Genomic DNA, 144,179 nt, shown 5'->3' with positions numbered 1-144,179 from the left:
CCTCGAGGACATTTCCCTCGGCTGTTTGTTTCTCTACCACACCGTCAGGCTGCCCAGGGATTTTTGTGGAAAAAACTTTGTTCAGGGTAGTTTGCCGCATCATTGCTTCTTTCTGTTTTGAAGCATCTAGCCCTTTAACTACTTTTTCCACTCTGTTTGCCTTTTGTTGGTTCCGAGGTTCCATCGCCTGCAGTGCTGCGCCTCCCGCTGTCTCGGTTGTCTTGCCGCGCAACTCAGTTTTCCTTTTTGCTGCGGGGGCCGGGATTGGAACAGAGACAGTTTTTCGTATTGCTCCCATATTCTTCCAGACTTTCCCGATACCTGCTGGTGTGACGGCTGTCTTGTTCATCGCTGATAAATCCGACATTTCTTTCTTTTTCTCCGTCTTGGCAGATCGAGCGGGCATCTTGTGTACTCACCCTAGATTCCTCTCATGCTCCACTTCGCCAGCCCAGTGTGCCAGTCTCTCTATCTGCCGTTTCCAATCTATCCCAAACTTGAAGAATCTCCTGATTAGCCGGGCATACTCCTTTAAGCCTTGCTGCCAGTAGTCACAGATATTCACCAGCAGTCTGGCCATCTAGAGTCCACAGCATTTAGCATTCCTTGTGAGCATAGACAGGAGAGGGAAGTGTAGGGACTACTCAGCACAACTCCTCAGTGGCCATCTTGCCCCTCGCCCCCCACATAGTTTTAATCAAAAGCCTTGGGCAGGTGGTGATCCCCAGGGCTGTGGGGGCCCTGCAGGCCCTTACATGTTAACTGTGCATTATCTCCTGGACCTAGCCCACTGGGGACTTCTAGAATACAAAGTGTGGGCTGCATTGCTTCATTTTATAGAAGCCCCCGGGTGGGCCATGTTCCGCAGACATGCACAATTATCACGCTGGGGCCTATGGGGGTCCCCACAGCTATGAGATTTACTAACCCAGCGTGAATCCCGCCAAATTCTTTCAAAATAAAATATAATTTTGGCACTCGGGATCCCTGTGGGACTCCTCAATCACGCCTTTGGCTACCATACCCCCTTTTCTTCATGTTTAACCCTTTTCTTTTTGTCTTTTTTATTTTTTAACCAATAAGGGGGTGCCGGCTCCCGACATCCTGCAGGAGCCAGCATTGCTTTTGGGTGAAGGGAGCTGCTAACATGCATCTCCCATTGCCTAAAAGCATTCTGCTTTTCTTCATGGAAGCGAGAGCAGGTTCCATACTCTCGCTTCCATGAAGCAAAGCAGAATTTGCTATCGCAGGGCGGGAGCACTGCTCCTACTGTGTCTTAACAAACTGCAATGTCCCAGGGATGGGCACCCCAGAACATTGTCAAAGCTAGCCATGGTGGGTGGCGGTCCCCAGCGCCAAGGACGGCTCCTTGAAGGGGGTGCACAGCCCCCCTCCCTTGGTGTTTAAATCTGCAGGGAAGTGGTGGTTGCCGGGGGTCCGCAATAGACCCCTGTATTACAGAATCAATTCCCCGTGAAGGTGGCATTCCCTGGGGCAGGTTGGGGGGGCAAGAGCCCACGACGCTTCTTTATTTATATTAAAGCCCCGGAGAAGTGGTGGTCCCTGGGGCTTGGGAGGGCTGGTTTGAAGTGTTGGCAGTCAATCAATAAAGTCTCAGCCACCTGTTTTACTATTCTTAGATGGCTGGGAAAGATCTTCTGGATTCTGCCATCTGACACCCAAAGATCTGTTGTGACGGCCCTGGTGACCTCTAGATTAGATTACAGTAATGTGCTCTATCTGGGGGTTACCAAGACGATCTTGCGTCGTCTCCAATTGGTTCAGAATGCTGCTGCCCGGCACCTGTGTGGATGCCGGAAATATGATCCAATCACGAAACGTATTAAGCAACTTCATTGGCTTAATATTGAAAATCGTGTAAAATTTAAGGCACTATGCTTTATGCATAAGATTAAAATTGATGTTGCTCCCATTTACCTTCGAGCACTCGTCAAGCCTTATTCACCCACACGCTCACTCCGCTCTTCCTCCCAACAGTTGTTCTGCGTACCTAGGTTCAGGCTCTCCAGAGTGGGAGGCCGTTCCTTTGCTGTACTGGGACCCAAACTGTGGAACTCCCTTCCTATCGACTTACGAATGGAGCAGTGCCATCTCCGTTTTCGAAAAGCCTTAAAGACCTGGCTGTTTGCCCAATAATTCTTCTCCTTCAGGATCAATCATGTTGTTTACTGTCAATTAGCGCCGGGAAACCCTTACGGGTAGCTGTCGCGCTCTATAAGATTAATAAATAAATAATAATAAATAAATAAATCAGAATCAAGCTTGTACCCGATATCGATATATATTTTTTATTTCTCAGGACCTACTAAATGGATTTACACCATTTAACAAAAATAACTCAAATATGGTGTAATTCTGTTTAGCAGTTTGGGCTGTAGCTTTGTCTAAAGTTTCCTATAGAAATTAACAAAGAGAAAACCTGTTTTGGGACCCCGCCTTTTTTCTCAGCTCCGCTTGACGGATCACCCAGAAACCTTCAAGACAGGAGCTGACCAGAGCACCCCATTAGTTTTAAAAATGTTGCAAAGATTCGTCACACAGCGCCAAAGATAGCCACTTTTCCTATGGAAACTAATTCCTAACTATCACTACCTACAGGAGTCTGCCAGTAGGTAATATATGTGCACATATATATATGTATTTATGTTCTTCATATTTAGATAATAGTTTTAGTTTTGCATGAATACAAATTCTATTTACATTTTAATATGTTTTTTTTTTTAAGCATTTACTAGAAATGCGGTATCATTGCGGATCGTGATGCCACGTATTTCTGTTCTCACGTCGGGTGTGCTACTCTAGTGATTTTTCAACTGTATTATATTGTACATTTAATGATGTTTTTAGTCTACATTAAATGTTACACTTTTAAGAAATTAGAATGGTATATTTTTAAAGAAATTTACTTGTAAATGAATATGTTTTTTCCCTATTCAGGCGGGAGCGTCAAGGGGGTCACGTAGTGGTTGCGCATCCCATGTGACATAAAACTAAAAGGATTGCATTGGTTAAAGAGATTTCTATCATATAGAGAGAGAAATCCCACCCATCTTCTTTTTCATTTGGATATGGTACTGAACAGTATCATTTGCTCAAGAAAGAAACAATCTTGAAAGTTTGCTGGTGTTTTTTTCTTGTGTTTATAAGACAATCGCAGCCCCTTCTTATTTGCAGCAGGAGAAGGAAGACAGCACGGAGGAAGAAGAAGAACCACTAAAGAAAAGAAAGAAATTGTATTGTGGGAATTTTTTACACTTCCCTAAGAGGAGAAAAAGGTGAACGTTTTTCAGATAACTTGCGATATCTGCAGCAAAGTTCTGTCTCATAGATCTGAAAGGAAGTACTCTTGTGTTACTTCCTCCATAAAGAAGCATCTCAAGACCATGCACAGTGCTTGACTGACTTGAGGAGAACTACAGCGTTCGAAAAAGCAGGAAGCAGAACAAGTTGCAGGGAGTGCTAAGGCTGGACCATCATCTGCACCAAGCCAAGTTTTAACTCGCCGCTAACTTAGCCTGTGTTCACCAATGCTGGACTTCTCTTAAGTGCTTTAAGTGCTCAACTGTGCTTTTTGTCGGAAAGCAAGTAGTTTTTGTTCGTTTTATTTTGTTAATTTTTAACAAATGCAAAATGGTTAAAAAAATTCAAAAACAATATAAACTTGTCAAAAAATGTTCTTCTTGAAATAACTTCCTAACCTGGTTAAAGAAAGAGAAATGTATGTTATATATATGTTTGTAACAATGTGTATATGTTTCTGTGAGAGGAGTGTATGTGAGAATAAGTACATATATGAGTAAAAGGCATGTTTTCCAGGGCATTTCACCACAGGAATATAACTTTTAATGCATGTTTTGGTGCAATGTCCTGCTACATATTTTCAAGTTAGCTTCAAGCTACTTAATGCGGCTAAATACCATCTTGAAAATATGACCACTCTGCTGTGGCAAAGGGGAAGCAATGGGTGTTGCTGTTGTACCACAACACCCATTGCTTTTTTACATTGCCACCTGTTTACAAGGGTGGCATAGATATGGGACAGTTCCAACAATAAGACCAGGAAAAACCTAGGACCTTATTTATGAGCACTTTTTTAGTGCTTTCACACAGGACAGTGTGTGAAAGTGGGGTTCCATGAACGTTTCTGTGGGTGATCTCACGCAACACCCATGGAATCTGAAGTATTCACAGATTTAATAGAAATTTGAAACCTGGGAATGCCTCAGTATATATCACCACCCCAGAGGTGGCATTAGGGAGGTACACAGAGGAGACATTTTTCATTTCTCCTTTTTTCGCCGTTCTCTCTTCTTTTTTTTTTCCTTTTTATATGTTTTACCTATTTTGAAAACACATTTATCAAAATTTGAAAATTAAATCTCAGTGAACATTTAATTTTATACGACAATCACAATACAATTTCACATTTATATTTCAAGATATGCAAACTATTACTGTACATAATGAATAAAGCAAAAAAGACTACAACAATCCCATGTACTCACACCTCATTCAAATATACCACAACCATATCACTAGCAGAGTATCACTACCATACTCCTCCCCAGACCCACACTGCATGCACAGATGGCAAAAGAATGGGGTGGCATCATCCACCCCCGTTTGCTGTGCTGAAATCTGGGGCATCACACTCTCTGACCGACTTACATTTCAATGAACAATATCAATGGTCTCCATCTTCGTCAGGACCTTAAGATTTGCAGTTAATTATTTATGATGGGTATAAAGTATTGGGGATCTAATAGGGAACTCAGAAGAATGCTCACAACCAGGTCTGTACAGGCAAAGGGCAAAGCTCCATGAGATTTTATATCTTCCGTATGGCTACTGTCACTATGGGCTGTGGGCCTTGTCTTTTCATCAATGTGTGTCTCAACAGGTTCCTCTCATTGTTTCAATTGAAAAGATTACAGTAGGGAATGTAGGGTATATCTTCTATCCATATGCTTGCTCACAGAGGTTCCAGCTCTTTCTTGCTTTGAGGCCTAATGCTGATCTTGTGTTCCTCTTACAAAAAACTTATTATTTATCCTTACTTATCATAAGATTCTCAGACGTAAGAAGGAAAGTCTTCCATTACCCTTTTAACGGACGTCCAGCCGACAACCATTACCATACCTCCTGCAAATGTGGACTTCTTTGTGCTGAACACACAGAAAAAAGTAATTGATTGATTTTGTGCAGGAAATTGTCCTTTCCTGTACAAAATCAATCAGTGCTGCAACGTAGGTACTCTTGCTCTATGGTGCAATGATGTCTGAGTTCGCCCATGGCAGCCCTTTTCGCCAGTGCAAGTGTATTAGTGATTGTTCATGAGCAGGATGTTAAACTTTTGGACAAGAACAATCATTATTTGCAATACAGGCATACTTGTACTATATTGAAAAGGTGTCTGTATTCTTGCTTGTAGCTAAAATTTAGTACCAGCGCTTGGGGAAATGCAAAGATAAGATGGCACACGTAAAGTTGCCTCTAGGTAGTAGACTACCTCTGTTTCAGACCAAATGATTTGTAAATGTGTGTAAAAGAATCTGCATGGATCACTTTCTGGTTATTATACCGGGCAGCAGGGTATGAAGTTGTGAGTTCAAGTGCTTCCATGAGACCTGCGTAGCAAATAGATTCGTGTTTATGATAGAATGCATCGTTTTTTACTTAGAGTCATGAGCTGCACCACACATGTCAGACTACATGTAGAGCTAAAGATATACCTGAAATATAGTCGAAGTCAGATATTCAAACTTGACAGCATTTGCTTTCAGTTTCAAGCGCACACATCACTATCTATGGCCTATTTGTAGTGTACATTTGCAGAGACTTATTTGGACTGGGATAGAGGTTAATACACTTCACACCATATTTTAAATCCACATTCCTCTACCACTTTCTTAAAGAGAGATGATGCTGTGCCAGGCCTAATGTGAAATGAAAGGGCAAGTCCTGCAATGTCACTCATATTACTGTCAGCCTCTTCCTAGAGACGTCAATGAGATTTTCTGTGCCTTTTATGGGTAAGATTACACATGTAAAGTAGGGTATAGGTACTACAATACTTTTGCTTCATACCACATGTTCTGTAAATGTATTTAGAAGAAGCTGGCTGGGTCACTTTCTGTTCATTATTCAGGGCAGCTGGGTATGAAGCTGTGTGTTCAAGTGCTTACATGAGGTCGGGCCGGGCGATGGGTGCCGCTATGTGTATTGATGTTACCGTGGCATGGATGGCCATGGGTGGCTGCCCATCGCCGGGTTTGGGTAACCGCCCTGGTACTGTCACTGACTGATTGACCTCTATGCTGCGCAGTGTTATCTTTGAGGGGTCACAAACATGACATGTGTAGTCTTGTGGCTGTTCTGGGTCACAACCGATCACACCTATCCTGTGGGTGTGTACCTCACCTGCTTTCCATGATGGACTAATGCCATATTGTCCTGTCAGTCACATATGTTGTACTGTGCATCGCTGATGACAGATACCTGTACCATCTATCTGTGTGAACAGCCAATTGTTCACTGACTTGCCCCCTCTTGTCTCCCATTATGGTAGGTCAAGCTGCACCATCACAAGGCCTTGTGGAGGGCCATAGCATGTGATGTACAGGCAGTGGGAGTGTGCAACAGGTGACACACACACTGCCACAAGCGGTGGGACGACATCTCCAGGCTCAGCAAGAATGTGGCGGAGATGACACTGGGGCTGATTGACCGATCAGGCCGGCTTGCACCACATACCATGACCCCTCTAATGCTACGTATCATAGCTGTGACACATCCTGCCCTGTCCGCACGGTTGAGAGGGGAGCAGCATCAAACTAGCGGTAAGCCCACTGAATGGGTGTGTGACTTCGGAGTGCATGCATGTATTGCTGGTCAGATACAGTAGTGACATCCATGGTGTATATGGTGTGCTGCTATTGCATGTTGGTGGCACTAGTGGACTGAGAGTTAGCATCCATGTCAGCCAGGTGGACATACCAGTTGCATTGTGGTGCAGGGCGAAGGACATGCCATTCATGTCTGTGGTCCCATGGCATCACATGTGTGGTGGTCAGCATGCACTTGCCTTGTTTGTTTGATGTACATGTTTCTCAGGCACCCCTGGTTCTTTGACATGAGGATGTCTGGGAGGGGTGGTTCATGTGCAGGATGGGTGCGACATGTTGTTCAGCAGTCAAGGAAGTTTGGATTTTGTAATTTGCAATAAGTGAGTGTGGCACTTAGGTATACATCTTATCTCTCTCTTTCAACTTTGGACGAAGGCACTGACAGACAAACGACGGAGGGAAGTGGTGGCAATGCATCCAGATCAGAGATCACACAAACTCAGACTGAGATGGAAGAGAGCAGCCCCGGCGAGGGGGACAGAACTATCCCTGAGGACTCACATGTGGAGACACCATCGTCCTCATCTTCAGACAGCGGTGGTGAGTCATCACTGTTGGTAGACACAGGGAGTGGACAATCTACACCTTCAATTGGTACACAGGACACTGGGCCCACACTGCCACCGCAACAAGTACTGCTCATGCTCGCCAGAGTAGGCGGAGCAGAGTGGCCTTTGGTACAGGCACCGCTGCCCCTGCCCCTGTGACACAAACTGCCCTTATTGCTGAGTTGGTTGATCTGCTGCAACAGCTGTGTGTTGGACAGGCAAACATGATAAATGCATTCCTGGACCACGATAGGGAGTTGGGGCAGGTGGTAGCATTAATGGAGGGGTTGCATGGTTATGTTGCTGGTCTCCACAGGACAGTACAGTCCTTATCCAACACATGGACAAGGTTCCACTTCAGTTCCCCCATCCACACCACTTACTGTCTCAGGGGAGACTGACATTTCTGAACATGCCTCATTTTCAGGGTATTGCACTAGAAGCAGGCACAGGCAGCAAGGCAGGCAACGGAGGCCACAGACACCATCCCCTGGGAAAGGAAAACTTTCACAGAACACAACATCAGCTACCCTGGAGATGACACACACGACCCATTGTGTTAATGGGTAAAAACAGTCCCTTTGTTTTTTAAAAAAAATCTCCCTCTTAACATTTCCAAAATATTGGCATGTATGGTTCTAAGAACTATGAAGGGCAGGGGTAATGGGATAGGAACATGGACTTATAGAATGGAGAGGAGGAGGGAGATAGTGGGACACCATATTGACCTAATAGGGCAGGCATCAGGGTTTGTAGCAACATAATACACCACTCAGGCCAAGTGGGTGGGCAATACAGCACAGCGGACTATGGAGAGGAGACAGGGCCATGCACACGTAGGGAAGGGGGAAGGGGGCAAGCACCACAAGCTGACCAAACAGGGCAGGCAAGAGGTGCAGTTGTATTACAATGCAGAAGGGAGGGCAGGGGCAGGGGTACACAAACAGACGGTGGAAGGCTGGAAGCAGGGGATAGGGGCCTGCACATGGACAACAAGGGGCAGGGAGCAAGGGATCATGGCAGGAGCTGCAAGAAGACCATTCAGGGCAGATGTGTTAGGCACTAGAAGCACAACACACCATAGAGGGCAACAAGGAGTCTATAAGGGCATTTACATTGAGAGCAGAGAGGAACTGAGAAGGGGCTCAGGGGCAGATAGATGACCACACAGGGCATGCAAAGGGGGCAGTAGAATCACAACGACCATGCACAGCATGTGGAAATGTTAGTGCCAGCACAGAAAACCATGGTGGGAAAGAGGGATCAGGCAGAAGTATGTGCAAGTGACATTGGAGGGTAAAAGGGAGATATAGGGAATGAAGATAGGTAACAGAGGGCAGAAGAAGAGCGCAGGGGCTTTACAACATACCTCGCATAATGGGCAGTTACAGCACAACAGAGCATGGAGGGCAGAGGTGCATAGTAGCAAAATTAATCTTGGAGGGCAGCATGGAGGTGTGGTGGCATGGAACACAGACAATGGAAGGCAGGGTTGAGGAGGCAGGGATAATCATCTGCCATCTGTGCCTGATGGGCTGCTGGGAGGGGCCATGGCATCTCAACAGTGCACTCAGAGTAGAGAAGAAGGGCAGTGGCAGTTCCATGGAACATTTTGGGCAAAAAGAGTTGGCAGGGGCATGCACACAGATATCAGAGGGCAGAGGGCAATAGGAAAGGGACAGAAAAGCACAGAGGCTAAGCAGGAGGAAAGTGAAATAGGCATGGACTCACACAACTAAGGGCAGTAGGAGTGAGCAGGGGTTTGAAGCTAACTAGGGGGCAGTGACAGCACATTGGACCATGTCAGGAAGGATGGTGAGAGTTAACTGGTACATGCAATCAGCAGGGAGGAGGTGGGTAGGGACAGCAAGATGACCATGCAGAGCTGCCAAGAAGGGGACTGACAGAGTGACTGCAACACAGGGCTGGAATTATGGGGCCGGGGCATGGACTTGGACACTTAAGAGCAGGGTGGAAGGGAGCAGGAGGACCAAGCTTGGGTAGGGGCAGCACAAAGGATAGAGTGAAGCCAAGCCATGAGACCAGCCCTCTGCTGTGTATTGCGATTGGCATGTTACTTTACGTTAAACAAATAGTAGAAATTCACTGGGAAAAAAAAGGTTAAAGGGATGTTATAGTCTTTTGTAAATGTTAGTTAAAACTTTGAAACTAACAAAGCCACTGAAATTCACCAGTTAGAGTTATCTTGTGTAACTATATAACTTGAGTCCTAAAGTAACAATAAGTTACATCCTCGCCAGCACCACTTTTAACCTTGCATTAATGAAATCACTCATGACTTGTTCATTGACTACATTTATGGCATCCCTAATCACATCTGAAACAACATCATTGTTGACAATACCGTGCATGGTCGTGGATTATTTTAAAGCATTTTTTCATGATTCTTATGTCAATTGGAGCAATGAAAAAACATATTATGTTATTGTTTTTAGTATTGTGGTGATCCCTTGACAAAACCAAAAGACTTACCTTATACATGGTATAGAGTCATAATATCGATGTTTAAATATCAATGTGACCTAATATCGACCTGCAGGAATATCGTCAACCAGAATATCGACATGCAGGTAAGAAATGATGTTTTTGTTAATATCAAAGTTAGTAATATCGTTAGTCAAAATCTCTTTGTTAATAATATTAACATTTATTTTAGTGTTCTATATTTTAGTATATGTGTTAAAAGTATAGTTTATTTTTCTAATGTATGTTTTAATATTTTTTAGAAGTAATTAATTTTATGTTAAGTAATTTTAGCGTATTTTAGTTTTGTAGTGGGTTGTGGGTTAATAGGGGAATAGGATGGGAAGTAATTTCATTATTAATAATTCATAAATAATTGTAATTAATTCACATTTTTGAATTTAATAATTTATATTGTTAATTGTGTTAAACAACGATTGATTAATGTGTTATTAATTATTAATTAATATTTGGTAAATATGTTAAATGTCTTTTTTTTAGGAGCAGGTTGTGGATTTGTTAGGGAGTATGGTGGGAAGTCATTTAGTTATAAATAATTATTAATAAGTCCCAATAATTAATATGTGTACATTTAATATTTTATATTGATAATGTGTTAAATAATGTATGATTAATTATGTATTAATTGGTTATTCATTTTGAAAATGATTTGGGGAATATGTAAATTGTGTTTTTTTTAGAGCGGGTTTTGGATTTATAGTTGAGTAGTGTGGGAAGCAATTAAAATGTAATATATTTTTTATATAATATTTAGTTATTGCTTTTTTATAGTCTTAATAGTGTGAATTAATGTATTACTGATTGTTTTAAAAAAAGTCATTGTTATTAGTTATTTAATTAATTGTTAAGCATTATGTTAATTGTGTCATTTTTTACAATATTGGTGGTATCATTTATAGGGGAATTTGGTGAGAGCTAAATTATTTTTTATTTTTAAAATATTTGTTAATTAATGTTTATTATTTTGCTGGAGTGGGAATAGTAAATCATTCTACTCCGCTATCCAACACTTTCCCTACTGTTGCACTCTGTATAATGGGAATAGTAAATTATTACCCTCCACTATCCAACACTTTCCCTGCTGTTGCTCTCCCTAGAGTGGGAACAGTAATTTTATCCCCTCCACTTTCCAACACTTTCCCTACTCTTTTACTCCCCAATATTGTGATTCTAACTGGTATAATTGTGTGGGGGGTACAGTGATTTTGAGGGTAACAAAAGAGTAGGGGAGAAATGTTATTTCAGAATGTCACCATAGTTATTTCTATCTGCCTGACCGATATATATATATATAAAATAATATATAATATTTAGTAGTGTGTTTGTAATAAAAGTATGTTTAGTTTTTCCAAGAAAAATCACTGATTGGTCAGTTATTTTTGGGGTTTTTTGTGTGCCTGTGAATGGAGATTACTAGCCCGACTTTCTCCTCTGAGTAGGCCTTATACTGGTCTGTTTCACTACCCTGGGAGAGTCAAGTGCTGCAATGGAGTATCTGGGTCCCAGTGAGGAGATATTTGTAGACGTCATCATTTTATTTCTCACTGCACAAATCTTCATCTTCCGTCCCTGCCTAATATAGTGCATCCTATATTCTTCATGCCAATGCAATACACCTAAATCTGTTATGAAATTTCCATAATATATCCTGTAGGAACTTTGTGAGTAGAAACTAATGCAAAGCTCCCCCCATTAGGAAGGGGAGAGCTTTGCATTAGTTTCTACTTTCACGCTGTGAGGTACAGAGAGCGTAATTCCCCGTGAGCACGCCATAGACCATTACTTTGATTACTCTTTGAACTATCTTCGCTGTGCAAGTCCTCCTCTCACTCCTTTGGAACTTTGTGAGTGCCAGCCAGCTCAGAGGTCACTAGAAACTTTCTCAAATAAACAAGAAGGGATTCGTTTGTGACATCCGCATAAACATGACAACTTTGTTTGCCAAGAATAGGAAATGTATCTCTAGAGTCGCAGAAACAATAGATAAGAATTTCACTCAGTCAATCGTGCATGCTTCGTTTCTACAGAGGTGCAGAGAAATCGAGAGATGGGCATTTTCAATAAAAGGGTTTATTGAACAGTCTTCTTTCTCATGCAAAATAATTTAGCTGCTACAATCGTAATGCATGCTGCAAAGTATAATGTGTACAGCAAGAGCAATATTATAAAATAATACTGTAAGAGCATTGTATGGTTTCTAAGCCATATAAAATTACATACATAAATAACGACTAAAATACTCAACTGGTGTTTCTAAAATACGCCTACCCCAATGTACCTAACCTAAGGCTACTACGAGGGAAAACGTAAGGGCCAGATGTAGGTGGCCCAATATCGGTTGGTAACTACCAAAATTACTGAATTTCGGCTGTTACCGACCGGTATTGGGCATTTGGGATGTAGGCGGCCTCAATTGCAAATTCGGTAATTTACTGATTCCTTAAAATACCGAATCTGTAAATTACCAAATTTGCAATGTAGGGAGCACTCAAATGAGTGCTTTTCCCATTTTAGGATTCATTATTTACCATCAACTATAAGTTAGTGGTAAATAAGGAATACCTTTGAAAATGCAAATCTATGCGTTTTCAACTCTGCCAAGTGGCAGACATACATGCCCTTAGGGCATGTATGTGTGCCACATCTGCACACAAGCACGATTCAGGGGTGCAACAAAGTGTCAAAGTGACGCCCTGGCACCCTTTTATGAGTCCCCCATTTCAATAATAGCCATTCATTCCTATATAGGAATGAATGGAGAATACCGATTCGGTAAATACCGAATTGGTATTTACCGAATTTTACAGATTCGGTAAAATATACCGAAAAATTACCTACATACTATTTACCTATTCTTAAATACCAAATCGTTAAAATTCGGTAGCTAAGAATCGGTTAACAGTATTTACCTACATCTGGCCCAATGTATTGTATAATATAGGTTTGTTTTTTTTCGCCAAGATTCCATCCAAGATTTCTCTTAGGTTCTAATCAGCTCCATACCTTAGTTAGAATGAAGGAGGTCTGGTATCTCTGTCTCGCAACTTGATTTCCCAACACCCCGCAAGAGGAGCTTGGAAACACTGTAGCTGGATTCTCAGCGAGAGAAAGGACAGCTTCTCGAGCAGTGCATCAGCTGGAGGGTCAGCTTCCTTCAGCACTTGCTGTGGAGAAGTGTGGCTCAATGGTTTGAGCGGCAGACCCTGATGCAGAAGTCTGGGCCGGGACCAGGCTCAATTTCCTCTGACCTGATAATTCTCGCCTCTGTGCCTATTCTAATCGTAAGTCCAACTCTGCAACTCTGGGCAATAGCTTGCTTAATCTGCACAACGGCCCCAACAATGCTTGGATGCCTGGCTTCACCTTAGGGGTGCCCAGGAGTGGGCACTTCACAGGGAAAGGCCAGGAAGGGTTCCTCAGCGGTATTCGTACAAGTGCTGAGATGCCTCCGGGTAGTCGTGCGCTATACACATACGTAATTATCATTATTATTTATTATCTGTAGCGAGCTGCGTCGGGCAAGTAGATAGTCGAACTGCTCCAAACCACTGTGTCTTGCTAGGGCAAGTGAAGGCATATTTATACCTCAAAGGTGCCTAGTTTGACATAAAGTTGGGCATAATAATGTCACAAAAAAACTCCAAGGGAATGGTAGTTCTTTGTGAAGTACGTGAATTCTTGGACAAATCAATATTCAAGCTGACTGCTTAAGCCGATTTTCCAGGAAATGTTGTGACGTTTTTAGTACGGTTTGAAGTAGCCATGCCTGTATTTGGACTGCATGTGCTATGTCTAAATAAGGGCTATATGAATTGTACCTAGATAAGGGCATGCATCTGGAAATTTTGCTCGGATCCCAAAACACCATACAACAGGCTATTGTGCCTCCGATCACCTCATGTTCCTTCATGGTGTTCAATCAGGGGTTTATAAAGCGTGCAACTCCCCCGTAACCGCCTCAAGGCGGTGTTGAATCTATGGGCCTGCGCAGTGCATGTGATCTAGTGTTTCATAGGCATTCTGTTCCTGCCCTTGCAGGGCTGGCAGGGTTGAGGATATCACAAAGACTGAATTGCACGGCTCTTCATGTTTGCACTGGGTCATCCATTCATCACAGGGGGCGAGCAGCAGTAGCAAGAATTTCAGGTGAGGGAAGGGGAGTGTGGCAACCTGTGGTGTAGCAGGTCCGAGCTCCTCCTTGCACTAGTTCCATGGCCCTGGGTGGGAGGTCTGCGGTGTTAGCCTCCAGCCCACCTGGAGACATGTACAAGTTGCCAGGGAGACTGAATCTCCTTGGCGACAGTGACTTTCAGATGGACCCCTTTCTGGTGGAGAGGGGCGGTGGCAATTATAGGTTCGCTGATCGGCTCTGCTGCTCTGAATTGAGTTTTGCAGCAGTTTAACTTCCTTCATATTTCTACATACATGTTTGGCTCTTGATTGATTCCTTGTTCCTGTGGCCTTGCAAGTGGCCACACTATAGGTGCAGGATTAGTACAGGTTAAACTATTTTGGAGGAATTCGTTTTTCCTCCAATGATGTCATTTTGTGTCCTATTTATTTTCAGGATGTTATCACTGTATGTTAGTTTTGTAGTTACAATTCAGAAGTGTAGAGTGAAGAAGAGTATGTCTCATTCATCTGATATGAAGGAAAATGATTCCCATCTGCTGGTGGAGTCCCGGCTGGGGCTTCAGCATCTCTGATGCAAAAACCACAGCTGATGGACAGAATGCAGAACAATGTGATACATTCACCCCAGTACAGAGATCTGGGCCTAAATCCATCGTTTTTTTGCTCACCATCTCATTCCAGTTTGAACCCAGCCATATGTAAATCAGTCTTGACCCTATGCCCCATGGGAACAGTCCAGCCCGAACTGCTAAGCCAGGTCCTCCCTGGACTGTAAACAAGCATCCAAGGACTGGTTTCAGGCTTTCAGCCCTCATCAGCCTGGATAGCTTGACTCCACTGGCATGTAGAGCACGGGACTCAATTCAATTTAACTTTATTCGCTTTTCACCTTTTTTAAAAAATCATAAAAGCAGTTCATACAAAGAATTTCACTTTACAAATACACATAATAAATAATTATAAAAAAGTATTAAATCAAGTTGGGGTAATTAATCGATTAATCAAAAGTTCATAGTGAATTCCGTAGTTTCGAAACACTTTTTAAAAACATCGACATAGACCTAATATACAGAGGGTTTCCTTGTTGTTGGAGATTCAGATAAGCCGGCCTGCATTGCCGCCATGCCCCACCTCTCAAATATTGTTTCAACCATCTAGCACGCTCTTTCTTATACAATTTGCATAATAGTACAAGATGGAAGGTCGACTGGGTGGATACATTGTCACATGGGCAGGGAGCCAGAGTTCTATTCCAGTCATTTTTATCCGGATATGAAACCAGGTGGTGGAAAATGTTGAACCTGAATCTAGTCAGGACATAGCGTTCAAACCCCAGAGTAACGATGGTTAGGTATGGTTGTATTTTATAAGTAGTCAGCAGCGGCTGATGTTCGAGCACAGATCTTTTACTGACTTCGTTCCCAAGCCTTAGAATGTTGAAATGTCACATACATAAATTTCTTAAGGCTTTCTTAGGGGCTTTCCCAATTAGTTCAGGTTTGTAGTACCATTCTGGCCTGTCAATGTCCGTCAGGGCTTTCCTCATGTACTCAAGCCATTTGATACTTTTTACATTGTCTAGTGCCATAACATCCTTGATTACTTCTCGATTTAGGCCCAATTCTGGCGTCGCCCAAATTCTCCTCCAGAGCAGAATTGGCTGGATTTTAATCAGGTCTGTCAGGTATTCCATTCCTAGTTCCATGTGACAGTTGTAGACTGATATACTTTTTGGAAGGGACAGGAGGTATCGGAAAAATTTATTTTCGATGATTTGGAGCGCTGTAACGTCATGATATCCCCATATCCCTGCTCCGTACAGAGCAATACTTCTACACTTAGCCACATATATACTGAGCATTATTTCTGGTTGTTTTTTGCCCAATTTACTAGCAAAGTGCTTTACAGCCACAACCGAGCGTTTAAAGGCTAACAATCTATTTTTCACCTCGGGCCCCAAGCCCCTGTTGCCTCGATTGTGACTCCTAGGTATGGGAATGTTTTTGTAGCTTGTAATTGGACGCCTGCCACATTGAGTTGCTTACATCTGGCTCTGCCTTTGCCAGATCCCATCACAAAGGCCTTTTTAGCTTCAGTTTAAGGCCCCTATCCTCCATGTAATTTACGTATTTGTTTAATACTTTTTGGGCGCCAACCTTTGTTCTTGCCATCAACACAGCGTCGTCCGCATACAAAAGGGAGCTGATCTGCCTATTCCCAGCCTTTGGAGAGTCAATGTTGCTGGCACCCAATTCCTTTTTCAAGCTGTTAGTATATAATGAGAAAAGGAATGGGCCAGCACACATCCTTGCCTCACCCCCTTCTGTATGCGGAAGGACCTAGTACATTCCCCCCCTGCCCATACCTTACTCTGGCGGTAGCATTCGAGTATAATTGTCTCAAAAAGAGAACAATAGCTGGGTCCACTTTCATCTCCTCTAATGTTATCCATAATTTGTTGTGTATGACGCAATCAAACGCCGACGAAAGGTCGACGAAGATTGCGTAGAAACATCCTTCTTTAGCTTTAGTGTATTTCCCCTGTAGTAGGACAAAATTTAAGACTTGCTCCACTGTGCCCATCCCTAGCCGGAATCCGTATTGTACTGGGGTCAGGATGTTCTGTTCTTCTGCCCAGTCCTGTAGTCTAGTCAGGACCACTCTTCCTCTAATTTTCACTAGGGAATCTAGTAGTGATATCGGTCTGTAATTTGATGGGCTTTCCCTATCCCCCTTTTTATGTATTGGGATGATTAGTGATTCTGCCCATGTTTTAACAAAACCTTTTGCACAACAGGCCCCCATTACTCGTAGACAGACAGGTGCCCAGAGATCTGTGTTCATTTTATAAAGATCACTTGGGATCCCATCTGGTCCCGGGGCTTTATTATTCTGAGTGGACTTCATAGCCGTCACAACCTCCTCTAAATTAAACTCTATCGGGATAGGGCAGTGTTTACTCTGTAATTGGGACTCATCTTGGGCATTGCAATATAGTTTTGAGAAAAACTCCACCCAAGAGTTTTCATCAATGGCGATTTCCATTTTAGCTGCCACTTTATTGTTAATAAATGGTGAGTTGACTACCTGCCAGAATAACTTTGGATCTCTACTCTCCGCCGCATTCATTAAGTCTCGCCATGCTTTTTCCTTGATAGCCTTCTTTCTTTGATCTCTTGCTAACTTATATGCCTTTCTAAGTGTTCTAATCATGGCATGATCCCTTGTTGATTCTTTTAGAGCCTTTTTAAGGGCTTTATATGTCTTGGTGCATTGGGTGTCAAACCATCCCTTGAGAGTATTGTTTTTTCTTGAACACTTCCTAGTCAAGACTCCCTGTATACTCCTAGTGATATTGCTAAATGCCTCCAAGATTTCGCCACTTGTAGGATTATCCTCTAAACATACGAGTAATGAAGGGAGAGCGTCTTTCACGATTTTTTGCAAGATTTTTTCGGGGTCTACCATACTCCATTTTAAAGCAATACCATTTTGCTGTGCAACCGCTAGATTTCGAGTCCATGCCAGGGTCTCAGTTAGTGAGGGTGTTTTTATTCCCGGTGTATTAAGGAGAATTTTTAACGGTAGGTGGTCGCTCAGACCCATAGCAGGGGTCTCAAAGTTTGCCACCCTACTCCCAAACCTATTTGGGAGGATAATAAAGTCAATAATTGAGTGGAGTCCCCCTGCCATAAAGGTGGGGGTAAACTTAACCTTAGGGTAGCATAACCTATTTGCAAACCCAAGGTCAAACTTGGCCATAATGTCATTTAGGATTTCCCCTTTAGTATGATGTTCAAAGTGACTGCTATCCCCGTATTCCCCCTCCCCGTATTCCTGGTAGCCACATGTTTCCCTAGTACATATGTTTACATTAAAGTCCCCTACCCAAACCCAGATTAAATCCTTCCCTTTTAGGGGTTTTACCTCCCTCATTTCTTTTGTCACTTTCAGTAGTTCTTTCCTGAAATGGGCATTCTCAATAATATTGTAAAAATTAACCACTATTAGCACATTTCTACAATTTAAATGAATGGTGACCAATTGGAAGTAAGGTGAGGTTGATCTGCCTGCGCTGGTACTAGTATTTAAATGGTTAGACACATATACGCATAAGCCCCCTTTGTGCCTACCATGACTGGAGGGTACTGCAGGGAAATGAAAAGTCTTAAAACCATCTATGTGCACTTCCGTTAAAACCCATGTTTCCTGGACACAGAGTATATCTACGTTGTTAACAAACTCTCCCCATAGTGTTTCTGACACTTTATTAGCAATCCTGCACACATTCCACGTTACTACACTTGTTTGATGTTCATTTAGACTTATATCTTTTGTTTTAAGTGGATTTTTGTCTTTGGTTATTGTGTTCGGAATCAGCTTTCCCAAATCATCCTTCCTTATCGCCCTATCTGTTAAGTCGACATTTCCCTTACCCGTAATATGATTTGCCATTTTACTATTTTGATTCATCCCTATTTCACTAACTGTAGTTGTGTTCAACCTGCTCCCTACTATCTGTTCAGATATGGGTCTCTTGGACACAACGTCCTTTTCCCTCCCCTGTTTGCCGATTGACTTAGTTGGTTTATCAAGTCAATCATTTAGATATAAACCTGAGAGTGGTTCAAAGAGGTTGTATAACGGAATGTTCCAGTAATGAATTGGGTTTGTAGGATGATGGTTATAATCAAAGCGGTAGTCAGGTCTATTGGGATATTGAGGCAGGGTGGAAAATGGCGGGTCCTTGAACCTATGTATACTTCGGCTGGGGTGCTGTCTATAGTTACCAGGTGCATGGAAGTTGGGGTAACCCCATTTTGAGGGGTGGGCGCGGGGCTTCATCATGGCTTCAGGATAGAAATAACTCAAGTTGCGGGTGGATACACTCCCCTCCTTCCTTCCTGTAAACCAGTCAGAAATATGGGTGACTACCCTGCGATCCCTAAAATTTATGATGATCACATCACCTTCTATTTCTTTTTTTTGTCTCACACCCACCCAGTCACATCGTCTAACAGACACTATCTCCCCATTTAAATGTGCTGGGATTGGTCTGTTAATCCGCAACCAATGTATAACCTTATTCTTTAAACTGGTATCTGGCTCTATGCTACCCGCTGGTACCCCGGGGACCCCAGTCAGAATAATAACATAATTTATTGACTCTGGGGGTAGGTCAACATTTCCTTTGTACTTTGTTTTGAGCTTGTTATGTAATGGTGCGTTTGTTCTCCTCACTTCTGCAACTGCGGGAACCTTCTTGGGAATAGTCTTAATTTTTCCATCCTGTGGTGCTTGTGTGTCCACTGGTCTCGAGCTTTTATTATTATGAATGGGAGTTCTTTTAGGGTGATCCTTACTGTGGGCCAAGATATTCTGTACAGGTTGTGTCTCTGATTGGCCATTAACCTTAGAGTTACTTCGTCCTAGAGCTTCATTGGATGTCTGTCTGTCTGTCTGTCTCCCAACCTTTTAACCCTCTCTAAAAGAGGGAGCATAAAAGATCTAAGGAGACGTTCAATGTCCTCGATAAGCCCTCTATGCATCTGTCCTTCTGGGGGCACACTCAAACCCACTTGTGGCTTACTTGATGCCTCTTTCATAACAACCTTATTGATTTTATCTGGGGGGTTCTTTGTTAGCAATGGTGTTTTTATACTTGTAGGCTTTTTTCTGCCACCTGCATTTCTCCTCTTTTTCCTTGGTGGTGAGTGGCATGCTTCATAGCTTCTCTTATTCTGTGTTTTCCCTTCAGATGGATTAGCTGTTTGTAATAAATGTGCTTCCCCTTGTGTCCCCTCCTCCATGGATGAAATGACTACAGGAGAAGAGTGACATGTGCTAGACGGCACGTCATGATCCAGAACTATTGGGGAGTTCAGAACAATCAAACCGTCAGGTTCCAGTAATATCTGGGTGGTATTAGTGGCACTTGCAAGCTCCTTATGAGTTACATCGGGTGGGCCTTCTTTGAAAATCAGGGCGATATCATTAGTATTAAATAAGTCTATGTCTGACTCTCCCACTGTTGGTGTATTATTGTTTGGTGGTGGGCAAGGTACCTCAATTCTTACAGGTGCTAGGGGTTTCTGCTTTAGTAGTTCAATAGAGAGGCGGCGCTCTGCTCTCCTTTCTGCCAACTCTATCTCTATATCTATGTCCCTTTTTGCCCGTGCAAAGTATTTATCTAGAGGACCCAACATGCTGATTCCAATGGTCGAAGGTAGCGAAGAGTTCAGTTTGTCCGCTGACATACTAACATAACATAACATAACATAACATGTGTATTTGTAAAGCACACGTTCACCCAGCGGTTTCTTGGCGCTGAATAACAGATGTTTATTGTTACCCAACTCAATGGTACTCATTTTATCGACCTCAGATGGATGCAAACCCAGTATGTTTATCATAATATAATAAGGAGTACACAGCAGTCCTGCAGTATCCCTACACTCCAGAGGGACCTTTGTATATAGTAGACAAGTTCTGCTGGCAAATCTCAATGACAGGCGCAATGATTAGTTACCTGGAAATAATTGCAGGTCCGGCGTTAGAGATTGTGCCCAGCCCGGCCGCGTCCGGCCCCGGACGGCCACAGACGGCCCGCCCTTTGCCCGGGCTCCGCTCGGCTACCCACTCGTGTCCCGCGAGACGGAGCTGACGTCCAATTTCAGCGCCTTCTGGCGCCAAACGATTGCGCTGTGTGCCGCTAGGGCTGCCCACCCTCCACTCGGCGGCCCTACTCCCTGATCTTAAAGGAGTTAGGCGGCGCTTCTCACGGCAATTCCTCCGCTGGGTCCGCTATCAGCCCACAGGTCACGCTGTCACTATCAGCTTTTGCACTGGACTTATGTCTGAGCATACTCTTCCCACTCGGGGGGACAAATGCAAAAACAACAGTTGATGTACAGAATGCAGAACAATGTCAAACATTCACGCCTGTACAGAGATCTGGGGCTAAATCCATCCTTTTTTTGCTCACCATGCCATTCTAGTTTGAACCCAGCCATATGCAAATCAGTCTTGACCCTGTGCCCCATGGGAGCAGTCCAGCCCGAACTGCCAAGCCAGGTTCTTCCTGGACTGGAAACAAGAATCCAAGGACCGGTTTCAGGCTTTCAGCCCTCATCAGCCTGGATAGCTTGATTCCAGTGGCATGTAGAGCACAGGACTCACGTATGAGCATACCCGTCCCACACGGGGTGACAAATGCAAAAACAACAGTTGATGGACAGAATGCAGAACACTGTCATACATTCAACCCAGTACAGAGATCCGGGCCTAAATCCATCTTTTTTTTGCTCACCATGCCATTCTAGTTTGGACCCAGCCATATGCAAATCTGTCTTGCCCCTGTGCCCCATGGGAACAGTCCAGCTCGAACTGCCAAGCCAGGTCCTCGCTGAATGTTGTGCCATTGTGCAACTTCCGTCCATCATGTTGTGTGCAGAACTTCTGATGGCCTCTGATGTTAAGTCCCGCTTTGAACCGCTGGCTTCTGTAGGGTTACGCCTTCTTTCTTTGAAGGTGTTTTTTTTAGGAGAATGTTACATATGCTTCAGGCCAGCACTCTCCCCAGCAGCTCTGTGTGCAGCACCACCTTACCTCAGCCCTTGAGCCCGCAACCAGCTCCAGGAACCCTAGTTTTCCTATGCCCCAGCGCTGTGACTCAACCACCCTCCATGCACTCAATCCCGTGAAGACATAGCGACTGCGCAAGATCCTCGCTGAACACCACCCATGGACAGTTCTCGTGCAGACCCTGCCGCAGATCCTTCAACATTGATTACAGCCTGACTACTGCAGAAGGCCTGTCTGACACACGCACCACCAAAACCATGACATGCATCTCCTCAATGTGCGCTCCCTGCACCGACACACTGTATAGATCTGGGACCTGATTGACACCCTCTTGCCCGACGTCACCTTCTTCACGGAAACGTGGACCAACGCCTCCTCAGGCCCCGACACTGCCACTGCCATCCCCGATGACTACAAGATCCAGAGAAATGACCGCCCCCACCAACCAGGAGGGGGACTCACCATCACACACAAGACCCCCCTCGACTCTTCACATCCAGCACAAGAGATACCCACACCAACATGGAACACCTCAACTTCCAGATCCAGACCAGCCCCAAGACCATGCTACGTGGCACCCTCATCTACAAAGTGCCAGCACCTCGCTCCCAGTCTGCAACCACCATCACCGAGCTCACAATACCCCACGCCATCACCTCCATGGACTATATCCTACTTGGAGACTTGAACTTCAACCTCGACAAGCGCAACAACCCCGACTTTATCACTCTCTTTGACAACCTTGCCAACCTCGGACTGAAGCAGCTGGTCAAGACACCCACGCACAGAGTTGGACACACCCTCAACACTACCTTCGCAAGAGTGACAATCATCTGCTTCAGCCACACCACCCAGCCCCTCTGGATGGACCACCAATGCGTGAACTTCACCTTCAACATCAGCACCACATTCAAGCCAGCCCCACGCCACGCCTGCCACGAAGGGGATGCATGACCAGTACATATTCTTAGACAGCATGGATGTAGGGTAAAACGATAAAGATGTGACAGTGGAATAAACAACAGAAGAATCAAGCTGCACCAAAAACTGTATGTGGAGGCAGTTTTCCAATTTATTAGAAAGTGATTGGCTCTATGAACCCTGGGCCACAATCTGTATGGCAGGGAAGAAGGAGAAATACATTGAAACAGAGCCTAGCAGCAAGGAGACGAGGCAGTATCAGCACAAACAGCCTGCATTGATGAGGAGAGAACAAACACAGAGACTGGAAAGGGAAGACAGGTGTTTCCTCTGATGACTGACTTGTTTATCTATTATGATTTATCCGAACATTCAAGAGCATTGTCTTTTCGAGCATAAACATATATAACACCACTGTAATCTGCCACATCATACAAATCATTAAACATTCTAGGCAACACATGTAGCTCCTCAATGGTGTAACCTGCATCACCAAGCGCTTTCCTCACAAATCCCTCTTCCAACGACAGATGAGGAAACTTGAAGTTCCCAAGCATGTAAAACGTTTGTTCGAGGCACGATACCAGGATGAGATGCCCACCATTTTTTAACAGTGAGGACACGTTTTTCAGGGCAGTGCAAAACCCCTCTTTGTCGATCATGTGACACTCCAAACAATTTTCCAAAAAGAGGCAGTCAGCCTGGGGTAGGACTTGTGGACACAATGGGTTTCTTTTGCTGACATCATATGTGAGAACTTGTTTGATTTTTCTTTTAAAGATGTCTTGCTTCTCAATCCATGATTGCCTAAAAAAAAGATATAGATACAGTTAATTCCATGTATTATCAGTCACCGACCTCATTAGTGCTCGGGCAGACAGCACCTACATGCACTGATATATACACATTCATGTCCATGTTCACTGCTCCAGTCCTTTCAGTTGGGTTGATAGGTGCACTCAGGCTGCCTCTGTTATCTTGAAAATCATGCCTCAATAGATAAGATAGATACCTGTGCCATACTGTTGCTGAATAATGTGTACTATTTATACATTGGCACATGTTACCTCCTGGCTGGGCCAGCCATGGACATTTATTCACTCTTCTCTGAACATATCTCAGCTCTGAGAGTGACTGTGCACAGAGGCGAGTCCTCTCTGCCCAAGATCAACACCTCTGGGGGCCCTCAGCACTTTGAACAGTGCAGCGCCGAGGCCAATGTTGGATGGGAATTCACATGTGCCCATCAATATCCATTTCAGGGCTATAGGTTTGTTGATCTATAACAACATGTTCAAACATTGTGAAAGCTAAAGAATTAACACAAATAATACCCTTAAAGGTCTGCAGGCTCTGATAGGCTTTTCAAAAAGAACTCAGACCCACTGCCTTTGTTGAAACTTTTCAACATAAACACATCAGAAATATGGTTTTCTAAACCACCATTAAAAAAGGCTATAACATGGTTCATTACAGAAACTTATTTCAAACACCACATGACAGTCATACAATCTCAAATATGTACACAACTAAATTTACCAAAAGACTTTACAGCCCATTTATATAGAATTCATGAGGATTATCACAGTGACCATCAATCTCCTGGGTGTGTCAGAGAAGGGAACCAGCACCAAGTCCTGTCCGGATATGGTCATCTCTTAGAAATGTAAAAGTAATGAACAGCCAGTCTGTCCCCTTTAACAGAGATTCACAATAAATATATCAGGCCTGTTGCCTTTGGTCTAACATTTCATACCAAACAGAAGACCGATGATACCTTACATAACTATTCCTTGCTCATTGGCCTGCCACTATAACCAGTTCAGGTCTATTATACTTATAAGTGTCTTCAAAATGCAACCACCAGGCCTACCAATATAAAATTGCAAGTATGCAGAGAAATAAAGTTTTAAAAAACAAAATTCAATTCATTTTTTGAATGTTAACAGTGATTAGTATTGTGAAAATCAGCAACCCCCAAGTTTTTTCAGAGGGGCTAGCCAACTCAAAAATGTTGCCACTGCAGTTATCAATAAATGTCATCAAACGTTGCAATGCTTTAGAACGGTTTAATTATAAAGTCCATTGAAGATCTATGGGCCAGATATATGACCATTTTATTTTGAGCCCCGCAATTTACGACCAATTGCGAGTTTGCAAATTGCGAAAAACACAATAAAATGTACAACATTGTGAATAACATTAATGAGCCTCTTACATTCGGCAGCCCATTGGGAATGACATGACCTCGCAGGGATGGTGGCTTGCTGGGCCCATTAGGCCCCCATGGCTGAGATTGATTTGAAATAAAGTATTTTTTTTAAAAAATGCAGCCCATTTTCTTGGAGGCCCCGTAATTGCAGTCTCAAAACATAAGTACATGGATTTGAGACTCGCTATTTGGATGGGAACGCCCCTTCCAAATAGCGAGTCACAAAACATATTTAGCTAGTCGCAAACAAATTGTGACTCCCTAAATAGGCTTTGTACATGGCCCATGATGTTTTTGAATGCACAAACTGGTTGGCAAACCTGTCAGCACATGCAAACATGGGGCATAAAGTGTTTTCCGCAATAAATAAGCCAGTCCTACAGCTCTTGTCACCACATTTCATAATAAAAAGATGAGATCTATGACATTTGGCAAAACCTTTCTCAAAGAACTCATCAAACCTATCACCTTTTCTTCCTTGTTGGCGGACAATATTTATAAAATGTATGTTTTAGCCATGAAACTACATTGTATTATTCTGTAATAAAATCTCCGTTAAAATCTGGTCAGATCCTCTAAGAGATGCTTGGTTCTGTTGTTGTTCAGTAGGAAGCTGAAAACTAGGAGGCAAGAGTATTTCATCCTAACTTATCCCTTTTTCCAAATTGTGGGCTCTTGAGCAATCATTTCCTAGCACTATTCACCCAAATAGTGAGAAAGTGAGAGCCCTTGAAACATGCAGAGTGGCTCTACAGTCTTGGTTCTCCTTTACCAGCCTGTTTGGGCCAATCACTTTCCTCGTGTGCTTGTCCCCAAGGCCAGGTTTACCTGTAGTGGAGCCCAGTGAATCATCATTGATGGTGCTCCCTCAATTACACCCTTCTCCTCTCATTCCCCCTACTATCCTCCAACTATGTCACAAACTCTCATTATCCCCTCTCTCACATCCATTTAACCTCCTTTATAGCACTCAGCATTCCAAGCAGATTGGGTATCAGAGGGTGTCACAACACCGACACAGACACACACAAGTGGGCACACACACATACACACACATACCCATTACAACTTGGAATAAGCATTGTCAAAGCCAATAGGCTTGGCTCCTTATAGAGGTATGTTAATTCATGTCTGGAAGCAGGTGCGGGCTTGTATAGTGCCTTCTTGGGTCTTGGAACCATGGATCGCCTCAATGTATTGCAGTTCTCATGTGCCTAGGAGGTCGATAAGTCATGGGTGCAGTAGTTGAACATTGTGTTATATGATCGGCTGCAATAATTGAAAACTCACTAACAGACAGTCCAGTACAGATCATTGCTTTTATTCACAAGAAAGTGTCATATAGTTAGCAATGAAATACATTCAATGAAACCATAGAAATATCACACATAAGTTGGCTTTCCTGTGAAAATCAGTGATTATCAGTTTTGTTCTGTAAACATCATGTGAACTGTGCTTTTTTATTGTCTATAAGCTATTGGGGCCTGATTACATTCGTGGTGAGTCAGACGCCAACAGCTCGTTGGTAGCAGACCAACCAATATTGGCCCCTGTGCTCCGACCTCCAAATTATGATGCAGTGGGTGGAGGCATCTGGCAGAGGGACAACCCTCCATGCTTCCGATTGGTTGAAGGAGCAAGTCGGACCATCGTAGGGTAAGCAATCTCTACAATAGGCCTGCTCAGCCACTGTTGTACTGATCACAATGTTCCTTTCCACCTGCATTTTATGGCAGTTTACCCGCCATGAAAAGGCAGGCAGAAAGTAACTTTAGGGGCCCCTAGATGTCCCCGCTTTCCACCTATCCCTCTTATATGGGACCTGGGGGGCACTTATGGTGTTCCCTAAATATCCTTGCACCATGTGGCACTGCATGGTTTCTGTCACACGGTGCAGGATGGTTACAAACATGCCTATTTTAAGTTAGGCTTGTGCGGCAGGCTTTTCTGTAATTTGATGAGTGGGACCATTGACTCCCTTTCGTCCGTTCCCGATCTCGCAACAATGGCGCTCGAATGCTCGTCCAACCACCATCATAATCAGCACCTTTATTTGATTTCTCTTCCTTCATTTGTTCATTGCTGCAGTCATTTCTCTCCTCAATCCCGCTTTTTATTTTGTAAACTATACAATGACCCTACATTTTCGCTAATAAGTAAATTCCTTCCTTTACCTCTACGCGAGTTTCAATTCCCAGCACTGTTTCTAATGGTCCAGAATGTGCATGAATAGGGATTCATCTCAATATTTGATTACTGTGGCTAAATGATGAATAGTGCACATTAAACATATCTCATGCTCTGTTGCACTCCATCTTCTTCTTTTCCTTGAGATACAGAGTCCTTACAGAGAAAGGACTGAACGTTGTTCCAATAAACATAGTATTAGAGGCTGATCAACCGGCCTGATGTAGGCCTTTTCGATGCTCTGCCTGTTAATAGGGAAGACGTTTTCTAAAGAACAAACCTGCATTCTTTCATCTATAGGGTATCAGGTGACAGCAAATCCTGCTGCTTCATAAAGAAGTATTCAGAAGCAGCTGAGTTACTAGAGAAGCCCCATCACCTTCAGGATGCCTTGGGCCATCTGCCTGTGCAGGTCACATTTTGAATGCCATTTATTTTACATTGTTGGGCATTTGCTCTGGGATTTTTTTTATTTATTTAAAAGCCAGTATGAGTTGTACTAAGTATTGATTTTTGGCATGCGTGGGATCCTTTGTTTATTTGAAAGCAGTGTGGGAACTGTGCTCCTGCCAGGTATGTGTGGTAGTTGCCAAGCACATTCAATTTGTGTTCTGTGAATCTTTAACAGTTTCATGCATTTCTGGGTGAAAGAAATATCACAACTCAATAGGATTCTATTAAATACTGTCCACCTTTTGTAATGGTGGTTGTCAGATGAAGAGTCATGCCTCATCTTGGCAATATAAGCTCCAAGCCTAAACTTGACACATGTTATATTATTGGGACTTTTAAAGCACACTATACCCTGAGGTGTCAAACCGCAAGTGGAAAACACCCAATACCAAACAGAAAACAGACAAGCCCGAAAACTAAGGGAGATGGAGGCAGAAAAGCCATGTTTTCAGAAGTGTTTTAACATGTCAATAGAGTCAGCTTCTGAGATATGGGTTGCAAGGGTATTGCACAGCTTCGCAGCCACTGAAATGGACCGACCTCCCCACCTGGCCTGGCAGAATCTAAGAGCCAGTCCTGCTTGTCGAAGGAGAAACCGAGAAGTCTACTCAGGGAATGCTAATGAAAACAAGAGTTAAATTGGTTACAGACTTTCTGATGCAAGTCTGAACAATATTAAAAATGCTGTCTTTAACTGGAAGCCAGTGGAGGGACAGGATCCCTTCTCTGGCCAAAATTGGCTCATCATGTTAAGGATACGTATGACAGCCGTGTTCAGGGAAACATGAAGTTTGTTAACACAGGAGGCATTCTTATTGTGGTACAGAGAGATGCACTAATCTAATCACAAGGTAATAAGTGTGATAATCACTCATATGAACAGATCCACTGGAATACAAGGAAAAATATCCTGATAATGAGAAAACATGCGCTGTAGTACTGGTGACCTGAGTATCAAAGCTCAAAGTACTGTCAAATATAACAGTCCTGTTTATGGCTGATTTGACCCAGGTGGGAAAAGGTCCACAAACCTCTGCCCACCAGTTGTTAGACCAAATGGACTCCTGAGTGCCAGTGACCAATACCTCTGTTTTATCAGCATTAGGTTTAAGGGTGTTGTCTTTCATCCATCTACTAATGCTGGACATGCACCTGGCATTTAGGAAACAGCTAAAATCTTTTCTCTTCCCCCATCCTGAATAATTGAAATGGGCTCTCACCCACGTCACATGCACACTAGCTAGCATAGCGCCGTGATATCCTTCCCTGGATGATTGTTAGCGCTCTACAAGAAATTTAAAAAAAAAATGCAGTGATTGAACTTCTCAGCTACAGAACTCAGGTCGATCTGGGTGTTATCAGCATATGAGTACATAGAACCCAAAAATATGCACCAACTCAGCCAACGGAGCAACATACATTTTAAAAAGAGTTCGACTCACGGACGAGCTGTGAGAGACTTCACAAGAAAGGATAAAGGCTTCTGTCTTACAACCTCCAAAACTAACCATTTGTACTCCACTGGTAAGAAAAGAACAGAGGAGTGTAAGACCAGACCCTCTAACAGTGATTTCCTGCAGCCTTCGAATCATCCGTACCAGTGAGACAGTATTGAATACTACTGACAGTCAACCCTCCCCCTGATCCACCTGGCACTGAATGCTGCCAGCAGCCATGATATGAGCAGATCCTATAGTGGCCACTTCTGAAGCCATTGTGTGAGGGATCAAGGATATCATGAGCCTCAATGAGGCAGTTTGAAGGAAAGTTGAACTTGGGGGTTTTGGGGATGTATCATGAACATGTTCTTTTTAACTATGCTGAAGGTGCAGAAGGCCAGATATGTTTATAAAAATAATGGATTTAGTTCAAGGGAGGACAAGCGGTTCAAGAGCTCTGCTGGTGATCTAAAGAACATTTTAATTTGCTTTTCATGGCACCAGTGTGTCAAAGCGGGTGCACAGATCATAGAAAAGTGATTAAAGGTAGAGATTACACTGATACTGCTGTGACACCAAAGCAGTAATAGAGCATCAACATTTATTATTGTACGGTTTCAACTGAAAATCAAATTATTACATTCGTTTTTACCAAAAAACAGAAACCGTACACATAAGCATTCTAAAAATGTGGCAGCATTGGCACCCATGTTGTGTCCATGTTTCTGTGCATGACATGACGGTGCCAACATATTACTACCTACTGGGCAGGTAAGACAGTAGGTGACTTTGAAGGACATTATGGGTTTTCTCAGCTCTTCCTGCCTCTGCTTGTTTTCTGTGGTCGACATGTCGAATAATTATTGAAGATGTATGTAGATGACCACCATGTTGGATGCTCCTGGTGGGGTCTCCCTTTACATCTTGGAATAAAGCATCACTAATACTACTCAACGTGTGGACGTCACATCATTACAATGACCTTCCTGTTGGCAAAGCTAGGTATCTCTATGTTCTTAGCACTACACGTGTTCATAAATAGCACCTATGATTGGAAGCCCTATATTTGACAGCCATGTACTGTTGAGGTTTTTGGGTTGATACATTAATTTGAGTTTTGTGTACATTGGACTGATTCTGCAGATGGGACCTGGGTAGATTGTTCTAATTCATTAGGATTTGGGATGCCTCAGTGAGGCAACTGAGTCTGAGGCACTAACTTTTAGGACATATATCCTGGCTGGGCAATGGACTGGGTGAAGAAAGCTTGCTTATAACAGGCCATACAAATGGAACTCCAGCTACTGTTATTTATTCTGAATGGTCCCTGGAGGCTCATCACAGAAGAGATACCTGAGGGGTAGAATTTATAAGACAGAGGAATTAGGGTTTCACGCTGCTACTCAAAGAGGGAGGTCTACCAGCACCACACCCCTTGTGTATGTCAGAAAATCCTCTATAAAAAGATTGCCTGATATAAATTTGGAATCCTAAATTTCGTTTAATAAATACTGTCCCATTAGGGTACAGTTTCAATTGTTAAATAAAAGGGCAATATTTTTGTGGGTGATTTATGTCAGATAATAGTCTGACAACTATATGCTGTTACCAATGCACCTCAGATATAATTATTACAATGTCATCATAGGACCTAAAAGGAATGAGACAGACCATGAAGGAACAGATGTTTGTAGGAATCGTTGTTGCTCAATGCATGAGTAAGACATTGGTGAGAAGTTATCCATGGACTTCGAAATGTTCCTGTTTTCAACATAGTCCATCATTGTAAATCTCTAGCACAATAGTAATATTTATGGCTGAAGGTAAAATATGGCACTGATCTATGGCGGTGGAGTCTTTCAGGATCCTGGGGAGGGCACTGAAGAAAAACATAATGAAAGAAGAAGACTTGTAACTGATCTTGTAAATGGAAAATAGGGATGAACAGAGGTGCTTTGGGATGAGGTGAAGTAATGACCTCCTCCAGTATGAAGCAAGTATTGGTTAAGTTATCCCAGCTTGATTAAAGATTTAATAATATAGTAGAAAGGTTTGTGATATATTGCCATCATTTAAACAAATTAATAAACATGTAGTTTGGTTTCAATATTCAGATCCTTAAGGGCTGTCTGTGAAATATAAATCTGCTAGAATAAGTGGAAACAAAATAAAAGAAAAGGATTAGCTGGCAAGATAGCTCACTAAGAGGAATGTTTGCTGCTCGTGAGTTTATGAGCTGGAATCCAGCCTGGCAAGATACATTTCCATATTCAGTCACTTTAAAAATTACAGCAGAGCGCAAAGAGGCAGTGTTGAGCACTATAACAAAGCAAGGTATTAATATTGGAATACAAAGATTGGAGCAGAGTACACACCTGTTACCCTGAAGCTCACAAATCAGCTTGGCAGCATGGCTGCAGTCAAGAGCCCCCGGTGCATTGGCCCTCCATTTCTCTACCTCCAGGACGGCTTGATCAGTCGAGTTGCCAATAATAATCTCTGTGAAATATTCTAAGACTGGAAAAAGGAATTGGAAGTAAAGACCGATGGACAGCTGAATCAGCATCTCTCCCTTCACTCGACCTGGTTAGAAAAGGTTCAGAATTACAATTATTAGTAAACCTGTAAAGAAAGCCAATGAAAATGCTTCATAAGCACTCTCTATACAACATTAGGCTCAGATAATGTAACCTTTCTGCACTTTGCAGACAAATATTATAGGCTCATAGCCCACTGCGGAGGATTGTACTAGTTGATAAAGGCCCTGAACCCATGTTATATAAAGAGAGAAAGAGACTTCAACAAGTGGTATAGCCCGAGGCAGAAGGAGTCTAATGCTAGTAGAACTTTCCACACACTGAAGGTAAAATGTTCTAAATTGAAATGGAGAAACACAAAAGCAGGCCTTAACATTTAGGGGCTGCAGTCTTCTGCCAGCCAATATTAATCCTGAGCCCCTCCACTGAATTCAGTGATCAGAATTAAAATTAATATTAGTTAATAGACTTTCCTTATGAGCACTCCCTATTCAACTCTCTATAAACAATGCCTCAAACTCGGGTAATGCAACATTGATGAATATTAATATATAATTTGTCTAAAGGAGTGTAAACAAATTGTAATATGTTAAGCCTAAATCAAATACAAAATACACTTGAGATTGAGCTGTACAGCAGTATGGACGGCCAACAACGAAGGGTGAAGACCATCAGGGCACCAAGAGACTTTGGAACCTTCTATGGTCAATAAGCCTAACTTGCCAACCATAAATCTATTGAAGCCAGTGTCACAGCACTGAAAAAGTAAGAGGTACATTAGATGAACAAGAGAATATTCACTTTTCCTAACCTGTGCAATTAACAGGGTCTTATTTTTTGATGCATGAACACTTTGATTTGGGTTCTTTTAAGGCACAGTGGCCCTCTAGGGAAATTCCTTTAGAGTAAAATCCAATTTCAAGTTTAATTAAAATCATCACAATACCCCCCTACATAAAATAAGTGAGTTTCATCTACTCAAACAGCTAGAAGTGTCATATATGCAAATGTACACCTGTGCTCTGTCTCCCATACATTTCAAATGTGTAAAATTCTGTTATTATAAAATCATTCTAAAACTATGTTTAGATCAAGTTACAGCAAAAAATTAAAATTATGTTTCAACCAAATTAAAAGTATGGGGATATGTTACATGCAATTATGATTAAAGATCATCCGCTTGCAATAAGCAGCTGTTGACTAATCTCATAAACTTGACTCCTCGGCAAGACAAAATGCATGCCGAGCCCTCCAGCCAGATTATTACTGCTTGTCTGCTAGAGCGAATGTTCAGGTTGATAAAAATCGCCTTTAGGTATTGTCTCCTTTGGGTTAACATGGCTGGACATGCGCACAGCAAATGGGCCAAGGTTTCCTTTTGGAATCCGCATAAGCGACAACGTTCTGAGTTAAAATCTGTCAACCAAGAAGGGGATAAATCCTTGGAGACATGCACCCCCATTCTGAACTTTAGAAAGCACATCTTTAAATAGAAACTAAAATGGGCAGATAAGTAGGCTTGTGGCTTTGAAGACCTGTATGAATTCATGACTGTCCATCCATGCAGTCTCTTTGTGAGCGCAAATTTATCTTCCAATAAAGATTTCTTTTTGCTTGCGACATTTACAGTTTTGTTAAAGGACGCTCGATCCATCTTGTTGTCCCATCCTAGTTGGAGTTCCAAAGTGGCCAAAGATGTACTCAGGTAAGTCTTGTTCGTTCTGTGACCTTACTTCGTCCCAGCATAGTCTGTTTAGAGTGTCCACTTCGGATAACCGGAGGGTGTGGCAGAATTTTATAAAGTTGCTCATTGCCCTGTATTTAAGATCCTGAAGCCCAAATTCCAGTCTTACCTGGTTGGGCGAGGCACATTTTGGCAAATCAGAAACTGCTTTATAGATTTTTGACTGCAATTCATTCTGGAAATGCGAATCTTTGACACACCAGGGGACAAGACCGTATGACAAACTTGGTAGGATTTGAGCAGCAATAACTTTTAACAAATGCGAATGGTTAGGGCAGTCCAAATATCACCGCAAGGATCTGTAGGCATAGATCAGGGACTGGGTCTTTGCTTTTAGGGAGATTTTGTGTTCTTTGTGACTTGTGCCCTGCCCGAATATTTCGCCCAGATATTTGTATGAACTTTTTTCTTCCACATAGGCCCCCTTTACCCTACATTTGAACTTTAATTTCCTACTGTCAACCAGACAACAATTTTTGTTTTGTCTTTGTTTATCTCTAGCTGTTCTGAATCCAGGTAGGATGCCAGGTTGTTTATTGAACTTTGTAGTCCCACTGGGGTTTGACTTAGCAAGACTATGTTGTCTGCATATTGGAGGATTGCGACTGGCTTGTTGGCCAGTTTCGGGGAATGGCAGTCTGGGTTTTCAAAGTGTCAGGCAATGTCCGAAAAATACAGATTAAAAAGGCTTGGGGCCAAGACACAGCCTTGCTTCATGCCACTTTGTGTAGGAATACTTCCGGTGGTACTCGACCCGTTTCCCAGCTTGACTCTTGTCCAGGTGTCAGTATGCAAGGTTACGATGGCGGTGAGGAGTGCATTTGGTATGCTCCATCTTTTAAGTTTGCTCCATAAATGATTCCTGCTCACTCTATCAAATGCTGATTTGATATCCAGGAAACAGGCTAAGAGGCGGACTTTCCTTCTTTTCGCCTGTTCCGTCAAGAGAGCTAGGGTTGCAAGGTTCGATTGAGTGCCCATGCCTTGCCTGAATCTTGTTTGGAAGTTGGGGATGATGTTTTGTTCCTCCATCCAAAATTGCAGATGGTTCAATAGGCACGAGGCATATAGTTTGGCTTCCAAGTCAATCAAGGAGAGTAATCTGTAATTCCCTGGCTTACTGTGATCTCCATTTTTATATATGGGGGTAATGACAGTCCCCCTCCAGGAAGCTGGGATATAAGAATTTACATAGATCTTGTTGAAGACTGGTGTTAGGATGTTGGACCATAGCTCTGGTTATTCCTGAAGATTGCGTTTGGAATGCCGTTTGGCCCAGCCGCTCCCTCGGACTTTAATTTCTTTATGAGGATTTTTAGTTATTTCTCATTTGTCAGAGGAGTTTGCTCTTCGAAAGAGGAGTTTAAATAGGCTGAATTAGCTGTTGGCGTTGCATGACTTGGTCCGGCTTGTGCCTCCTTTTGGTCATGGTGTTGCCCCTGGGGTTGTTGTTCTAGATCCCTTCTGGGTTGGTTGAATAAGGTCTTTGCATGGTCTATTCAGATTTCTGCACTGATTCCTGCCTGTTGCTAAAGTGTCGGACCCGTTGTTAAGGTGTTAATAATACCCCAGGAATCGCTGCTGTTGGCTTTTTTGCTAGCTATTAGTAGTTGCTGGCAGATTGATTCTTTATGCACTGATTTTGCTTTCCCCAACTTCTTGCTGCAAGCTCTCCTTAGTGTCTGCAACTTTATTTTTCCTTTTTTTAGGTCCTTTTCTCCCTCTCGGGATAGACGTCGCACTTCTCTCGCGATCTCTCTTTTGCGCGTTTTTAGATCGTGATTGAACCATGGGTCCCTTTTGGCTGTGTTTAAAGACCTCTGTGACTTGGCAACCGGGAAGGTTTGAAGTAAAAACTCGACCATTTGCTCCCAATGGCTTACATGCGCATGTTCTTGAACTGGGCCTTGGGTTTCAATAAAAGCCTTTACTTTATTCTCAATAAGTTCAGGTGCCTCTCCTCGCCATTTTACTTTACGCAGGTTGAACGTTTCTGGATGCTGCGTAATGGCGTTATTCTTCTGAGCGAAGTTTGTTCTATTTTTCAGATTCAGTATTAACGGCAGATGATCACTTTCAGCTCGTGTAATTATTCTGAAACTGTTTATTTCTGAGAGCTGTTTAATACTCGTTATAATAAAATCTATTGTCGAAGCGACCATTCCACTCAGGTATGTGGCCACTGGAGGCGAGTCCCACGGGGATTTACCGTTCATGATTAGTAGGTTGAGTGCTGCTAGTTTGCGGACAAAGTCCAACACACCGTTCGATATTTACAGTTTCTTCCCCGATTGTTCGCTAAAAGATTGGTGTTAAAATCTCCGGCGATCACCAGTTGAGCATTTATATGGCTTTTCTGCAATACTTTTAGCAGTTTTATAAGAGTTATGTATTTACCATTTTGCTTCGTTCTCTCTGGGTGGATGTAAACATTTATTAGGAGGAGAATTATGGTTAGTTCCTTGCCGGTTACCTTGGTCACTTGGATCCAGTTTACCCCTGTGTCCATTTATTCCCTATATTGGCATAACCGTTCAAGAGCGATTTTCAGAAAAGTCATCTCTGGCCTCACACGAACAGAGTCACATTCCAGCATAGCTCTCTGCCACTTCCTTTGCGACCAATTAGTGCAATGACAGAGCAGTAGTCACTATCTGATATTCCTAGATAACACTCCGAGTTCTTCAACAAGATAAAAACTTAGCAAACCTGGAAATCCCCGCTTGCTATGTTTTGATTAGTAATGGAACTCTAATGAGCAACTGATAACTATCACTTCCTAGTGACATCTTTAATTGACGTCTTATGTCCAGCAAACTTGCGTCAAACCCGGCACCTGTCAGGTATAAATATTACCAACGTTGCCTTAAGCAATGTTCGTTGCCTGTTGCTGATGCCAGCTGCCTGCATGACCCTGTGTTGGTAAATCTAGCACTCTGTCGCTGCAGCCTGCTATCCTGTGGTGGTGAAGCTGCTGATTACCATTATCGCCGCTACAGCGCGAACTATGGTGCAGTACGCTTAAGGAGCTGAAACAGTCGTCCTCTGCGAAGACATCCAGCAGATTCCAGCTGCCCGCAGACACTGTCCCCCCTCCTTCCTCGACGCGCTGAAGAGAGCCGCTGCCTTTCTCGTGCAGAGAAATCCAGTCCTGGCGCTTCCGGTTTACCCTCGCGGGTGACTGGGATATCGAGAGAGACCCCTGAAGGAGATACCAATCCTCCATCATTCTATTCAGAGGTATGGTGTTGACTAAACCCTTAGACGAGAATTCTTGAAACAAACCTTGGCAAAACCAACTTAACTTAAAGCTACTTTCTTACTCCCCTTTCACGTGTTAGGCTTAGGTCAGGCACACTGGGGTAGGCTTAGTTAGAAGCACCAGTTGAGTATGTTAGCCTAATGTATATATGACTGTATATATGTTTTATTACTTTTAAACCATTGTATGGCTAAGAAACCATATCAATGCTTTTACAGTTCTATTTCGCAATCCTTATCTTACTGTACGTACTTTTTATAATAACAATTATTGCAATTGTGGTAATACATTTCTCTCGTACGAGAAGAAAGACTGTTCAATAAATGTTAACCCTTTATTGACAAACGCCCGTCTCTCTATTCTCTACATCTCGTGACAGTAAACTGCACTAGACTGACTGAGTGAAATACATGTCTATTGTTTCACACGACCCTAGAGATTGACTCTTGATCTGAGGAGCAAAGTTGTCATGTTGCACGGTTGTTGGAAAACTGAATCCCTTCTTGTCTGTGCCAAGGAAGCTGATCACTTCCTATGCAGAGAAGAAAGTTTCCAGTGACCTCTGAGCTAGTTGGTAACACAACCCAATTAAGTTTAGCATAGACAGTGGAGGCCTGGAATATAAGCAGTTCCACGTCGATACTACTGTTTATGTTATTCCAATGCGCAGGGCCTAGTGGGAAACTAGGAACTACACTACATGGCGCCCAAACAATTGGTAAGGCGATAAACTAACGCAAGACAGTTAGAGTAACTCAGTCGTGCATATTTCACACAGACCCCTTTCTCCTGTAAATACTCCAATAGACGTCTGGAGTGGGTGAAAGGTTAAAATCCGCCCGACCTTAGTAGGAAGAGATTCCTATGTAAAGCTCTGGTTTATTCAACGTTGAAGGATACAGTGTTCCAAAAATATTGTGCATCTAATCTTTGTCTCCTTGGAGACCTACTCTGCAAAGCCTGCATTTTTTTTTAAAAATGTCAGTAGAAAATAACGGAACCACTGGGGGCGCAGCAGATGCGACTCAGCAAGGTCCCGAATACACAGACCCGGATGCTATAATCATCCCGGCACATTTAAGAAAATCTATAACTTCAAAACTTATAGTAAACGGACTGACACCTCAAGGTGGTACAGTAATTTTCGTGATAGAGGCTCACGAGTATCGGCAGACAGAGGTATTCTATTCATGGATAAACTTTCCAGCGGTAAACGCTATAACAAAAGAGTTTCACTATTACAAAATAGAGAAACCTCCGGAAGAGTACGCTCCTTTCGAGGAGATTGAAATTCCACTTAAATTTCAAGAGCACCTGCTCTGGTTTAATGGCGCCCTAAAACACAATGATCACATAACCAGGCTCGGTCCACTAGGTAGACCAGGAGCCACGTGGCCGGTTCTAGCCAGCTACACACCACATCCTGACATTGCAAAAATGTCTAGAGAAGAGCTGTTAGTACAGCTAAACACATTAATAAAAATACATAGGCAATTAGTCCAATATGTAATGCGGACTGCAACAGTCCAGCCAGCTGTTAATACACCACAGCTGACCCCTCATCAGGGGAACACAAATAAAATTACACCACAGAACATACAGTCATGTCTTGGTAAAACACCCGTAAAACGGGAACAAATTCCTTTCTGGTTAGCCCAGAAAATCACTCAAATAGAGGCAGTATTTCCTGATACTACCCCTATTTGGAAACACAGAATCTTGACCATCTGCCTTCCTATGGGAATCGCACCACACGTGGAGGACTGTGACACTTGGGGTACAGTCTTTGCTTCCATTTACACAAAAACACACGGTGTTCCGTCTATGGCGGTAATACCAGAAGTGCTAAAACAGATTCAAAATGAATTCGGTCCAGAGCCCGCTTTAAATCTAGGTATGAAATTACTGAAAGACTTCAAGCAGGTCACGGCTATATTATTAGCCAACATAAAGGGAGAAGCAGCATCTGTGGCGATCCGCCAGAAGTTAAGGGAAACAGATATAAAAGATCCTGTTGAGCTTGCAAAAATCATAGAAAAATGCTATGAAGAATTAGGTAGAGACAGCTTGGGTGGAAAACCAGTTAAGCCCCAACTGCTCGAAAATCCTGAAAAATTATTTATTAAAAATAATTTAAACACTCCTAAAAAGAGCTGGGATGGAAATAAACAATCCACTCCCAAGGAAAAAGTTTTCCAGTCCAGAGGAAGGTCTCCTCGACGGAGGGAAAGAACTCCGACTCGAGAACGCCAGTCTCCCCAGAGGGAGCCCTCTGAGAAAAGATATAACCTTAGAAATAGGGATAATCCGAAAAAACCTGATAGATATCAAAGTATTGATACACGTCCCTCTCGATCTTTTCCACAGAATTCGGAAAGAAGAGGACGGTCAGACCCAGGAGAGCACACCAAGTCCAAAGACAAGGAACCTGCTCAGAGTAAAAAATCTCAATTTCAGACAAAGAAGGTAGCCAGTATTAGGGTAATCAACCATGCCGAGAATACTGAGGACACAGTTGAAAAACGGGGAGTAGGCATTGACAATGTTGGACAGTGCAGCAGAAATCAGTATAGCGCGCAAGATCTTGATGAGTCATCTGGAGACAGTGGACACGAATGAATACATTCAGGTTGAAACTGCCGACGCCAGACTTAGCGAGCCCCATAAAATATACGAAATAACATTGCGTATAGAGGGTGATAAGACTAGGAAAATTAAGGGTCTGTTTTGGGATAAACTCTCAAAAGGCTATGATATTCTGTTAGCTGAAAAAGATTGGCCCCCGGAGTTTGTCAGGGAGTGCCCTCGTGGCGAAGAAGTGATTATGCCTGCCTTCTCGAATCACATTCCGATTCATAAAAAATATACATATGCAAGGAAATGGGCAGTAGCCCAGGCACCTGCATTATATAAAAATCATGTAGGATGGGATGAGGATTCACCACCTCACAAAATCCAATTAAAAAGTGAACCAACTGCCCAACGGCAGTATCCCATAAAGCAAGAAGCTAAAAAACAAGTCACGGAGATCTTAGATCAACTTGAGTACCAGGGGGTGATTGAAACATGCACCTCTCAAATGAACAATCATTTGTTTCCTGTCTCCAAGCCAGACAATTCATATCGTCTAGTTTTGGACTACAGACATCTTAATACATGTTGCAAAACTTTTGCAGTACAAAACTCGCTTTGTGCAGCCCTAATAATAACATAGTTAGGAAAAAATATAAAACGACATTAGACATATCTAATGGTTTCTTTTGTCAAAACATTGCACCAGAAAGCAGATATTTGACCGCTTTCTCCGCATTTGGGTCACAGAAAAAATTCTGTTGACTCCCACAGGGGTTCAAGAACAGCCCAGGACTATTCTCAGCTAGGGTAACAGAGTTACTACAAATCTATGATGATGAAGCATTATCTTACGTAGATGATATTTATCTCACAGACGACGACTTGGATACTCACTTGAAAAGAGTGAACACCATTATACTTGGGTTCGCAGCAGAGGGTTACAAATTCAACTTTAAAAAGTCCCGAATTGCCCATCTGACAGTACTATTTTTAGGGTACGAATTATCAAGTGAAGGGAAAAGCCTAGCGGAAAACTTCTTAGAGAAGTGCGCTGTACTCCAAGCTCCGAAAACGCTGAAGAATTTACAATCAATACTAGGTTTTCTGAATTTCGGAAGAACTTACATTCTAAATTACGCAGAGAGGGTTAAACCTCTCTACGAACTAATAAAACCTGATTTAAAACAAATCAATTGGACTCAAAAACACACAGAAATTTTGAGATCACTGCAAACAGACATGTTAGCAAAAACAAAATTAGATACACGTGACAACACACGTGATCTTGTAATCCGAGTCATCCCAGGAAGATGCGGATTCACATACCTAACCTCTAATGAGGGAGAAAAGGTACCTATTTCAATTAAATCTCACTTGTACACACAAGCAGAAAAAGCATTCAGTCACACAGAAAGAACTGTGAACGCAGTGCAAATTGCATTAGCAAATGAACGAGAACTAGCACACGGCAAACGGATTAATATCCTTACAGCGGAATCTGCCTTCAAAGCACTATTCAGCCCAGTAAACCTGCCTACAGTGTCACTGGATCCGAAGTGGATACAGTGCGTAGATTCTCTAGGAGCGGAAGACGTGAAATACTATTTCGCCCCGCAATTTGAAGAACTGAATGATTTAGAATATGAAGAAGAATATCCTCTGCCAATCGAAATTCTGCCTCTCCCACAATACGCCTGTATAATCTATACAGATAGCTTTGTACAGCATTTCAACGTAGAGAAAAAATCCTACAATGCAGCATGTGCGATCATTAAAGGTCGTTGGCTGTGCGGTAAATTCAGACCGAAAGTAACAAAAACTGAATCTGTAAGAAACTGTTCGGTTCAAAGAACTGAAATCAGATCTTTAAAGATGGCGCTCGAAAATGCAGAACGCGAATTCCCGACACTTATAGTGTGCGATTCTCATTTTTGCGTCAACTCTTACAACAATAAACTGCAGAGTTGGATCGAAAACGACTACAAAGATGACACAGGTGCCACAATAAAGCATAAATTGCTCTGGAACGAGGTAGCTCTTTTACACAAAGAACTACAAAAGACTCACGTGATTCACGCACAGAGTCTTCAACGTGATGGCGTTCACGTTGCAGGGAATTCATTGGCTAATACAGCCACAGAGGAAGCAACTAAACCGGCTTCCGTAGCCACAAAAAAGCGTACAGATAAATACATAGACGGGGAAACCATGCTGGCAGTAAAAACAACCGTAAAAGGCGACTGTGCAGCACTACCCGTAAACTATCCACTCAATTATGCATACATAATCGATGCAAACTCCGTTCCTTTTGCTCGAATCCCTGGAGTGGGGGACAGAGTAATTCCAAACATGAACAGGAGAATATTTTTAATAGCAGACGCACATATGGGTTTGGGTCTAAGGCACAGAGAGATCAAGGAATCACTGACTGAATTACAATCAGTATTCTGGTGGCCGGGAATGAGTGTAGAACACCAAATATATGCAAACAACTGTGAAAACTGTAATAGGGATCGCAGTAGCGAACCTTGCTACCGGCTACCAGTCAGAAAGAGCGTAACGCTTCCTACACCCCTTCCTGCGTCCTATTAACAGTTAAGACGAAAAGCACTTAAAAAAATGAGGCCTCCAGCGCTCGGCTGACGCTAGAACGGTTATAAAAGATTTGCGAGTCTTTATCGGTACATACGCAATTACCACGTTCCATTCTGACCAGGGTCCTGCTTTTGGCTCTCGAGCTTATAAGGAGGCCATGGCTAGCATGGGAATTGGGTTGCGGTATTCTTGTCCGTCGCACCCCGAAGGGAATAGTGTGGTAGAAAGAAAAAACCGTGACATAAAGCAATCTATAACAGCGAAGGTATTAGGTTCAGGCGCTGGGTGGGTCAAACATTTAATAAGTGTCCAGACTAGTCTTAACAACATGCCAAGAAATTCTCTAAAAGGTTTCAGCCCATACGAACTATTGTTCGGAATTAGAATGCGCGTTCAGGACCTCGATAGTCAGATGTCAGTGGTACAAGAAGAAACAACGCACTTTGATGTAAAAGACCGTTTGGCTGTTTTACAGGAACTGAATGAAACAAGAAAATCATTAAGCAACATAAAGTTAAAGCAACAGCCAAGTACCACTGACGAGGCACCACCCGCAACAGCCCCAGCAAGGCCTGTCTGGATTCCAAAGATTGGGGATCTAGTCAGAGAAAAGATCGCGGTTAAGAAGGAATTTGGGCCTTCTTACAGAAAAGCAGTACCTGTCTTAGCAGTCACCGGAACAAGATCAGTTGTGCTACCGCCCCTTGCTGGTAAAAAGGAGAACAGAGTCGTGTCTATCGATCTGGTAAAACCACAAGCATGTGGCCTATAATCAACAGTAGGCCCAGTGGACTCCCAAGAAACAACAGAATACCCAAACTTGCAACAATCCAAGAGGTTCAAACTGAAAGACTCATCACATTCGATCAGCCTGCAGTGCACAATGAAGGACTATGCAATAATGCCATGGAACTCGTGCCTCTTGAAACACAGATTGAAACAGTTCGTCAAGAAACAACACCAGTCTACAATGATGTGGCATCAGAAAGTGCTACCGAGAGACAGATTGAAAGAACAATCCCATCAATTGACAGAACTGCCTCTGGTTATTTCATCAACTTCGACAACTTCTCTGAAGATTTAAACGACCCCAAAGTGATGCCAGAAACAAAAAAGTCTTTTAAAGAAAAAGCAACGGAACTCTTTCATCAACTGAAGGAAATCTACCTAATTTCCCCTTGGCTAGATTTCTGGTTCGGTCTAGGTGTATTTTTCCTCCTGCTTTGGCTCATCATGGTACTGTGTTTGGGAAAATTCATTGAAGGAAAATATATTACAATGGACACAGCAAGTCAGAACATCAACCTAGTCCTGAAACCACACAGATCATCCCACGTGAAGAAAAGAGAACTGTCAACAGTAAATGTCACAGCAATTCCAATACCTGGTGGGGTAGTATGGGAGAAAACAGACTATGAGATATATGGTCCGGTCGAAATCCTGAAGTATCCTCATCAACTAAAGGTTTCCTTAAGTGACTTTATGACACCAAGTACATTCTCTGATGATTGGGACTTTAACAGTATTAATGACATGATGTCTGATTTAGTAATGTCAGCTAGATTCACAGATCATGATTATTTACAAGGTTCATCTAGTTATGAGCAGTTATTCTGTTACACCCACTATGGGGATCATTACTTGCATAAATCTGCACAGCCTAGAAATGTTTTTATGTATAATCAATGGGAACATTGTGCTACACCACATAAAAGCAGTTCTAAAGCATTCTTTGAGAAATTCAAATACTTCTCAGGGTTTAACACCAGTGATGCAGAAACGTTTTATTATAAACTGTTAGATAAAACAGGAATGAAAACAATGCTGACAAATTCTAAATTGATATATTCAGAAGCATTTTATGACAAAATGATGACATTTGGTTTTGATTATTGGAAACATCATATTGAAACGAAAACAATTTGGGGTACAAAAGATTGGCAGGTGCAAGGCATTGAAGCACTATTTAGAACCTGCATGACACCAGAACAAATGTTGTTTTTAAATGACACAATACACCAAACATCTTGTCTTGGCCTAGCTAAGATCAAAGACCTTAAAACACTGTCTATACCAAAGCCAATACCTGAGAATACTACCACAGATATTGAGTTAGACGTGTCACAAATTTTACATTTCAACAGAACACATCCTTATTGGAAAAAGTGGTTAATCGGCCTACAGACACAAACAGCTATCAAGATAGATTCCTGAACAAAACACAGGGGTTAAAAATGACCAGATTAGACCCTAGATATTCCCAGAGACAACATCCAGGGATTATAACAACATACAGTGTAGGGAAACTCTGCCTAGAATGGCTAACTACATCCACACTGGCTGAAATTAAGCAACACTTGTCTTTATTAAAAGATGGTGCTGATTTGCGCGATTTCATTCTTGGACCACGCAAACAGCGTCAAAAGCGTTTCATAGCGACCAGTATCTATGCTGCTTACAACAAGGCTTGGAAAGTAAAGCAAATTGAAACTGCTGAAAAAATACGAGAAATTGATCGTATTAATTTGGAGAAATCACTTTCTGTGGTAGACAATGGGTTAATGACTCTGTCTTCCAGAATATATTCGTTGGACAATATTGTATCCTCTGCCGTTGATGTGATAGACAGAGATTTGCTAATGTTACAACATGGCCAGTCTCAATTACGCTCTATTATAGAATTAGGCTGGACGCTGCAAAATCTTCGTTCAGGCTATGTGCCTTGGCGTTTAATCAACACAACGTCATTATTTTCCAGTTTTAACCTTACTGATAAACAGATCAGTTTGGCACAGAAAGGAGCAGACTATACAATCCTGAGCATCGAAAAAGTCGAGAGATTACCATTGACAATGTCAGAGAGTCCTGTCATTGAATGGATAATACACGGAATTATCACAATTCCGATAACAACTTTCCGATTTAAATACTGCCTTGAGTACATACCTGCTGGCCAATATGAACAATTGGGTAAAGGATATGTAAAATCCGAATGGAAATTACCATACACTCATTCTTGCTATAGTGACAGTGACAAAAATGTATTTCTTAGTGGTGCAAATTGTAAACATTCACTAAGCGGTATACTTTTGTGTCAGGGTATTAATTTACACGGAGCATGTGATGGAAATTCAAACAACCTTTCATGCCACCAGCTAGTCACACCTGCAACTCAGATAGAGCCCTTCTTTATGCAACTTTCGAACGGGAGTTACATTCTTAGAACGGATCACAGATGTTGTGGCCTGACGCCAGGGAAAAGTTATCTAGTACAAGTTACGTCCATGGTCAAATGTTGTATGCAAGCATTGTTCCCGAGCGGGCCTCCAGACATAGTGACTCCCATCTGGCCTCGTCTGAATCTCTATTCTATACGAATTGATACATTAAGCAAAATGAAATCTGTACTTTTACAGACAACAGTGCCTATAACGTCATCTAAAGAGACGTATGATCTTCTAGTCGCAAGGACGGCTACTGAGGTTCATGACCTTTTATCAACAAATTGCCCCGTGCATTTCGTAGAAATGTTCAGCCAACTCCTTAACATGTCTAGTGCAACAAGCATCCCAGGCATATTTAAGACAGTCTTTACGGGACTGCTAACACCCTTCCAGGCAATTTTGGGAATCTTTCCTAATTTTGTACACTCCATTTTTGGCGGCATACCACTATTTTTGGTACTCGTTGCAGGGATTCTATTTTTGACCCTCCTGCTACGTTATGGCAAGCCTCGGCTCAGACATAGCTCCCATGGGAATGGAAGAGACAATCCTAGCAATGCGCTACCGGGACAGGATAACTAACGTCCTCGGATTGGCCAGGCTGAGAGATCTAAACATGACCTGGTTCCTTTCATTCAGACCGATATGGCAAAATTGCATTGTACCTGTGCTACGGTGTATGCTTTGCGGCGATGAATGTGTGTTGGACATCTGTCTTTCACTTCCATCAGCAGTACCAATGGACTTCGATACTTTGCTCAGTCCAATAACGGCTCACGCATTGTGTTGTCCCCAGCGGCTACCAATCCTGATGACGGCATTCGTGGAGACTCCTGTACTACAGCCAAGTGGTAACAGTGGAGCGAGTGACAAAAGCAACATAATCCAGGTACAACGTTCTGTGAGCATTGCTGGTCCTGCCTTCGATGACAGCAATCATTCTCACACCTGCCAAGTTACAGCGCTATCTAATTTGGTTGAACTATCACCTGATTTTGTAGACCAATTCTTTGAGAGCCTGTCTGATACGATGTTCTCACCCACAGAGAAACAATAACTTTTGAGAAGCTTTCCGACACACAGCGTTCCCATGAACTCTGAATTCGGCCTTCAGTTTTAATCAACAAAAACTGCCAGGAGCTTTGGAAATCTATTTTCTTTGAATTGGACTAATTTTTCTAATATTGACCCTTTTTTGGCACGAACAATTCTTTGCTTAACGTAAAAACTATTCTTAGAGAACAGAAGCTTCACACTTCTATTTCTAAACACATCTAGAGACATAACAACATTACACCAGCCTCTAGCACACATGTTATTACAATGCATTTTTATGTGATGATTTATCTCGCCTTTCTTCTGTCAGAGATACTTCATGTGTAATTCCTTTTGCATAATCGTTCATTGATTTCATATGCAATAATTTTTTGAATGATTACTATGCTTTAAAAAACGTACAGTACCTAAAATCCATGTATTACAAGTACGCCTATTTCGAATGCATTTATGTATTTTGGGGTGGGCAATGTTACACCTGCATCTAATTGCTTAGTTTTAGTAATTTTGATGGACATTAACCCGTGGAGTGGGTGTTGCGTGTTTATCTAGGTTCCTGATCGATACTGTGACCTTATGCCCCTATTCGGCTATAAATCCATTTATTCCCTATATTGGCATAACCGTTCAAGTGCGATTTTCTGAAAAGTCATCTCTGGCCTCACACGAACAGAGCCACATTCCAGCATGACTCTCTGCTACTTCCTTTGCGACCAATTAGTGCAATGACAGAGCAGTAGTCACTATCTGATATTCCTAGATAACACTCCGAGTTCTTCAACAAGATAAAAACTTAGCAAACCTGGAAATCCCCGCTTGCTATGTTTTGATTAGTAATGGAACTCTAATGAGCAACTGATAACTATCACTTCCTAGTGACATCTTTAATTGACGTCTTATGTCCAGCAAACTTGCGTCAAACCCGGCACCTGTCAGGTATAAATATTACCAACGTTGCCTTAAGCAATGTTCGTTGCCTGTTGCTGATGCCAGCTGCCTGCATGACCCTGTGTTGGTAAATCTAGCACTCTGTCGCTGCAGCCTGCTATCCTGTGGTGGTGAAGCTGCTGATTACCATTATCGCCGCTACAGCGCGAACTATGGTGCAGTACGCTTAAGGAGCTGAAACAGTCGTCCTCTGCGAAGACATCCAGCAGATTCCAGCTGCCCGCAGACGCTGTCCCCCCTCCTTCCTCGACGCGCTGAAGAGAGCCGCTGCCTTTCTCGTGCAGAGAAATCCAGTCCTGGCGCTTCCGGTTTACCCTCGCGGGTGACTGGGATATCGAGAGAGACCCCTGAAGGAGATACCAATCCTCCATCATTCTATTCAGAGGTATGGTGTTGACTAAACCCTTAGACGAGAATTCTTGAAACAAACCTTGGCAAAACCAACTTAACTTAAAGCTACTTTCTTACTCCCCTTTCACGTGTTAGGCTTAGGTCAGGCACACTGGGGTAGGCTTAGTTAGAAGCACCAATTGAGTATGTTAGCCTAATGTATATATGACTGTATATATGTTTTATTACTTTTAAACCATTGTATGGCTAAGAAACCATATCAATGCTTTTACAGTTCTATTTCGCAATCCTTATCTTACTGTACGTACTTTTTATAATAACAATTATTGCAATTGTGGCAATACATTTCTCTCGTACGAGAAGAAAGACTGTTCAATAAATGTTAACCCTTTATTGACAAACGCCCGTCTCTCTATTCTCTACATCTCGTGACAGTAAACTGCACTAGACTGACTGAGTGAAATACATGTCTATTGTTTCACACGACCCTAGAGATTGACTCTTGATCTGAGGAGCAAAGTTGTCATGTTGCACGGTTGTTGGAAAACTGAATCCCTTCTTGTCTGTGCCAAGGAAGCTGATCACTTCCTATGCAGAGAAGAAAGTTTCCAGTGACCTCTGAGCTAGTTGGTAACACAACCCAATTAAGTTTAGCATAGTCAGTGGAGGCCTGGAATATAAGCAGTTCCTCGTCGATACTACTGTTTATGTTATTCCAATGCGCAGGGCCTAGTGGGAAACTAGGAACTACACTACACCCTTCTAGAGACTCCAAAACTTCAATTAGGTTAGCCTTGCTTATGTTGGAAATCGATTTGCTGCTCCGCAATTCCTTTGTTGCTAGACTTGCTGCTGATTTTATTAGACCTATTTTTTCCTCCTTTGACCATTTTGTATTAACACAGCACTGTTCCTTATTTCCTTGGGGAATTTCACTGGCGTTTCGATTTACTATTAGTGAAGAGTCATTTTGTTCCTGTATTTGAGCTTCAGTAAAGGAATGGGATTTTTCACACTCTCTGCTTGTCCCCTTGAGAGCCTCCAGGACCTCTAGGACCTCTAAATCCGAGCGTTTTGCGGTGTCTCCAGTGTTAATTATATTTGGTTTTGGTTTGGTTTCTTTTTGTACTTCAGTTACATCTCCCGGTTTAGTTTTGGGAGTTAGTCCCGTCCTTTCAATAGCTGCCTGGTGCACCTGGGCTATTACTGGTAGCAATGTTCTGCCATCTGTATGTGCCAGCCGAATGTCTGGAAATTGTACTTGTGATGGTACACTGTCTAACGTAGCCGTAGTAGCTCTAAGAGAAGGTTGTATTTTGGCCGGCTGCATTGGGGTTGGCAGTAGCGCAGATTCCCTTTGGGGGGCGTACATGGCCGCCAAGGGGTCTTTTAAGAAGAAAAACTTTTGTATCTCTGTTTGGTGAGTTGGTTTAATGTTTGACTTTGTTGGTGGGGTTGGGACTGAAACCAGCCTGTCCCTGTGACCCACTCCTTTTTCCCCGATGTTGGTTTGTGAAACCTCCTCCTCTTGTTCTTTTAGTTTTGGCTTTTTGTTTTTGTTTCCTTGTTTCCTTCGCGGTCTTGCTATGGCCTCCTGGCGGATGGTGCCCGATCGCATCTGTGCAGAATCCCGGCGCTGTGTTTCTTTGCACACACCCGGGTGCTGGCGGCCAAAGTGCACTTTCTTAACTTCCACTAACACTAACACTTGACGATCTCTTTAACGGCAGTGCTTCGGTAAATACAGCCCTGCACTAAGTAGCCCCGTGGCTTAGGGCTTAGGGGTGGCTGCTGATGGGGCAAATCGCTGGCCAGGGCCCAACCCAATCGCAAATAACAGGTTACACTGGGCACTTCAGATCGCTCTCTCACCTCGCATCTGATGCCGCGGGTAGTGCTGATGCTCCTCCACCACTTTACTGCGGCTGGCTGATGACGCTGGTGATGCGGGTTAGCTCTGGCCGCTCCACCTTCTCTTATTGCCCTTTACTGCTTGGCTTGCAACAGAGGTCTGTGCCCGTGCTCGTGCTCCGGCTCCGTCCACACCCCTGCCTGCTCCTGCACCACCTCACTGTGGCCTCACAGCAGCCAGGACACACGCGGCGTCAGTGCGCTTCAAGGGTCGCGGGTCCCGCCGTGTTAAAGCAACCTGTGCAGCTTTTAAACACAATTCACGGCTATTGGCAAGCCGGTGCACACCCCAAATACTTGGAGACTGGTGTATAAGTGGCTGGGCAGTTCGGGATTTTAGCTCATTTTTTTTTTCTTCTGCGTTTTTCTGGCGTTTTTTTTTTTCCGGCGGAGTGGGTCTTTCAGCGTACTCTGCTTCTCCGCTCCCGCCTCTCTTGCTCTCTGGCTGCTCTGGCTCTGATCCGTTTGAAAAGCAGGATTGGACTGCGGACTCCAACGATCCCACTGTGTTTCCCTCTGATAGAAACTTGTGCTCTTAGCCTCCTCTTAGCCTCCTCTGAGGGTGTTCAGGGCTTCAAGCGTATGATCCTCGGCATACCGCACTGTGTGATCCTCGGCACATGAGGGAGCAACAATGCCTTCATGAGAGAGCCTTCGCTACGTGAGGAAAGTAAAGGTCATCAGGGAGCAGCCTCTTTCCCCCGCTGCCTCATGCCTCGATCTGAGCAGGACAGGGCGTCTACAGAACACCTCTGTGCTGTTGCTGCTCTGTCTCCCTCTGAACTAGGGCAAACTGAAACGGTGTCCAGGAGAGGACTGGAGAGAACTGGAGGGCGGCTGAGAGTAGATAGCGACGTGACAGAGCTCTCTCCACACAGCTCCGCTTCCCACCTGCTACTCGTGAGACTGGCTTTCTTACCGCTGCAGACCGTGGAGGCCACTGGCCCGCCGCAGCTCTGCTTGCCACAGCTCTACTTGCAGCAATCTCCGATCTCCCAGCCTCTGGTGCGGCTGGCAGTTCCCGGCGTGGCTCGCAATTCAGGGCTCACGGCTCGGCTCCTGCGGCTTGGCTCGCGGCTTTGCACCAGCGGCTCGGCTCCCGCAGCTCGGCTTGCGGCTCCCGCGGCTCGGCTTGCAGCTCCCGCGGCTCGGCTGTCGTCTCTTAGCTTCCGTGGCTCGGCTCACGGCTCGCGGATCCTAGCTCCTGCGGCTCGGCTCCCTCGCGGACCCTAGCTCCTGCGGCGCGGCGCGGCTCGCGGCTCCTGGCTCCCACGGCTCCCTGCGGTTCCGCTGCTGCTGCTTCTCGTGCTTGCTCTCCTCTGGTCACTCGCAAAACCTGGACTGGATCTCTGCTACAGTACAGTCTAATTTCATTTTACATTGTGTGAAAAGAAACCCACTTTGCTGAAGGTATGGTTAGTTGTTGCAGATATGCACATTGCTGATTCTCGTGAATTCCAATTACTTGATTGGTCACTGTCATGAAGAAAGGGATAATGGCAGGATGTGAATGATCCAATGATAATATGAACTCTGGAGGAACAAAGGGCCTGGGTGTTCACCCTCAACAACTACCCCCTACCATTGACTATACATCAAGGTTTAGTCTGTGGACATTTGACCTCCAAAGCATCTCCCTTGTTTACATAATCTCCTCCTTCAAGTTCTTCCTTCATCCTTGAAACAATGATGTACAGATTTATTTCTTGTGTCCCCTCCATGTCACCTTCTCATCTTGAAAGCTATACCATATTTCCACGCACTCTCTGACAGGTACAGTTGTCATTGACAACAAAGTCCAGCTTGAAATGTATCTGCCCAGCTACATTTAGTGCTAAAGTATTCTAGGTTTTATATAAAAAAAACGTAATTACTGACCTAACCTGTAAACACATATTTATGTCTGTATTCAATGTTTGAACAGAATAGCAATATTGTGATACAAAACTATTGTGTCTAGAATATAAAGCCATCAAAAATATCATGGACAGGAATATCATAGGTAAAAATATGAGTTTTAGAGTTGTTTTTAATATCGTTGTAAAAATATTGAAGCAATAAATATTGTTGCTTGTAATATTGATAATTTGTACGTCATGTATTATAGTGTGTTTTATTATATTTTTTATATTTGTGATTTAAGTAAGGTGTTTTGTTTTATTTTTGGAAAAGCTGAAATGTGTATAAATAGATGTTTTTATTCAATCTGGGGAGATTTTGAAAATATGTATATTGTAAATTAACATCATGTTATTAATTAAAGATATTGATATTTACATTGTATTTTGTGCTATTAATGTTTTACAAATTGTTGTTTTAATTTTAGTATATATATATATATATATATATCCTGTGCCAGTAGTAACAGGCACTGAGGAAAGCTGAGTAGCTGCAATGTGTATGCCGAATTGTTACTTACTTGCGCTGTGAACTAACCCTGAATAAATCCTCTGGACTTTTACCTGGCGGTGTCATACTCTTCTTCCACAAGTGAGTGGGGAGTTGGACTTCATATACATACATATATATATACATACATATATATGACAAAACAAATTTTTTTTACCATACAAATAGATACAGTTTTCAACATTAAAATGTCTTTTATAAACATTGTTATATTTATAAAAGCTTAAAACTTATTTACATGTTTTCATATTTTAAAAGTTTAAATTTGGAGTAATAGTTTATTATTTTATTTTATGGTTTCAAACGTATGCATGATAAAAAATGGTGTATAAAATATTTCAACCTTGTGTGATCCACATTTTCTTTATTTAAATATTTAAATGTATATATAGGTTTGTAGTTTAGGGTATTTTTTGCTAGATAACTTTTACAATTATTTTCTAATAAAAAATGTGCTTGTGCATGTAGTAGTTAGGATGTTCAATATGTGACATTTACCTCTGCAGTGTTCAACACCTTTTTTTAACTTCCTTAGATTTGAGTAAGTTTAGTACAATTCACCTGTTTAGTGTACAATGCCTTACAAAATTTGGTTTAGATTGGAGCAGGAATAGTAAATCTAACATCTTTAGTGATCAACTACTTTCAAAAATTGGTTTAGATTGGAGTGGGAATAGTTAAGGTCACCCCTTTAGTTTCCAGCACTTTCTCCAAGTTGCTATAGATTGCAGTGGGAATAGTAAATATCACCCCTTTAGTTTCAAACCTCTTCCACAAATTAGTTTAGATTGGAGTGAGAATAGAAAATGTAACCCCTTTCCTTTCCCCAGTGGGCTGGTTTGGAGTGGGAATCGTATATATCACCCCTAATGTCTAATATTGTTTTACTTACATTTGTACATTGTTGAAATTGCTTGTGTTATTTTATTACTATTGTTGATCATTGATAATATAATAGAAGTTAGTTAGGTGCATGCTTCTATACAGTAATATCAATATTTATATTTTTGTATGTAATAATAGTGTTACACAATTTTATTGTTCATTCCTTTTTTCAAGCTTTATTAATTTTATATTTTGATATGTTTTAATATATTCATGGTATGCCAAAAACACATTTTTTGGTGGGAGGATTTGGACTAATGGCAAGGGCGGTCAACTTCTAAAGTCAGAAACCAGGTTCGATTCTCGGAAAAGAAGCGCATCATCCTGTGATTCTGGGAAAATCCCTTAATCTCCCTGTACCTAACAAAAATTAATGTGTCCTCATCTAATGCAACTGGTGCTCGTGTATAGCGCTCTGATACCCAATACCTTCAGGTCAAGTTTGTGCTATATAAAACTCAATAAAAAAGTTAATAAAACATTTCTTTGTATTTTTTATTTGAAAAAATATGTTAAATTATCTATACTTATGGGTCCATTAGGATGTAGGGCGGATCTCCACCACCATGCAGGAGTTGGCGATCAACCCTATATCCTAGCCCGCCTGCCACCCATTTCCCCCCACCATGTTTGTTTGGGGGTAGGACCACGAAGGACGGGAAGACCGTCTAACGCTTTTCCACCCGGTCGACCAGTCGACCGGGCGGAAAAGGGTTTCATATGGTGGCGGTGTCTGCTAGACACCGCCATCTATATCAGGATGCAGGTGGAATGGCATGTGGTTTTCCAGGTTGGGGGCCCGTTGCGGGGCCCCAGGATCTTGGGGGGGAAGGAGGGACACATGGTGTAGTGTAGTTCCTATATCCCCGTATTGGATTATTATACACTTTAGATTTGAGATAGGACTTAGGTCAGTATGTCTCTATCGAGTATATTAAACTTAATTGTGTGTGTGTGCCAGCTAACTCAGAGGTCACTAGAAACTTCTCGAATTAACAAGAAGGGATTTGTTTCTGACCACAGCATAAACATGATAACTTTGTTTCCATTATAGTCGGAAAAATATCTTCAGAGTAGTTAAACAATAGATAAGCGTTTCACTCAGTCAATCGTGCATGCTTCGTTTCTACAGAGTTGCATAGAAATAGAGAGACAAGCGTTTCAATAAAAAGGGTATATTGAACAGTCTTATTTCTCATGCAAGAGATATGAACTGCTAAAATCATAAGACAGAATGCGAAGTATAAAATGTACAGAGTTAGCAGTAAGATAAAATAATACTCTAATAGCATGTCTTGTAGCTATGACATATACTCATTTCAAACACATACATAAATAACACAGGCTAAAATATTCATCTGGTGCTTCTAAAATAATCCTACCACAGTGCATCTTACCTAAGTGTAGTACAATGTAGGAAGCAGGTGCTGTCTTAGTCTGGTATAGTTATGCAAAGAGTTGCCAAAAGATTCTCTAGGGTCTAATCAGCTCCTTACCATAGAATGAGAGAGGTTGGTATCTCTTTCTCGGGACTCCATCTCTAAAACCCCGCAAGAGAAGTCAGAAACACTGGAGCTGATTTCTCGGCAAAGAGGATGACAGCTTCTGGTCAGTGCGTCAGTTGGGGACTTGGTTTCCTTCGGGACTTGCTGTGGCGAGCCACGTGCAAGTGGATAGTCGAACCACACCGTGCCTTGTCACAGCAAGTAAAGGCATACTTATACCTTGAAGGTGTTTAGGAATGCCGGTATTGACGTGAAAATTGGTCATCAAGAACGTCATGAATGAACCCGTAAGGAATAGATGTCCATGCATAATAAATCAGTTTTCTGAGAAATCAATATCCAAGCAGGAGAAAGTCCTAATGGCTTAAGTGTCTGGTTTTCCATGAGCTCGTTATGACATAGATGAACGAATGTAAGTAGCCATGCCTGTATTTGGTCAGCATGAGGAATGCCTAAATAAGGCCTGGATTTATATGCCTATATCAGGGCAATGTGAATTGTACCTGTATAAGGGCATGTATTGCGAAATTGATATGGAATCTAAAACGAAACACCCACTCCACTTTCGTATGTACGATGTTACTAAACATGTTTAACACCTTCAACGCAATAATGATAGCGCTGCTACAAAACCGAGAAAGCGATATGATAATTTTTGACTACATGTGGGCTTATACTACCTCTTTTACATATAAGTTATTTACTGTTTACAGCGTTTGCCGCCTCTCCAATTATGATAGCGCTGCTTCATTGTTTTCTGCCAATGTAATTTCCACCTATAAGCGAAACAGTGTTTGAGTGTCTAGATCATACTTATAGTCCCCTTTACGCACTACAGATAAGGGTTGTGTAATATAGATCCTAGCGTATCATACTAGTATTTTGCCTATGAGTCTCTGTCTTACCTTAGCGAGAATCAGAATTATCATCTCCACTCTCCAATTTATTGCCTTCCCAAAGTTAAAGATGTTTTGGTAAAGAAAAGTGTTACTTAACCAAACTACATAAAATGAAATACATTACAAAGTAAAGAAATAAGGTGTGTGTGTGCATGCTATCTATGTACATCATTTTCGTCTCATTGCAGATTACGAAGGAAAATTTCCTAAATTGTATAACCAAAACAAGAGTGCTTGTACGCCAAATATGACTACACAAATTGTGTAAGTACAATACCTTTATGTTTGTGAGTCCTGACGAAAGCTCCGCAGACCCTTCCAGGCCCAACGGAGCTGAAACATGTCGACGTATTTTATTAAATCATACTATCAGACCCAGTAACTCGGTCTAAAATCGTACCACCCAATTTTTAATGTGGTAAAAACAACCCCTATTAAAGAACTTTCGGGCTGTTTACCTTTTTAACCATTTCTTCCTTTTTTGCACATTTTACTTTGCACCCCTTTTTTCACTCCACATCTCTGGACACTGCCCCCTAGACCAGAGGCGCCTCGGGTGAGGCTGGCACATTCACTTTGGAGTAGCCAATGATAACTGCCATAACTCTAATGTGGGGCGGACGAACCAGATATACCGCACCTCCTTCCAACAAAAAAACATAGAGTTTTTTGAGGCTACTCTGATCTTTATCCCTTATACCAATGGTCATAAGGTGTAACTAGTGTCCGTTTCTCTATTTTTGATAACCAATAACTAACCTTGGGGAACGAAACGGAGACCTTGATCCCTTATCCCTCCTCTGATTAATCACTAACACCTTCAACGCTCATGACGAGCTCAGCTCGTCATGAGGTACACATCTCGTACACTGATGCCGAGCTGAGCTCGTCATGATTAGTAGGGATTCCAGATTTTCAGCACAGGGGGGTAAAACCATAAGCGTCGATGGTGTTAAACATATCTAAAACATAGCTACATATGGAAGGCTAGGAACATGTCTAAAAATACATTTGAAAAAATGCATTAAAAGCTGTTGTGATGTATAGATGCAATTGAGCTGTACATTTTAAAGCAATGTTTCATTCTAAGCAAATGTAGACCTTTGAATGCTACATGAATGTATCATACACATATATACATTATGAAATGGCTCGTAAATACAGAAAAAAAGGGGCCAAAAACTGTTCATGTCAAATTACATAATACATAATACAATTTGTATTGAGAAGGTGACATATTGTGTTTCGAAGAATTCTGTTCTTTATGAATAGTTCTACTATAAGCAGATTACTTGTGCCAAAAATGAAAAATTCTAATTTAGAAAAAAAAACATTAATCATAGGAAAAAGTTATTTGTCTTATAAAAAATGAAGGTCACATTCAAAGTCTCTCAGAACACTGGGTGCCAAAATCAAAAGTCATGTTAGGGCTGGGAGAAAGCATGACATCTTCTATGTCTGTAAACAACAGGTCGTCTATCATTGTAGGCAAAAGTTGGATTACCTCGTTTAGAAGATCAACAGCACATAGATGTGAAGCATTGCCTTCATCACTGGTTGCATCAGCAATGTTCATATTGGATGTACCTGCGCGCCTGTTGTTTCCTCTTGTACCTCAGTAGTAGCATTTTGCGTCTGTGAGATCTTAGTAAAAGCCGTCATCAGTATTGGTAGCCACTGGGGACAACACAGAGCATGGGCCGTTACTGGGTCCAGCAGGGGATCCATATCCATAGGCATGACTGATGGGAGTGTTAGACAGATGTCTACCACGGATTCTTCACCTCAAAGCAGGCAGCATAGAACAGGTAAGATGACCTTGAATTTGAATGATGCACTCAAGACACTTCATCTCCAATAGTGTTCTCTCTATGGTGCTTGGAGTGGCGCTGGTGATTTGGCTTGCCATTAAGCATGAGCGGATTTTGCGGATTGGCAATCCGCGAATTTTGCGGATTTGCGGATTCGCAATCCGCAAAATCCGCGAATTCCCGCGAATTTGCGGATTTTTTTTTTTTTTGTGTTCGCCCGTGTTTCTGCCAGTTCGCGAGGGTTTTTACAATTTCGCAATTTGCGAACTTACCTGTCGGGTCGCAAGTTTTGCGAACTTGTTGTTTCTACGTGTCCAGCCTGTTTGGGACACTCTTCTTCATCACTGCCACTCTCTGTCACCACTGCCACTCTCTGACTACTCATGCCACCCTCTGGCCCACCCATGCCACCCTCTGTTTCATCACTACACCCTCTGGTTGTCCAGTGTACATTATTTTCGGCAAAGCAAAGCACACCTTCCCTGCCTCAAGTGACCTGAATTAATTTGGGGCTGATTAATGTGTCACAGAATATTTTTTTAGCTGGCACCTGCTTCCTTAGTGCGCCCTGATTAGTGATCTTTTGCACTTGCTAAGTGCTTTCATTGTTGCAAAATTAGTTACAACACCTGCCCTGCCCCAACTGACAATAATGAATTAGGGGCTGATTAATGGATTTTAACTTCCAGCCTGGCTCCTGCTTGTCTCCCTTAGCTGTAATTCAGGACCTTTGTGGCATATGTGTAACTATTCTGAGGTTCAGAGCAGGGTCACATAATAGTTTCAACTGGCAACTGAACTCTGGAGGGGCCCCTCAGGAAGCCCTACAGGAAATGGCTACTAATGATGTGCCTGAACTTTTGAACCTGGTAAGTAGTTACTTTCAGTTTTGCCAAGATCGTATTTCTGCAATTTCGCACTTATTCGCGGGGCGCGAACTCACGCTAACAGTGCGAGCAGCGCGAGCAAAATCCGCTGCTCGCGGATTTGCGGATTTTGCGGGAAATTCGCAAATCTCGCGGATTGCGGATTTCCCGAAAATCCGCAAAATCCGCGAGCGGAACGGATTTTCCGCCCACACCTACTTGCCATATCACAGCAGTAGGAGCAAAAATAGGATCCCTGCAATGAGTCCAAAAAGTAGTAGCAGTCCACCAAACACAGAGTGCACAAAGTTGGGAAATATTCAGAGGACTGTTTGAAAAGATGCTAACAGTCCTGAACATATGTTCTTAAATAGATGTACAATACTGCTCGTATCAGACATGTTGAAGATACGTTCCAACATTTCTGAGAAATGTATAGGGGAGTTTAGATTCAAAAGGGCATGTATCTTGGCAGAAGTCCTTGCGACTTGAAGATCATAGGTTTCTTTGGCCGAGGACAGTGGCACAGTTTTTTGCAAAAGAATGGCTTTCGTTCTTCTTAGAGTATCAATTTGTATAGAAGAGATGTTCAGTGAAGGCCTCAAAGTCAACTCCCTGACTGTCTTGGTTTGTGGAAACAATACTTGCATACAGTAAGTGACCCTGGATGACATAATTTCTAGATATGGAATCCCTGGCAACATGCCACAGCAGCTGTGATCATTCAACATAAGGTAACTCCCATTAGAAAGCAGTCCAACAATTGGATTAATCTCTGCAGCTGGTGAACCTTGCAGGTGGCAGGATAAGTTGTTTGGGGAACCATCGCAGGCACCGTGTAAATGAATACTCTGACAAAGGAGATAACCGCTCAGTGCATATTCACAGTTTGAACTGCTAAGGAACACTTGACGCCCCCCGCTCCAACATCTGTGTGTGTATGGTAAATTCCAGCATGTCTTGATCTATTCTTTACCCAACCATTCATATTTGCCTGCTGGTATGTGTTTTATGTGTTCCAAAAACACAGGTTAACCCAAGAAGTCACTGGGACCTGGGCGAAGTATTGATACAGACAAAGTGGTCCCAGATAAACATGCAATAAACTCAATCGTAACAAGAATAAGTACATACACAGGTAATTATAACGACATTGTTTTTAATCACAACGTGTATTATATAAGAATCATTCATAAAAATGAGTACATGTTAAATCACATATAATGCCCCTAAGAATGAAAATAGGGAAGGGTAGTGCTGAGATAGTGAAAGGTAAGAACTAAAAATGATGGTCATTAAGACCAAAATACAAAATAATTTGAAAAGATTTGACACAATGGAACAATTAATTAATCAGTTGCTTTAGACAATCATGCCTCAAAGGAAATCAATAATAATAAATGATGAAGGAGGCTGAACACAAGAAGGAGTGTCGACGTTTCGACCCAGGTGAAGTGCAGGCGTGGTATAAGCCTTGCTAGAGGGTCTTCATCAGGACAGGGGTTGTGGGGGATGGGGCAATGAATCTGTCAATGAAATTGCAGACAGTAGGGGCTATCCAACTGTAGATAGTGAATCAATGTGTAGATTCTGCCAAGGGCAGAGGGGGGTTAAACTGCAAATATACAGATAAGGGTATGCGAGGGGCACCGCTGAATCAAATGTGAGGGCAGTCCTCCTTGCTTCAAAAACGTGTGAATCTGCCCATGGCAGAGCTGCAGCCGAAGAAAGGGGGGGAAGAGGATGGTTCAACTGTTATAATTGAATGTGGATGTGTGGAGATCACCGCTTGGTTGTATGTAGTGGCGGTCGTAGTCACGCCCACAGGGAAAAATCTAACCAAGAAAATGCTGTTGCAGCACGTAAGGATTAAATAACAGGCGTGGTGCAGCCTTCAAAATGCTGGTAAATTGCGTCGTTCTAACTTCATATACATTCATAGGGACGTGATTGTGTAATTGGAAGTCATGTATTGAGGAGAAAAGTTCCTATCCGACAACGCTCATCGCTGGTCTCGGACCCAACCGTATGTGTTTTAGGCAATACTGAAAATGGAAAAATGTAACAGGCAGAGTAATTTTACCATGTATGATCCACTCAGTAGCTGTTTTTTCTGCTACTGTGAATGGTAATCTTTCCAGTTTTTCTATGCTCAGGACGATTTAGTCTGCTCCTCTTTGTTCCAGTTTGATCTGTTTATCAGTGAGATTGAGTTCTGAAAACACTGACATAGTGTTGACTAAACGCCAAGACACATAGCCTGCACACAACTTTTTTAGCGTCCAGCCTAATAGCATGATAGAAGGTAATTGACACTGACCATGTTGCAACATGAGCAGTCTTGTTCCATGATGTCTATGGCAAAAGATACAATGCTGTCCAATGAATACATCCCGGATGACAGAGTTGTTAACCCATTGTCTACTACAGAGAGAGATTTCTCTAATTTAATACGATCAATTTCTCATATTCATTCTGCAGTCTCTGCTTGGGTAATCTTCCATAATTCGTTAGATCCAGCGTATTTACCAGCATATATGAAACATTTTTTATGTGGTTTTCTTGGTCCTAGCAAGAATTCCCTAAGGTCAGCGCCATCTTTAATTAAAGATATGTGTTGTTTTACATCCTCAAGTGTAGATGTCTGTAGCCAATCAAGGCATAATTTCCCTACTCTATATGTTGTTACTATCCCAGGATGCTGTCTTTGAACATATCTTGGGTCTGGCCTATTAATAGTGAAACCCTGTGTTTTGTTCAGGAATCAATGTTGACAGTTATTTGTGTCTGTGGGCCAGATTAACCATGTTTTCCAATCTGGATCTGATCTGTTGTGATGCAAATATTATGTACGTCGACATCCCCCCATGTAGTCCTATTACTTGTAGGTATTGGTATGGTTGGTGTGTTTCTGTCTTTGATCTTGGCTATCCCAAGGTAAGACATTTGTTGGACAGTGTCATTCAAAAACATAATGTGCTCATGGATGATGCAGGCTCTAAACATAGCTTTTATCCCCTGCACTTGCCAATCATTTGTGGCCCAGACAGTTTTTGTCTCAATGGTGTCTTTCCATAAGTCAAAACCATGTCTAGACAGTTGGGCAATAAAGGCTGCAGAATACATCTGTTTTTTATTTGTTAACATATTTTTCGTTCCTGTTCTGTTCACATTTGTAAATTAAAATGATTCTGGATTTGATAAGTTGAACCCTGAACAATATTGAAATGTCATTGAAAACCTTTTTGAGCCACCCTTTGGAGGTGTAGGACAATGTTCCCATTGGTTATACAAATATATTTCGAGGTGATGCAGATTTGTGCAAGACATGATGACCATATTGGTTGTAACCATACATTTGTTCATAGTCTGATGAACCCTCTAAATATTCATGATTTGTGAATACTGCAGACAGCTCTAGATCAGACATCATAGTATTATTTGTCTTGAAGTCCCAATCGTCAGAAAAGGTACTAGAGGTAATAAACCCACTTAAGGAAATCTTGAATAAGTGTGGAATCTTCAATAGCTCAGACGGGCCAAAAATGTCATTTAAGTCTCTTTGTTCAAGATGGGATGATTTGTGTGGCTGGAGAAGTAAGTTCACTTTTTTACTTGCTGTGTCCATTTGAATATATCTTCCATTTATCAGCATACCAAGAGTTATTACCAGAGCTAACCAAAGTTGAAAGAAGAATATTCCCAAAACAATCCATAGTTCAATCCATGTTGAAAACAGATAAGTCTTTTTCAGGTGTTGAAAAAAGTCAGTTTCTTGTTCTTTGAAAGTTCTTTTTGCTGACATAGTTTAAGGTTCGCTGGGATCCTCAGAAAAAGTTAATGTAAAAGACAGAGGCAGTTCTGTCAATGGTTAGATTTACATCAGGATTCGTTGAAATCGCTGGAACCACTTGATCACTTGTTACTTCGTTGTAGACAGGTGCATCAGGACAAACTGTTATTTGGGTCTCAAGATGAACGAGTTCCATAGCATTCCTGCAATACAAACATGAATGTCCTCTGCCTACTGAAATTCTACCTCTAGACCAGTATGAATGTATAATTTATACTGACGGTTCACCACAACCCGCTACGGGGGGTAAGCAAGCTTATAGTGCTGCATGCACAATCGTTAAACGTCGTATGTGAGATGGCAAATTCAGAAACATGGTCATAAAAACACAATCTCTAGGAGATTGTACAGCTCAGCAAGCTGAACTACCAGCATTCATACTGGCACTGGAAAATACGGATTGCAAATTCCCCACACTCATAGTGTGTGACTCCTTTCATTGTGTTCAATCTTACAATTAATATTTACAGAATTGGCTTTAAAATTGTTTCAAAGATGCAAAAGGTGGCACAATCAAGCATAAAAGACTTTGGGAACAAGTAGTTCAGTTGGGAAACGGACTACAAAACACTAACGTGATACACACATTGAGTCATCAGCCTGATGGCATTCACGCTGAAGTGAATTCACAGGCTGATGAAGCCGAGAAGGGGGCTGTGCAAACGGCTTCTGTAGCTGCAATCACTCCTTCAAAAACAAAAATAGACAGTGAAATAATACTAGCAGTCAATGATTCTAGTAAAGGCAGTGGTCCAGCATTAAGTAAAGGTTTTCCACTGAATTACTCATATATAACTGATGCGAACAATGTTCTGTTTGCTCGAATCCCTGGAGTGGGGGATAGGGTAATACCAAACATAGAAAATAGATAAGGCTGATCCTAACAGCACATGAAGAGCTCGCCTCTGCTCATGCAGGTGTTTCCGCCACAGTTTCATTATTAAAACAATGATACTGGTGGCCTGACATTAAGAAACAAACCATAAAATACATCTTGGACTGTGAAATATGCCAAAAGATAAAAGTCTCTACTGTGTTTTCAAATGAGGATAACAAATGTATAAAACATAACTTGCCACAAAAGAATTAAACCATTGTATCCATCTTGGATGTACAGCTTTTGTATTTGGGATGCTAGCTTTTGTAACTGCTTTTACAGGATTAACAACCATAATGTGTTTCCCATGTGCTAGGGCTCTTTCTTTTAAACTGCTGTCAGAATTTTTACTTTATATGTGAATTTCATTTCGGCTTGCGTGTACAAATGTGATTTGTATGCAATTGGTACTGTCTCACCTTCATTAAAAGTTAAGTATGTGTATCTGCATTGTCCTGGAATGATTCGGATCACTAAGTTGCGTATGTTTATGTGTGTTTGTAAATTTTTGTTGCCAACATGTCTGTTTGGAGTGAACGCAAAATTTCTGTATGTTATTTTTTCCAATTTATTGTTCTAAAATCAGGTTTGATTAATTCGTAGAGAGGTTTAATCCTTTCAGCGTAGTTTAGAATGTAAGTTCTTCCAAAATTCAGGAAACCTAGAATCGACTAAGATTTTCAGCGTTTTTGGACGTTGGAGCAACGCACACTTTTCTAAAAAGTTGGCTGCCAGGCTTTTGCCTTCACTTGATTGTTCATATCCTAGAAAAAGGACGTTGAGATGGGCAAATCTTGATTTTTTAAAATTGAATTAATACCCCTCAGAGGCGATGCCAAGTATAATGCTGTACAGCCTGTTCAAATGCCTGTTGAGGTCATCCTCTGTCAGCTAGATTTCATCGACATATGAAATTTCCTTGTCATCGTAAGTTTGTAGTAACTCTGGTACCCTTGCTGAGAATAACCCTGGACTTTTCTTAAATCCTTGAAGGAGACGACAGAACTGACAATGTGTCCCTATTATTGGGAAAGCGGACAAAAACCTACTTTCAGGTGCAATTTTTGACAAAAGAAACCATTTAATATGTCTAATGTGGTTTTATATTTTTTACACAAAATGTTATTCATTAATGCTTTACTGTGTGCATTTTGCACTGAAAATGTTTTACAACAAGAGTTTAGGTGTCTATAATTCAAAACTAGACGATATGTATTGTCTGGTTTGGAGACAGGAAAGAAAGAATTGTTCATTGATGAGATGCATGTTTCAATCAGCCCTTGGTATTCAAGTTGATCTAAGATCTCCCTGACCTGTTGTTTAGCTTCTTGCTTAATTGGATACTGCCTTTATGCAGTTAGTTCATTTTTTACATGGATTTCGTGGTGAGGTGAGTCCTCATCCCATCCTACATGATTTTTATATAATGCTGGGGCTTGAGCAACTGCCCATTTCCTGGCATAAGTATATTTAAAATGTAATGGAATATGGTTATAGAAAGATAGCACGATGACTCCCTGACAAATTCTGGTGGCCAGTCTTGTTCAGCTAGTAATTTATCTTAATCCTTAGAAAGTCGCTCTCAAAAGAATGCTGTCACTTTTTTCTTGGTATGTCTCCCTCCATCCGGAGTGTTTTTTCATATAACCTATGTGGAGAACTAACCCTGGTATCTGCAGTTTCAACTTTAATATCCTCATTCAAGTCCATTGTCTCCAGAAGTTCCTTCAGGTTCTGGCGAGCTATTGTTACTTCTACTGCGCTGTCTAACGTTGTCTGAGCCCATTCTCCGTTCTTGATCCTCGGCAGATCTGATTTTTAGACCTGCCACCTTCTTTTTGATGAATTGAGGTTTTGTCTTGCTTTTCTGAACATGTTAATCATCTTTGGACTTCACATGTTCTTCTTTGTGATCTGACCGTCCTCTTCTTTCAGATGTCTGTGACGATACCTGAAAGGTACGAGAGGAACGTGTATCAGTATCTTTATACCTGTTAGGCTTTCTCAGATTATTCCTATCCCTGAGGTTATACCTCCTTTCAGAGGGCTCCTTTTGAGACCATCCACGAGGTTGAGAATCCTTCTCTTTAGAATGTTGTTTATTATGTTCTCACTTCTTTTTAGAAGAGACGGAAGTGTTTTTAGTAAAGACCTTTTCAGGACTCTCAGAGAGTGTGTGGGTTACCTGTATAATTCTACACATTTTTATATATTACTAAGTCATTCATCGTCCGAAATTGCTTCAATGTCAGGATCTGGTGTATAGCCCGCTAAAACCGGCCATGTTGCTCCTGGTCTACCTAGTGGACTGAGCCTGGTAACGTGATTTAAATGTTTTTGGGCACTTTTAAAACAGAGCTCATGCTCCTGGTATGTGAGTAAATTTTCAATGTTCTCGAAAGGAATATATTCTCGTAGAAGTGAAACCAATGTGTTACTGGATTTGATTCTGGGAATACTATCCATGAGTAGAATACCTCTGTCTGGTGATTTTCATGTGCCTCTATCACAAAAACTGCTCTACCACCTCTTGGAGTTAGGCCATGTTTTATAAGTTTTAAAGTAATAGCTTTCCTTAAATTTGGAGGAATGCTTATTGCATTCACATCGGTTTCATTAAAACCTGTTAAAAGCTGGTAGAGCGCTGGCACCTGTAGCTCCACCAGTTTAGGTGTTATTATCCCCGTTTAGGGATATATTGTTTAATGAAAATTGCAGAGCAAGATTCAAGGGAACAATATTTTGGAACACTGTATCCTTCAATGTTAAACAAACCAAAAAGCTAATACATAGGATTTTCCGTCCTACTCAGCTATGGAGGATATTATCCCTACCCACTCCAGACGTCTTATGGAGTTTTATGAGTAGGGGTCTCAGAAAAAAGCATACCTGAATTACTTCAGTATCTTACGTTAAATTAGTGCCTTACCATATAGTGTAGTTCCTATATCCCTGATAGGCTCTGCGCATTGGAATAATATACACTATAGATTTGACATAGGACTGAGGTCAGTATGTCTCTATCGTGTATATTAAACTTAATTTTGTGTGTGTGTGGGAGCTAACTCAGAGGTCACTAGAAACTTCTTGAATGTTCAAAAAGGGATTCGTTTTTGGCAACCACATAAACATGACAAAATTGTTTCACTTAGAGTAAGAACAATATCTTCAGTGTCGTGGAAACAATCGTGCATGCTTTGTTTCTACGGAGTTGCATAGAAATAGAGGGATGGGTGTTTTAATAAAAAGGAATTATTGCACAGTCTTTTTTCTCATGCAAGAAACATGAACTGCAACAATCATAAAACAGAATGCAAAGTATAACATGTACAGTGTTAGCAGTAAGATTAAATAGTACTGTAATAGCATGTCTTGTAGCTATGACATATATTCATTTAAAATACATACATAAATAACACAGGCTAAAATACTCATCTGGTGCTTCTAAAAAAATCCTACCCCAGTCTACCTAACCTAAGTGTAGTACGAGGGAAGAAGTAGGTGCTGTCTTAGTCTAGTTTAGTTATGCAAAGAGTTTCCAAAAGTTGCTCTAGGTTCTAATAAGCTCCAAACCTTAGAATGAGAGAGGTTGGTATCTCTTTCCCAGGCCTCGATTTCTAACACCCCGCTAGGGGAGTCAGAAACACTGGAGCTGTATTCTCGGCTAGGAGGATGACAGCATCTGGTCAGTACATCAGTTAGGAACTTGGCTTCCTTCTGGACTTGCTGTGGCAAACCGCGTTCAAGTAGGTAGTCGAATCGCAATGTGCCTTGCCATAGCAAATGAAGGAATATGTATACCTCAAAGGTGTTTAGGAATACCAGTATTGACATAAAAGTCGGGCATAAGAACGTCATGAATAAACCCTTAAGGAACAGATGTTCATACATAATAAATGAGTTATTGGAGAAATCAATATCCAAGCAGGGGAAAGTCCTAACGGCTTAAGAGTCTAGTTTTCAAAGAACTCGTTATGACGTAAATGAAGGGATGTAAGTAGCCATGCCTGAATTTGGTCAGCATGAGCAATGCCTAAATAAGGGCTGGGTTTCTATGCCTATATAAGGGAAACGTGAATTGTAACTATATAAGGACATGCATCAGGAAATTCATACGGAATCTAAAACAAAACACAACAATGGAGGGTACTCATGGTACCCTCTACATGTGAATGCGTAACTTGGCAGGCACCGCGCGGTGCCTGCCACGTTGTGCATGCACATGAACACCATGCATTTTTGACATTGAGGTGGGTGGTGCTGAAAGCACCGGCTTCGGCAATGTTAAACATGCAGGATGCGCCCGCCAGTGTGGTGGGCGCATCCTAATGTCACCCACGGGACCCTCGCACATATGGCGGGCGGTCCTTTTTGCCGTCAGGATCGCCTCCTAATGATGCCCTTGGTATTGTATGTACAACATACATTGTTTAACATTTTATTAACATTACCTTACATTTTATTATACACATTTTTAATATTATTCATGCTATGCCTTTTAAGTAATAATTGTATATAGTTTATGATATTATTTAATTTATACTTTATATATTTTAAACATTTCATAATAAGTTTCAAGTTTATTTGTTTTACTTAATGGAACTACCAGGAGATCCACACGCAATCTCAAAATGCATGCATATAAATAGGGTCAATTTAGAAATACAATTTTGTGCACAGTTTACATAAGAACTACCTCAGCAGTAGATCCAACAATCACAAAAAATATCCAACATTTTTAAAAGTTTCATATTGAACAATTCCAGAAATGCAGCAAAATATTGTACTTAAAGGTACATAAGGTGAAAGTCCTGCCATTAGTACAACATGTGTAAAAAGTATATAAAGATCCCTCTGTATGCGATACATTAACAAGGACATGACATGAATATATATAATGCATGAAAAGGTATGATTCCCACTGAAAAGTCAGTGACAGCCTCAGTAGCATACAAACAACACTTCATTAATACAGCTTTAAAAAACAACTTAAAAAGATAAAAAATTATGCTGCAAAACATTTCATTAGCGCGTATATAAGACAACTGTAATTCTGCTGGGGCTGGGAAAACAGACAACTGCAAACATATAGGCCTCAGCCATTGCCAGCGACATAATAAAAGAGCAAAGAAATACCACATGGTTAAGAACTTGGAAACCATTTTGGCGCAATTTACAAACCGCTGAAGAACCATACAATTTTGTCAAAAGGGGATTCTATTGGAAAAAACACTGCCTCAGGAGTAACCAAAAACACCTAACTCTATGCAGCAAGTTCCTAAAAATATAGGCTTGTGCTTTATTGATCAAATAGGAATCCATTGAAAGAGGGAAAACCCTTTGTGGATACAGGCCTCCTTATCCAAATGAAAGCTCAAAGGTCAAAGGATCTAATTGCAGCAATTCTGCTGCAGCCACCAAATTCCTAAAAATTAACAAGTTTTCTTTGGGCTGTCTAAAATGTATGTTCTTATACAGAACCTTCCTGAGCCATGATCACTCTTCACTAGGCACACTGCCCAGTGCACCACCGCAGTAAGACTTTGTACAAAAGCAATTCTCAGCCCAAATTCTAATCTTAGATCTGCCACTTAGAAAGCTGGATTAACTGAGGCCAGCCTTCTAAAGACTTAACCTGCCATTGAATAAAAAACTAAAAATAAAATAAAACATCAATCAATTCAGGGTCATTCAATAGAGAGTCAGGAATCTTACCTCAATAGACCTCCAATAGAAGTGCGAAGTGCCTTCTCCCACTGGCCCTATAAAGGGCACCCAGACATTTAGCCTGAAAGCGGCTTTAGTCATAGTGCTTACCATGTGGACTTTTCACTTCAATTCCCACACACTGTGGGCCCGATTCACAGAATGAACTTAAGACTCAATCCTAAACTTACTACTATTTTGGTATTCACAGAATGCACTTACTACTTTTGGCATTCACAGAATGAACTTACTACTTTTGGTATTCACAGAAGTTAGGATTTTGTCTTAAGTCTGTCTTAAGTCTGTTTTCTAAAGTAGTAAGTGCATTCTGTGAATACCAAAATAGTAGTAGGTTTAGGATTGAGTCTTAAATTCATTCTGTGAATCGGGCCCAGTCTTCCCCAAGATAATATATGATTTCACAATTTCCAAATTTTGATCACGCAAAGATCTTACACGTTTATCATATTTTGTTTTTTTTATTCCATGGAATCACATAAACTTACTTTTAGATACAATGATCAACAAATTGTTGTAATGACTGCAAATTATGTTTAGACCTTTTGGGCTAAGATCGAAAATTATTATCATGTCTTCATAAAGTAAGCACACAAAAGGCTTACTTCCAACTAACGGAGCAATACCCTTACTCCGAGCCAATTGATCATGAAGGTCAGAAATGAATAGGGTAAAAAGAAGAGGGCGAGCAGACACCCTTGTTTTATCCTGTTTAAAGAAGAGACTGCTTGAAATGAACCCCTATCCGCACCCAAGAAAACTCTGCACTTAAGGGCATATTTACAAACTGTTCACCGGAGCATCATTATTTTTACTCTCTGTGATGCCTTGCCATTTTCCATATTTACAAGGTGTTGTAAAGCCACTTTGTGTGACTTAATGCCACTTTTTAATATTCTCCATTCCGCCACAGTCCTCTGCTGCAAAGGGGCATGCATTCTTGTAAATATAGTGCATCCCTTCTCCGCACTCTGGCATTTTCTTGTGAATATACCCCAAAGTATCAGTATGAAGGGTGTGAACTATCTCTAAGAGGATCAGACATCCCCAAACTTAAAAGCTTACTCTAGAGCAAAGACCAATCTACTGTAGCAAATGCTGTAGAGAGTCTATGAAAACTGAGTATACCACTCCGCCTCAAATTTTACATTTATTAACTGAGGGGCAGTCATATTATCAATTGTTCCATGCTTACTCTTGAAACCTGTTTGCTCCATTGGTATGATTTTATGATATTCCACCCATTTATTGATCTGGGTGGGAAAGCATTTAGCAAAGACTTAACCCACTGCGTCAAGAAGAGCAATCTCATAGGTCATGGTCTCCCTTCTTAATATATTGAAATGCGAGGCTCCCTATTCAGGTAGGGGAGATGTTTTATTTGTTTCAAAGCAGCTTTTAAAAACTTGTGAACAATTTTGAACCCAAAGGGGTCAACTTTGTTTTAAAGCAGATTGAAATTTCATCAGAGCCCATCACTGTCAATCATTCAGTTAATCAAGAAATTGTAAGCGCGCTACTCACCAGTGAGGTGCACAAGGAGCTGAGTGGGGGGTCCGCAGATCTGTTTAGCCGAACAGCCAGGTCTTGAGGGTCTTCCTGGAGGTGTTCAGGGAGGAGGTGCATCTGATGTCTGCCAGTAGCTCATTCCAAGTCTTGGCTGCAATGTGAGAGAAGAATCTTCCACCTGCTCTGGCTCTGTGGATATGTGGGGTTTTGGCCAGTGTGACGTTAGAAGATCAGAGGTTTCCCTTGGGTACGTGGAAGTTGATTCTGTCAAGGGGTATCTGGGTCCTGGAGCCTGTGGAGAATTTGTAGGTGTTGACTGATATGTTTGTGTCGGGGGATGCTTAGGACCAGTCTGGCAGCCGTGTTCTGTATTGTCTGGAGTTTGCAGAGTAGGGACATGTTGATGCGGTTGTAGAGTGTGTTTCCATAGCCCTCTCTGCAGTTGATGAGTGTGTGGGTGAATGTCTTCCTTGACTCAGGTGGGATCCACTTGTGGGTCTTGCAGAGGATGCAGAGGGTGTTGAAGAAGCTGAAGGTGATGGTGTTGACCTGTTGGTTCAACGCCATCACCTCAAAGTAATTTGTTCCCCTAATTGCAAGGTCTATCTCTTTTTCTGAAGGCAGGCCAGACAAAGTAGAATCTTCCTTCACTATAAACGTATTTACAATTCCCTTATTTGCTGCATATAAACCCTGAATAAAATTAGCCCATCTGTATTTGTCAATAGCCACAGAGAAGGATCTAGCTCTTGCTCCACAACCCTCTGCGACAAGAGCATAAAGGGTCCTCATACGACCTCTTGCTACTGCTTCCATTTATTTTATCCAGAACCTATCCCACTATTCTTTGGAGGTGCCTTCAATCTACTCCTCTTTTAACTTTTAGGGACCAAATTCAGATATTGCTCCCTAACTAGGGCATTTATCTCCTGATTTGACAATAGGAGAGGGAAGGTGATCCCCTTACACCCCCCACTGGATTCACGTGTTTAGCATATTTGACCAGCTAATGAATAAAAGTATTAAAACTCTCTATTTTGTATCTGGTCCAGCCAATAAAATTTTGGAGGGTAGCCTCTAATGTACCTCAGAGACCTATTGAACCTGGAAAATTGGCCATAACACTTCGAGGAGCTGATAGGGGATGTACTAAAATTCACAGAAATAGTTAGAAGATTTTTGTCACTAAGATGAGGATCAGTGATCTTTAAGTCATACAACAAAAAGAAGGAAGTACATCCTACCACCATATAATCCCAAATTGACATTCCCTCTGGAGCTTTATGTGTTTATTGCGTGTGGAAATCCAAAGGTAACTTCCCATTCACTATAGCACCGTGAACTTTTTTCAAAAATTGCTAAAATATTCCCTCTCTTATTAGTTTTTATTTTTGAAGGGAAAAGAGCTGGCAAAATCTGCAGAGCTTCGTCTTTTTCTACCTCCCACAGTTGTTGTAGGACAAAGTCAGATCATTTGTAATTTACTTCCCCAACATAAAATATATGTGAGGGAATTTCCTTGAGGCTTTTTTTAATATAAGAAAAGATCACACATAAGAGGACATCATTAGAGGCACCTTGGGAAATATAGGTACATATCAACAATGGCGGGTGAGTCCTATGATTTCTTCCAAAGTTAAACAGGGTTACTGACATAAATAAACTACTTGGATATTTAATGTATCTCTACTGAAATGAATGAAATGAAAATGGGTTTTGTAAAGCGCATTACTACCCGAAGGCCTCGTAGCGCTATAATTGCTTACTTCTGGGAGTCTACTGATTTATTGGAAAAAAGAAAGGTTTTAAAGGTTTTGCGGAATTTTAAAGATTGAACTCATTCCGGAGCGTGGAAGGTAAAGAGTTCCAAGTCACAGCCGCATTCAGGGAGAAGGAGCGTCTGCTCCACCTGGCCCGTTTGATTTTGCGTGTTGTTGCCAAAAAGGCCGTGCTTGAACGCAATGATCTTTGAGGATAGTAAGGTGTGGCTAAGGAACAGATCATTGCGGGGGCGTTTTTCCACATGGCCTTATGCATTATGCACATTGCCTTGAATTTTACTCTGGCTTGGATGGGCAACCAGTGTAAATTTCTCAGGGCAGCGGTGCCCGAGTGACTACTGGGCAGGCCTAGCTTTAGACGTGCTGCTGCGTTCTGGGTGACTTGCAGCTTTTTGTGTGTGCTGATCGGTGCACCCAGATATAGGGCATTCCCATAATCGAGACAGGACAGGATGATGGCCTGGACCATTATCCTCTGGGCCTGAAAAGGGAGAAGTAGTAGAATTTTCCGCGGCATATGCATCAGCCTGAAGCAGGTGGCGGAGAGTATTGTAGCTTGCTGGTTAAAAGTAAGAGTATTATCCAGCCACATGCCCAAGCTTTTAATTTGCTTTTTTGGTTCTCGGGGGGGCCATACAGAGTGGCCAATGTAGAGTTGATCTGGAGTCAGCTGTGTTCCCCAGGAACATCAGTTCAGTTTTGTCCCCTTTAAGTTTTAAATGGGAAGAGGCCACCCATTCTGTGACTGCTACTAGACAACTGTTCATGTTCGACGGGGTGTGACCTGGCTGATTCAGGGCAAGCACGAGCTGAGTGTCATCAGCGTAGGTCACGATTTCAAAACCAAAAGGGTGAACGGCCTCCGCCAATGGTTGCGTATAAACGTTGAAAAGCGTGGGGCTCAGGGAGGAGCCCTGAGGCACACCTTGATTAAGAGGCCAAGTTTTGGAAGGAATTTTCCAATCCCTCGGCCAACTCCAACGACATCACCCCCTCTCAAACCCTCTGTGACTCCCTAGCCTCATTTTTCCACAACAAGATTGCAGACATCCACAACAGCTTTGACAACCAACCTGGAAACCAACCCACCCTACCATTTGCTGATCATCTTCCCCCCGTGAACACCCTTAACGACTGGAACCCAATCTCCACTGAGGACACCATCCGCCTGATGAATTCCATCCACTCAGGATCCCCCACAGACCCATGTCCTCACCACATCTTCAACAAAGCAGACTCCATCATAGCACCGCACCTCCGAGACGTCATCAACTGCTCCTTCAACTCCGCCACCTTCCCGGAAAACTGGAAACACGCTGAACTCACCGCCCTTCTGAAAAAACCCACAGCGGACCCCACCGAACTCCGCCCCATCTCGCTTCTTCCATTCCCGGCCAAAGTCATCGAGAAAGCTGTCAACAACCAGCTCGCCGCCTTCCTCGAAGCCAACAAATCCCTCGACCCCTCACAATCTGGCTTCCGAGCAAAACACAGCACTGAGACCGCCCTCATCGCAGCAACAGACGACATTCTAACTCTACTGGACAATGGACACACAGTCGCCCTCATCCTCCTCGACCTCTCTGCAGCATTCGACACAGTCTGCCACAGCACCCTTTTACAACGCCTCAATAACATCGGAATCCAAGGAAAAGCACTTGAATGGATCACCTCGTTCCTCACCGGAAGAACCCAGAGAGTCCGCCTTCCACCATTCAAGTCCGAGGCCTCTGAAGTCATCTGCGGCGTATCACAAGGATCCTCACTCAGTCCCACCCTCTTCAACGTATACATGAGCCCCCTCGCGGCCATAGCACGCCAACACAACCTCAACATCATCTCGTACGCGGATGACACTCAACTGATCCTTTCCCTCACCAATGACCCCAGCACCGCCAAAACCAACCTACACGAAGGAATGAAAGAAGTTGCCGAATGGATGAAACAAAGCCGTCTGAAACTGAACTCAGACAAAACAGAAGTCCTCATCTTAGGTACATCCCCCTCGGCATGGGACGACTCTTGGTGGCCGGTAGCCCTTGGAAAAGCACCCATCCCGACAGACCACGCACGAAACCTAGGCGTCATCCTGGATTCTTCACTCTCAATGAACAGACAAGTCAGCGCCGTATCCTCTTCCTGCTTCAACATTCTTCGCATGCTCAGAAAAACATTTCGCTGGATCCCCTCCGAAACAAGTAAAACAGTCACCCACGCTCTGGTCACGAGCCGACTCGACTACGGTAACACCCTCTACGCAGGTACCACCGCAAAACTCCAGAAGAAACTCCAACGAATCCAAAACGCCTCAGCAAGACTCATATTAGACATCCCACGCAACGAACACATCTCTGGTCACCTTAAAGACCTCCACTGGCTACCCGTCAATAAGAGGATCACCTTCCGACTGCTTACCCACGCACACAAATCACTCTACGACATCGGTCCAGAATGCCTCAACTCACGACTGTCCTTCTACACCCCCTCCCGCCAACTACGTTCTTCCAGCCAAGCCCTCGCCACTGTACCTCGCATCAACAAGACCACCATGGGAGGCAGATCCTTTTCATACCTGGCTGCTAAAACATGGAACTCACTCCCCGCTTACCTTCGCCTTACCCAGAACCACCTAGCATTCAGAAAGCAACTTAAAACGTGGATATTTGACAAGTAATCCTCCTCCCCTTCCTAAGCGCCTTGAAACCCTCCGGGTATGTAGTGCGCTATATAAATTCTATGACTTGACTTGACTTGACTCCACCACCTGGAAAGTTCAGTTTTCCAAAAAAGACTGTAGCCATAAGATGGCACTTCCCGTCACTCCGAGCTGTTTTAATCGGGAGATAAGGATGTTACTATTCAATGTATCAAAGGCTGAATTGTGTGAGACAGCAAACATGACACACCTCCCTTTGCATGTCCTTTCTTTGAAGGTATAGCTTTACAATCTAAACTGATGTAGTCATCACAGTCCAGTTCCTCTGCATACCATGTCTCAAGGATACAAACCACATATGCCTCTAATGAGCTCAAATAATACAGCTTCTCCCTACTATACTTTATCTCTGCCACAGTCCATGATTTTCATTTATTCCATTGCTAATTTGAGGGACGCTGCAAGTAACTACAAGACACTTGATAATGACCAGGTAACCAGTTCAACCTGAAAGACTCATCTGCATGTTTTACTTGTGTGGGGTGAACAGAATATTCTCTACTAGACACTTGTCTGCCATGTTTATCTAGATACATTTTTATCCTCCTTAAATCAGTCACAGACCTCCCACTAAAAGATGAGGACAGGGAAGGCAAAAGCCTTTTACCCTCAAAACATAACCCTTCCTATTCTAAAATTGAAATGACATCAATCCCTCTATGTTTTAAATATTCAGAACATTTTAATATCAAATTTGGCATAAGTTTGGAATGTGAAGCTACCCTTGATTAAAAGCCAGCCCCAAAGAGCAAAAGGGAAATCAGATTGATATTGCTACCTTGGATAAGTTTCAGATTCTCAATCTGAAAGCACCATTTAAGCAGTGAGGACCTATTTTGAATGGTATCTGCATTGAAAAAGGTAATACAATCCAGTGCATATGTATCCACATTACACTAAGGGGCTGCTCTTTGCACCAGATTCCCAAAAGGAAAAGCCATTGAATTCAAAGGAGATGGTATACATATAGGATGAGCCCCATGATCTCCTAATAGCACTACTGCGGACTACTTAGTCAATGCATAAACTGGACCACAATAAGGCTCCATAACCTGATGGGGTGCTTGCGGTGTTCGTATTATACCCTCTACACTTTGTATTGCATTCATACCCTCTCTAAAACGTAATCTTCTTCAAATCCTTTTTACAAAATTTACGACAAGGTTTTTTCTTGTATCTACTTTGATTTGTCTTCCTCTCTACCACCTTTATCAGTGGGGAACTTAATTTACCTTCAATTAACTCCGGTCTGGACCGAGATTTCAATATTGGAAACCAATCCTGTTCAACACCCTGAGAATTTTCATTCAAACGCTTCATATTAGGAATAGTTTCAAAGATACATTTTATAGAGTCGACTGGACCCTCAGTATGTGAAACTTCTTCGGTAAGCTTCTTACATTGTGGTTTACCTGCGTGGAAGTCGAAATCAGTCTGACAACAAACATATTCCTGATGATTCTTTCTACCAGGCATTAAGGCTGCTTCTATTTCTATTGATTCTCTGGGACCTATACCATTTTTATTGCTTACTAGTTCCCTTAGTATTGCTGTCACAGTGTCAAAAATATAATTCAAACCAGCAACACATATTTCTAATAGCTTTAAGATTAAATACAAAAGCCTTTCTAAACACAATAATGTGGCTGATACCTTTACTTCTTAGTCAGAAGGATGACAAGGTTTTATCCCACTTACATCAACATCAGGGGTCACAGAAAGATGGTATATCAAGGAAGAATTATTTCAAGGAGTATTGCTAAAAAGTTACAGTCCCATACGAACCATCGCAGAAAGAGTATCCACAGTGTTCAAAACCTTACTTTTATCTTGTGAACCATATCTCCTACATAAGCCTACCTCCAGGTCTGGCAAGGTAAAATAATCCTCCAGGACATTTAGCACAGTTGGGTGACACAGAGCTTCTTGAGGAATTATGGGGGATTCTCAATTACCACCATGGAAACTGATAGGGGGGACCCAGAGTAAGTCGGAGGGGGAGATGGACCTATGGTGGGTAGACTAGAAATGCCCCTACGATGCTATATACTATCCTTCTGCAATATAGGCAACTTATTTGCCTTAAAACCAGACTCCACAGAACTATTAATATGTAAATTAACATTAGACATCACAGCATCGTTATTCCAGAGAGGATTAGATTTAATCATTGCACATGTCCTATCCTGAAGCAGGTGACCTGATCTCAACTTTCTTGCAGTCATTACCATCTTTGGTATCTTTAACGGCTACACACTCTGAGGGCTCTGACAGCTTCTTATTTAAATATCCTAGTCATTTAGGAGCTGAAGTTACAGGTGTATCATGGGGCAGATGATCGGTCAATTAAATAGGCAGCAGGAGCATAATAGCAGGTAGCTGCTTTTATGTCTCCCTTTGATTTCCAGCCAGAAACGTACATCAATAACAATTCTGGGGACCACTGAGAGCCACTTTAGACATTCCATATATTTTACCTCTATCTTGGGACTCCTTTCTCTCAATTCAAGGTTCGGGTTTCTGGGAAGCTGTACTGAGATGCACTTGGGCAACAGTAAGCAGGGTGGGCACCTTCCTTCACAAGATGCATCTCGACCTAGCCTGGCTACCTGCTCACGGACGGGCCTCTCCCTCTATGCCAAATCACCTAATGCCGGGCTATTGATAGGCCTTTCACCAGCCCTGGTCATTAAAGACACTGGGGTGTACAACCAACTACTCCTGGCCTGCTTTGCCCACCACTGCATGCACCACTCGGCTCCAGTGTATTCTTTTCCCGCTCCTCATCCAGCAAATGGAAAATTCTAGTTAGCTACCAGCTGCTGAGTCCGCAGTCTGCTACACTGGTGCTTGGTGCATCTGAAGGTGTCCGAGTGCATCTCCAGTGTGTTGAAATGTGGGCTAGAGACAACGGTAGAGGGTAGGACTGACCTCATTGGTTTGACCACACTGAACAGCACAGTTGAGACCATGGCAGAGCTACCTCACTTCCTCCAAAACACATAGACTATGATGCACACTGGCTGGCACTTAGTGCCTTGGGAAGGCCTCAGCCTCTTGGCAACAGCAGTCCAACAACAGTGTAAGCACCACCAGCAACTTCCCTGGGCCTGACAGCCAGACATGTACCACTTGGGTCCTCACAGCTTCCTAGGCACAACATGCTCCTTCTCTGAAGTCTCACATATTACAACATATTTTGACCTGTTTCACATGGTTAATATTGTTTAATATTTGTGTATACGTGTATTCAACATTTTTACAATATGTCCTATTCATTCCTATGTGAAAACAGTATATTCTTTGTTTGTTTCATTTAGCAGTCAATTTTTCATGCTACTACCTTATATTTTGTATCATTTTATGTACATGTTCTGTATATTTTCCCACAACCAGGTTCTGGTAAGGTGCTGCTGTTTTTATAAAAGAGTAAGTCATTTGTAAGGATTTTTTAAAGGGTTTTTAGGGTGGGGGATCAAGAGGAGATGTCTAGAAGGTAGCTATAGAATTGTTTATGGGTTTTTAGTATTTAAATGTATTACTGTTGTAGGGTTTTCTTATGGTAATATTCTCCTAGATTAAGGGTCTAATTATGAGTTTGGCGGTCTTGGAACAGCTGTCCAAGTGACTGTAGAATCACTGCAACACAGTTGGCGGTCTGACCATCCTATTACAATGCATAGGGTTTCATAGATGACGGACTGCTGTGGTCCCACTGCCAAGGAATCTTAACCATGGCAGTGGCGGGACCGACCAATGTGTCTGTCAAAGGATGGATCAACATCGTTACTGCTGGCCCAGTTACAATTTGCCTTCCCACCATTGTTTCTGTGGAGGTCCAACCAACACATCTGAGCTGACAAAAGAGAGCAATATAATGCTGAAGCTCACCTGTACTCGTCCTGTGCCACCATGTAGGAGATGGCACATGTAATGCTGCTGCTTTGTGATAATGTCCAAAAGCTGCCCTTACCTCTGGCAAGCTATACTCCTACCCGTTACTATTGACTCCTCGGCAAATAGATGCCCTGCCATGAACCTAGAAATGGGGTTTGGTGTCCTTTGATCAAAAATATTTTGTGGGCCCCTGTTCAGAATTGTTCTGAGTGTGTGACCAATTGAAGCTCAATAACGCATACTTTGTTCAGGTCACTAACATGGCATATGCCCACTCTACCAAAGTTGACACATGTTTACATCTTACAATCAAGGATAGTAATGTGCGCATTAAATTGTGCCACACACTGTACATCCTCATCAAGATAACACATATTGATCTCCGTGACACCCTCACATTACTCACATGCTAGGTCCTGTTGTTACATCAAGAAAAACATCTAAATGGATGTGTCATGAAACGGAGACACACCTTATCTGCTAAATCTGTGTAAAATGACATTCCAAATAATCAGTATGAAAAACATGCAAAAGTCACAATGTAAAGACTCTCTGCTGAAAGGTATGCCTCTAACAGAGGCATCCCTGAAAGGCTGGGGCCCTGGGCCATAGTCCACATAGCACATGCCTCAAAACCTCCATATATACAGGACCAGTTGATTGAAGTATATAAGGGACAGCCAATAGCATAACCAAGTGCCATGCATATGTGGAAAATGTTGTAGTGCAAGCCATGAAAGAAGTAAAATGGACCCATACCTAGAGAAATGCCTACAAAGGTATGACAAGTTAACACCCTCCAGTTAAGGGATAAAACAAATATATAACTTGCACATATCAAACACATATCCAAGCTACATCATAGGGAGAAGTGCAGGGCAAATTATGTTGACATTGGACAAGCCAAGATGAAATACTTACCTGTGCATAAACGGTATATTACTGCGGGAAGTACAATCAAAATGTACAATATTAGGGTGCGTATGATACATGTTTGGATGTGTAATGTGTACACTTCTGTAACAGGCACATGTGAAAACCACAATGGGGATTGTAATTGGAAATTGGACAGTAGACAATTATTATGTGAATTATGCGTAATGCTTTCTGAAGCAGTAATGTTATCTCACATAACTGTTGTCTTACTCTGCATATGTGTTACTCTGGGCACTGTGGGCAATGTTCAAAATTGCTTCCCCTTCACGCATTAGGTACCCTAGGACAGGGAGGAGATGACATGTTGCAGTGTGCCACCCATTTCCAGACCTTCGGACCATAGAAGAAAGAGATGTCATCAAGAATATTTGTTTAAATAGGAAAACATTGCAGGATTCATTTCAACACTAATCCCACATGGATCCCACCTTTAGTGAAACTTATGGCAGTATTGCATATTACAGCCACAGATTCCTTCCAGTACACTGTGGCTATATCTGTTGGTATGTCACAACCAAGGGATCACTGAAATAATATTGAGTACAAAAATATAGACATACAAAAATATCGAGGATAAAATATCAACCACAAAAATATCGAATTCCTATCTACAAACAGGTAAGTACAAAAATATTAAATCAAAAATATTGTTTAAAAATAATATATAGTTTGTAAAAATATCGAATTTTTGTAAATGTCTTAAAAGTAATTTAAAATAAATGAAATATTACAAATAATTAACTAAAAAATACTTAAAAATATTTAAATAACCTTAAAATTATAAAATAATTAATTTAAGCTAAAAAATACAATTTTATTTTTTTAAACATATATATATATATTCACATGATATTAATAAAAAACATACAACATTTTTACCATAGGATAACAGGAGGGTAAAATTTACTATTACCACTCCAGTGAGTGGAACAGTAGGGAAAGCGTTGGCTAGCGTGAGGGTAAAAATTACTATTCCCACTCCAGTGAGTGCAACAGTAGGGAAAGCGTTGGATAGCGTAGGGGTAAAAATTATTATTCCCACTCCAGTGAGTGCAACAGTAGGGAAGGCGTTGGATAGCAAAGGGGTAAACATTACTATTCCCACTCCAGTGAGTGCAACAGTAGAAAAAGCGTTGGATAGAGTAGGGGTAAAAATTACGATTCCCACTCCAGTGAGTGCAACAGCAGGGAAAGCGTTGGATAGCATAGGGGTACAATTTACTATTCCCACTCCAGAGAGTGCAACAGTAGGGAAAACGTTGGATAGAGTAGGAGTAAAAATTACTATTCCCACTCCAGAGAGTGCAACAGTAGGGAAAGCGTTGGATAGCGTAGGGGTAAAAATTACTATTCCTACTCCAGAGAGTGCTACAGTAGGGAAAGTGTTGGATAGCATAGTGGTAAAAACTTACTACTCCCACTCCAGAGAGTGCAACAGTAGGGAAAGTAAATATTTAGTATATTAATAAAAATAAAATAAATATCAATACCAATAAAAAAAATATATTAAAAGTAAATACAAATTGAAAAAAATATAATAATTAATTAATTGAAAAAATATTAAATATTAAAGATCATTAACTATTAATACAAATTAATTACCAATTTACAATTAATTAATTAACAAATAAAATGTAATTACCAATTAATTCAAAATAAATACCAATAAATAAATAAAAACATTTCATTAAATACATTAAGTATCTTCCCACCCTATTCCCCTATAAACCGACAACCCGCTACAGAAAGTACATTATTAAAATTCACATAATTATCAATTAATCAATTATTAAAAATTATTACCAATTAAAAGTTCATTAATTATCAATTACAAATTAATTAAAAATGTATTCAAAATAAATATCAATATATACATTAAAATATTTAATTAATTATAATAAATTACTTCCCACCCTATTCCCCTATAAACCCACAACCCACTACAGAAAATAAATTAATATAATTCACATAATTGTCAATTAATCAGTTAATAAAAATTAATTGCAAATTAAGAATTAATTAATTACCAATTACAAATTAATTAACAATTTATTCAAAATCAATACCAATAAATAAATTCACATATGTAATTAATTACAATTAAAAACTTCCCAACCTATTCCCCTATAAACCCACAACCCCTTACAGAATTAAATTACGCAAAAAATAAATAACATAAAAGTCATTACTTAAAATAAATTACAAAAAATATACACTTTTTACACATATACTAACATACAAAACACTTAAAAAAATTAGATATTATTAAAAATGCAATATAATTTAATAACCTACATTATATACTTCAATATTTTGACTTTCTATATTTATAAAAATCGATATTACCGATATTACATTACTTACCTTAAATTCGATATTTTTGATGACTATATTCTGTCCATTCAATATTTTGTCCATTCTATATTTTGAAGTCGATATTTATGTAATTCAATATTTTCTACTCGATATTTTGTCTGTATACCACAACCAATATCATGTGATGTACTACAAGACGTGTTTTCAGCAGTGATGAAGTACATTGACAGCTACAACATCATGTTTCCCAGACATGAGAATTTAGCCAATGTGAAGGTTGACTTTTATGTATTTGGGTGCATCCTAGATGTGGTTGGATCCATTGATGGCACTCATAATGCTTAAGTGCCACCCCAAGCCAGGGAACAAGTTCATCGGAAAATAAAGCACTTTCCTTCTATCAATGTGCAAGTTGTCTGCTTAGTCGATTTGTATATCTAAAACAACTGTGCCCAGTTCCTAGGATCAGCCCATGCAGTACAGCTCTTTATCCCAGGTGATGTCACAACTACTAACAGAGAGGGCCTGGCTTTTTACTAAGTATGATCTGTCCTAACTTTGTGTGGGTGATGTCAAGTAGTATAATCACAAAGTGTGTAACTTATTGTTGTACCTATGTCTTCCTTCCATCTAGAAGACTCAGCGTATGCCAACAATCCATGGTTATTGGCAGCACTGTGGAACCAGACTATGACAGGGAAGTCTGCTTCAATCAGGTCCATGAAAAAATATGGAGGCCAGTGGAGCAGACTTTTGAGCTCATTAAGGCCAGATTCAGATGTCTGGACAGGACTGTGGTAGCCCTTCCTTACTCACCCTTGAAGGTGTGATAAATCACTGTGGCCTGTTATATGCTCCACAACATCGCCCTGCAACAGACCATCCCTTTTATTGCAGAGGATGGAGTCCATGATTGTTAGACGGACCGGGAGGGTCGGCCGAGATTACGGGGAGAGGTCTCCAGGGAGAGCCGTCTCCAACGACTGTACAGATAAGTAACTTCCCCCCCACAGACAGACACCACACAAGATTGAAGGTTAACGAGACTTTATATGCAATTCTTAGGTTACGTTGGTATGATACAAGGAGGTCTGGACTCAGGGGTCCCCTCGATTCGAGTCTGTGGTTGAGGAAAGGGGTAGCGGGACAGTCTTAGTTACCGGTGAGTTCAAAATAGCTCTCAATCCTCGAGCTCGGCGTTCTTGATGATCGGGCCGTGGAGGAGCCAAGCAGGTCCCGAGATGGATGAAGGAAGGACGACGGTCCGCGGCGGAGCCTGCAGGTCCCGGTGAAAGATGACGGTTACAACGGTCCGCGGCCACGCCAGCAGATCCGGACGACGATGAAGAATGAAGGTTACGACGGTTGTGGCAGCGCCAACAGGCAGGACGATGGTGCACAGGACAGAGCTACGGCAGCGCCAGTAGTCCGTCCAGGATGAGTTCCTCTTTGCGTCTCTCGACTCCAAGATACAACTGCCTTCCTGCTCTGGAGCTGCCCCAGTTATAGGGCTGGCGTGCTTTGATGTCCGGACCCTCGCACTTGGAGGTCGGGAGGTCCGGGATGAGGGAGTCCAGACACCCAGCAGGGGGGTGGAGCCGGCGCCCGGGGAGGCGATGGGCGAGCGGCACTTGGTGGGGGAGAGCCATCGACACCTCCTTCTCCCATTGACTTGCCAAGTAGCCCGCTCACCTCCTGGGTGGATGGTGGTGCCGGGATGTCTGAGGCCTGGCCAGGCCCAGGGTTGAGGTCGGCCGGGGGCCAGGCGGCCACGTGGTGAAGTGTCCAAGATGGCGGCCCGGGCTGGGCGCGTGGGCCGGCAGTGGATCGGGCCCACGAGGTCGACATGCTCGAAGGCAGGGGTCCCTGAGGGGACGGAGGACGTGCAATGGTGGTGTGGGGTGCTTGTGTGACCGGGCTCGGGCCTGGTCGAGCCGGGGGAGAGCGGCCCTTCGTGTGGCCTGTCCAACATGCGTCCCCCCCAGCTGAAGGCGGGGAGAGTCACCCATCCTCTTGGGGACTCTCTTCGTCGAGGCGGAAAAATCGGGACAGGCCATCCGCGTTGGCGTGGTCGGACCCAGGCCAGTGTTCGACTGTGAAGTCCATACCCTGCAAGGATATGGACCAGCGTAGCAACTTGGGGTTTTCCCCCCGCATGTGCATCAGCCACTGCAGGGGTCGGTGGTCGGTCTGCACCCGAAAGTGGGTGCCGAAAAGGTAGGGCCGGAGCTTCTTGAGGGCCCATACCACAGCGAAGGCTTCCCTCTCTATGGTGCTCCAGCGTTGTTCCCGTGGTAGGAGTCTCCGGCTGATGAAGGCCACCGGTTGATCAAGGCCCTCGGTGTTCACTTGGGACAGGACCGCCCCAATGCCCTGGTCGGAGGCGTCCGTCTGGACGACGAACTCCCGGCTGTAGTCTGGGGCCTGGAGCACAGGAGTGGAACACATGGCGGCCTTCAATTGTTCGAATGCCGCTTGACACTCTGGGGTCCAGTTCACCTTCTTGGGCTGATTTTTTGACGTGAGTTCGGTGAGGGGGCCCACTATGGTACCATAGTCTTTCACGAACCTTCGGTAATAGCCCGTGAGGCCCAGGAAGGCTCGTACCTCGGTTTGGGTGATAGGGGGCTGCCAGTCCTGGATGGCGGCAATTTTCAGTTGTAGAGGGGCCACTAGGCCGCTTCCCACCTGGTGTCCGAGGTAGGTCACAGACCCTTGTCCAATTTGACACTTGCTGGCCTTGATCGTGAGGCCAGCTCGCTGAAGGGCTTGCAGCACTGCTCGGAGGTGGTGGAGGTGCTCGGTCCAATGGTGGCTGTACACAGCGATGTCGTCTAGGTAGGCGGCGCTGAACCCTTCGAGCCCCGCCAGGACCTGATTGACGAGCCGTTGGAAAGTCGCTGGGGCATTCTTCATACCGAAGGGCATGACTGTAAAATGGTAATGGCCATCGGGGGTGGAGAAGGCAGAACGTTCTTGTGCTCGGGGTGTGAGGCCGATCTGCCAATAACCTGCTGTCAGGTCGAAGATGCTAAGGTAGCGGGCAGCTCCCATTCGGTCGACCAGTTCATCTGCCCGGGGGATGGGATGTGCGTCCGTTCTGGTGACTTCATTCAGGCCCCGGTAGTCGACGCAGAACCGGAGTTCTGGTGTGGTTCCGGGGGCGGCTGCTTTGGGGACCAGTACGACCGGGCTGGCCCATGGACTGTCTGAGGGCTCGATGACCCCGAGCGTGAGCATCTTAGCCACTTCCGCCTGGATGCAGGCCCGTACCCGATCAGGTACGCGGTAGGCCCGGTGGCGGATAGGAGGGCTGTCTCCGGTGTCTACATCGTGCACACACCAGGAAGTGACACCTGGGGTGAGGGAGAACAGACTGGCGAACCGTGACAGGAGGGCTTGGCACTCTTGGCGTTGTTCTCTGGTGAGGGTCTCCGAGAGTCGGACCCCATCTACGGAGCCGTCTTGCTCCTGGGTCCACAGGAGGTCAGGGAGAGGCTCGGAGTCGTCTTCAACCCCATTGTCCGTGGCCATCAATAGGCTGAGTTCTGTTCGTGCAAAGTGGGGTTTCAGTCTGTTGGTGTGGAGGACTCGGAGGGGGTTCCGGGAGGACTCCATATCGATCAGATAGGTGGCAGGACCCTTGCGCTCGATCACCTTGAAGGGTCCTGTCCATTTGTCTTGGAGAGCGCATGGCTCCGTGGGGGACATGACCCATACCTGTTGTCCCGGTTCGAATTCAATGGATGAGGCGTTCTGGTCATACCATTTTTTCATGTCCTCTTGACTGGCCTCTAGGTTGGCTTTTGCTAGGTCTCTGAACCGCCGGGACTGGTTGCGGAGGGTGAGGAGGTACCGGAAGACATCTGGAGGGTTCTTGGTCGGAGGCATCTCCCAGCCTTCTTTGATCAGGCTGAGCGGCCCCCGCACTGGGTGCCCATAGAGCAGTTCGAATGGGCTGAAGCCTAGGGATTTCTGTGGGACCTCTCGGTAGGCGAAGAGGAGGCACGGCAGCAGCACATCCCACTGGCGACGGAGGGGCTCTTCCAATCCCCCGATCATTCCTTTCAGCGTGCGGTTGAACCGCTCAACAAGTCCGTTCCCTTGGGGGTGATAGGGGGTCGTGAAGCGGTAGGTGACCCCACACTGTTGCCAGAGAGATTTCATGTATTTAGAGATAAAGTTCGTGCCTCTGTCGCTGACGACTTCTCGGGGGAACCCCACACGGGAGAAGATCCCCATCAGGGCCCGGCCGACCACTGGGGCTGTCACGGTCCGGAGAGGAACAGCCTCAGGGTAGCGGGTGGCGTGGTCCACTAGCACCAGAATGAAGCGATGTCCTTGTTTTGTACGCGGGTCCAGGGGTCCCACAATGTCTATTCCGACCCTCTCAAATGGGGTCGTGACTACTGGAAAAGGTTGCAAGGGGGCTTTTAGTTTGCGGCCGCTCTTCCCACTGGCTTGGCACGTGGGGCAAGATCGGCAATGCTGGTGCACATCGTTCCTCATTTTGGGCCAGAAGAAGTGGGTCACTAGGCGACTGTAAGTTTTATCTTGTCCTAGGTGCCCTGCTAGGGGGACATCGTGGGCCAGGTTTAACAGGAAGTCTCTAAAGCAGAGGGGCACTACTAGTACTCGGTTGGCCCCCAGCTCGGCGATTCGTTGCTCGCTGTATAACAGATCATTGTCCCAGTAGACCCAATGAGTTCCGGAGGTGTCCCCTGCGCTTTGGGCGAGCGCTTGTTGGCGGAGTCCCTCAAGGGAGGGACAGGTCTTCTGTTCCTGGCGAAATTGTTCTTGTGTGGGTCCCCCCTCTTGGGCCCACTGGTCGAGGTTAGCGAGGTCGGAAGGTTGAGCCGGTTCGAGGGGGGTGTCATGGTCGGGGGTTTCGGCTGGGGCGACCGGAGGCGGTGGCGCCGGCCATTCTGGTTCTTCCGGGTGATGGTTGGCACGGGCGGCCATGGACCGGGTGGTGACGCACGCCCAGTCCGGGACGCCCAACATCCCCAAGTGTTCTTTTCGCTCCACAGCGGCCCACGGGGAGCTCTCCAGGTCATTCCCGAGGAGGCAGTCCACGGGGGCGTCGTCTCGGACCGTCACCTTCAACATGCCGGAGACCCCCCCCCACTCAAAAGGGACGCAGGCCATCCGACACAGACTTTCCGAGTTGTCGGCTGAGCGTACAGGGCAGAGAATGTTCGGTAGATATTGTTCTGGGGTCACCAGGTGACAGCGGACGGCTGTCACACTGGCCCCGGTGTCCCGAAGGGCTTCGGCCCGTTGTCCATTGATGCTCACCCATTGGCTGTACTTCTGGGTGTTAGCGGGTAGGGGGACCCGCGGGACCATGTCTCTTCCCCCTAAGCACGCGAGAGTCATGGCGGCTGGCTCCCACTCTGGATACTCTTGCTCGTCTGTTTCTTGTTCCTCGGAGATCTGTTCTTCCCCTAGTGCTGCGGCGGCCACATGGCGGGGTTTTGGACTCTGATACTGCGGGCAGCTTGGGTCGTTTGCATAGTGGCCGACTCGTTGGCATCGGTGACACGTGACGTTTGCTCTGTACCCCGGTCGCGCCGGGGTGCTGCCCCGGTTGGCCGGGGGGGTGGTGCTGGTAACGGGGGCGGCCGGAGTGTTGTCTCTTCCCCGCCCTTGGCCTCCTCCTCCTCTGGGTCGGTGGTGACCATTGTTGTTCCTGTTTTGCTCGTAGGACCCATTCCGGCCCACTCTGGTGATCTCCCACCGGTCAGCTTCGGCTGCAAGCTGCCGGGGATCGGTTAACTTGCTGTCGAGGAGGTGTTGGCGTAGTTCAATGAAGCAATTGTTGGACAGATGCTCCCATACCATCAGATTGAACAGTTGCTCGTAGGTCGTGACGTTGTTCCCTTTGATCCAGCCTTCGAAAGCTCGGCTAAAGTACGTTACATAGTCCACCCAAGTTGTACCCGGGATGCGTGTGCAGTCTCGGAACCTCTGACGGTACATCTCGGGCGTGAGGCCATAGCGGGTGAGAAGGGCCGCTTTCATATGGTCGTAGGAGGTCATCTGGTGGTCTGGGAGCTGTAACAGGGTATCGCGGCCCTCATTGAGGAATCTGCCCCATAGGCCGGCTCCCCAATCGTTTCTATCGATCCGGTGCGCAGTCATAGCGATTTCATAGGCCTTAAACCATTGCTGGATGTCGTCCTCTCGAAAATATTCTCGGACAACATCCTTGGGGATGTGTACTTTTTTCTCCGTGGTCCCGGGGGTGTGTGGTCTCTCGGGCACCCCCAACTCTTTATTCTGTTTGCGCAGGTTGATCTCGGCTAGGTTCCGTTCGTGCTCGTACGCTAGTTTCTTTTCCTCGAGCTCCCTTTGTCTCTGTTTCTCCTCTCTTTCTTCTCGGAGACGTAGGTGCTCTAAGTTTATTTTTTGTTCGGCCAACTTGAGTTCTACGTCCATCTTGAGTCGGGCCATTTCTAGCTCGTGTAGTCGGGTTTTTTCTCTTTCTTGGATCTCGTCTGGCGAGAGACCGGTTCTTTGCCCTTCAGGGGCCGTGTTGCTTTTTTTCGCGGTGCTTTGCTCAGGAGCTTCGGTATCCCCGGTCTCTGCCCAAGATTCTAGGGCATGCTTAAAATCGTCCTTGGTGCTTAGTCCGGTGGTAGCGATACCTAGTTCAATGCAGAACTGCTTTAGTTCACGATGGCTGTACTCCTCTAGTTTTTCCATTTGGAACTTCTCAGTTGATCCGCTCTCTTTAGTTGTCATTGTGGTTCGTTGTGGGGTGAGCTACTCTCTGTACGTATGCGGTGATTCGGATCGCGCCGCTGGCCACCAATGTTAGACGGACCGGGAGGGTCGGCCGAGATTACGGGGAGAGGTCTCCAGGGAGAGCCGTCTCCAACGACTGTACAGATAAGTAACTTCCCCCCCACAGACAGACACCACACAAGATTGAAGGTTAACGAGACTTTATATGCAATTCTTAGGTTACGTTGGTATGATACAAGGAGGTCTGGACTCAGGGGTCCCCTCGATTCGAGTCTGTGGTTGAGGAAAGGGGTAGCGGGACAGTCTTAGTTACCGGTGAGTTCAAAATAGCTCTCAATCCTCGAGCTCGGCGTTCTTGATGATCGGGCCGTGGAGGAGCCAAGCAGGTCCCGAGATGGATGAAGGAAGGACGACGGTCCGCGGCGGAGCCTGCAGGTCCCGGTGAAAGATGACGGTTACAACGGTCCGCGGCCACGCCAGCAGATCCGGACGACGATGAAGAATGAAGGTTACGACGGTTGTGGCAGCGCCAACAGGCAGGACGATGGTGCACAGGACAGAGCTACGGCAGCGCCAGTAGTCCGTCCAGGATGAGTTCCTCTTTGCGTCTCTCGACTCCAAGATACAACTGCCTTCCTGCTCTGGAGCTGCCCCAGTTATAGGGCTGGCGTGCTTTGATGTCCGGACCCTCGCACTTGGAGGTCGGGAGGTCCGGGATGAGGGAGTCCAGACACCCAGCAGGGGGGTGGAGCCGGCGCCCGGGGAGGCGATGGGCGAGCGGCACTTGGTGGGGGAGAGCCATCGACACCTCCTTCTCCCATTGACTTGCCAAGTAGCCCGCTCACCTCCTGGGTGGATGGTGGTGCCGGGATGTCTGAGGCCTGGCCAGGCCCAGGGTTGAGGTCGGCCGGGGGCCAGGCGGCCACGTGGTGAAGTGTCCAAGATGGCGGCCCGGGCTGGGCGCGTGGGCCGGCAGTGGATCGGGCCCACGAGGTCGACATGCTCGAAGGCAGGGGTCCCTGAGGGGACGGAGGACGTGCAATGGTGGTGTGGGGTGCTTGTGTGACCGGGCTCGGGCCTGGTCGAGCCGGGGGAGAGCAGCCCTTCGTGTGGCCTGTCCAACAATGATGGAGAAGTGTGGCTCAAGTGGTTGGAGCGGAAGACCCTGATGCAGAGGTCTGGCCCGGACCAGGGTTCAATTACCCACCTCGGTGGGTCTTGGGCTCAAAATTTCCCCGGAGCTGACAATTCTCTCCTCAGTGCCTATTCCAATCATGGAGTCCCACTCTGTAACTCTGGGCAACAGCTTGCTTAATCTCCACAATGGCCCCTCGCAGCAGGATGCCTGGCTTTCAAATTGGGAATGCCCAGTAATGGGTTATCTCACAGGGTAATGCCAGGACGGGTTCCCTAAGCAAGCGCTGGGACGCTTTCGGGCAGCCATGCGCTCTACAAATCAAATTTCATTTCATTTCATTTCATTTCATGAAGTGCCTCTGGGTGAGGAAGCTAAAATGCCAAATGATAATTATTTTGGTGAAGAGGACGGAGGTGACTTGCGTCAAGATCTCATCAACAACTTCTTCTCATGAATGTAAGTATGCTGCAAGAAGTCATGACTTTAAATCAACTCTTGTTGTGATGATGTGAGGAGAGTAGTAAGGGAAAATATTAGGAAGCTAAAGCTCTGGCAAAATCTGATGACAGGTGTTTGTAGAGGAAGGTCTTGACGCATGCTCACTTTGTTGGTATTGCTTTGTTTAGCTTAGATTTTTGTTTAGGGAGTACAGTGGTTCAGGGTTGGCCTTCCTAGGTCCAGAGAGAGACACAGCGTGTCTATTTATTTGCCCTTGTGGGAAGGGGAACATTCAATTTAAGTTTTATACGTAATTAAAGATGGAACAGGGTTGTAAGGGAACATTTAGGGTTTATTTTCATTTAAACACATTGAAGCTCAAAAATACGTTCAGGTGCTCACATAAGCGGGTAAGTGCGTATTGTGACTAAGTGAAAAGTGAAATAAAAACCAAAACATCACATTGACAACATGGAGGAACTCCAATTAAATATATACAATAGATGGAGTACGAGTCGTCAGGGTTGACGGCATTTCGATCTTTATCTTAGTTAAGATCTTCTTCAGGACAAGGAATGAGCAATCTGAAACAAAATTAGTGCAATATAAGATCACATTATGGCCTACATGGGGTTTCCAGTTCAACATTCAGTGACTGTGTGCTCCCAGAGATTTCATGTTTAGTTAATAGGGTACATCCAATGTACAAAGGTGGGTTGGTGGAGCACAGGGGTGTGTGGGCACGGGGGCTTGTTGAGGTTTAGTTACGCGGTAGAGTCCAATGGTGTACTTACTTAGCAATTGGGAATCAGAAGATTGAAGCTGGTAAAGAATGAGTCTTGTTCTTCATGTACTGGTTGCCAATTTCAAGCCAGAGGAGTAGATCTGTTGGAAGGGAAGGGAGGATATGAGAATCATGACCCTAATGGGGAGTCCCTGGTTAATTTAAGAGTGTAAAGGGGACAACAACTCATGTGAGTGGCACTGCGAGGTGTCAAATTTGGGCGTGTAACTTGGCTGAGGTGAGCGTCTGTAAAGTCCTGTGAGTGGGCGGAAGGCAAGGCTCAACAGTATTATCACTTGGAATTAGGTAGTTGTCACCAAGTGGAAGCCATAGTTTGCTTACTTGAGGTCTAGACGCTTGCAAGTGGGTGCAGGGTCCAGTCAGGGGTGTACTGGAGATCTGTGGAAGCTGAAGACTTCAGAAGTAGAAGCAGTATTTCCATACGGAATGGATAAGGAATTTTCATGGGTTTGCCGAGCTTCCTATAAGCAGGGGGACAGTGAAAACCATCAGGGCATTCGTAGTATAGAAAAGCAAATTTGTCTGGTCCTGGGGATGCAGTAGCTTACTCTTTAAATCATGTTGCTCGTTCCTGAATTTAGTGGGTGTTTCATCTGATGGACCAGCATGCACTGTTTAGGCTGCAAGGAAAGTGGTGGATGGATTAGTGCGTGACTCTGGTCGCGTAGGGAGACTTCAATCCCCTCTCCGAATAGGCTTGGAGGAGAATAGGGTTACATGATTATTGCGTGAGGATAGATAACGTAGTCTGACAGTAAGGAGACTGACATTACTGGTACAGTAAATCATGATAGCCTGGCCACTCGCGCTTTAATTAGAACGTAATTCAAATCGGTGTAGCTGGGTAAAGCGAAAATGAAGTTTAAACCTGACGTTTTCACATAGGGAAACAAACCTATCATGCGGGCCCTTCAGTGAGTGAAAGGGGAGAAAGTTATACCTATAGATTCACAAATTTACACGGTCCTGTAGTGCCGGGACCTGTTGGCATGAAAAGGGAGAACCAGGGTCTGGTCTAGCTACATAGTGTGCTCTGTGGGGGAGGGAGAGGGAGTATCAGCACTTACTTAATCGAGTCAGCCGTAGTCAGTGGATCACCTTCTTGGTCTGCACGCTGCGGCGGCAGAGCAGGAAGTGTGTTGGGCGTGTTCTTAAATTGCGTACAGAGAACAGCGCATGCGCAAAGGGATAGTAGTTTCCCTTGTAGTGGCGTGTGCTGCCCATGCGTGTGGGAGTGCGCTGCTGTGTTGGGAGACACAGTTTTTTGCATTTAAACAGTTGGTCTAAATTGCATGGTATCTTGCCAAACCTTAGTAGTATTCATACGATGTGTTTAGGCAGGGGTTGAACAGTTTTCTTACAACAACGATTTACACAACCTAGTACAAGGTCATATCTTATTAACATACAAACTCATCGTATGTATAATAACGTGTGGCATTATACCAGTATACACATTTTTGGGGTCCAAATAATGCTATTCCCCCTTTGCATTAGCTAAATCCTCATTGTGTCAAAATTGTAGGTAGATGTTGATTTGTCTCTTCATTGTAGGCCAACGTGTTTGTGACACATCACTGACATTTGTTTGTTGTAACAAGGGATTCAAATGAGTCAAGGATCAGAAACTGTTGTACTACCATGTGCCTGTTTATTGCTTTAAATGATTTGGAATGTCTTTGGTGAGGAAGTGATATGGCTCCAGATGATGACTTTGACCTTTTGTATTTTTCTACTCAATAGGAAATTGTCTGATTTATTCTCTCCTTCCATTTTATTTAGATCTGCACCTGAAAATGAAATCACTGACACAGAATGTTTGAGTCATGTTTCTGACATAATACCAGCCTATGATTGAAACCTTTGATTACATATTATATAAGGCAAGACACTTGTATGTATCTATTGGTATGACATGGCTGTGAGCTTGAGTTAAACATTGTGTACATGCAACATATCCATGCTTACACAGGTAGCATGCTTCTTGCATTGTAAAGTTCAGATGGGAGTACATACATAAATTGATAAATGTGAGATGTGCTATAACAGACAGTTGGTTTGTGACTTGTGTATTAATGAAAGGGTTAAAGGTGATGAGATACATTGTGCAAAATCAAACAAAACAAAAACAGTGAAGTAGTCAGTCATGGTGAATGAAACCATAGTCTAGATGTAAAATGATCTGAAGTGTCCAGAAATACTCCACAGCATGAATCAGTGACAAACACTGGAACAAAATTCAGGTCAGTGTTTCTTGCTGGCTGTGGTGGGTGTATTACCATCTGCACCTCCTGGAGCATTGCATGGATCCCTGTTTTTAACGGCAGGTGGGATCCACTGCTGCATGGACAGGAGTGTCTCCAGGAGTGTTTTCCTCTGACAGGGTGTTAGATCTGGGGGTCTCTAGTTGGCAGAGGTAGGTACCACTGTCCAAATAGGGACTCTTACTTCTAGTCAGGGTAAGGAGGATACAGTCTTTAGATAACCCCTGCTCACCCCCTTGGAAGCTTGGCACGAGCAGTCAGACTTATCAAAGGCAATGTGTACCAACACTTACAGTAACACAGTGAAAACACCACAAATGGACTCCACAACAGTTTAGAAAAATAGAAGTATTTAATCTAAACTAAACGAGACCGAAACAACAAATATCCAACATACATAGTTCAAGAATATGGTTTCAAAAGAGTCCTTAAGGTTGCGTTAAAATAATCCACAGTTGTGTCACGTTTTAGCCATCAGTACCTTTAGATGTGACAAAAGTTCCAAGTAAAAGCTGCAGTGTTGAAAATCAAGTGATGCTTCACTCCTGAGACCCTAAGGAGCCGATGCGACAACCTCGCTGGACGCAGGGGGCGAGTTGCGATGAATCCAATCTGTATGGGGAGGGAGGCGATACCTTGTATGGATTCTGATGCGCAGGTTTCGTAGGAAGCGTCTTGCAAAAGGTATGACGTGACGATCTTCGGGACGGTGGTGATCTCAGGTGCGGCGGTGATGTGTGGAGCAGCATCAATTTTCTCCTCTTGAGGCCCCTCAATGCGATGGCTCTGCAACGACTCTCGCAGCGACGTGATACGGTCCGCAAGCAAGCAGTGCGATGCTCTCACCCAGTGGCGACAGGCTCTGCGACGATACACGCAGCGATGGTACTTTTCCCACACCGGAGCGATGCTTTCCGCAAGTGAAGGATGCGTTGGTTCTTGCAGCAGAAACAGGCCCTTCGAGGATCTTGATCTTCGCGGTGGCAGCAATTTCCAAGCACTGACGACGAGCGATACATGAACACTTTGCAGAAAGTCTTCTTTTCCAGCTTCCCAGACACAGGTACAACTTCCAGAGGCACCACAACTGACCCAAGCACTCTAGGAAGGACAGAACTCTCTCTGTAGAGTTCAGGGAAGCTGGGGGTGAAGTCCTTTTGTTCCTGGGACTTCTTAACAGCAAGCCAGCTCAACTCAGTCCCTTGGAGATCTCTTCAAGCAAGGGGACACAGCACAAAGCAAAGTCATTCCCCCTCTCCTTGGCAGCAAAGCAACTGCAGGTCAGCCCACAAACACACAACAGGGCAGTCCTTCCTCTTCAGTCTTCCATCTTTCTCCTTGGGTGAGGCTCCTTCTTGATTCCAGGATGATCTCATTTTCTGTAGTCTTGGGTCCTGTACTTATACCCCTAAAAGTCTTTGTTCCCTTTGTGCAGGAGGGCTCTGAGCCCAGTCTGAACAATTTCTGGGTATTCCTTGAACACTTTGTTTTCCTGGCTTCTCCTTTCCTTTCAGAGAGAGGGGCAGGGTCGTCAGCCGCCCAGTAGGAGGTAGAGGCAGCATTGTGGAAGGCAGGCACAGCCCTATTCAGGCCCAGGTGCCATCCCCTTCCATCACTCTAGATGCAGATGGAGCTATTCAGCCAGAGATGGCCCACTAAGCCTCTGGAAGCCAGCCAGCCCCTTCCACTCACAAATCAGTCAATTCACAAACAGGCCAAGGCACACAGAAAGGTAAATGTAAATGTGTAAATGTGGCGTATTTGTATAGCGCGAACAGTGACCCGGAGGCATCCCGGCGCTTGTACTCCTACCCCAAGGGAACCCCTCCTGGCTTTTCCTTGTGGGGTGTCCACTCCTGGGCATCCCATGGTGAAACCAGGCATCCCTTGTGCATCGGGGGCCTTTGTGGAGACTAAGCAAGCTATTTCCCAGAGTTGCAGCATGGGACCCATGCTTAGATTCGGCACTGAGGCGAGAATATCCGGTCAGAGGAATTTAAGCCCAAAACCCGCTGAGGCGGGAATCGAACCCTGGTCCCTGCATCAAGGTCTGCCGCTCTAAGCATTGAGCCACACTTCTCCACTCAAGGTCAGACAAGATAACAGCCACTTTCTAAAAGTGCTGTTCTCAAACACAGGATTTCAAAACCAGCTTTCCTAAAAGATGCATTATTAAATTCTTAGTTCAGGAATACTAGACCTTTATGTCCTATCTTGCTCCTTTGGGAAGATATGCAGGAACCACTGCAGCCAGCATTCCCCATGATAGCCTATGGGCAAGGTAGCCTTACAATAGTGAAAAACAAAAATGGCTGTAGTTCACTACCAGAGCATGTCACCCGCACTAGTACATGCTCTAACTTTCACATACACTGCACCCTGCCCAAGAGGGTACCTTGGGCCTTCCATAGGAGTGACCAATATGTACAGAAAGGGAAGGGTTAGGCCTGGCCAGTGGGGACACTGACCAGGAGGACAGGCAGTTCACTGACTACACACAGGCACTGCGGTGGCAGGCCTGAGACACCATTTTAGGGCTTCTCATATGGGTGGCACAATCAGTGCTGCAGGCCCACTAGTAGCATTTGACTCACCAGCCCTGGCACACCCAGTGCACTTTACTAGGGACTGATTGGGGATACAAATATGCAAATCATGGATAACAAATTACAATCGCAATTTACTCAGGGAGCACTTGCACTTTGACACTGATCAGCAGTGGCAAAGTGCCCGAAGTAACTAAACCAGCAAAAACGAAATCCAGCACAGTGTCAAAAATACAGGAGGTAGAGGCAAAAAGACTGGGGAAACCACACAAAAGATGCCAGCTCTAACAGGGTCTTCCTTCCTCTGGCTGCCGCAGATGTAGATGGCCTTGGTGTAAATAGACCACAGGAAGAAGTAGATGGTGATGGAAAACACCTGCACAGGGTTGTGTTAATATCTTGCTGCACTCCAATGAAGGAGCCCATGCTGGTGTTGATGCCAGCCATCTCCTAGTATATGTCCCTCTGCAGCTTCATCATCTCCCAGATTCCTATTAATAGCTGGCACATCACGCTTTAGGAGTCCTGATCAATGGTAGCCTGGGTGTGACTGACCACAATGGCCTCACACAGAGGGCCCACAGTTTCCATCCCACAAACTGCAGCCCCTCAGACCTATGCCCTTGGCCCAGGGTGCCCTCTCCCTCTGTGACTGGGTTGAGTATTGTCAATTCAGGATCCAGGACTAGGGAAACAACATGGTGTTGACTGAGCTAGGTAAACAGATTGCTGGTACTGGGATTGTCTGACAAGATAGACTCCCAGGGTTTAGTCAATGGTGGCCTGGATGTGAGTGTCCCCAATGGCCTCACTCAGTGGGCGCACAGTGTCCCTCCCATGACCTCCCTCGGGTCTGTGCCCTTGTCCCGGCATGCCCTCTCCCACTGGGTCTTGGATATTTCCTGGCTTTGCTGGTGAAGGTGATTGTAACCTCAGATAGTAGATATTCTGCTTGGTACACAGGTTGTGGGGACTGAATTGGCATAGGTGGTAAAACTGGGGTGGAAGGTGTTGATGTGAGCACAGTGAGACTCACTGTTGCTGTGTCCCCAGGCTGACCAAATGGTCCTGGACCATTCATCCATGTTCACATCTCCCAGATTGTTGTCATCATTAAGGGCTTAAGATGGAGGTGGGGTTGGAATCTGCTTTGTGGCCAAGCTCTGTCCAGGTGCTGTGTTAGATTCACCTGTTATGTAATATAGATCATTGTTATTGGTGGAAGTGTGTTGAATAAATTAAAATATTTTGTATCACAATAAGTAGAGACCTAGGGAACACAGAATGTATAGAGCTTAATATTATGATACATTTCTGTGGTATAGAACTTGTTAAAATGACATTTGCAAACATTATAAACATGTATAGAATTGAACAGTTAATTAGATGTGTTGCTATGTTGCATTTTGGATTAAGGAATGAACATGAGAACTCTGAAACTTTTAAGCCAACATAGTGGAGAGGTTACATGTGTACTTGACCACTCAAAGGACTATGTTTTTTATACAGGTGAGCACACAACTTGGATGTATACTTAGCATTAGTCATCATATGAGCTGTGCAGAGTCAATGTGATACCTGTGATTTCTAATCAGCTAAATTGCTTTCATACCTTACGAATATTTATGTTAACACTTAGTATGGAATCACAGATGCCATGAATAGTTTCAGTAGAGGAGACACAGACAATATCAAGCTAAGTAGGCTTAAATGTCTCTGAGAAAGCATAAGTATGGGTGAATGTTGCGGATCTGCGGTCGCGAATTCACGCGGAATTGCAACAAAATCTGCGAGTTTCTAGAAAAATCTGCGAACTTGCGGATTTGCAGGAATATATACTGAAGAAAGTGAAAGATGCAGAGGCCTCCATCAAGCATCACAGCAGATACTGCATTGACGGCAGATAGTGGGAGAAAGCACACCTGCCCAGCGCCGGGGTCCCTTGAGTGAGCTGTCCATCATAGTGGGGCAGGGCGGGAAAGCGGTGCACACCGCTAGTGTGTGCGGCGGGGCCAAAGGGCAGGGCTTCTATGCGAGTTCACATGCCTCTTGTGTGTATTAAAGGTCAGAGACCGATCACAGCAGCAGACGAGGAGAAAGAAGCTCCTGGCCACAGGAACTGCAGAGGGATTGCACTTGTGAAAGTGAAGGATGCAGAGACCTCCATCCAGCATCACAGCTAATTTTCGACAGTAGATATGGGGAAAAAGCACACCTGCCCAGCCTCGACAAAGCTCACGATTGTTGTTGGCCTGATAAATGCGTTACTGAATTTGAGCTTCAACTCGGGCACCTGCTTTATTTATATCTGTAAGTGCTTCCTGTTGAGGTTTAATTTTTTTGACAGGAGCATCGTGCCAGAATAACCCTGCCCTTCATATTTATACAAGAAGACGCCACTGGTTTGTGCTATACCTCTACTCAACTACCAAACTTGCGGGGCTTCTAAAAAAATCTGCCCTCGAGCGGATTTGCAAATTTTTCAGCAATTTCACGAGATTCGTGGATCGCAAAATTGCAGAAAATCTGCAAAATCCGCGAGCGGAACAGATTTTGCACCCATAGTTAGTAAAGCATTGTATGTAGATTGCTCCGTCCTTGAGAAGTGAATATCAGTTGTAATCATTCAGATAATTGAGAATGGACAAAATTACTATTGTATAATATTTTCTTTTACAGTAACATGGTCTCACAGTAGTGATTTCAATCTCTACTTTCCAACACTTGATAAATGGTTATTGTTACATACTTGTTGAAAGTAAGCATGACATTGAAATATTGTTACAGTAAGTGAGGTGTAACTTATCAACTCCACTTGCCGAGCTACTCCAGTCACGCCCTCGGATATCAGGATGGCCAAGACCTTTTCTTCCCAGTGAAAGTGTTGAAAGGAGAGTTGGGTGGACCACTGTTAGTCCTCTGGGCCTCCAGGTGCTGCTTGTAGGCCAGGGAATGCACTGTTGCCCTCAGGTCATTCTACTTCGTCCTAATTTCCTCCTTTGTGCTCAGGGTTGTAGCAACAACATTCACTCTGTCAGCTATCCTGTGGCACATTTCTCTTTTCCTGCTGAGAGCAGTATTGGACGTGTGCTCCAAACAATTGTGGCTCTGCTATTATGATTTCATTAACCATTACTGACAATCCAGCCTCTAAAAAATGTTGACCTTCTTGACGTAACAAAACCAGAAATTAAAGTGAGAGACCATTATTAACAAAAAACACAGAGGGATATTTATACAAAATGCAAAAAAAGTGTGTGTAAAGTGTTAAATGGGATTGGGGAGGAAAGGGTAGCCTTATCTGACCAAGATTGCTGCACAGTCTTGCTCTGCCGCAGTGGAGAGGCAAAGGATCATGGCTTGTAGGATATGTGTTAAAATGTGATTTGCTATTATAGCCACTTTCCAATGAATATTAAATGTGTTGTTTTTGTATACACCCAATTGTCACTGTTGTGGTGTTTTTCTGAGAGTACACTGCAGTGGCCTACCACTGCTAAGCGACCCCTGGTACAACTGTGTTTTCATAACTGGGTTGGTGGACAACGCGGCCCTGACAGCGATGGATTACATATCGGCAACATTGCAGTTGTTGCGCTGATAGGAACCACTCCATTGATGGTGATCTGCAGTTCAGGTTGCATGCCTAATGGCCTTTTCAGGATTACCGATGCTGTGGGATGGCGATGATACCACCAAACTTGTAATTGTCCCCTAAGTTATGCTGGTTATGTTTTGATGATCAACTGTTTTGTATATTTTTTTGGTGGAACACACTGTATTTTTGGGAGTGGTTTGTTTACTTTTTCTTCGATCCTGGCTATGGCCAAAGGGAATTTACAATTTCTGATTTATAGTAAGCCAATGTTTTTTCTTGGCTTTCCTGGAGTGTTTTATTTTTCTATTTTTTATGGTTCCTACATACTTTTCATTTTTGCATTTTTTGGTGGATTACTTTTTGTATTGTTTGGATATAGAACGAAATGCATATACAGAACAGTCACCATGATTAATTTTACTTATTTTTGGGCTGGATATGTAATTTTAAAATGTTTTTGTTAATATTATGTGACTGTTATGTGGAATTGCTTGGTTTATGTGTTGGGCGTATTTTGTCTGATCGAATGAATTTGTGTATTAATTTTTAGTGGTGATTATTACATTTAAGTTAAAATTGTTACTATACAGTTTTGTTATCAATATTAATATTGTTATTTCATATGTTTTTGACTGATGTAATAAAGTATTGCATGTATCATTTAAAATAAAAACGCTTATTGTTTGTTGGCTTAGACTTCATCATAGTTTCAGTAAGTTAGTGTAGAGAATATTTTGGTTAGCTTTGTGTTATTTAGGTGCTTATGTAAAAGGAAAGGTTATTCATTATGTGTAATGTTTAAGTATTCAGCTAGGTGTTTGTGTTGGTATCTTCTAGGGGCAGGTAAGGCATCTCTGGTGGCTCCTTTAGTTCTCCAAATTAAGGGGTCGATTATAATTGCGGTGAATCTGCATCCTCCGGGCCGCTGCGGACCTTCAAAACACCCACCGCCAGATTATGATGGCGATGGGATCAGCGGTGGACAGCAGGTCCGTCTGCCGCTGATCCGCTGGTGTTGGCCGCAATCTGGTGGCCGTGTCTGCAAGACACCGCCAGTCAAATTACGAAGGGTTTGTAAACTTGCTTTTCCGTGGCAAATTATCTGCTGTGGAAAAGCATTTGGACATTATCTTCTGGGGGGCCCTTGCAGGCCCCCAGGGTGTTGTGGGGTGGGGGGTACCCCCCTGCATTTGAATGTACAAAGCAGCAGGCACCGCGCATTGCAGGCCGCTTTGTGCATGCAAATGCAAATCATGCATTTTTAACCTTGTGGCGGGTGCTGCTTAAAGCAGCATCTGCCGCAATGTTAAAAATACAGGATGTGACTGCCAGGTTGGCGGTCACATCCTAATACCAATGGAGGGAACCCTGCTGCCCCAGCGGACGGTCCCTCCACCTCGGGGGTGGCGGACGGACGCAAGTCCATCCGCCATCCTAATCAACCACTATATGTTTTAAAGTGCGGATAGGTGGTTGTGTAAAGGACTTTAGGTAGTATATCTTTAAGGATTTTGCTCGTGGGTTCCTGGGGGCTCGTGCTTGCCTCTTTATTATCTTGCAGTATCTCTCTTGCTTTTTTTCTGTTACATTTGGGGATGGTTGTGCTTTATTACATGAATTACAAATTGTTGTTGCCCTCCCATAGCATGCTTAGAATAAGATTTAGAACATTTCCAGTGTATATCTTTTGGTGAGGCAGTTTCTTAACTGTAGATGTAGCCCATGTGATTTAGAAACCACTTTCCTTTCTCAAAGAGATATACTTTGCAGCTTCCGTTGTTTTAACCGGAAGTAGAAAATATTTTAGGAATTGTAAATTTATTGTATACATTTTAAATTATGCAATTACTTTTATTTTTTATACTTATATGCATGTTCTGCGTACATGTTTTTCACGATTTCGCTACTTGTCTATTGGGTGTCTTCTTATATTGAACAGGTGCTTCGTTTTTTGATGGATGGAAAAAAAATCAGAAATTTCACTTTATATGTTAATTTATGTTTAGTTTCTAGGCGTTTTTTTTGCCCACTATTTGGGTGAGTTTATACTTTTGTATTTATGTATGTATACTTACTTTCTTATGTCTTTTAAAGATTTTTGATAGTTGTTATTTTCAGGTTTTTTATCACTGTTTCCAGGCGTGGGTTTTTCTTTTACGAAGGCTAAATAGAAAGATAAAAGTGGGATACAATTTTTTTATATTTTTCATTTTATAATACTAATTATGTGTTATTTTATATTTTTAAGTTTTTAGTTTAAATGCATGTTTTACTTACTTGGTTAAGCAGTTGTTGAAATGTATATATTTTTCTGTAATGATTAGGTGAGAAAATCTGACAGATTTTCCTCGTCTTAAAGAATTTGTCATTTTTTAAGTAGTTAGTTGGGAAAATGAGTGTGCCTTTTATGTAGACAATTTAATTGTTTGATTTCATTAGTTGAAGTTGTTTATAGTTTGATTTCATTGGTTGGTTTAGTTCTAGTTGTTTGAATTTTTGTAATTGTTTGGTCCTTCTATGGTAAATGCTAGCATTTGTATTAGTTTATATTCGTGTATATTATTTATACAGCACACTGTGACCAGACTGATATCCTGGCCCTGTTACAGCAATTATATTTGCACGAAGATCAAGGTAGAGAATCAGCGGCTATATTGTTAAAAAAAATCCATTATCTTATAAACAGCAAGGTTTTTAAAGCTCTCTTGAATTTTATAAAATCCGCCAGGGCCCTCTTTTCAGACGGTAGCTTATTCCGCAGATTGGAGGCGTTCATTGAGAACGCATGGCCCCTTTGTCGAATCTTCCAAAACCTGTCTTCCTAGATGCGATTGGCCGCTGCAGCATGTAGAGTCCTTCTACGGTCATATCATTCCAATCTACACTGTAGATGTATAGGAACCATGTTACCCATGGGTGTCCTGGTGCTGTTGAGTGCCTTTGAAGCACAAAAGGGAAGTGCACAGAGAAATAGGAGGAGAAAAAACTGTTTTTTTAAGCCTTTCTGAAGGACCATTGATCCATTCAGTGCCAATTTTGCTACAGCCACCAGCACTCTGTGCAGTCTCTTAATCCGGTAGTTGGGGGTTCCTAATAAGAGCTTTGCAATAATCAAGTCTGTGAGAATAATGCTGCTCACAATTAATGCTTTGGTCTAATCAAGTAACACAGGATACAATGTCCGTAGTCCAATTAACAGTGCAAAGCAAACCCCAGCCACATTGTTCATATGTTTTTCTGAGAAAGATAGTTATCTGCAGTGACTCCAAGGGTACGTAGTGCTTCTGAGAAGCATGACACATTTTTGTAGGAAATGGTTAGAAATTCATAGGGGGAGGCATCACAATTTTATTAGCTGATCAACATAAAAGTTATGTCATCTCTCTGTTTCATTTCAGAGAGTTTGCATGTATCCAATGTAAAACATTTGCAATACAAGTCTAGAAATACTTTCAGCTTCTGGATGCGTGTTGTTTAAAGACAGAATCAACAGTGTAGTGTCTGCATAGGTAGTCACAGGAATATCAAAGAAATGAGGAGCTGCAGATAGACAATGAACAGCACCGGGATAAGTACTGATCCCTGAGGCACCGTCTGTCTGACATGTCCAAAAGTTGATTAATAAGGGGTAACACCACTGCCTGACAATAATATTGCAGGTAAGATTGTATCCATTTCCAAACCATCCCACCAATACCCAAATCTGCCAATCTTGTCAGCAGGGTGCGGCGGTTGACATTCAACATAAAAGGAGCTGTTGATTTACCACTATCTGTCCTCATAAGTAACTCATCCAATGCAGTCAACAGAGCCATCTCTGTGCCATAGCCCAGTCTAAAGCCAAAATGTTCTTCGACAAGCCAGGAGTGAGACACTAAATAGAAGGATAAAGTTGTCTTACCATTATGTTCCAGGTTTTTCACTGGAAGTGACAGGAGAGAGATTGGCCTGTAGGTACTTAAAACTACTGGGTCTGCTGATGTCTCCTTGAACAGAGGCATGACCACAGCCTTCTTCCAGCTACAAGGTATTAAACCAGATTCTAAATATTGATTTCAATGGCGGAACCGACTAATTCATCATTTTTTTTCCGGTGCTTAGGCAGGAGAGGATCTAAAGGACATTTTGACATTGTTGATGTAACAATTGATAACAAAGTTTCCTCTGTAATGGGCCCAAATAAACCCACCATGAGCGCTATTCACATGGTAAACTGTATCCCCCAAAGCATACCTCAGCCGTCCTGGGGACTCTATATTGTGTGTGGAAGAAGCAGTCATAGCAGAGCTATCACTCGGAGGTTCCGATTCCAGCTCAGATATCCTATCAATATCTTCCCAGATCTAGCTGCTGCATAGGAATAGTATATGGTTTTAAACACTGTGTGTTAGATATTTCCAGAAAAATCTCAAAGATATTCTTTTGACTATTAGCACTCACTAAAATAGAATCTGTATAAAATCCAGCGTTTTCTGTCCCAATCTCTTTTTAAACTTTTTAATAACTTTTAATACTGAGTTTAGATGTTTTTTTGTCTTCGTCCATATAAGGCGGATGCCCTTTCCATTCTATTTGTCTGCACTTTAGATTTGCTGCTTTTAGAGACTCATTAAATCATGGGGCTTATGGGTGTTTACGAGGTTTTAGCATAATCAGAGGGACTACTTTTTCCGAGCCAGTCCATGTTTTGAGGTCAGCTGAGCATGTGAGGAGCGGAAGGACAGGGCGGAGGGGACTGCGAGCTGCAAGCGGCCGTGAGCGCTGCCGAGCTGGGGGAAGCCATCGTCGGAGAGCAGCAGAGTTGTGAGTCGGGACCGGCCAGCTCGGTCCCCTGCTTGACCCCACTCCTGCAAACTACCTGACTTTGTCAGGCCACCTGTGCGCCACAAAGACACTGCCAAATGCGGCAGAAGCCGCGAGACATTTTCAACCTTTTTTAACTCTCTTCAACAGGAGCCGCTATACTTGTGCCCAACGCGTAACTTCCACAATCGCAACAGCAACAGGTAGATGGATGCGGTCCCAGCGACTTCTCACAGCCCACACAGCTCACATATAGCCAAAATAGCCAGCTTGCCAGTCTTTTCACCTGCCCTGACGCACAGCATCAATAATAACATTTCAATCTACCTGGCGCTCGGGCTCCTTTTGCCTCAACGGAGCAGCAGGTGCAGTTGGCAATCGGTGCAGCACAAAGCGGGCGAGCAGCACAGCACAGAGCCAGTAAGGAGATCCTAGAGCCTCTCAGCCCCTGGGGGGTGCCCGTGGCACCTTTGAACCTTTTCATCCTTGCGGAAGGACAGGAACCGGAGCTTTGGGGTACTTTGGGCAATACTGTCTGAAAACACGGCCTGGACCCCGGCGGGGAGACCTGCTGCAAACATACCAGATCCAGGCTGTGAGCACATCACAGGCGGTGAGTGAGTGCGGGGGAAGGAGGAGGGGAAAGTAGGGGGTGTGAGGCCAGCAAGCTGCCTATGTCAGCACCACTTGATGAATCAAACCGCTCTATAGGGGTTTTTGGACACTGGACATTGCGCATTGGACACTGGTTTAAACAGACAGCATACCCCATCACACTAAAACTTTAGAAGTGATCTCAGTTAGAGCTGTCAATGTGGACACTGAGAAGAAGGGAGGGTCGGGAAAAAGAGCTTCACCAAAACTTAATGCTAAGCAACGCCGACAACAGAAAAGGGAAGGGCGCAACCAAAAGCTTTATACGAAGGCAACTTCCCCATCTTCTCAGGTTCATACAACAAACAGGACATTAACCTCTCTAAATCAAGTGAAATTGTCTCCAACCATCTCCCGGAACAATAAGATGCCCTAAACCAGACATCTGCACTTAGGACACACATGGAAATTGGAGAAGAAAATAGACAAAGACGTTCACCTAGGTCTACCATAGAACAAAAAAGAAGGGAAAATATAAGGTTCCACAACTATTTCCCTAACAACAAAACCTGACAGAGGACAAATCCAATAGCTAACACAATGCCAAGATTGGAGGGGAGAGATAAAGGTTCCATCTAACAAAACTGCACATCCACAAGAGACAAGTGGAGAGGCTTGTAATGCCGGGGCCCAAAAGCTGATCAACATAAACCAAAAAACAATCAACACGAGCTCAAACTATGGGCCCAGAAGAGGAGCTTGTTTAACGACACATAGGCCTGATAGGCCAAACCAGGAGACATCTCCCAAAGATCTCAAATGGCCTATCACATCAACTAATGGTAGCTCCTGCTGGAGGTTCCCAAGAAAAGGGGCACATCACGGGGGGCAGGAAATCAAACAAACTTCCCCCACATTAGGAAAGCTTGAGCTCATCCCAAGAAACCATAAGGTTGAAGCATTAAGCAACAAAGTGGGGGGCGTGGCTAAGCACGCAATGGCGACCGTCGTCTTGGGGTAGAGCTCCCGTCCAAGCTCCCCTTTCTCAGGCCATATCTCCGCTTCAATTCTCCTGACCCAGCCAACATTCTAGCGAAGCAGCGATAAGGGACCAGCGGCTGCCCTGTGAAGTTTGGTGCCAGTTGGACATTGTTGAACGCACCGGGGTCGGCCCGGGTGTTGCTGCCGCCTTCGCAGTGCCCTGCTCGGCGTGAACAACTACACAGAGCCGGGGACTGGCTCCGCCCACGAGGCCCTAATACTGCGGCCCATGTAGCGGAGCGGTGGTGAGAACTTGCGGATACTGCCGCCGGTGAAGGAACCCGGCATTGAAGCGGCGGTGGCGCATTGGAGCAGAAACCATCTGCTGAGTGGAAGCCTGGCAAGTATGCCTCCCCGGACCTGAGTGACACTACCACTAGTGGTGGCACCTGGGGGCTGCGGAGCACTACTGCCCCTGCGAGGATGATGACCCAGCCTAAAATTCAAGCGGAGCAGAAATAGACGACTAGCGGTTGCCCTGTGCAGTTTGGTGTCTATTGGACTTTGTTGGCCGCACCGAGGTCGGCGCGGGTGTTGCTGCAGCCCTTGTGGTAACCTGATCGGCTTGCACATCTATGCGGAGCCAGGGATCAGCTCCGCCTACAAGGCCCTGATACTGCGGCCTATGTGAAGGAGTGGCGGCGAGAACTCCAGGACGCTATAGTTGGTGGAAGAGCCCGGCGCCGTGGCGAGGGTGGGACATTGAGGTTGAAGCATCTACTGAGCAGCCAACTGGCAGGTATGCCCCCCTGACCTGAGAGACTACATCACTAGCGGTGACACTTGGGGGCTGCGGAGCGCTACTGCCACTGCACGGCTCTGACACCGCCGAAGGTCTTGCACACCTGAGGTTTTGCCTGTGCAGACAGAGGGGGGCCCACACGAACATATCTATACCCCCATACGCTGTGCCTAATCAGGGCTGCTGGCCTCTGCTTCCCGGGGACACCTACCATGTTGCAGTCGGAGACTCCTGCTGGGTGCTGAATAGGACCCTAACTGTACTGAGGGGCAGCAACTGTTAAGTCGTCCCCCCGCTGTTATAACGTCTCCTTGAGGGCCATTAGACTGCGGCCCCTTTGTGCCCGTGGGCCCCGCCTTGCGGTGGCGGCGCCTCACGCCATCTCACCTCCTGGTGCCTATCAATGCCAACTACCTCTGAGACAGCCTGGATCCATATAGAACATTGGCACCTCTCACTCGCGCCACCTGCACGCTGACTGCCTCGCTGCTCATGTCTGGGGCACCAGGACAAGAACTGGCGCTGGTGGCACGCACACAAAAGGGAGGATGGAAAAGACGGCGAAATCAGCTGACCTGGACCAGACAGCATCCAAACTGGACACAATGCTCGCAGCTAATGAATGCCTGGAAGAATCGATGCAACTCACCCGCACTTCCCTAGAAACCAAGATAGACGGCATTGTCATTGATCTCACGCACCTGCGAGCTGACCATAAAAAGCTGGCGGAACGTACTACCACCCTGGAGAATACTATGGTAGATCTCATGCCCGAGTCACACAGACGGGCAAACAAGTACAGGACCTCCTTACCAGAGTAGAATTTTTAGAAGAATGCGCTGAAGATGCAGAAGGGAGGGTGCGAAGGAACAACGTACGTCTCATAGGAGTGCCTGAGTGCTGGGAGGGTAGGGATCCTGCAAAGCATATGGAAACCTGGTTGTGAAACCTCCTGCCACCTGGCAAATTGTCACCACACTTTGTCGTGGAACGATCGCACCGGGTGCCGACTAGGCCACCCCCCGGGCTCTAACCCCCGGCCAATGCTCCTCAGAGTTCTGAATTATTGAGACTGAGACTCCATTTTTTCGGGAAGCAAGAAAGCTACAAGAGGTCCGCATTGAAAATACTAAGATCATGTTCTTCCCTGATTACACGATTCAAGTACAGCGCCAAAGACACTCCTTCCTAGCTGCTAAGCAATGGCTCCGTCAACTGGGCTTGAAGTACTCCCTTCTCTTCCCCGAGAGTTTTAGAGTGGTGGCGCAGGACAAAACCCACTTCTTTGCCACCCTGGAGGAAGTTGGGACCTGGATGGATGCTGGGATGGCCGCAGACTCCCGAACGACACTGTTGTCGTTACCTCCACCGAGATTCAGAGGGTCCTGGTGATGCCGCTGAAAAAGGTCATCACCGATGCAAGGGCTGCGCACGGCGGCGGAGATTAGCCCTACAGGCGGAGCTAGTCCACAGTGAGCAACAGGATGCCCTCCGGATGGTGGCAGAACTCAGTGGCTCCCCGGACATGGATACAGCATTGGAAGTCAGTCCGCGTGCGCTTCCTAGCGATGAAGAAAATATTTATGGGTTGCCGGACTCACAAATGTCCACGGATCCCCCTGATGTCACCCCACAGCCGGCTGATTTGATACATTGACTGTGTAGCTGGCTATTTCCAAGTGATTCTTTGCTACGGAGAGCTTTTTTACACCTCTATCGGACCGGGCATCTGAGGGACATTCCCGTACAGTGGTGACCGGAGAGTGGCTGTGGACTATGCCTTACCTTAGGCGGCACCAAATACAAATAGCTTTATTACAGGAAACGCATTTGGCAGGTGCGGAAATACAGCGACTGCACCGTAGGTGGTGGGGGCAGCTGTTTGCGACTGGATACGCCTGTGGGGAGCTACTTTGGTTGTGACCAGGGACCCCACTTGCAGTTACACACTCCCAGGTGGACCCAGAAGGCAGATATGCTGTAATACATGGTAAGCTAGATGGCCAATTGATTGTCCTTGCATCACTATATGCCCCAAATACTGATCAGGGGAGTTTTTTTACACATCTGTCTACGATCCTAGCGCCCTGGCTTTAGTACTGGGGGGCGATTACAACTGCATCCTCGACATAGACCTTGATCGCCGCTAGCTGCCCCTTGCTGGAGCGCCGGTGCACGGGGCCATAAAAGCGCTAAAGGCCTGGGCCACACAATTGGACCTGCATGATGCTTGGCGAAGTCGTAATCCACAAACTAAAGTATACTCTTATTATTCAGGTGCACATACACTGCATGTTAGGTTGGATAGGTACATGCTGTCAGGTAACCTGCTCCCCATGTTGCGGACACTTACTACATGGGTCGCACCCACTCTGACCTTAACACTCACATCCTGAACTTAGCATAGGAACGCCCACACCCGCCTATACCCACCTGGAGGCTCCAACCTGATTTACTATTAGATGCCCCATTCCGTGATTCGCTGTCATCCTGCATTGTACAATACTTGGAGGAAAACACCCATACGGCGTCTACTCCCCAAATTGAATGGGATGCTTTTAAAGTTGTCAAAAAGGGGTCATTGTCTAGGCACACAGGCAGGCATGCAGAAGCAATTGGATAGGGCACTGACGCACATTGAAACCGATTTGCTTGCAAAGGAACAGGTGGCGGAGGGGGTGACGATGAGTCACTGTTGGAAGCCCATGTAGAACATGCGCGTTTAATAGACAGGATGCACTCAGCACGCACTCATCATCTCGGAGACAAACCAGGCAAATTACTGGCGTGGTTGATCAAACAAGATAATATGACAACACCGGTGACGTCAATAAATACCACACAGGGTATCGCAGTATATACGCAGCGCAACATTCATGAGGCCTTTGTGGAGCACTATGAGGCTTTGTACCGCTCTAAGCTGCAGGTTCCTGCTACTAGCATAACTGAATACCTTTCTGATCACCCTGCCCACATTAACTGCTGCGCAACGAGACGAATTAGGGACCCCACTTGCACCTGATGAATTGCGCACAGTCATTTTCTCCCTCTCTAGCGGCAAGTCTCCGGGCCCGGACGGACAGCCTGCAGAGTTCTATAAGGCCTATTCTACAATTCTGATTCCGGAACTCCTACTGGTGTATGCGGCGGGCGTCGCTGACTCTTCCCTTCCACCCACACTCAATGAAGCCACTCTAATTTCCCTCCTGAAACCCGGTAGAGACAGCACACATTTGGGCTCTTATCACCCAACACAGATTACAAGATTCTAGTTACTCTGCACTAGCCCAACGCCTGGACCCCCTGGTGCCCAACCTTGTCCATGGCGATCAGAACGTCTTTGTTCCGACTCGTAGCACTTCACTTAATATCCAGCACTTGTTTAGGGTGCAGAGCTTTGCTACGAAACACTGGCCTCATTCGGGATGCTTGGTACTCGATCTAGGCTTTTGACTCTGTAGAGTGGCCCTACCTTGTAGCAGTGCTGTAGAAATATGATCTTGGGGGTGACTATATTCAAATAGTGGAGCTACTGTATCGGAAGCCCACATTGTGGGTTCGTACTGGTAAGCTGTTGTCAGATACCATTTGTGTCCGATGAGGGACCAGACAGGGGTGTCCTCTATCCCCCCTACTCCTTTCCTTGGTGATGGAGCCAATAGCGGCCATACTACGGGAAAGTGGTATAGATTGGGCAATCCCCCTAGTGGATGGTCTACACATGGTGTCTTTGTATGCCGATAACCTACTGCTGTATTTCAGAGACCAGACCCACTTGCCATTAGCCTTCTCTGACATATTCCGCACCTTTGAGTCAATGTCAGGGCTTAAAGTCAACTGGGCCAAATCTGGAGTGTATTCCTTTAACGCAGATACGCCCGAGTGCACCATCACAGTTTGGTGTGGCTCACTGGTTAGAGGCAGCGGACCCGGAAGCAGAGGACGGCCCGGGACCAGGGTTCAATTTCCGACGCGGCAGGGTCGTGAACCAGGGTCAGCGGACTCGATAATTCTCACCTCAGTGTCTACTCTAACCAGGGATTACACTCAGCAACTCTGGGCATTAGCTTGCCTCATCTCCACAATGGCCCCCCACAAATGCCAGGGATGCCTGGTTTCACCTTGGAGATACCCAGGAGGGAACATCTCACAGGGAAAGCCAGGACGGCTTCCCAAGCGGTCTATAGCACCAGGACGCCTCCGGGTAGCAGTGCGCTTTACAAGACACACACATTTACATTACATTTACATTTACACAGTTAACAATGGGTATCTCACCTGGCACCCTACCTTGTTCTGATATCTTGGAATATACAGCCATATTCATCAACCTGAATTGCGCTCGCAAATGGCCAGATTCTGAGAATCTGGCCATTTGCGAGTGCGATTTTTGCAAAAATCGCTATTTGCGAAATCGAATATTTGCGAGGAATTGGATTTAAGGAATCTCTAATAGAGATTCCTTAAATCCAATTCATCACCCTATTTGAAATTGCGAATTCGCAATATTTGGTCGCAATTTACCACGAAATCTGACTTTGTGGTAAATTGCGAAAAAAGAGTAAAAAGCACTTTAGTGCATTTTTTTCTTTTGCATGTTACACACACACATGTCCTCTGGACATGTGTGTGCGCAACACCTGTTCAAATGTGCATTTGAGGGGTGCTACAGGGTGTCCTTTGGACACCCCTGGCACCCTTCAAATCGCAATCTTATTTGCGATTAGCAAATTGCTAATCGCAAATAAGGAATACTCCCCATTCATTCCTATGGGCCTTTTGGCCCATAGGAATGAATGAGGAGTTTTTCCTTATTTGCGATTAGCAATTTGCTAATCGCAAATAAGGAATCAGTAGGAATCGCAAAAATATTTGCTAATCCTACATGAATCCCGTTTTGCGAGTCCTTAATAGCGAATCGCTATAATTCGCTATTAGGGCCTCGCAAAACGGGAGATTGATGAATATGGCTGATATATCTTTTGAACTCTCACAGATGTACTGGAGGGCAACCTAGTGCGGGCGATCTCCTCCCTGCAAGCGCAAATGACCTTTTGAAAGACCCTCCCCCTGAATTTACCCAGTCAGATCACGTTAACGAAAATGATAGCATTAGCAAGGCTATTGTATTATTATACCAATCTCCCAGTCTACGTCCCCACACGTATTTTCCGCGAGCTGGAAACCTCCATTAGGAATCTCATCTGGAACAAAGGGCGACCCCGCGTAGTGCTGAAGACACTTTATGCATCTACAGAAGCCGGGGGTGTGGCAGTTCCCAATCAGGAACTCTACTATTTAGCGGCACAGTTGCAGTGGGTGGCCAGCTGGTTAAGCGGTAAAAATTTGGGAGATACTGCTAGAGACACTACGACCTAGACACTCACACAGATTCATGCTTAAAACTCACTAGCGCTGTGATACCATATGCCCCGGTGCTCCCACTGCTAGGCACAACCCAGCAGGACAATTTCTCCTACATGCAGCGCTTGTACGTACGCTAATGCGGGCTTGGGAAGACCTTTCCGGGGAACTTCCGGTACGCCTACTGGTACAGTATTTACATGTTATGGGAAACGGCTCCCATGTTGTACATTGGCTCACACAGGCACTCCACATCCATACACAATTTCCTTCCCAGAGTCTGCGGGACAAATGGGCGGTGGACAGAGGGTGAGAGTAGATGGATAGGGAGTGGGCAATGGTGTTGGCTGGCACCATGAACGTTCCGCGCAACTCCCGCTTCAAGCTCATACAGTTCTATATCATCCACCGCGCATATCTGTCACCCAATAAGATTAATCATTATTTCAAACTCACAACATCTGCATGCCCACGATGTACGCTTGTAGCGGCAGACCTCTTACACATGCTATGGTCATGCCCCTTGCAGCGACCATACTGGCGCAAAGTGATGGATTCCCTTGCGGAGAGTGTCAGTGGGGAATTGCAGCACACCTGGGAGGTATGCATATTAGGCATATACAAAAGGACGAAACAGACGAAAGTCGGTTCTAGATTTTGGGATCTTGGGCTCATTACGGGGAAGAGATTAATCAACAAGCGCTGGAAAAATAGTGAACCCCCCCCAAGTGGCACACTGGCGCAGTTCCTTTGACAATTGGGCGAGAGCGGAAAGCACAATCCTGCATAGGGAGGAAACAGCGGGATTGCGGAAATACCCCTTAGCACAGTCCTGGGATGACACTCTGAAGGCCTTTTACCACGCATGCCTTCGGCATGGCATTACATAGACACACCCTAGCCGACCCTACCAGAGGGTGAGAAAGTATTGAAAGCGCTGGCCCTGGGTGACCCCTTTATCATACCATACTGGAGTGCCATTATCCCGAGCACCGGAAGCTCTGCCCTCACTACACCACAGCCGTGGCACGAATACTACATATACTGTGTACCCTTCAACTCCTATGCTGGCCCCACCTAAGCGACGACAACATACCTCCTGACTCCCACACAGAACATACCCCACGAGCGATGTCTTACACTAGCGACAGCACATGATTGGATTCTTTATTATTGACCCACTTTTTACTTTATATTCAAATTTTACTTTATTGTATTGTGTCCCGCTGATTTTAGTTGGGAAAATGGTTCCAATGTTATGAATATTGAAATGTAGATACATTATTTCATGCCGTTCCTTCATTGTTGCTGCTGTATATTACCGATGATCCGACTTATAATTGTGTAATGATATAGATTGCTGGAGACACGTAAACAGGGCCATTCCATCGATTTTGCATCGCCCAACGCTGTGGCGGATTGAAGAATTAGCTGTATTGCCATATAGTCACTGCTGTTTTTATTGTTTCATGTAGCTCCTTGTTTGCTTTGTACCTTGGGCTTTGTTGTACGCACCGATTCTATAAATGTCTCTCTCCTCTTTTTTTTGTTTTCCCCTTCTCCGAAGGAGCCAGCCACTTCTCTGACGAGTGATATCTCGGAGGTTATACCCTCGGATACATATTTGATTGGTAAAATAGGAAGCATGTGTATATGCATTGTGGCAACATGTTGTCTCTAACGAATGTTATTATACGGTTCTGTAAAGTAATGCTACAATTTCACTCCTGATGTTATGCTATGTATTGTGAGCAACATACAAAAAGCAATAAAAGATATTCAAAACAAAAAAATTAAGCAACAAAGTGGAAACACAGCCTAAAGAAGTAACCAGCAGCACACTCCAAACTGAACCGATGGCCTTAGCAAACCTATGGCTGCTAGCAGAACATACTACACAGCAGGAAACAGCGGTTCTGATATTCTACCCTCTATATACCTCCAATGGCCATCAGGAGACATTAAATCCAGGTAATATCCTGAGACTATTCCAAATCTTGCTGACATAAGGTCAAGGGACCTCTCTTCTTAGATTTTATACATACCACAAAACCCCAGTGTCCAGAGGTCACAAAAACAACATGGACCACAAGCAAAACTGCAGAGGCAATCTTGGCTGAACTAGGCACATTTCAAAGTTAGGGCATTGACATTGCCCCCTTTAAAAAAAAACAGCCTATCCATCTCCATTATTAAGTATAGCGAGCCCTGGACCAAAAACACGCCAAGTACACTTAAACTGCATACTCGGAGGTGCACGGGTAAGAACTTGTCAACAGAGTGCCAGCAGCTACTGGGACCAACAAGAAACAGCTTCATGGGCAGTTGCTAAAACAAGAAAAGGCCTCAACAAGGAAGTAACATTGCGCACCATTATTTCACACACAGAGGAGGATTGACGCGATTCGTGAGACAGAATCCATAGTAGGGTAAAGGAGCTATAATTTGCTACAGGAAACCTGGCTTATGGGTCCTCAGCATATTGAGGGCTATATCTGCTTTGCTACTCCAGCAACAAGGATTGGCATGTTTGGCCACTGTCCTGGTGGGCTGGCCATCCATATCTCTACAACGAGCATACCTTCAACAGCTCTTATGGGCTCACGGTCAAACGCAACAATAGCAGTTACAATTACCATCTCCCCCGAGGATGAAGAAATGGAGGTTAACCTAATGAACTCGTATTTCCACCTCAAACGTAAACCAAGTAGCAAAGTACGCTACAGAGATGGAAAATCTGATGTTTATCTTGACAAGGAAATTAAACCAATAGCTCATAGGTTCACCCCAAGGAGAGGAGGTAGCCATACAAAGTGGAATTCACAATATTCCTACACAATGCATCCCACTGTACAGAAAGAAGAAATGTTGCATCAGCCGCCTACTTGCGGATCTAGAACACCTAAACCTCCGAGCATTAAATGGAAGATTTCCGGATGACTCTCCACCAGTCGACGCTTATTATTCTTCCACAACAAGTTCCATCTTGGATTACACCTTTGCAAGCGTCGCTCTCTTTCCATATATCTATGGGTACAGAATGGGGGATAAGGGCGATAGCAACCATCGCCCTCAAGAATTTCAAATAAGAGCGACTGTCGCAAGACGGATTAGGCCAGATGCAACTTTGGGGTCTATCTTTACCTCCAATCTAAGAAGGCTCAAATGTACAATAAATAATACAAATTCCAAGGCCGAAGCAGCAATCCAACTCTGCAACTCGCAATCATCTAGCCCAGAAAAAAAAATAGAACGCTGGGAACAGTTTACTGCTACACTTATAGAACAACATTGCTACAAAAAAGAATTTCCAGAAAGTACTTGGGAAAAACAAAAGTCTGAAAGATCAAAGACTACAGCTCAAGTACCTTAAGATATCAATAAATGCAACTCTGTGCAGGCTGAGAAGACTCCCAGTGAACGTCAGTGCACGAGCATCCTTGAAGGACCAAAGGGCAAAATTAAAAAGACTGAAATGGAACATCAACAGCGATCGTGAGAATGTATTTAGGGCAAAACTTCTACATGACCCAAATACCAACAACAGTGTCCACTTCTGGAGAACTGTGGACGGGATTATTCATCCTCATCATAAGGGCATTGGCTCATATATTTCGGAACTAAACTGGATAATATTCCTGACAGCCCACTTCAATAATCAAATAGATAGTACTGGAACACAAACTGCCAACAGCTGGTACAGAGGAACAAGCAGGAGCAAGTATACCTGACTCGAGGGAGCAGGAGCCACCATCCAAAGAAAATAGACTATTTGACGCAACTAGCTGCGCCCTGTCTCTTTCAATGAAAAAGCAGATTTCTAAAGGGAGGAAAGAAGGGGCTCCGGGACCTAACAGCATTCCATCTGCCCTGTTTAAAGAAAAAAGTGAAGCCTGGGCTGATATCCTGCAACCACTATTTCTGGAAGTCAGGCGACTAAACAGAATACCGGAATCATGGAAGCACTCGACAATAGTGCCAATCTACAAGAAAGGAGACAAGGCTGAGCCCAATAATTATCGCCTAGTGGCTCTGATTGACAATGAAGCACAATATTTTGCGTGTACATTACTGGAGGAGCTTACAAACTGGGCTGTGGCAAACTTGATAATACCGCTGAACCAGCCCGGTTTTCTCAAAATGGCCAGCACATCTACAAATATCCTCACAATCTCACTAATGATTGATGCAGCTAAAGCCTCAAAACTACCTTTACATCTATGCTATATTGACTTCAGCACTGCTTTCAATAATGTAGAGAGGGGCAGACTGTGGGGGAAAGAGGTGCAATGGGGCATACCACAGCCTATTCTAAACATGCTGAAGCTTTTACATACAGATACCTGGGTGCAGGTGAAACTAGGTGGCGGCACCCACATCTCCTCAAAAGTTCCCACAACAAAAGGATTGAAACAGGGTTGTGTGTTTGCACCAACCCTGTTTAACCTATTCATGGCGGACCTTCCAAAGGTGCTTGATGCTTGCAATTCCCACTCACAGAGGATAGGAGGGAAAACATTGTCCACTCTCATGGACGCAGACAACGTAGTTCTGCTTAGTCACATTTACTACTTACGGAAATGCATAACAACGCTACAGAAAATAACTTAAAAATAAACCTGAGCAAAACCCCAACAATATCAATAAACAACAAAAAGAACCTCCAGAGAAGTTGGTTCCTTGGTGGCACAAAACTCAATCCAGCACTCAAATACAAGTACCTAGGAGTCATATTCGACAAGGAAGGGTTGTTTTGCCGACAAAAAGAGGAATCAAGAAGGAAGGGTATGGTGATTGCTTTAACAATGGAAAATCTTGCAAATAAGTGATGGTGCCGACTCTGACTCCACTTCTGAAGGTAGTCCAGGCCAAACTACTCCCCTCGATTGTTTATGGTCGTGAGGCAATGTGGGGAAGAGATGCATAGGAGCTGGATAACATGCAGGTCAAAGCCTACAGAAATATGTTCTGCCTACCATCCTATACATCACCTGCTCAAATTAGGCTGGAGTTGGGACTTCTACGACAAGTTCTAGCCAGGGACAGCACTTATATCATCTGCTGGTACGAGATTAGACGTGCCACTACAAACATGCTAAACTATCTGCTGTTTCGTGATATACAGCACAGGGAGCACTACCAAGCCAGAAGCTATCTTCAGCTATCCCTAGAATCCACCAAACTCACGGTACTCTGGAATGCGCAAATTGACTACTCTAACTTCACAAAACTTGTCTGGAAGACCATAACATTTCTTTGGTGGAGGACAAGGCAAGCTTCTCAAATAGATCACATGCCTGGATGACCCTTAACTCCTACAAATTACTTGCTCCACAAACATTTTTCAACCAGGGTTACCCTAAATCCATATGAATTAACTTTCAGAGGCATAGGATGGGAATCTTTCTGTGTGCTCAGCACTTTCCACTATGGCTGAAGACATTAGCACAAGAGCCGTGCAGGATGTGTAACACCAAACAAGGCGACATCTTACATCTAACATCTAATATGCTTATGCAAGGAACTGCAACAAGCACGGCAAAAGCTTCTTAAAGAACCTTTCAAACATAAAGGCATCCGTACCAGGAGGCAAGCAGTGTTTAAACCCAGAAAACATACAACTAAACTGCAGGGCGGTAAAATTCCTTATTTCAGGTTTTTATTAACTTTGCAATTAATTAATTAAAATCTTTGCAGTAGAAATAAAAAAATACAGAGAACATAAAAAAAATCTTTTGCTTGTTTAAAAAAAAGGTGTACATCTGTAGTAATTAAAAGATTGGTATATAAAAGAACCGAATAAGGGAGAAGGGTACAGCACCCCCTAGTCTTAGTCCCATTTGATTGGCCTTTCCCAGCCTTATAGGCATAGGTATAAGTCTTATGCTGGCTGAACAAAAAATGCTCAAAACGTCAAAAGATTCGACAGGCCCTGAAACCGCAGTTCCTGTAGACGGAAATATGTCCTAAGCCAGACCACTCTAAGGACACACCGCCAGCAGCGCAGGGATAATCCCTGTAATAAGTGGAGACAATTTGAATATCAACAACTTGATAAAAGGGAACACACGGCTGGAGCAAAGAAATATAAGCGGCAACTCACAGTATCCTGCTACTTAATGACATTTATTTGACCATAATTAATTCTGATTTTATATTGGTAAAGATCTCCCCCCAGGGTCTTAACTGGTTTTATCTGAAGATTGTCTTTTATAATTCTAAAATCAAAAAGGCAGAAAAAGTGGACAAAATTGTTTCCCGGTCCAAACCGCTCCGTATGTCTCAAACGTAAGCTAACCGTGCCGTGCAATGGATGCAATTTATGACCAAGTCAGTGCGATGCACTCATCGACAGCCGGTTCAGCCGAAGTTTCTGGCTTGCAAAACATCCGGGACGTTGCCTTTGGAGGTCTGCATCGGACACCCTGTCACACGCAGCCTTACAACTTGGGCACAGGGAGAGACCCAAGGGTCTCCCCAACATAGGCATGTATGGTGTGGACGGCACCGACTCCTACCCTCTGTAGAGGGCGCCTTTGTGCAAGACATACCCATTCAGTCAATGAGGGCCCATGTACATGTCGTATGACTGGCTCCCATTGACTTCTATGATAGTCCGACCGAACTGAGTCCGGCTGTATGCAGCCACATCGTACTCGCACGGTCGGACGGCAGGAGTCCAGCTCGGTCGGAAAACACTCCGGACCCAGATCGGAAACGGGCCCTATGTATATGATATATTTTGCTACTATTGAATATAAATTGATATGTATTTATTGTATTTATACATTTATCGCTCTAGATTAGGGAATATCTAGGTTGCAGTTTAAATGTTTCGAGTTTATGTTTATATTTTTGTAGGGTTGTAATTTTTGGGTATATGTTTTTTGGGGTTGAAAAATAAATGTAATATATTTTTGTTTAATTAAAAAATGCATATAAAAGGTATTTGTTTTATTTTCAGTTAAACATGTTTGTTTATATGTTTACTGCAGATGTTTTCACTTTTATGTTGACATTATTGACAATGACTTTGTGTTTTTGATATATTTGACCTGTTATATTTAAATTGTTATGCAGATTCTTACCTTTGCCACTGGTATGAGTCAAACATAGGCAATTTTAATTCCTTTAGTAAAGATGTGGTCCACCAAGGTAAAGGCTTTGTCCATTCTAAGTTCTGTGCATACCAACCTCAGTTGAATGTTTGCGTCAATGCCGCAGTTCATATAATCCTCACAAACTCACACCATTACCTGCAATGCTTCTCATGTGCAAACCTATGCATATGCACAATAGTTTTATTTAATTAGCCATACATTGACATACAAACAAGAAACCCAATTTGTTAAAATTTTTCTGGGTGTATGAGGGCCTCGAGTGGTGATTAAAAATAAATTTGGGTGTTTGAAATATTGAGTGACGCTCTCTGAATGGGAAGCTGGTTGTGCTTGGAGATAACGTTTTAGGGCTGGTTAGAGTCAAGGTTAAACAAGGATCTTTTGAAGGTCTGTTGGTGTCTAAAGGAAGAATAGGGGCCTCTAAAGTTCAGCTGTGGGGCAAAAAGGGCCAGCCTGAGTGACTGAAGATAAGTTAAGGGTCTCTTGATGTCTAAAAGGAGTTTTCTGAGGGCACAGCAAGGATTCATGAGAGATGACAATGGTTCTTTAAATATTGACTAGTGCTATTTGCCTGAGAACAAGGTAGAGGGAGGACAGGGTGTCGATGAAGAAGGTGAGAAGTGTGTTTGAGAGTAGACCGGGGTCTTTAATAGCCTGCAAAAGAGTTTCTACTGACCAACTAATGGTCTTTTAAGGTCAGCTGTGAAAGTATGGGGACTTTTAGTTTTTGAAGCAGTTGAAAGGTTAGAGAAGTTGTTTTTCACTGGTGCCCATGCCTCTATGAGCCCCAGGTCTACGGATATATTTTGAATCTCAAAAGTGCAACAATAGGTTAAAATATGAAACTGGGGTCACAGGGCACCAACATCAGAAGACACACAACTCCTGTACAGCATTCTAGGCCCATACCCTGTTAATCATACCTCAATGAAAAAATAATTTGGCAGAAGGCTTTTATCACCATCATAACACTTTTGGAATGCCAGAATTCAGGATCGGGGACTGGAGCATGCACCAATGCACTTTACCCAAGCTTTGCTTCCCAGTGTCCCAGAACCCACTGTTGGGGCAAGGATGGACAGAAGTGCTACTTTAAAGGATTTGGTTCAGAGGCAGTCTGCATCTCGATAGTAACTGGGCCTTCTTGACGATCAGCTGAGCTCAGAGAGCTCTGAAGGCACCCACCAATGGCTCCAGGTGAGACTTCATCTCGAGTCTAGAAAAGAGTGGATGCGAGATTCACACGCTTCTCTGTATCCTCAGATGTTAGTAAAGATGGCAGCACAGTGATACATGTCGGAATGGATACCACAGCAACTGCTGGGATTGTTGCTGGACTTACAGGTTAGCAGTGTATGCCCATGTGACTCTTGACCGGATGAGTGTTCTGGGGGGTCACAGGATTTCATAAACATTTTGACAATTGGTATAGAGTATGAGCTTCTGATGTTGGGGTGCGGATGTACCTCCTGGAAGTTGATGAGCCTCCAGCACCCTTCACTGCACATGCCATACAATTCTGACGTTGACCCACAAGGAGTTAAGGGCAGCAACCTCCAAATCACAAGACTATGAGACATGAGGCAATCTGATGGTTAAGCTACAAAATGAGACTAATCGGAGTTAGCCTCAAGTCTTCAATCAAGGTGCTCAGTGATGAATTCGATTTTATTTATACTGATATCAGTTCCAGGGTTCTGAAAATGGAGCTAAAAATGTAACAATTGAAAATTGCTAATGCACCGCAAGAGACAGCACTTCACTCCCTACACTCACGTAAGCTATTGGAGGTGGTATAAAACCCACATTAAGGATGTGCATGAAGGTGCAAAACCACCTGAGTTTCAAGGTTCCATGGATTGAGTGAACATTTAACTCTTAGGTAATAAAAACTCAGGGCCTGATTCACAAAAAATAAGATTACACATTATTATAAGTTTACATTTTTATGAAATTCTACAAGGAATTTTAAGAGTAGTATGTTTACGAGTGAGCAGTCTCTGCACTCATTGCAGAGACTCCACACAATAAAGATAGGCAGTCATAAAGATATTACTATTAAAATTCCATTGTGAATTCTTAAAAATATAAACTTACACTAAAGTAAATCAGGCCCTAAGAGATTAAGTTGGAGAATGTCCACTGGGTAGATAAGCCGAGTAGACTTGCCCTCACGAAATTCTACATTTTTATGGAAAAGAAGACATTGTGAGGACTGCAATAGTCCTGTCTAATATCTATTTTCAAAGCTTTGAATGTTCTTTCTTCCAATACATTGCACTACTACAGACTCACATTCCATTTAGTCACTGAAATTAGAAAATCAAGTACCGATGGATGCAACTTCTGATCTGTGCACTTGATATGACTATGTCTGACAGTAGATACCCCGATTATTACCTCCCCCTAATACTTTATATCTTCTTATTGAATCTCCAGGTCTCAATAGCTTTTTATGATTTTCCCCCAATATATGAGTCAAGAATGACATGTCCACACTAGGAACTGATTTGTGGGTACATTAAAAGGTTGCACTTGGACTTGCCATACCGCAACCTTTTAGCAGTTGTTTGCAAAACATCTCTCTCAATTCTAAACGGGTAAATGTTTCTACTAAGATGATCAAAATATGGTGATTCCTCTCTGAGCTGGGAAGTGATATTATTGCTAAATAAAAGATGCCTTGTTATAGATTGGTTGGAACCTTCTGAAACATGATTCCGAGGAAAACTGAAAACTCTCCTCTTCGCCCGCATCTGATCCCCCTCTCTCCCCCCTCCCTGGCCCTGTTCTTTTTCCCCTGCATTCACTCCTCCAGGTTCCTTTGCAGTTTTCAGCTCGGGGACACTCTGTTTTGAGTAACCAGGCGCTCTACAAATGGCTTCTATTCTATTCTATTCTATATGACAGGACTGGCTTCTGTCAATCGAAAGTACTGCCAATTATATTTTCACTCTTCTGCAGCCATCAAGCACTGTGGCCTTGTCTTCTTGTTCTACAATGCTTTTGAGTTTATTCCACTACCAATGGAAAAGGCTATAGAGATGGTTGATATGTCTTGAGCACAATATGTATCTGTGCATTTGCTTGATTATAATTTCCACATTATGACTTCCTGAACTTTCCAGGCATTTTGTTTAGGTTTGCCAAATGAGGTGAGGTACTCACTAGAGACTTGAACCTGGTATTGAACTTCCAGAAAGACAGGTTGGTGAAGTGCTATTTAAAGTCATGGACCTTTTTTAAAAGCTTGAAAAGAGGTATTAAGTCTCTGGGAATACAAGATGTGTGGACAGAACTATTAGGCAACACTAGGAATTTTTAATTTTGTCTCACATGTACACTGTGCTTATTCATAAATTCATAAATTCAGTATATCTACATCAGTAATGCCCTTTTTTCAAATGCATGGTTTCTGTACGCACGATTGTCACATTGCGCCAAAATACTGTTTCATTACCTCTTTTATTTTAACAAGACCCTCAACAGCTATCTTAAGAGATCCCATTTTAAGGTTGACCTCACCTTCAAGATCAAATACTCTTTCTCTCCTAATGATCCTGGGAGAGGTGGTGCTGAGGACTAATTAATACGCCTTTAAGAAAGAAATCTGAGCAAACGTAGGGCTCACAACGGTCATGGATGGGATGAAGAAGCTCACAACAAGGAAAGGGAAGAGTTGGAGTAAAAGCTTACATTTTCAGAACAGGTGTAAGGAGCTAGAGCTCCACATATGAATTTAATGATCATAAGACTAAGCAAGCAAAAATGACTCTTCAGTTACTCGATAAAATATGATATGATCATCACACTAATATTGCCACATTTTTAGCTTGTCATTTGAGACAAACAACCAAAATGACTATCTCACCAAAATGTGATGTCCTGCAGGTAAGACTCTTATCTCAGACGTAGACATGCTCAATACTTTCCTGAAGAACGTATCTTCATTGTACTCGGGAGATTCCCCGTCTGACCAAGACCAATTAAACTACCTATGCTCTTCCCTCAAGCCTTACTTTGCTCATTGGAAACATATTTAAGCTTACAGGAGCGAGTTTTACAAAATATTCATTAATGTCTTTGTTTTGAGGTTGACTTAGCTTTCCATTACCTATTTTGACAATTAAACGGTGGCATCCACTATGAGAACAGCAATTATCTCCCTCATACCTAAGCCAGGAAAGAAGCGTAGGCTGTGCCAAAATGATAGCCTATTATCCTTTTAAACTGAGAAACAAGGTTATTTATGAAGATTCTTGAGAACGACTTGGAGGCTCTTCTACCAGTTATTATCCAGCCAAATTATTAGATTTTACAAACTGTTGCCAGACACACAAAAGTGTTAGGCGCGTAATACTCAACCTTATTGAGAAGATCAACTGGAAATCAATACTGGTTGCCCCAATCTTGCTGGATGTAGAGATTGCTTTTCCTTAGTGTGGACGGACGCTTTCAATATAAGGTGGTCTGTGGGCTGAGCTTGGGCTCTAGCTTCATATCTACAGTGACATCAGGATCTATTTGCCTACACTAGAATAAGCCGAAATGGGGGCCTCAAGAAACCTATCAAGCGAGCTAGAGACAAGCAACTCAGAGGTCCCCTACCCCTTAAAATTACCATTACCATACCATACAAAACATCTACTGGGCTAGCCATTGATTTAATGGGTCCTGTTGAGCTCAGATGTCCAGAATCTATTCCTCTTCGCTGGCATTGTTCTCCTCATCTTATCCTCCCCGGGCCCTCCTTCCCACAAATAGTGAGTCAACCGGAAGTGTTTGAAAGGGTGGCAAGGCTCAACAAATCTCATTCTCTCCTGGGTAGACTTTAATGCATTGAAGATGTCACTACCATTTTGATGGATGACCCAATCTATCAGTTATTTGGGAGCTAACATTACTCAGGTAATGTTTTATTATAATATTAGGTGTAGCACTTGCACTTTATCTTTAAAGGCTCCCTATATGTTATGGATAAAGCATGGGCCCTTATGGAAGGGAACTTACAAGTAAGATCTTTGGGTCTTCCTTGAGGTCCAAGGAATACAGGCCCATGAACATACACATAAGCAACCCACAGAACACACCCCCTTGGTCTAGGACAGTGTTTTTAAAAATGCCCGTACTTTTTTATTGTTCACACCAGTCCTAAATGAAGGACAGTTAGTCCAATGATGAGAAGAGAGGTGTATGAACTCCAATTTGTTTAAGCAGTGTGAGTTTATTGACTGCATCCCTCTCGATAGAGGGTGGAGAGACAGTCCTTAAGTGAGGGAGAATGGAATAAAGGCTAACCAAAGAAATTGTTATTTCTTACAATATTTGTAATAAAGTGAATGAATACAAATCTTTGTATCTTTAATGCCTATATGTTTTTCTCTGATTTAATGGGACATTCATTCATGTTCTAGTGACATTCAGTTCAATTAATAATAGTCCAATCCCTTTGCCTATAACTTCTCAACAGAATACTTCCAATGGTGGCCAGATAAAGCAAGGGCCATCAAAGGAAGGACTTCCTCCCATCTACCCTATTTAGAGCAAAACCTGGGTTCTAAGATCCATAAAAATAATTATGACCATGTCACCCTGGAAGAAAACTCCCAGCATGTGGGACCATTCATTTTTTTTAAATCCAAACTTCTTAACTTTTTTGAAAGTTACAAATTTGCTAGTCAGCTGGATAAATAGTAAATGTGTTATGCTATATTCAGGGCTGCTGTGTGCGAAATCTTTACTATTTAGCCAGCGCTTTGGTATATAATTATGTTCTACTGCTATGTAAATGACCGCCAGCCAAACAGTGCAGAATCTCCACTGTTTAGCCAGTGACAGTGACAGTGACAGGGGAAATAATTACTTTTTTTTACTATTTGCGCAGCCTCCAGCTTATTAGTAGTTAAAAATCTATGTAATTTATCCACCAAATGGATAGTTATGTTTCCCTGCTATTTTCAAGCCTACTGGCCAAAACATAAATCATTTCTACTTTTTCACCAGCAACCAAGTAAACAGCAGAAAACATTCACTATTTACTTAGTGGCTCGGTGAATAGCTGCTACTAAAATTCAAGGTTGAAAATGTGGGATGGTGTAAACTATTGAAATGTCACTTAGAAATATTCTAAGAGTTCTGAGAATGTTGAGTGCTCCACTGAGACAGTGAAAGGGCAGTGTGATTCTGGGCAAATAGTACATCATCTATATTATTTAGTCATGGGTCGGCTAAATAGTGAAGTGTTTTTTCTAGTTGCATGACTACTGCCCAAACAACGCAGGATACTTACTATTTAGCCAGCAGCTGTGTAAGCAGTGAAGTTTCTCTGTTATTTTCAAGGCCACCAGAAAAATAGTAAATGTTTTATGCTATTTCATTACAGGCCATTAAGTAGCAGAGAAATTCATGGAAGATATACTTGTTGTTTAGTATTTCCCCATTGTTGACTGATTAGAGTCTATGGGGCCTTCATGTATGATTGTTGAACATCTCTGAGGAATTTTTCTCTTTAACAGATCAAGTCGTTATTATCAATATATACATGATGCCTCTGTCCAACATCATCCGCACACACAACATTAATATACTACTGATGCACAACTCATACTTTCCCTCTTGGATGAGACCTCAAATACAAGACACAAGTTCACCGACTGCACAACTGAAGTTGGCAACAGTAAATAATGAATATTTTCTGACATTTTCAAGGCAACTTGCCAGTTACTATACAGTTTCTAATACATAGCCAAAGTCCATGTAAATAGCAGAGAAAATCATAGAAGCTACACTGTTTTTTAGTATTACCTCCTTCTTATCGGACAAGATTACATAAGGTAACGTTTATATGTGAATGATGGACATCTCTCCAGGATTTTTCTCTTAAACTGATTAAGTCATAATTGACGTAACATGCACATTACTGGATTTTCCCTGCTGTATTTCTTGGAGATGGTGAAGCTAAGCACTGGTTGATTTCAGCACCAATATCACCGATACACGGAGGGGGTGAGGGGAGGCGGGTGGGGTTGCCTCTGATTGTTCTTGAAACAATGTAAAAAAAACATTGTTGGCTCCTGTATCAGTTTATTTAAATTATCCAGTTACTATCATTGGCTAGTTGTATATAGTGCATCTGATTTTATTGTTTCTATGACGTAGGGTATGACAGTGATCAATCAATCAATCACTTCATCTGTATAGCGCACTACTCACCCGGGAGGGTCTCAAGGCGCTGGGGGAGGGGAAAGTTACTGCTCGAACAGCCAGGTCGTGAAGTTCCTTCCTGAAGGGGAGATGGTCTTGGGTTCGCCGAAGGTGGGTGGGGAGGGAGTTCCACGTCTTGGCTGCCAGGTAGGAGAAGGATCTTCCTCCGGCGGTGGCTCTGTGGATGCGTGGTACGGTGGCTAGTGCGTGGCCGGTCGATCGTAGCTGGCGGGTGAGCGTGCAGAAGGTCATGCGGTCGTTGAGGTACTTGGGGTTCAGGTCGTGGGGAGTCTTTTTTGAAGTTTCGCTGTGGTTCCGGCGTAGAGGGTGTTCCCGTAGTCCAGTCGGCTGGTGATGAGTGCCTGGGTGACCGTCTTTCTGGTTTCCAAGGGGATCCATCTGAAGATCTTGCGGAGCATGCGCAGGGTGGTGTAGCACGAGGATGAGACGGCGTTGAATTGTCTGGGCATTGACAGGGAGGAGTCCGGGATGAAGCCCAGGTTGCGTGCGTGGTCCGTCGGTTTGGGAGCAGTGCCCAGGGCCGGGGGCCACCAGGAGTCGTCCCAGGCGGAGGGTGATGATCCCAGGATGAGGACTTCCGTATTGTCTGAGTTCAGTTTAAGGCGGCTGTTCCTCATCCAGTCAGTGACGCTTTCCATCCCTTTGTGTAGGTTGGCTCTGGCGGTGGTGGGGTCGCTGGTGAGGGAGAGGATGAGCTGGGTGTCGTCATAGAAGGAGATGATGTTGAGGTTGTGCTGGCATGCAATGGCTGCGAGGGGGCTCATGTAGACGTTGAAGAGGGTTGGGCTGAGTGAGGATCCTTGTGGTACACCGCAGATGACGTCGGTGGCCTCGGATCTGAACGGAGGGAGGCGGACTCTCTGGGATCTTCTGGTGAGGAACGAGATGATCCATTCCAGCGCTTTTTCTCAAATTCCGATGTTGTTGTTGTTGCTAGAGCTCGGTGGCAGAGGGTGTCGAATGCCGCAGAGAGGTCCAGGAGAATGAGGGCCGCTGTTTCCCAGTTGTCGATCAGGGTTCTGATGTCATCGGTGGCTGCGATCAGGGCGGTCTCAGTGCTGTGGTTGGCCCGAAACCTGGACTGCAAGGGGTCGAGGGATCCATTAGTCTCGAGGAAGGCGGCCAGCTGTTTGTTGATGGTCTTCTCAAATACTTTGGCTGGAAAAGGAAGGAGCGAGATGGGACGGTAGTTCTTGAGGTCGGTGGGGTCCGCCGTTGGTTTCTTCAGGAGGGCGGTGAGCTCGGCGTGCTTCCAGCTCTCCGGGAAGGTGGCTGTGTGGAAGGAGGAGTTGATGGTGTCTCGGAGATGGGGTGCGATGGTGGCGTCGGCTTTGTTGAAGACGTGGTGTGGGCACGGGTCGGTTGGTGATCCGGAGTCGATGGAGTTCATCGTGCGGGTGGTGTCTTTGGTGCTGATCGGGGTCCAGTTGCAGAGGGTGTTGGTGGCGGGCGTTGGTTCAGTGGTAGGGTGCGTGGTCTGTGCATCGAAGCTGTTGTGTATGTCGGCGATCTTGCGGTGGAAGAACGAGGCGAGTGAGTTGCAGAGGTCTTGCGAGGGAGTGATGTCCTTGTTTCCGGCATTGGGGTTGGAGAACTCGTTGATGATACTGAAGAGTTCCTTGCTGTCGTGGGTGTTGTTGTTGCCCAGTCGTTCTTTGAGTGCCGTCTTCTTGGTGGCACGGATCAGCTGATGGTGTTTGCAGATGGCGTGCTTGAGGGCGGTCCTGTTGTCTGTGGTGTGGTCGAGCCACCAGGCTTTCTCGAGGGTGCGGCAGTTCTTTTTGGATTCCTTGAGTTCGTCGGTGAACCAGAGGTTTTCTTGCTGCTGTGTCTGATGGGAGGGTTCTTTAGTGGTATGAGGTCATCGGCGCAGCCGGTCAGCCACTTGGTGAAGTTGCTGGCTGCTTCGTTGGGGTCCGTTGTGCTGGTGGGAGTGTTCTGGCTGAGGGAGGCGGTGAGCTGCTCGGCGGCGATCTTGCTCCAGCATCGGCGGGGGACCTGTTGCGGGTGGTGGTGGGTCATAGTTTTTTTGAAGCTGAAGTGGACGCAGCTGTGGTCGGTCCAGTGGAGTCCGGTGGCGTGGCTGAAGGAGATGTGCTTGCTGGATGAGAAGACTGGGTCAAGCGTGTGGCCGGCGTAGTGGGTGGGGGTGTTCACTAGTTGCTTGAGTCCGAGGTTGGCGAGGTTGTCCAGCAGGGCGGTGGTGTTTCTGTCGTTGTTGTTCTCCAGGTGAAAGTTGAGGTCTCCTAGGAGGATGTAGTTGGCTGAGGGAAGGGCGTGCGGGCTGATGAAGTCTGCGATGTCTTCGCTGAATTGTGTGCGTGGTCCCAGTGGTCTGTAGATGAGGGTACCATGGAGGGTGGTCTTGGGGTCAGTGTATATCTGGAAGTGCAGGTGTTCGGCTGCGGTGAAGGTTTCGTCGGAGTTAGTTGAGATGCGGATGGTGTTCTTGTGTACAATGGCGATGCCTCCTCCCGTCTGGTTGACGCGGTCCTTCCGGGTGATCTTGTATCCGTCCGGGATTGCTATGGCAATGTCGGGCGCTGAGGAGGTGTTCATCCAGGTTTCGGTGAGGAAGGCGACGTCAGGTGCTGTCATGTCAAGTAGGTCCCAGAGTTCCACGGCGTGCCTGTGGATGGAGCGGGTGTTGAGCAGGATGCACTTCAGGTGGTTGCTGCCGGTGCAGGGCTTGGCGGTGGCCGTGCAGGTCCGGTAGCAGGAGAAACGGCAGGCTTGGCAGGCGAAGGGTCCGTGGGTGCGTCTCTGGGTGGCTTGGTAGCAGGCAGGGTTCCGGCCAGTGTTGAGTGCGTTGAGTGTTGCGGCGTCGTAGGTCCGTCGGTTGTCTTGCTGCGGCGGGGGCCAGGGGTCCTGGCACTGGGCGCGGTCCAGGCACGGACGGGCGCAGACGGGCTTACCTTTGGCACATCTTCGGCGCTCAATCGGTGCTCCCGCTGCGCGCGGTCGCTCAGGGGGAGTCAAAAGTAAGGAGCCGGGAGGGAGGAGCAGCTGGGAGGCGGGAGCGGGCGGCGAATGGAGTCGCAGGGGCGCGGCGTCGCAGGGAGGCAGTGGCGGGAAATCCAAGGGTCTGCGGGCAGCGGGGATCCCAGGAGCTGCAGGCGGCGCTCGAGGGAAATTGCAGGCAGGTGACCGCTCAGCTCTCCTCAGGGCTTGGTCGGTCCACAGTGGACACCTTCTCATAAAGGCTGCAGTGCATAGTTTATTGGTGCAGATTCATTCTTGATATATCTCCACTGAAGACAAAAAGAAGAAATATTGATCACACCTGAGGTGCAAATTACCTCTTCCTGATTCTCATTTCAATTACAATAGTCAGATCTCAACATTTGCACATTTTTATGATCAAGGGATAGGTAAATAATAAACCAGAACTGAGAATAAACATGATATTATTCAGAGTAATAGAGTTTTACCATTATTTTGAAAGGTTCATTGTATAAAAATATGTTCTCACAATAGCAATGTTTCTCCACACCTTGCTGCAGTTGGTAATTTTCTACACTACACATTCCCAATGCTAACAGAGACTATGAAACAAATCTGAGGATCTTCTGCAATATAAGTGCCACATACCCGAGGAGAAGGTCTTGTTCAGTAGAGGAAATACCCGTCTAACAGAGTCTTCGATAAAAGCTGATTCCCGCCCAACATATTTGCTCATCAGTGACTGAGGCTCCAGGTAGCAATTATGGAGCTCCTGCAGTTCCGAAAACGATGCCATTCTGTATGAGAAAAACTGTCAATGTTCACTATTTCAATGCATGTTTCTACTTTTATACTGTATAATCTAACTTTTAGATTTTTGATAAATAGATTCAACTCAGTTTCAATATGCATGTGTCCAAAACTCATGCCAAATTCAATGTTTACTTGTAGTCAGACATCATGAGAGAGAAGTTTGTAAACAGTTCATCATGTTTGTCAAGCATAATGTTGTTAACCATAACACAATGGAAATGAGGTAGGCATATTTCACATTGCCACTGTTGTTGTGAATAGCATTTTACAATCCGGTTTTGATTTTCAGTAAAAATTGAATGTTATCATTTAATGAAGTAGGACATAATACAAATCACAAGATAAAGGAATATTTTTTCAATTCAAATCTTAATTTCGGTTAGAACAATCATAAAAGAATGAAATACAGTACAATAAATTCAACTTCCATCATAATCAAGTAGATGTCAATACATGGGTAAAAAGTTTAATATGTGAATAGGCTATGGTCTCAATACAGAGTTATCTCTAAGGGGACCCACAGTTTTACCAGACATTAAAAGTTTACCAAACACTATTTTAATCCGTCCAACACCTTCGTACAGATGCACACATCGATGGGAGAGGAAATACAATATTACATTTTTTAGAATAATTATAATAAATATTATTAAAAAAAAGTACCAGAAAGTATTATTTAATAATGGTAAAAATATTATAAAAACTGTACAATATTTAAAATCATAACAGTTTATAAGGTATTACACCCGATACATATTAAAACTAAAGTATAATAATAATACGTCGGTACAAAACCACTGCTCTATGCTTAATTACATTCAATCAATGACATTTTAAGACCAGAGTGTCTTATCCTTACTTATCCAAGTATTAGCTACTACATTTTTAAGCCATGTTTTTTTCGGATCATCGCCATAGCAAGGAAAAAGCGGCTCACCTTTAAACACCCTTTCCCATTTCTTAATGTGCCGAAAGCCTAAAAGATGACAGATGGGTTTAATCCACTTTTTCCTGGTCTGAAGGTATGCCGGGCACAAAAATAAAACATGGGCCTTGTCCTCCCTAAGACCCATATCGCACAATTCACAGGTTTCTTGGAGAACATTCCCTATGGGGCCTTTATTATAAGCCCATTTTGATGTGTTAGATTTGATTTGTAGAATGCCGTAATGGTACTTTAAATACAGTGATTTTGCCATAGTAGGCAACATTTTATCCATAAAGCATTCAAATCTACTTTCAGTTTTTACATCAAAAAACTTGAGGGTCAGTGCTCCACCTTTAGAATTTTGTGATGAGCAGTTATGAACGTATTTCCAGTACCTTGTCCTTAACTTTTTTTTATAGGATTGAGTTAGGGAGTCAGGATCTGTCCAAAAGTAGTATAGACCCAGCTTTAAAAACCAATTTTCAATATGAGTTAACCATGGCAACTGAGTTGTGTTCTTTATTTGCATTACTTCATTTAATGCTTCTCTGTAGTCCACTAATTCGTCCGTAGACCACAGACGAATCCAGTATAATAGTGGACGTAGGGTGGCATGGTCGTAGGAACGGCTTACATTCAGGTCCCAGAAAAGAGGTATTAAGGGGGTGCAGCCTGGAACCTCTAATAGTTGTCTAAAAAAGCTGTTTTCGTGTATTGAAAAGGCATTTCTTACTACATAATCCCACAATTACGCCCCGTATAAAGTAGCCGACTGAGCTTTATATTTAAAAAGCTCAATTGCAGGTGATACGGTTCTAGTATAGCTGTTCTTATGCCTTCTAATTATAGGGGTCTGATTTTGTGATAAAATTAGTTTAGGCTTTTCAATTTGCGGCTTCCAATTCAATTTTATATCTAGTGTAATACCCAAGTATTTAAAATTATACACCTGTTCGATATTTTCATTAATAACAGTACAAATGTTATTAAAACCCTTGTGGGGGCTACTCGTCATAACCTTTGTTTTGGACAAATTAATTTCAAGGTTTTTTTTCCAAAAAATAGGATCGGAAATTGTTAAGCAAGTTCTGTAAGCCTTTTGGGGTCTGGGAGATTAAAATGGTGTCATTGGCAAATAACAAAGCCGGAACGGCATGGCCACAGAACTTGGGAGAGTCATGCTCGCAGCCCAAGAGGGTGTCCGGAATGTCATTAACATAAAGAGAGAATAGAGTCGGCGCCAGCACGCAACCTTGCCTGACACCTCTCTTTATGTCTATTCTCTCTGTTAGTACTCCATTGGGGCCCCACTTCACTCTTGCGTAGTTTCCCTCATGTAGCCTAATAAGTTGTTTGAGAATTTCCCCGGGGAACCCCAGATCCCTTAACAATGTCCACAGCTTTCCCCTGGGGGCCAAATCAAAGGCCGCTCTGAGGTCCACAAAAGCTACATATAAATGAGAGTTCCTTATATTAATATATTTCCATATCAAACAAAAAAATCCAAGAACTTGATCTACAGTGCTAATGTTAGCTCTAAAACCATCCTGGTATTTTGATAAAATAGAGTTTTCCTTAATCCACAAATTTAACTTGCTTAGTACTTGACGAGCAAAGACCTTTTGAAGGACATCTATCAAACTAATAGATCTGTAATGTGCTGGGTTAAGCCTGTCTCCCTTTTTAAAAATAGTCACAATTTCTGCTCCCCGCCAGGTCTCCGGGATTGAGGCACCTCTCTCAATCTCGTTGCTGAGTAGATTAATATACGGAGCCCACAACAGGTTCTCATGTTTCCAAAGATCTCCCGGTATTTTATCTGGACCTGGTGCTTTACCCTGTTTGATTGCATTTATAGCTGTTATAGAATCAATCAGACTAAATGTTAAAGGTGTCTTGCATAGGTTTGATCCTATGTCTTCCTCTGTGCACTCCTCATCATTTTCACCGCATGAATACAACGCGCAGGAATGTTTAACCCAGATATTTTCTTCCAGAAACGTGTCCCTGGATGGTGTCCCTTCTTTCTTGCCCCTAGCAATAAGATTCCAGAACGAGGTCTGGTCTTTTAATTTACATGCTTGCAGTAGATCAGACCAGACTTTTTCATCCCAGCCCATTTTTGCTAGTGTAATGTTTGTTTTGTAATGCTTCCTTTTTTCTCTGACAGTAGGTATATGATTCCCTTACACAGCTCTTAATAATTCTCCTTTGGCCTGACGGCAAGCTTTGTCATACCAGAGACCTTTATTCATACGGGTGCTTTGGCCAAACTGTGCCCATTTAGTTACTTTAGAAAATATCTTGCTAAGCTGTGGGATCAATTTTCCATGCATTTATGTTAGGGAGGTATTCTTAGTGTTAGTATCAACTAGCGGTGCCATGAGCTTTACATAGAGCTCGTAGATTTTCATTGTAATACTTCCATTTCCCATAACAGCGGGCGATTTTAAGGACCTAAGGTTGTTAGACTCCAGGGGGTCATGGGACAAATCTTAATTTTGGGGTACTGACTCCATAGGAGGCTTAAATAATGATCTGGAGATGGTCAGAGAGAGAGGGTAATGGTCCCTTGCTATGCGATTATTCACCGCCAGGTCCAGAATAGTTGGCCATAAGCTTAATGACACCATTATATAGTCTAGATGGCTAACACAACAGCCCCGTCTAAAAGTGGGTTTACTCAGACAATCTGATGGTAAATGCCCATTGCAGGGTCGTACTCTATGTTCCACTGTCATTCTCATCAGCTGTAGGGCCCCTTTTGTGCAAGCTATTGAAGGGCTGGCCTCGATGCCTGGGATGTTGTTGGCATTGTCTTCCAGCTCAAAGACATCTTCTAGGCCCATAAGTGGTTCAAACTTCCTATTGAAGTCTCCTCCTATGATCAACATAGTTTTGAGATCGAGACTAGAGATAATATTGTCTAGCTGGGATATGGTCTCTGACTCTTTGTTAGATGATAAGGGTCTATTGTAGATGTTAAAAATACACACCTCCCTTCCCTTTGCATCGTTAAACTTTATGACCAAGATATCAGGGCTATTGGAATCTATTTGCTTAAAATCAATGCCTAGTGTGATCTTTGCCCAAATTATCAGGCCACCAGAGGGTCTTCCTTTATTTAAGTTAGTAGCTGGTATGTGTAACGACCTGTAACCTATTTTAAAATGGTTTTCGACTCCCCATGTTTCTTGAAACATGATGAGATCCCCATTGTTGATATAATCGTGCCAAACAGAGTCACTCAGATTTTTCCTCATTCCAGTGATGTTCCAGGAAATTAATTTAACCTCAGCGTGAACCTTACCACCCAATGTATTGTGTTCCATATTTGTCCCTTCTTGGATAATCAGTGTCATTTCCCAGCTGCTCCACCTCAATTGGGTTAAGGCCCTCTGTGGTTTGTCTTATTGTATTGTATTTGTTCTCACTCCCCTGTGTGATTATAGCCCTTGTATCAAATGTTTTCCTGCCTTGGTTTCCTCCAAGTCAATCAACCTCCTCTAACCCATATAATCCAGCGAAGCGGTTTTTAGTGGCTAGCGAGAAGTTCTTATTCAAACAACCCATCATCTCTTCTTGGGACATAATTTGGTGAGGCCTGGGTATCCGCATAGCCTTTAAATTATAAAAGTAAGGTCTTCGGTGAAAATTGGGCCCCTGCCCATGTGATGTTCTTCTTTACAAATAAAACTAACTATGTTACTATTCCTAAAATTTACAAAAATTGCATCCCCCTGTATGTCCTTTGGTCTCCTGCCTACCCAATTGACCCTACAGACGAACAGTACTTCTCCATTCATATATCTGGGTATCGGCCTATTCCTGTTCAGCCAGAATGTCACTTGGTTTTTTAATTCTTGGTGGGATTCTGGTTTGTCATTTTTTAATTCAGGGACACCAGTGAGCACTATTACATATGGCAATGACTCTCGTGGTAAGTCAACAGTGGCCAATGCATTTTTATGGTTGCTATTGTAGGAAGGTGGATATCTGACTATGGTTACCTCCAAACTTGTTGCCTGGTGTTTAGCTGGTTTTTGACATAGTTGGCCTGGGATCCTGCTATTCAGGGCCCCAGGCTGATTGCTCTCTCCTTAAAATGCACTCCATGTACCTTAGGTGCATACACAATTGGAACTGGTTAACCTTATTGGCCCCTGTAACAGTGTACCCTAGGTACCCAGGGCATAGGTGTTTACAAGGCCTACCAGGGGCTGCAGCATGTATTGTGCCACCCCTGGCCTGGCCTCCATATTTGACACAACTGGCTGATCACTCAGCTGGGGTAAATTGGTGTAATCACCTCTTACTTAGATATAGTATCCCTATATCTAACCTTAAACTGGACACATATGTTCCTATCAGCCACTCCTATGGAAGGCCTCTTCAATCCAGGAGGCAGAGTGCTTGGAAATATGTGAGATGGTGCTCTAGCATGAGCTGAGCCTGTCTGCAGCTGTCGGGAACCACTCCCTTAGCTGTTCCCGGATATTGCCATACTATATACTCTTAAGTGCATTATAATCCTCGCGGTTATATGCTAACTTTGGTTTGGCTTTATCAAAACATGTCGAGTAAGGTGTCATACGATTTGGAATACTATCCCCTCAACAGTTCTGTCGACGGGGATAGCATTCCACCCTTCTAGAGGGACACGACATGTCTGTAGCATTAACCCCGGTTAAAGTTAACCAGAGCCTCAGCGTCACAAAATGGACGCTGCCACCACAGACACAAGTCTGACCTCCTGCTGCTGGGAGTCCTTCCAGCGAGTGAGGCTTGGACAAAGGGTTTCCTGCCTTGGGAGGTGCGAGCACCACCCCAGACAGGATTTTGTGTATTGGGTAGGACAGGGCTGAATAGATTGAGACATGCCCGGGGCACACAAGGCATCCCCATGCATAAGCCAGTCCAAACCGTTCCTGGGACTTTCCAGACCCAGGCCTGGCGAGGAGCTGGAAAAAGGAAAGGGGGTGTAACCGCCCCCCTTCCTGGTCCCACCCAGAGGAGGGACCTAGCAGGTGATCCACCCCTCAGATTGGGAATAAGAGTGGGAGTAGTGCCAGAGCACCTGAGATCATCCTGAATCAACTTGAAACTAAGAAGACGACTGGACTTCGACATTCTGCTGCACAGAAGACTGAAGAGCATCCCCCTTGTGGCCTAGGAGTGGCCACCCTGTGAACACAGGTACCAACCAGCGAATCAACGTCTGCTTTGCCACCGCCTCCTGCCGGAGCCCGAGCCTAGAGCCTGACAAGACCCAGACTCCCAGACTTCTCACAGCCCGATCCACAGTCCCTGCAAAGAACCGAGAGACGTGGGACCGGACATCTTGGAAGACACCTGAAGAGGTGACTGCGCAGCATCAGAGGCACCCTCAACATTGTGCTTTGGGGACTGAGAACCCCCACCACTGAGCAGCCCTTGCACCGAAGATCAGCCCCCCAGCATCTCCACGATCTGCGTGGGGCCCTTTTGCATTGTGCCACTCGACGCGCCATCCTGGCCACTAGCCACGTGGTCAGCGGCCATCTTGGCAACGAAACCGAAGAACTACACTGCAGGTCTGGTTGCTCCAGATTTGCCCCCGCTCCTGTAAAAAGGAGCACCCGCTCTGACCTTGCTGGTCCGAGTGATAAGCCTTTTTCAACTCCTGCGTGGCTTGCATTAGCCAAGGCCTGTTTGCTCCAATCAAGTTGCTGACACTGCCAACAGCGAGAAGCCTGCATGGGACAGCTCGTGACCGACTCCTGGACGTCCTCAACCCCCGGTGTCCATGTGGCTGCAGAGAGAATCTACACCTCAACGCCTGTTTGCACCCAACATCGCCTGGTTCCAATCTGGTTCCACGGTAGTCACTGGCTAGTGACTTTGAACATTGTCCCCTCGGCTTTCAGGTCTTCACAACTTCAGATCCATCCTTGGATCCACCGGAACTCTTCACATCGAGCCTCCTGCAGCATATTCAGCTCCAAGCACCATCGACCAGCGTGACGAAACCCGACACTGCTTCGACCCTATGCACCGGCTTCCTGTGGGTGAGGTAACTCAACAAAGCCAGTGTTCCTACACTGGTACACACCACTAGGGCCTGTGTCTCAAGTTTCAGCTTTCTAGGTCTCTCGGAAGGTTCCTAACTAACTAACTTTCTAACTTTTACGCACCATAGACTTTGTATTGGTGTGTGCGTGCACTTTAAACACTGCACCCGAGTCCCGCGGGCCTTTCCCGACTTAGTCACTGCTAGTCCCGAACAACTCCAGCAATTCCCAAGGCCCTAGGCCTGTTTCCTTTTAGATTGGTATCTCTTATACCACTTTCTTAGTATACGGTTTAGGTGGCCCCTAGGGATCATCCATATTGTGCAACTTTTGTGTATTTTAAACTGTGTTTTGTTTAACGCTTGTGCTTCTGTGCTCATAAAGAGTTCAGGGGATATTTGTAGTTAATAAATATATATATATTTTCAATATATATCTGTGTGGTGTCCTTTCATGTGGTATTCAAGGGGGTTGTGTATGGTAATACAGCTGGCTTCACATGCCTTTCAGAATTAAGCCTAAGACTGCTTTGTCCACGTTACCACTAGGATAACTGGTCTATAAGGTTGACTTACAACCGATCATCATAAGGGTTGCTTGGCATGATACAAGGTGATCACTAGAATTAGTGAGCATCACATATCAGGCCAACTTCTCACAGCTATCATGGCTGTCTTTTGATTTACCTACACCATCAGAGCTAATACCTCTTTCCATCTCGCATTTATCTGCACTAGTGTTTTTACCTTGTGCACTTTTACCAGAAGCTGTTTTAGTCTGTATATTACTATAACTATTAGGGCCATTTTGGGACCTAGTCTTTGTCTTTGTCTTTGCTGTTCGTGGAGTTGCTATGCTAGTTACAGCTCCTGTCGCGGTTACAGGTTCCCGGGGGGGGAGGGAGGGGAATAGTATTCTCCATTCTCCCAACATCGCCTGGTTCCAATCTGGTTCCACGGTAGTCACTGGCTAGTGACTTTGAACATTGTCCCCTCGGCTTTCAGGCGGGGAATTGAACCCTGGTCCCGGGATAGACCTCTCCATCAGGGTCTGCCGCTCTAATCATTGAGCCACACTTCTCCTTGGGGCTTGATTGGCTCGCTTCCTCATTGATTATGGGGTGGGTGGCCTATCTAGCATATTTGGAGAGTTGACCTGCATCAAAGGCCCCAGGGATGAGCGCCTGATGTACATAGGTTCTTGTGAGAGGTGATTTTCGGTAACTGCAATTTCATGCTCGAGAACCGAAGCCACCCGAGTTATAAATTGATCTAGTGTACCACTCACTGATCCTCCTACCCCTGTTTTCTTCCCCTTTAACATAGCTACGGCTTGCCCAACGGTAATCACTATCTACAACAAATAACAACTAGGTTACTATAAGAGTTTTGAATAAAATGAACAAAGTAGAGAGAAATATGGCTTACAATCAATCAATCAATCAGGCAATTTGTTGAGCGCGCTACTCACCCGCTAGGGTCTCAAGGTACTGGGAGGGGGGGTCCACTACTGCTCGAATAGCCAAGTCTTGAGTTTTTACCTGAAGGAGAGATGGTCCTGGGTTAGTCGTAGGTGGATGGGGAGGGATTTCCATGTCTTGGCCGCCAGGTAGGAGAAAGATCTTCCTACGGCGGTGGCTCTGCGAATAAATGGGACGGTGGCGAGGGTGAGGCTGGTCGAGCGGAGTTGGCGGGTGGATGTGTAGAATGTGAGGCGGATGTTGAGGTACTCTGGGCCCAAGTAGTGGAGAGCCTTGGGTGCGTGGGTTAGGAGTCTGAACGTGATTCTGTGGCTGACGGGGAGCCAGTGCAGGTCTCTCAGGTGGGCAGAGATGTGGTTGTGGTGGGGGATGTCCAGGATGAGTCGTGCAGAGGCGTTCTGTATGCGCTGGAGTCTTTTCTGAAGTTTGGCTGTGGTTCCCGCATAGAGGGTGTTTCCGTAGTCCAGTCGGCTGCTGATGAGGGCCTGGGTGACCGTCTTCCTGGTTTCGGTGGGGATCCATCAGAAGATCTTGCAGGGCATGCGCAGGGTGTTGAAGCAGGATGAAGAGACTGCGTTGACTTGTTTGATCATCATGAGGGAGGAGTCCAGGATAAAACCCAGGTTGTGTGCATGGTCCGTTGGTTTAGGGGCGGTGCCCAGGGCAGGGGGCCACTAGGATTTTCTCCAGGCGGAGGGGGATGATCCCAGGATGAGGACTTCCGTCTTGTCTGAGTTCAGTTTCAGGCGGCTGGTCTTCATCCACTCTGCGACGACTTTCATTCCTTCCTGGAGGCTGGCTCTGGCTGTGGCAGGATCGTTGGTGAGGGAGAGGATCAGCTGAGTGTCATCAGCGTAGGAAATGATGTTAAGGTTGTGTTGTCGTGTGATGGCTGTGAGGGGGCTCATGTAGACGTTGAAGAGGGTGGGGCTGAGCGAGGATCCTTGAGGTACGCCGCAGATGAATTCGGTGGCCGCGGATCGGAACGGGGGAGGCGGACTCTCTGGGTTCTTCCGGTGAGGAACGAGATGATCCACTCCAGTGCCTTCCCTTGGATTCCGGTGTTGCTGAGGCGCTGTATTAGCGTGTGGTGGCATACTGTGTCGAACGCTGCTGAGAGATCCAGGAGGATGAGGGCAGCTGTTTCCCCGTTGTCAAGCAGGGATCTGATGTCGTCGGTAGCTGCGTTGAGGGCGGTCTCTGTGCTGTGGTTGGCTCGGAAACTGGACTGTGAGGGGTCGAGGGATCCGTTTGACTCGAGGAAGGCGGCGAGTTGTTTGTTGACAGTCTTCTCGATGACTTTGGCAGGAAAAGGGAGGAGCGAGATGGGGTGGAAGTTCTTGAGGTCTGTGGGGTCCACGGTGGGTTTCTTCAGGAGGGCGCTGAGCTCGGCATGTTTCTAGCTCTCCGGGAAGGTGGTTGGGTGCGTGGTCTGTGCGCCGAAGCTGTTGTGTATGTCGTTGATCTTGCAGTGGGAGAACGAGGCGAGTGAGTTGCAGAGGTCTTGCGAGGGTGTGATGTCGTTGTTGCAGGCGCTGGTGTTGGAGAGCTCTCTAACGATGCTGAAGAGTTCCTTGCAGTTGTGGTTGTTGTTGTCCAGTCGTTCTTTGAATGATGTCCTTTTGGTGGTGCGGATCAGCTGGTGGTGTATATGGGTGGCATTCTTGAGGGCTGTCATGTTTTCTGTAGTGTGATCGTGGCGCCAGGCTTTCTCGAGAGTGCAGCAGTTTTTCTTGAAGGTTTTGAGTTTGTTGGTGAACCACAAGGCTTTCTTGCGGCCAGGTCTGCTGGGAGGATTCTTCAGTGGTACAAGGTCATCGGCGCAGATGGAGAGCCACTGTGTGAAGTTGCAGGCTGCTTCGTTGGGGTCCGTTGTGTTGGCGGGAGGGTTCTGGCTGAGGGAGGTTGTGAGCTGGTCGGCGGGGATCCTGCGTAAGCTCCTGCGGGGAACCTGTTGCGGGTGGTGGTGGGTCGTGGTTCTCCTGAAGTTGAAGTGGACGCAGCTGTGATCAGTCCAGTGTAGTCCGGTGGAGTGGCTGAAGGAGATGTGCTTGCTGGAGGAGAAGACGGGGTCAAGCGTGTGGCGGGCGTAGTGGGTGGGGGTGTTCACCAGTTGCTTGAGTCCGAGGGTGGCGAGGTTGTCCAGCAGGGTGGTGATGTTGCTGTCATTGTTGTTCCATAGGTGGAAGTTGAGGTCCCCTAGGAGGATGTAGTCTTAGGAGGTGAGGGCGTGCGGGCTGATGAAGTCTGCGATGGCTTCGCTGAATTGAGTGCGTGGTCCCGCGGGTCTGTAGATGAGATTACCTCTGAGGGTGGTGTTGGGGTCGGTGTGTATCTGGAAGTGAAGGTGCTTGGCGGCAGTGAGGGTGTCGTCCGAGTTGGTCGTGATGCGGGTGGTGTTTCTGTGGACAATGGCAATTCCTCCTCTGGTTTGTTTGATGCGGTCCCTCCGGGTGATGTTGTCGCCTTCCGGGATGGCTTTGGCGATGTCGGGGGCTGAGGAGGCGTTCATTCAGGTTTCTGTGAGGAAGGCGACGTCTTGTGATGTTGTGTCGAGGAGGTTCCAGAGTTCGACGGTGTGTCTGTGGACGGAACGGGTGTTGAGCAGGATGCACTTGAGGTGGTTGTTGCTGGTGTCTGGCCTTGCGGGTGCAGTGCAGGTCCAGAGGCAGGTGAACTTGCAGGCTTGGCAGGTGAAGGGTCCGTGGGTGCGTTTCGAGGTGGATCGGTAGCAGGCGGGGTTCCGGCCGGCATTGAATGCGTGGAGGGAGGCGGCATCGTAAGTCCGTCATGTGGGCTGGCAGCGTCTGTGGCCAGGGGTACTGGCACTGGGCGTGATCCAGGCGCAGACGGGTGCAGACGTATTTGCCTTAAGCGCGCCCGCTGCGCGGCCCCGCAGCGGCCGCCATAAGAGGAGGAGAGGGAGGGCGACTCAGCTGGCCAGGAACCAGGAAAGTGCAGGGCGCTCGGGAGCACGAGCGTCACAGGAGCAGCCCAGGTCAGGTCAGGTCAGGAGGCGGCAATGGCAATGGCGAGCTGCGGCGAGAGGTGAGTGACCTACTAGAGGTCAAGGGTCGATTACAAGTCTAAAATGTTAGGGCAGTGGCCCAGCCCAGTCTTGGCCTGCCTTGGACGGCCGTAGATGACCCGCCCTTTGCCCAGGCTTCGCCCGGCACGATCCGCGACGCGGGGGCTGTCGTACATTTAAAGAGCGTCTGGGCGCGAGAACAGTGGTGGCGGCTTCCGGCGCAAAACAGAGCAGGCGGGGAGATGCAGTCTCTCTCCACTCGGAGGCCGCTAGGTGAACAGCTGCGGCGGCGGAGGGAGACCAGGAGTGACAGCAGGAGCAGGAATGAGCAGGTAAGTTCTCCACCAGAGACCATAGACCAAGGGTGTAGGCACAACACCCGCTCCGCCGGGGCTGTTGTATATTTAAAGTGCCTCCGGGCGTGGGAACAGCTGTGGTGGCTTCCGGCGCGAAACAGAGCAGGCAGGGAGATGTAGTCTCCCTCCACTCGGCGTCCGCTAGGTGACCAGCTGCGGCGGCGGAAGGGAGACCAGGAGAGACAGCAGAAGCAGGAATGAGCAGGTAAGTCCCCCACCAGAGACCAGAGACCAGAGACCAAGAGTGTCGGCACAACACCCGCTCCGCTGGGGCGCGGGAACAGCGGTGGCGGCTCCCGGTGCGAAACAGAGCAGGCTGGGAAATGTAGTCTCCCTTCACTCGGCGGCCGCTGAGTGAACAGCTGCGGCGGCGGGAGGGAGACCAGGAGTGACAGCAGGAGCAGAAATGAGCAGGTAAGTCCCCCACCAGAGACCAAGAGTCTCTGCCGGGGCTGTCATAAATTTAAAGCGCCTCCGGGCACGGGAACAGCGGTGGAATAATAAAACTCCCAGTGCACTCTTACTTGTCCTTTTAAATATCTTTTACATTTAAAATTCAACAGCATGCTTCAACATATGAAATCACTAGTTACTAATAATTACTTTAGATGGAAGGTGTTGAGGTGGGCCTCAGCTAAGTCTACCAGTGCTAGGGGTTAACCCTTCTCTGCACAAAGTCCTCATACCAATAGGATAGAAGTTGGCACATAAACTGGAATATAAAAACAATCTTTTATTAATCTCATGAGATCCAACTACATTCACACAACACCCTTCGGTAGTGTATGAAGTAGCACACCGAACAGAAGGAGCATGGTCCTTTTATTCCCAAACAGGGGCTCAAAAGAAGGCAGTACAAGTACAAAAAGAAAGCTTTAGGTACATATAAGGTAATACAGAAAATGCACTGTCAACAAGAGGGAGGAGCTAACAGTTGCAAATTCTAGCAAACACATCCTGACAGTTACAGACTAAAGATAGCTTCATGGACAGCTGCAAGCTCAACTGAGCATATGAGTAGAAGATTCTAAATATAGTTTGATCCCAGGCAGAATATAAGAGCAAACAACAGTAAGGAAGGATAGAGCACATGGTGAGCACATGGTAGCACATGGCAGACAAGATGACTGCCAAAAACAAGATGGTTTCAGCTAAATGCTAACCCCGATCGCTGCCAATTTACAACAGACGACCCTTTTAGCATAAGCTGAAGACATTCGTTCATTTGGGGTAATCTAAATATGCATCCTGTACATCTATTAACATTATTTCAGTAATTTCTCTATTCAGGATTTGTTGGGCTTTTATTTCTGCAACATTTCTCTTAGCAGGTGTACAAGCAGTGATGCAAACGGAGCAAAGCATGAGACCACATTGTATACATACACAGCATGTAAATAATATCACTAGTATTACACATAGGATAGTCAGTAACTTCCAGCCCCAGATAGCAAATAATGTCCAGAACTAGTTTGAAAAGTCCATATCCCAGTCTCAGGATGAATTTCTGCAGCAATCGTATGCAGTTTAAAGATTGCATCAAACACTGAAGGAGAGTGATCCGGAATGTAAACACAGCAACTGCTACCAATGATGCGACATGCACCACCTCGATCATCCAAAATCACATCTAGGACCATACCATTTTTGCAGTGCTACAATCCTCTCACCTTGCAGCTCTGTTGTAATGTTCCCAAGTGCCATAGCTGTCTGATTGGTAACAGCTTCTACAACGAGAGTCACTCGTCTTATCTTTCTACTGTTTAATGCAGCACCCACAAAGAAAAACAATCCCAAATTAAAATCTAAATATTATTGCAATTCTTATTGTCCTCTTATGCCTGTTCTTGGAAATATTGTTGTACAACTTAAAGTCTCTGTGATATGACGCAGGTGCCAGAAACACAGGGGGCAACAGAAAGGACACATAGCATACTCCTGACCATACAACTGGTAGTTGGTAATATCCCTTGTTGCCACAGACAAAGTATGTATTATGTGAGGATATGAAGCTGCTGTAATAGTCAAAACCACAGTACACTCACTTCTCCCCACTGAATTTCTCCCAATACTACTTATTCACAAGTCTTCTTTAGCTCTAGTGACAGAAATCCCAAATAATCCACTGTTCTTTATAGTTCTTGTGTTTGTGAAAACATATGGTGTAGAAATATTGTAAGATCAATACTCCTCCCATTCCCATTCAGTCCCTTTAGCTTGCGGGTAACCATCTTCATCGGGATAACACACTTTATTGAGGTGATAATTAATCCGTCCTACTGTCATCCTTGAGATGTTGGACCTTTCAGAAGAAAATAAAAGCACAAACCAGGCTTGGCAAGAACCATTATGAGAAAAGGGAAGAGCAATAAAAGGTGTTCCTCCCTTCTTCTGGTGAGCAGATATCATCCCAAACATCCAAAAGTTGGTAGTATTTGTGGCATTATGAGTATGTTGCAACATGTGGATAAACGTATTGTTCAGGTAGGATTGTCAATGCTTTTTCTGGATCACTGACATAATATCGAGGGACAAAATATAGACTACCCAAAATATCGATGCCAAAATATCGACAGACAAAATATCGAAGTCCTATCTACAAACAGGTAAGTACAAAAATATCGACTCTAAAATATCTTTTAAAAATATGGACTTTGTGAAAATATCGAAATTATTCAAATTATTGTAAAATGTAAAAAATATTAAAAATAAATACCTAAAATATACTTTAAAATACTTACATAACCTTAAAATTATTAAATAATTAATTTAAGTTATAAAAAAAAATACAATTTTATTTGTTAAAACATATATATATATTAACATAATATTATTAAAAAATATAAAATGTTATTACCGTAGGATAGCGGGAGTGTTAAAATTACTATTCCCACTCCAAAGAGTGCAACAGTAGGGAAAGCGTTGGATAGCGTAGGGGTAAAAATTACTATTCCCACTCCAAAGAGAGCAACAGTAGGAAAAGCGTTGGATAGCGTAGGGGTAAAAATTACTATTCCCACTTCAGAGAGTGCAACAGTAGGGAAAGCGTTGGATAGTG

General features: G+C 44.1%; 1 protein-coding gene across 1 annotated transcript; it reads right to left on the bottom strand.

Annotated features, from left to right (window-relative positions):
* Window positions 1–22,745: 22,745 nt before the first annotated feature.
* Window positions 22,746–129,289, bottom strand: LOC147718227 (nicotinamide N-methyltransferase-like). The gene is made up of 3 exons (XM_086918238.1): window positions 129,115–129,289; window positions 31,285–31,492; window positions 22,746–23,425 (listed from the first exon to the last, which is right to left on the bottom strand). Exons 1-3 carry the CDS (start codon window positions 129,260–129,262, stop codon window positions 22,972–22,974), a joined length of 810 nt encoding a protein of 269 aa, XP_086774364.1. The 5' UTR covers window positions 129,263–129,289; the 3' UTR covers window positions 22,746–22,971.
* Between the last annotated feature and the right edge of the window lie 14,890 nt (window positions 129,290–144,179).

Source organism: Lissotriton vulgaris, chromosome 4_1, assembly GCF_964263255.1.
Source record: "Lissotriton vulgaris chromosome 4_1, aLisVul1.2, whole genome shotgun sequence".
Lineage (NCBI taxonomy): Eukaryota > Metazoa > Chordata > Amphibia > Caudata > Salamandridae > Lissotriton > Lissotriton vulgaris.
Note: the sequence above shows the minus strand (reverse complement) of the source record. Positions and strands in the feature narration are given on the sequence as shown.

What these genes read in the sequence shown, in the direction of transcription:
- LOC147718227 (XM_086918238.1), bottom strand. Translation starts at nt 129,262, where the DNA reads ATGGCATCGTTTTCGGAACTGCAGGAGCTCCATAATTGCTACCTGGAG. An exon ending in GAACAAGACCTTCTCCTCGG is followed by an intron (nt 31,493 to 129,114) that starts GTATGTGGCACT and finishes TTTTCTAACCAG; the next exon opens with GTCGAGTGAAGGGAGAGATG. An exon ending in TGTGAGCTTCAGGGTAACAG is followed by an intron (nt 23,426 to 31,284) that starts GTGTGTACTCTG and finishes TCTTTTTTTTAG; the next exon opens with GCAATCATGGATTGAGAAGC.